General features: G+C 45.8%; 1 protein-coding gene across 2 annotated transcripts; it reads left to right on the top strand.

Annotated features, from left to right (window-relative positions):
- Window positions 1-12072: 12072 nt before the first annotated feature.
- Window positions 12073-86476, top strand: FBXL15 (F-box and leucine rich repeat protein 15). Of its 2 annotated transcripts, none has more exons than XM_086922231.1 (4): window positions 12073-12430; window positions 56664-56817; window positions 58492-58994; window positions 85077-86476. In XM_086922231.1, exons 1-4 carry the CDS (start codon window positions 12402-12404, stop codon window positions 85264-85266), a joined length of 876 nt encoding a protein of 291 aa, XP_086778357.1. In that variant the 5' UTR covers window positions 12073-12401; the 3' UTR covers window positions 85267-86476. The 2 variants fall into 2 exon arrangements, with proteins under 2 accessions (XP_086778357.1, XP_086778356.1); XM_086922230.1 differs by lacking the exon at window positions 12073-12430 and adding an exon at window positions 44203-44393.
- Window positions 86477-144179: the final 57703 nt, after the last annotated feature.

Genomic DNA, 144179 nt, shown 5'->3' on the forward strand with positions numbered 1-144179 from the left:
GGAAAAATGACATCAATACATTTTTTATCTTGGAACGTGAATGGTCTGCGCGTACAGGGGAGAAGAGAACGCATTTTACAATATTTGCGCGATTCCCCGGAGCAGATCATCATTATCCAAGAATCACATCTTTTAAAAAACGAGGCAGATGCAATTTAAAAAAAACAAAAATGGATTGACGTATTCTTAAGCACCGACCATAATGCAAATATAAGAGGAATTCTTTTAATTTGCAAAAAATCTGCTAATGTGCGGATTCTTGAATTCAGAGAGGACAAATGTGGAAGATGGTTCATAGTTAACCTCTCTATACATGGGCAGAAGTACAATTTAGTTGGTTATTACGGTCCTAATACTGATGACCCATCTTTTTTGGAAACAATAAGGAACGTTTTAACAATCACCTCTGGCCCCATAATTTGGACAGGGGACTTTAACGTTATTTTGAACCCGAAATTAGATAAAACCACCAATAGTAGTAGGTATAGCTGTCAACCCCCTTCAAAATCTAGACAGACTCTAAAAGGGATTATGGAGGACATGGGCCTGGCAGATCTATGGAGAGAAAGAGCCGGCACTAAACCAGGGGTATCTTATAGGAATCTAAAATACAAACATACATCACGAATAGATTTTGCCCTGTTTAGCTACTGTCTCCAGAACTCCATAGCCAGTATTATGTATATACCCTCTCACCTATCCGATCATTCAGCTCTGTCTTTCATCTTAATACTTCAAACTCAAAAAAAACATCCCTCCTGGTCATTCGATCGAACCATTTTATTGGTCCCGGAGGAAGTGACATACCTCAACTCCGAAGCTAGGATGTTTTTAGATAGTAATTTGCACTCGACCTCCCTTGCGTTAGTTTGGGAAACTCTTAAGGCATACCTGAGAGGTTGCATTACCAACAGAGCTTCCTTTATGAGGAAAAACTATCTATCAAAAATCCAAAACCTAGAACAGGAGCTGGAGACAATTGAACAAAGGCTTGGGGGCACAACTGGCTCACTACAAGATCAAAAAAATATGTCAGACCTCAGAAGTCTGATAGAAGATATCCTACAAGAAAGGGTCTCAAAGAAATGGGAGGCGAGTAAATTGTCCAGCTTTGAATTCGGAGAAACCGCAGGTAAGATTTTAGCCTGGAGGGTTAAAGCAGACCAAGCAAAAAACCACATAAGAGGGATTATGGCTGCGGGGGAAAATCAGCTCAGGTCATCAGATGTAGGAATTAGTACTGCCTTTACGCAGTTTTTTGCGGAAATATACAGGGATGACATTATAGATGACCAACAGGCAAGGAAGTCATGGCTGGATAAGATATCTCTTCCACACTTATCGCAAGCGCAAAGCGAGGCAGTGGAATTGGACATCTCAGAGACAGAAGTTAAAAAGGCCGTATCCGCACTAAAACATGGTAAAGCTACAGGTCCTGATGGACTTCCCGGAGAATTGTATAGAGCCTTGGCCGACACAACTGTCCCTACCCTGACGGCCCTTTTCAACGGTATCCTGAAGGACGGTAATGACCCACCTCAATCATGGAGCGAGACAACTATAGTCTTGATCTTAAAACCTGGAAAAGATCCAACACTATGTGGGTCTTACCGCCCTATATCATTGTTGAATAATGATTACAAGATATATGCCTCCATTTTAGCAGCTAGGTTGGGATCAGTAATGGGGGAAATAATCCATCAAGACCAGAAGGGATTTATTACAGGGCGTCAGCTCTCTGACCTAACATATGATCTAGTGGGGGCAATCGACATCGCCTCAGCTTTTTCTATCCCACTGGCAACCCTCACCCTAGACGCGGCTAAAGCTTTCGACAGGGTAAACTGGCCCTATTTAAACGACGTTTTAAAGAAGGTCAACTTAGGGGAGAAATTCTGTCGAACAATAAAGCTTATATATAAATCGCCAACAGCACGGCTTCTAATAAATGGCAAACTGTCTGAATCGCTCAGGATCTTTAGAGGTACAAGACAGGGCTGCCCGCTTTCCCCCCTCCTCTTCAACCTATACATAGAACCGTTTGCGGAAGTTCTCAGACGAGAAGATTCTATTCCATCTTTCAGGTTCGGAGAATGGGAAAAGCGGGTAGCCTTGTACGCAGATGACATCTTGGTCTTTACCTCAGACCCGGAGACCGCACTCCCAGTAGTCATCGAGAGAGCTGAAGACTTTGGCCGTATCTCGGGCTATGAGATAAACGCCTCCAAAACAGACATTATGGCATGGAACATACCTGACCTACGGTTAAACACATCAAACTCGATGAGATATTTGGGAATCCGGATAGTGCAAGATATCGCCCAAATTTCCCAAGTTAACCTTGAGAGAATTCTTAAGGAAATTAAAAAATCTTTAAAATCTTGGTCTAATCTCCCACTAACTATCCTAGGCAGAGTAAGTCTGCTAAAGATGTCAATCCTTCCCAAGTTTACCTTCTTATTTAACACGATTCCCCTCGCCTTTGATAAAACAGCGCTAGAGAAATGCCAGAGAGAGTTTAACTCCTTCGTGTGGGGATATAAGTCAGCAAGAATATCCTGGAAAAAGCGGAGGAGGAGGAGGGAAAAGGGGGGCCTATCCCTACCCGATCTACAATACTATGCGTGGGCATTCCAACTATCCCATTCGAGAATGCTCTTAAAAGTGCCATCCAATACATCAATAGGGCTCATGTTCATGGCAATGCTGATTGGTGCTGGCTTACCAACTAATGGCTACATGTTTAAGTTTGGAGAACAGAAATATTTCAAGAAAGTTAAATTAAAAATTCTCATGTCCCAAGCGAAGCTATGGTCACATATAAGGAGGAACCTGGGTTTGTCATACTACTCTAATCTTGCGCCCATCTGGGAATCCCCAGGGCTCCCTTCCTGCTGGGATGACAGGCTTACTACTCCGTTGAGAGCAGGAGGGATACTAACATGGGGAGAAGTGTTGACAGGTGACTCTCTGAGGCCCTGGGAGGATTTGCGGGAGCAGCGGGGGATAGAGCTCTCGAGGTTTAAGTTTCTACAATTAGATAGTTGGGTTAAGGCAACAAACAGGTCCGGGGTATCATTAGGGAAGCATAGCATCACTGAAGAGAAATTGATAGCGCAACCTGCAGGGGGTAAAGAGGTCTCGCAGTGGTACTGGTGCCTGCTAGAAGAGACAGACGGAGATTTCACCCTACCGGAACAACTATGGGGCTCAGATCTGGGGGCCCAGAGCATCGAAACCTGGCAGAATTCCTGTACCCTACTATATAAATGCGTCAAACCCGCATGGCTAAGACGTAATCATTTTTTTACAATTCACCGTGCATATTTTACACCGCTAAAACTATCTAAATTCCTCCCAGGGAAGAAATGTAATAAATGTGGCCATATCGCAGCCTCAGACATCCATATGTTCAAGGAATGCCCCAACATATCACAGTTTTGGAACGAAGTCAAAGTAACTCTGGACTCTATTCTTAATACTTCGATCTCCATCACACTTTCCTTGATTATATTTGGATGGGACAATAATATAAAGGGCCACGCAAGGACATTTCTGTTCTTTGCCATACTGCTTGCAAGAAGAGAGATATGCAAGGTTTGGATTGAAAATTCAGCACCAACCCACGCAAACTGGCTGTCGTCTCTCTACGCAACCTCTAAAACAGATTTGAGGAGAGCAGGTGGCGAGCGTAGCCGTATCTTTTGGGACGTTTTGGTTCGTTGGAGACAATAACCGGGGTTTTTTTTTTTTTTTTCCCCGGTCCTATGATTATGCCTTGAAACTCCAAGAACTAGGCCCCCCCCAGTTGGCTCAGAATGGCTAGTTCAATTGAATAAAACTTCAAGTTTGGAGTTTTTTCCCACGATACTCTTCGGGCCATCTCTTGCCGAGTTCCACCAAATAGAGTATAAGATGCAGAGGAAACTCTGCACCTGGATTAAGTGGTCGGCAGTTGGAGGCTAAATAAGAGTGGGTCAGGCAAATGAGGATAAAAAAAAAAAAAAAAAAAAAAAACACACAGCAATTCCAAGGAACATAAGTGGGTGATTCTCCTAGAAATAAAAAGAAAAATACAAACACAAATAATCAAGTTTTATAAGTAACTATTCAACATCGTCTAAACAATTTAAAAGTGTAATGTTGCAACACTGGGAACAATTTACTGATAAAAAAAGTAATACATTATTTTCAGAGAAACCAGTTTGTGTGTATGAGTGATACAACTTCATAGAATATTTGATAAAAGCATAAAAACGTGTTACAGAAAAAATACAACTCACACTAAAAAACAAAAAGGAACATGCCTTTGCTTATCATGCACGAATTGGAATAACTTCACAAATGTTGATAACTTACATCACCTGACCACAAGAAGAGCATTCAGAATAAAAGGAGTTTTTATCTATGATAGTACTTTTGTTAAACACACCACAAAATGCATTAGTAGCATTTTAAATATAGTGAAAATGAAATATAATTTAAAACTATAGATGGAGTTCAACAACTGATAGGAGGAGACAGTAATGTTTTATTGAGCCAATTGAACTGGATAAAAGGGATTCTTGAAATGGAAAATATAACAATGTTCTAAATAAAAATATGGTTCGAATGTCCTTCACACACAGCAGTGTCAAATCAAACTGTTAAAGGTCATGAAACAATAACAAATATCTTGTTAATTTCACAGAACAAACGTGCACATTTAGTACTGTACACAGCTTGTACTGTTTGACCACACAGTAGTTGAAATTGTGATTTTAAAGCTAATTTCACTAATTTTACCAGGCTTAGCCAGTCATAAAAAGGTTATATTTTATGCAGTTCTTCCTAATTATTGAGATTCATAAAGATGATGTTGCAAGGGATTCGCAAAAGTGCACATTAGCGACCAAAATGCTCATTGTTTCAAACGGACACAGGTTTTATAAATGGTCACCAAAGGCGTAAAGCTGGCGAGAAACGAATCTCCTGGGTATTATGTTAAAGTCAGAAGAACAAGGTGACCTCACATTCTAAACTTGTCAAGGTAGCCTTGGTTTTTAAGGACTGTTATGGTGTCCCAAAACTTTCCAAATCTTTTCAATAAATCAAATACCGGGTCTGAGGGCAGAAGATAGAGTCAAGTACACATTAGTTAAAATGTTGTCCATGCTCACAATTCCACAAATAGTTATTTTTGCTGCTGATCTGGCTCACGTCACTCAAGACGTGTTGTAGGTATATGTAGGTATATGTTGAGAAGAATCTGCACATGATGGGACTTTGAAAATACAGGCTAACAAGTATTTCCCTTGGTTTGGTCCTAGCAAGGAGCAGCTATTCAATAAAACAAGATTTTGTTACATTTTCATCTGACAGCTTTTAACAGTGTGTTTCATAATTCCAATAGACATACCGGTTCTAAAAAAGCAGGGAGGATAGTTTAGTCAGATGAATTCATTCAACTGACATATGTGGTGATCTGCATATTATGTTTTGAAATCCTGGCAATCACCCTTACATCCTTCTTTCTGAGGTCGATAAATGGAGTACCCTTTAAATTGGATGACTGTAACACTTGCTATTTTCAGGACATATAAACAGTAAGAAAGCAGCAGGAAGCACTTTATAAAAAGACAGACATTGTTACTGACTCCCAGCAGGGACAACTCTATCATACTTCAGGAGGCAATAACAAGATTGCCATTGCACATCTATTATTAATCACCAGGAAACAAAGTTGTACTGCGTGCAATACATAATGTCTTTTAAAAACAATTTAAACAGGTTTTTATTAAGCTTTTAAGCATACATTCGCGTAATTCTTACCAATTTATGACATTATTATGAGATGCGGATATTTAGTCTCGTTCAAAGAAATTACAATAGCATGTCTAAAGGCAGATTGTGTTTTGTGCTATCAGTTTAAGTCCTCTGTCACTTAGTAAGGTCTCCGCAAGCTACATCATGTTCAATCGAGGGTAATAAAGGCACATGGAGTACGGCTAACATCTTATGCAGATGATACCCAGCTGGTCCTGGGCATCCATAAGGACGGCTGCGCTGTGGCAGCCAACTTCCAGAGAGCTATGCTTGAGGTCAGTACCTGGATGGCCTCTAATTGTCTTAGGCTCAACTCGGACAAGACCGAGGTTATGACCTTTGGAAAACTCTCTCCAGAATGGTCTTCTAACTGGTGGCCGGAAAAGCTCGGCTATCCACCTGTCCCAGTGGAAAAAGCCAGAAACCTGGGAATCATTTTTGACAGCAAGTTGGTATTTGACCTTCATACAAACAAGGTTGTGTTGTCTTCTTTCTTTATTCTGAAAAAGATTAAGAAGCTGCTGCCTTATCTCCCTCCCTCAGCTGGGAAGACTCTGGTCTCTACCTTAGTCTTCTCCAAAATGGATTATGGAAACGCTCTCTTTCTCCATACCCAGAAGCGTGTTATAACAAAGCTGCAATCCATCCAGAATGCGGCAGCCAGGATTCTCCTGAGCATTCCTCGCCGCAACTCCACCACTCTTGGCATTCGTCAACTCCACTGGCTGAGAGTAGAGAGCCGCATTATATTCAAGGCCCTCTGCATTGCATATAGGGCAGTACACGGCATAGGACCCAGGTTCCTGACGGAAGCCTTTCAGCCATACACTCCTAGACGGCAATTAAGATCGGCCAATACCAACCTCCTCACTGTGCCACGCACAAGAACGGCCACCTGGGGAGATAGACGTTTCTTGGTGGCCACCCCAAAACTCTGGAATCTTCTGCCACATTCCATCAAAACTGCCCCGAACCTGATGAGCTTCCGCAGGCTCTTAAAAACGTGGTTATTTAACCAGTGAGAGGATGACTGACCCCAGTAGCTCCACAGCGCCGAGACACCCAGGGTATTTGTTGCGCTATCAAAATTACGTAAATAAATAAAATAAATAAATAAATTCTCCTAGTTCCTTTCTATTTAAACTAAACATTTAGTAAAGGGGATTTCTTAACATAATAAAACTATCCCAGTCTGCCCCACCCTCCCTCTCCTCCCCCCAGGCGTGTCGTGTGCAGGCAATCTCTTATTTTCCTAATGCGGTGATGGATATTCATTTGCTACTCTAAATGTCGTTATGAGCCCAGGGCTTGTGACTCATCAGTGAGAGGAATTGCTAATGTTGTGAATCTGTTCCCCTGTTCCCCATCCCTTGGTGTCTAATTTGTGGGGCTCAACTTTCACTTTCATGAGCTTCCCCTATTAGGTCCTCTTCTGCCTCATTCTCTGGATTCTTCAATGATTCCACTAACGCTGCCCATTCTCTCGCTGCCTCCACAGTTCTTTCGCTCCCTGTTTTCTTGGTTACTTGCAACCCTACTGACCCCTCACCTTCTGCCCATTTTATGAATTCTTTTTTCCATCTAAGTCTGTTAGGGCCCCCTCTTGATTTCCAGTGACTGGTAATGTCTCTTTTTGCCCGTACCAGGCTGAGGTCCTGGAACTTACTTGTCACTTTCTTTTTAGCTGTATGGGAGAACCAGTGTAGCAGACAATACCCAGGTGTTACTGCCACTTCTTTTTCTGTTACATCTGCTAAGGTTGTAGCTACTTCTTCCCAGAAATCCCCCAGGTTCGGGCAGCTCCAGAACATATGTAGGAATTCTACTCCTTTTTACATTGCAACTTGGGCAAACTGCTGATTGTGTAATGTTTGCAATACATAATGCCATTAATATTCTGATTATTGGCCTATACGTTGTGCAATCAAGAGACATGTTATTTTTCCTGACTAGCTTAAGCAATTTCTACCTAGAGCTGTCTCTTATTGTGCTATACAGGATTTGTAAAGTTTTATTTGGAAAAGGGTTTGCATTCAAATATATCTGTCCAGCTCCTAGTAACTTGAGGATTCAACTAGCATGTAACCTAGGAGGATTGCAGGCCATCGCTCAGTTTACTACAATATTTACTTACCCTGGAATCCCACCTGCCTTTCACTTAAAGAACAGGAAAATATTGTCTTGTTCAAGTCTTCAAACAGATTGAAACTGCATTCTTGTCAAAACTTGGAAATAGCGAATAGAGATTTGTAAACATAAAAATAAAAATAAAAGAGAAATGTATTTTCCTACTAACTTGCATTGGTGTCACATACATTAAAGGTGGCAGAAAGCTGAGAGAAGGGGTGTTGTAGCCCTTTGTTAGAACTGTGCTGATGCAATTGGAAACTCTAGTAGGTGAAGGTGGAAAGGAGGGAATGACAGTCCCACGAGAATATTGATCCTAGAATTAAGACCATGCTAGGCAGTGTATTGTCATTCTTTACACAATAATGAGAACCCATCCTGCGATGCAATCCCCAATGGTTAATTATGCATATAGATTGATTTAAGATCCTCTGTCAGAAAATATGGCCTTAGATTAGACAGACGTCTGGGCTTTAGGAACTACCCAATAGCATATTTCACCAATCCTAAGCTGTAGTTCTGTGAAATGTTATTGTCATTGTTATTGTTATTGTTATTTTGGATTTGTATCGCGCCCAATCACCTGCAGGCCTCTAGGCGCTCGGAAATCGGTGGAAAGAACAATAACTTGGCAATCACAGAATAAAAGGCATCTACTGGCCTATATAGCACTCATGATTCTTCTGAACAGCAGTGTTTTTAGCACCTTTCTAAACCGTAGGAAGTTCCCTTCCCTGCGCAGCGTCTCAGGTAGCGTGTTCCATAACTGGGGGACTAACACAGAGAAGGCTCTCCCTCCCTTGGTTACAAGTTTGTACCGGGGACAGACCAATAACTGAGAATCTGAGGATCTAAGAATTCTCATTGAACTGTACACCACCAAGCGATCTTTAATGCAGGCGGGTGCCAGACCGTAGATTGCCTTGTGAGCTGTGCACAGATTCTTAAATTCCACTCGCTCTTTGATAGGGAGCCAGTGCAGGCTCTGTAACAAGGGAGATGCTTTAGTTCGTCTTGGGAGCCTGAAAATGAGTCGTGCAGCATCGTTCATGACGACCTGTAGCCTATTGGTCAGGGTTTTCGGCAGGCCGAGATAGAGAGCATTACCGTAATCTATCCTTGAGATAACAGTGGCTGCTACGATTGAGCGCATCATGGATTGAGAAAGGACGGGAGCTAGCTTCCGTAGCTGTCGGATGATATTAGTGCAGCTTCCCACCACAGAACAGATCTGACTGGCCATTGATAGATCACAGCCCAGTTTGATCCCCAGGCTCTTTACATTCAAGCTAGGTTTTGGAGCCGGGCCTAACTCCGCAGGCCAGTAGAGGGCACACCATGGTGAGGTGGTAGATGGAATCACCAATACCTCGGTCTTATCTGGATTGATTTTCAAAAGATTTTCCGTCATCCATTGTACAGTGTACATCAAGATATTCTGGGCTTGGAGTTGTGCGGCGCTTGTCTTATTGACACTCAGCAACAGCTGCGTGTCGTCCGCATAGTTAAATACTCTACAGCCCATGCTTGCCAAGGAAGCAATCAGAGGTTGCAGGTAGAGATTGAATAGAAGTGGGGACAGGGCCGAGCCCTGAGGCACCCCACATTCTAAAGTCCCCACCTCGGATGTTTCGTCCCCCAGTTGTATCCGTTGGGTCCTTCCCAAGAGGAAGGATTGCAACCATCTGAAGGCCAGGCCTTTGATCCCGAAGTCACTCAATCTATCCAGAAGCAGGGCATGGCTGACGGTATCGAACGCCGCTGAAAGATCTAACAAAATCAGGGCGCTCGGTTTCTTACAGTCAGCCATGCCTCTCAATTCATCCAGCACCGAGAGCATCACCAACTCGGTGCTGTGATGAGCTCGGAACCCTGCCTGTCGTTCATGAAGTAGATGGTGAGACTCCAGGTACATGGACAAGGATTTTAATACATGCTGTTCCAGTATTTTTGAGAGGAATGGCAACTGAGATAGGCCTGTAGTTCTTTAGCACTGCGGGGTCTGCGCCTGATTTCTTCAGTAGAGGTCTTACACGTGCTTCCTTAAGTTCAGCTGGTAGATACCCTGTTTCCAAGGATCTGTTAAGGAGGGAGATGATACATTCCTCCAATAAGGGGCGAGCTACCCGAAAGACACTGGGTGGGCACGGGTTTGCTAAATGTATCCATATATTTCTCCTTGTAGGCTGGTACTGCTGTTACTGTAGTCCTTAGGCCCTAGATGCAACAGATAATGGGGAAATGGGCTGGAATGCGAGGACAACCTGAGGAAATCAGTGTGGAAACATCAATGTGTGTGGTTATTCCCCATTTCAGGCACTGCCACTTGTGTTCAGGAGGAATTCCCGTACCCCGGAATTACAAATTCTCAGAGCTGCAATGTTAACAAGGTCCATTCTGAATAGCTGCTCTGGTGGTCCATGCTTGTTTTCTTTTCTTTCTAGGACTTATGGTACTGGTTTTATAAACTTTCTTTAAAAATCTGTCATTTGGTATTTTTTCTTTCTTTTTTGGAATGGCCATCAGCTGGTGGGGGAAAATTAATTTAAAATTGTCAGAATACTTTTGTAACATGGTAACTATCTCTGGGGGAACAACAAGGGGGAAGCAAACACCTAGTCAGTGCCTCTACGTATGACCTATTTCCCACTGTGAGGATGTTACAGGACTTGTGCGTACTGTGGCCAGTGGCTGTGTATACAATAATTTTATCCATTTCAGTATATTTGGGCCAAACCCTACTTTCTTTAGAACCACAAACAGATATATCCATAGGATGGTATTGAATGGTTTTTCAATGTTAGAGGTGATGACAACTGATGATATATTATCTCGGCCTACCCAATCCATAACATGGAAGGAGCTGCTGCATGCTATGAGAAGTGTTGTTGGCTGTAACAGATTTCTTTATGTGTTTGCTATTTTAGGTTTAAGTACAGAATGGAAAAAATACCAAATTACACTGCTTTTATCAGTATGTTTACCAGCCTGGGCTCAAAAATACAGACCAGACTGGTTAAAAATAAAAACTCTAGGTGGCAACTCTAGAACATAAATTTTAAAAAAAAGAAAATCCAAGAAAGCAAAAAAAAAGCTGGATTGGGAAGTTCCTCATGCATAGACTTGGAGGAAAACTTGGCATGGCTGCATTAATATGGAAATGTTGGCACGATTAAAGGGACACTTTTTATTTAAGCCCTTAGCATTTATTTCTACGGTTGCAGTCTGCCCAGGGTTGTGGATTTGCAAATAAAGTCGATCTACGACAAAATAAATATTCCATTAATTCCTTTCCAGGGCAGCTTGTTGCTTTTTAGGCAATGTACTTGGAATATAATTCTATAAAACGCATTGTATGGCCGTTTCGGTCAGGGCTCCGTAACATTTATCCATATATCACATACATGTCAACATTTTGGAAGGCAAAAGTGGGAGATTTTAAAACAAATAATTGGGAGAATGGACTAGTCCCATTGACTTCTATTGAAGCAGAGGCAATTTCAGGTGGAAGGCAGCCAAAATAAAGTCATTTTTGCTTAAAAAAATCAGAAGTCTCGCGCCTGGATCGGGTCCATTGGCATTTATGCTATATCCAAAATTCCTAAACTCGTCACTAACCGACCTAGCTGGGAATTATTTCACCTTTCTGACACTTCAACAGTCAGCCTTCTCTGCTGTATATCCTCTCCTAAGAAGGGGGGCTGTCTTTTCTAGCTCCGTGTTTCTATGGTGACGCGCGTTTACAAAGCGCCGTCGTCTAAGTAGCCCTTAATGGGTAGTGACAATGGAGCGGTCATCTTAGAAGAGGGATAATGTTTAGTCGGCACACAAGTAGAAGGCTTATATCACAATGGACATTAGTTATTTAAACAAGAATGACTAGAAAAATTGTATTTTTTTAAAGTAATTGCTTAAAACATTTTTTTAAATGTGTTCAGTATTTTCCTAAATATGACTTTTGTTTTAAAATCACGTTTGATTTTTTATTTTAATTCATAAGATTATCTTTTTTCTGGTTGTTTATAGCTATATGAGTAAAAAATTACATACCTCCTATGTGGATTGCTGTTTGTTCGTCACCATCCGAGGCACTGCAATCGAACTCAAAGGGCGACACACAGGGGCACCGACGTACTATCTGCGAGCGGGCGACTTCTTGTTGCGTCACTGACAGCTAGGAACCCGGCTCCTAGGAACCCGGCTTTAGGCAAGCGAGTCAAGTAGACTTGCTGATCCTATGCACCTCCCGTTCCACGTTTATTCACCCGCAGTCTGGTAATGTGCGGAGATCCTGCAACCTTTCTCCCCTGGTGATTTGTACTACGGATTACCCACGTACACACTGATGATCATTGCCCATCCATAATGGTAATATTTTGCCATTGATAACCTTACCCTGAGGCATTTACCCATCTCCAGGTTGACGCTCCTGACCCATCATCATAGGATCGTTTCTGTTCTCGCTTTCAATGGCTAAAGTTAACCATAGACCGTGCAGGTGAGTGGGAGGGGAGTATACATGACTAAGCAAAACTATAGAATAACATTTTAACGAGACTAGAACTGAACTCTCAAATTGATAGAACGAGTCCTGCCTAGTTCCTCTTACTTGAACACTGGGTATCACAGTTTATAGTGAGCAAGTGAAGGGGTATTGCGTCTGCTTTGTTTGGGACAAAGTCGAGAAAGATACAGAACATTCTGGGTGCAGAAGTACGCATGCTCAAAATAGAAAGCTCACCGCTATAAAATACGATAACAGAACCACAAAACAGCACTATTGCGACAAAATAACACATTCCACTAACAACACGATCGAACGCTTAAAAAAGGCACCGAAGTTACATGCTAACCCAATTAATGTTTGTGTTGGCTTTTATATTTCGTAGGATTGTTGGTGTGTTATGTTTTGCGGTGGTTTTTGTATTTGTATTTTATTGTATCGGCGAATTGTATTTGATTCTGCAATAATCGGGGCTTTAAGTGGAATGAAAAAACGGGGGATGGGAGATTTGTCTCTCAAAGCGACGTGGCCGATGTAATCAAGGGCGTGGTATAAAAACACGTAATCTGTGTTTATTATACTGTGCTGCCTGATTGGTATTTTGCTGCTCCTGTCACTATATCCATATATATAATACAAGTGACATTACACCTACAACAAGCCAAGACTATTGGCTTTGTCAATGGTTGTTAGTTGCATGAGATAAATAAGCAACAACTATGGCTTTGTTGTATATAACACTGAAAATTCTTCAGTTCTGAAATGATGAGACTGTGAAAGAACTATAACGAGTCTCTTTGAAGTTACATCAAAGGCAGTGAAGGGTGGCACTGCTGCAGTTAACCGCATGCGCGCTAGCAGGTTTTCCCGCTGTGCGCTGAGATTTGAAAATCGCGGCTTTTGTGACAAAGCCAGCTCATCGTGCACGCAGCGCAGGTAACGCCCATGACGAGCTGGCTTTGTCATCCGCAGCGAAGGGGTTAAGATTTATTTTTTCACCAAGGGTGAGGGCAAAAATGGAAATCCTGATAGGGATCCATCTCAGCACCTCCTCTTTAGAACTGCCAGTACTCAGCACCAGCAGGACCCGGCCCACTTAAAGCCCTGGTAGTTAGGATAGTATATCTTTATTTCGACTTATTACAAGTCATACAAAAAAAAACCATAAACGATAAACAGTAAGACATAACATAGGATACATATGCCCATACATACATAGCCCAGCATATTCATAAAAACATTAAAACTACCAATAAAAAGTTAAATACTATACACATGTTAAGACACTTTAAAAATTACTAAGGCGAGTTTTGACCGGCAGCTTTTGCCCTAGCTGCGGCAACTAGAAAATTCGCAATGCAAAAGGTGGTACGGGGGTTTGGCAAAAGCTGTAAATAGAGCAAGGCAGGACGGACCTGAATAAAGCCTGCTTCTTTCAGGACAGGGAGTAGATATTTTTTCCTCTGCTCCTGGAAGAAGCTACAGAACATGACGAAATGCAGTGTGTCCTGCACCGAAAAGTCGTCGCATCTGCAAGGTGGGGCTTCATCTGGCTTCTGCCATCCCTTATATGAACCAAGATAATAATGTATCAGGTTAAACCTGAACTTGGTTAGCAGAAACCTGTGGTAGGGAACGGTTACAAAAATAAGATAGGATGCAATAGAAGGGGCGCTAACCAAAAGGTCATGAGACCTAACTGATGGCTTCAGTAGTTCTATATCCTCACGCTGCGCTTCCTTCCTGTTCATAAAGGCCTTCTTAATGTAACCTATGTCTTCCACCCTGATTTTATCTGGGCATAAAAAGAGCTCAGGGCGGCCCAGGTCGGTAAAAGATTTAATTAGATATGCCAACCATGGGATACTACTATGCTTATCTAACGATAAAACATCCTTCAAGATTGTATGGTTTAATGGGAGGTCTTCATTTAACCATAGTTTCAACCATAGAGTCAGGGGTGCTAAGTTCAGTAGGTCGGACAAGTATGGTAGGCCCACCTCTTGATGGATTGAGTATGTTGGGGTGCACTGAGGGACAGATAAAAGAGATCTAATAAATCTGTTTTCCGCTCTCTGAATGGGGTCAAGATTGACATAGCCCCACAGAGGCGAACCATAAAGTGCAATGGCCACTGGCTTACTCTTATAGATCTTTAAAAGAGCTTCCATAGGCCGAGCACCCAACTTGCCTGCAAATCCGAGGATTGCTGAGGAGGATCTGACTACCGCCAGCTTTTTAGCTTTTATCTGTGGTCCCCATGTGCCCTTTTGATCAAATAAGACACCCAAGTATGGGAATGTTGTTACCATTGAGACGGGGACCCCACTACAGAAGAAAGATTTGTGCCTTTTTTTAGTACATTCACGCCCCATTACCATGGTATGAGATTTTAACACATTCACCTTCAAGTCCAAATTGTTCATAAAAATGCCAAAAGCGTCCAAAAGAGTCTGAAGGCCAACACCAGTTCGAGCAATCAGCACGGCGTCGTCTGCGTACAGGAGTGCCGGAATTTGCACATCCCCTGCACGTGGAACGTCCGCTTTCAGGCTGCGCAAATGTGCCCCCAAGCCGTTGATGTAGATGGTAAAAAGCGTCGGGGCTAGGATGCAGCCTTGGCGAACCCCCTTTAAAGATTTAAATAATGAGGTGCATCTGCCGTTATTTGACACTCGGACTGCTGCGAAGAGTTCCTGATGCATGGTGGCCATGAAGGAGACCAGGGCTTCTTCGATGCCCAACTCTAACAAAATCGCCCACAGTTTTGATCTATTAACAAGATCGAACGCTGATGACAGGTCCATAAAGGCAAGAAACACAGACCCCTCCTTGGCTACGGTATACTTAGAGATAAGAAGATGCAAGTTAGTACATTGTTCGATGGTACCCTTTCTTTCTCTAAAACCGTATTGCAAGTCGGATAGGCCTCCACAGTCCTCGATGTTTTCCCTCAATCTGGCTAGCAGAACTCTGCCCAAGATTTTTATAGTTGAATCCAGTAGGGATATGGGCCTGTAGAAGGCGGGGTCATCCCTGCTCCCTTTGTTTTTGAAAATAGGGACAATCGTGGATATGGCCCATGTAGCTGGCGCTGAGTTACCGTTCACTGCATTAAACAAGATTGTCATAACCTCGGCCCATAGCTTAGGAGAGAACATGAAGAAGTCAGCCGGGACCCCATCCGGACCAGGTGCCTTGTGTTTAGTTGTATCCAGGAGTGCTTTTTCGACTTCTTGCGGGTTGAAGATAATGGGTTGTGCATTGTTAATAGTCATCTGGACCCTTTTACTGCCGTCGTCATCATCTCCCCCATAAACATTTTTGAAGAAGGCAAGCCATGTTTCGTCATCGATTACACAGTCCATAGGTGCGTTGTTATCTTCTGCAAAAAGTGCAGGGCTCGACAAATCCACTCGCCCGCTCGCATTTGCGAGGGAGAATGGATGAGGGCGAGCTATTTTTAGCTCCTACTCGCCCTTTCTGGCGAGTAGGAAACAAACTAACTTTTTTCCTCTGCCTTTGAAAACGGAGCAAAAGTGACAAGATAACAAGATTTAAAGGCATTTTTATTGCTCACAAAGGAACTAAGCAATAAAGATGCCTTTAAATCTTGTTAACTTGTCACTTTTGCTCTGTTTTCAAAGACAGAGGTCAAGTAGGTTGCAGTTGGGTCGAGGGGATTTTCCAAGTTACTAGACCTGCAGGTCTAGTACAATTTTTCAGATTTGTCGAGCCCTGAAGTGGTTGCCTTAAAATCTCCCAGAATCTCCTGCTATCCTTTAGTACAGCCACGGAGAGGAGATTGTCCCAGGTTTCGCGTTTGATTGCGTCTTTGCGATTTTTTATGGTCACTTTGTAAGTCTTCCTTTTCCTGGAGATTTCGGCTCTATCCTTGGGTACAGATTTTAGTGCCGCTAGCAGTTCTCTATGTGCTTTCGAGCACTCGTGATCAAACCAGCGCTTGTGGCCTTGTACTCCCGGGGTGGTTTTTACCAGGAGTTCCTTGGAGACCTGTGTACAGATTGCCTCATATGCTTCAACTATGGTATGCCCTTGTGTGTCCGGGTTTCTACAAAGATCAACTTGAGCTTTAATTTTGGGAAAACATTTATTATAGAAATCGGCCGGTATCACTTTGGCCCACTTCACTCGTCTGTTTTGATCAGTGGTCCTCAAAGGGTGTGCCGCTTTTTCCGTTGCTGGGGGTGCCCCCATGTAGGCGCCCCAGGCCACTTCTAAGAGGACCGGGTTGTGGTCGCTGAAGTGAGTTGGTACGGTGACATAGGACATAGTCGATCTTAAGATTCCCCGGGTTACAAAGATATAGTCGATCACTGTGCCATATAGAGTGCCGGTGAAAGTTGGAGTTCTTAGGGCGCAGTCGGGTTCAATTAAATCAAAGTTGGCCAAAAGTTCCTCCAACTCCTGTCCCTCTGCAGAATGTTCAAAATGAGGGCCCTGTATTGCTGTGTCTTCCGCATCCTTTGCATCACTACCCTTGCAGGCTAATTCACACAAATGAATATTAAAATCGCCTAATAAAATTAACTCATAAACAAAATTATTATCCTGAAGTACTATATTTAAGATAGTGTCTAGGCTTGCGATATTACGGCCATTATAATCGCTATTCCTAGAGTTATAAAAGTTTACATATAAAGACTTACACTCTTTGCTTATCACCCTCTCTATCATTAGGATATTGTCTGATTCAGAGCTTATCTGCCTATAACTGCCTTTTAGGGCCAGTGAGAACAGAATCGCCAAGCCCCCCTTGGCTCTACCCGCTCTACTCGGAACTGCAGGGTTAGTAAAACTAATGTACCCATCCCACCAAAGGTTATTCGATGTGTCCCAGGTTTCTTGCAGGGCAATTATATGATACTTAGAAATAAAGCTTAGCCATGCATGATCCTGGCGTTTGGCGTTTAAGCCCGCCACATTCCAGCTCATTATCTTACAGTGGTTAGTGGGAGATCTTAGGTCTACTGGCGCATTTTCGTCTGCGCAATCGGCTATTGTTTGTTGCAATACCTGGCCGCCCCCTGTAGGTAATGGATCGGGCTCCTCAGCCTGTTTTTGGACTGATTCTAGTTCGAGTCAGTCGCAGGAATTTAGGTCAGACAAGGGGGCAAATCTGTTGCCGGTGCCGAATCCCCACACAAGAGGAGTGGCTGCCTGAGCCTGTCCAAATGGAGCTAGGTTCCACGGAGGTTGTGGAGTTATTGGGTGTACCGGAAACTGATCGTTTCCCCACCAATGTGTAGGCCTTAGACCCCTAGTGTTATATTCGAAGTCCCTTATACCAGAACCCCAAGCATTCCCTCTTGTCTCTTGTCCCAAAGTTGCCCTGATATTTAAATCATGTGGGCGATAGGATCTACCTGGCTCCCTATAGGCTGCTAATTGAGACCACTCGTTGTGGTGTCGGAGTCTAGGGCCCCCTCCCCATCTATCAACGTTGGAAGGTCTTTTATAGGTTGGAGGTTTAGGTAAAGTGGTAAACCTATTTTTATCAAAAAAGAACTTGAGAGTAAGAGGAATTATGGAGCCACTACGTTGTTGAGGCGGGTAAATATTGTTTAAAATGTCTGGGAGGACCTCAGCGTTGGCAAAATTTAAGATTACGCAATCCCCTTGGAACTTTTTGGGCTTGTTGCCAATCCATGGGACCCTCCTCGACATAACAATATCACCTGCCAGCTTATCATAGCCCTGATCTGTCATACGCATGTTGTTAGTTAACCAGTATAACGCTTTGTCTTTTAAGTCTTGGTTGGACTCTGCTTTGCCTTGCGATAAGACTGGGACGTTGGCCAGCACCAAGACAACCGGCGAAGCCTCCAAGATAAATTGGGCAGAAGTGTCCACTTGGAATTCTTCCGCTATAGCAGCAGATGCACTAATGCTAGGGGCTGAATTGTCTGCAGCCTGACCCTCTGTAAGTAATGGTGGTAGAGGTAGAGGTAGTGAGGATAATGGGGGCGGGGGTGACTGCCCTTGCTGTATGGAATGCGGGCTGCTCTCATTAGTATTGGCTTCTGCGTTTATGGGTATTAAATTTGTGACGAGGGAAGATAAATTTCCGACCTCGTCTGCCAACTTACTATGTGCCTCTCCCAGTTTTTTTACCTCAGATGATAATTTGTCCAGTTTCCCTAACATTGGTTTGATGATAGTCCTGATTTTAATATCAATCATATCCTGGATTCTATTAAATAGGTCCTCATCGGTAGCACTTCTTAACTCACTGTCAGTGACAGAATCGGGCTGTTTCCTTGCCCGAATCTGGGGTGGTGTAGCGACCTTCTTCCTACTGGGATGTTTACCCCCACGTTTCGCAGTGGATTTCCGACAAGCTCTAACAGCCCTTGTGGCAATTGGCGGTGAGTGAAGTGCTACTTCCGTGGCGTCTGTCTGTTGGTTTGGATCGTTGATGATGTTGTCTGATAGGTTGATCAGAACTTGTGTGTCTGATTGGGGGTAAGAGTCAGCTTTATCCTCGGGGTCCAGATCTTGGGGAATTAGTATTTCTGGATACCCTGAAGAATTATCTGGCAGTAGTTCGGATGACTCGGGAATAAAAGCGCTTGTTGATGGACTTACTAACGGCATAATGGGTGATTGACTCAGCCCCAAGGATTGCCTGCGCTTATTGTTGATATCATTAACTACTTGCACAAGATAAGAATCCAGAGTGTTCACAGATTCCGCTGGGACCGGAACCCGTTTTTTCCCCATACTTAGAATAGTAGCAAATGAAGACGCTAAAGTCCCTACGTCGAAAAACACCGAGTAGGTTGTGCAGCAGGAGAGGATAACAATAGCGTGGTAATAACACTCTGTAAAGACCAGCAAGTCACAAAGGGGTACAGTACCTTAGTTTGCGGAGAATGGTGTTAGGGGGAGGCCTAGCCTGGCCTTTTCGTGCCTCTGAGGGCCACAGAGGGCCCGCCCTTTGCCCGGGCTTAGCCCCGGGCGTCCCGCTCGCGTCCCGGGGCTGACGTTCTATTTGATCGCCTCCTGGCGCCAAACGCTGTAGTTTCCCCCCGCTAGGGCTGCTGGGAGTTGTGGTCTTCAAGGGCCCGCTCCGCTCGGCGGCCCTACTCCACGATGGTTGAGGGAGTCAGGCGGCGGGAGGCGGGCAGGCAGAGAGCCCTGGCGCTTTGTGGCGATTTCCAGCAAGGTAGGGTCACGTTCAAAGAGCTGGCCGAGTGCGTGCCGGTTTTGCAATAGGTCTCAACTCTGCCCACCTTCATCAACACACTCGCTAATCCGCACACTGGGCAATACGTCCGCTACAGCCCAGTCTAAGGGAGCACCACCTCCCGCACCTCAGAGTCACCGAGGGAGAGAGGGAGAGGGGGAGGTCGGCCCAACAGCACACGCGAGTCCAGGGGAGGTAGGCGAGCCAGGGGGCCCGGGACCAGTGCGGTGCGGATCTGTAACCGCGTTTCTCCCGGCGGCGGTTGCCGCGTCTCACTAGCGTTGCCGCGTTTCACTGGCGGGGGTTACCGTGACTCAGGGGCTGCTGCCGCTTCTTTCCAGCGGTTGCCACGTTTCACTAGCGGCGGTAGCCGCGTCCCTCCAGCCGCGTTTCACTAGTGTTGGCTCTCCGTCGGTACTCCGTGCTCGTGAACTCGTGAACCTCGAGTGAGCACAGTGGCTTCAATGTGCTTCTAGCTCCCTCTAAAGCCCTGGTAGTTATTTGGTGTGCTGTTTTTCTGAGGCGTGTCATGCCGGGGTACTGGTTTCTTGTATTTTTCTGTTGTGACGTTTATATGGCACCCAGTTTTTTGCTTTGTTTTTATATGTTTTGCTATTTTATGCTTTTATGTTGTCTTGTTTTGAGACTTTGTTGTGTCCTGTTGCATTTTCTGTTTTGTTGGGGTGTGTGCTTTTGCTGTGTGGGCTGTGGTCTTGCATGATTCTTGGGCTAAGGCGGTGTTGTGTCACTGTACAATTGTGATGGTGTTGTGATACAGTGGGACATTGCCCTGTACCACACTAATTTGTGTCTGCTTTAACATGCACAAACATTTTTGACTTTGAATACAACTGCCCAAAGCCACTTTAATTATATGCTAGTAAATGTGTTCACACGAAATACTGCCCTATTTGTACCTAAGAACATGTAATGAGGCCGACCAAACATGTTTTTCAACTGACCCCTAATTGCACAAGAAAACTACAGTTATTGCTTACTTTTTCAGTCAGAAAGGCTACATTATTGGATCTCGTAGGGGAATTAGGGCACTTTTTGGTGATAATTATGCTATCCAGCAAGTCTCATGATATAGCTTAAGTGAGCTAAGGTGTTTAATGCACTTACTGGAGAAATACGGTTTGTGCTTTCGGTAGTCGTACAATAACTTGGTGGATTTATTTCTCTTCTGCGGAGTATTGCTACTAGGAGAATTTCTCTTTTAGTCAATACACTTATTGCACAGGTAGTTGTGCAACCAGCAGTTAAAAAGTTCAGTGCACACTTCTGAATTAAGTCAGTTGGCTGTACACTGGTTGCCAACATCACTGTATAACCTTCAATGGTTATGTTTGAATATTTTCAGATTTTCTCGTATGTCACCCTACCATCATTGACTATGCCAATTTGTTGGGAGTCATACTCAACAACAGGCTGTAGATCCAACCAATCCCTACTATGTGCATTGTCCAAGACTTCTTACTTTCAACTCAGATCACTGTATGATATTGGGTCTTAACCTTTTGAGTTCTGTGGAACACCACTTAATCATTACTAGAACCAAGGGGCCCCAACTGAATCATTATTGGAATCAGAGGATCCCCCACTCAGTCATTAATAGAGGCATGGGAACCCAGCATAAACATTTTTGTTGATCTGAAACACAAAACCATGCACAAAAAATACTGAAACAAGCATTCATCAAATAAATACATAAATAATTAAATCTAGTATTCAAACAAATCGATAAGCAAAATGAATGTTATTGGGAAGTTTGGCACTTTTCTAAATTCAATTTTAGGCCACTCATCGTATATACTGTATTCTGTTTGATGCACTTCCACGGCTCCCACCTGTCTAAGGATACAAACTTAATTTTTAGCCTTCAATTTCAAATTCCTTCAATTCAATTCAATTCAATTCAAAAAATCTTTATTTCGGTACATTTGTTTACCATAAAAGACGTTGAAAACATACATTTTAAAAACTGTTGGTTGTGTAAAAAGGTATACAGTATAAAATCAGACACTAGCACAGTCCCATGTTACACTCCCATGTCTTTGATACAATAGGGTCAGTTGCCGGCCCTAAGGCATTTCCTTCTGAGACTCCAGATAGCACCCAAGTATTTGGCCACCGCAAACACAATGTAATCAGTCAAATTGGTTTTCAGGATTCTGAGAGCAGCCAAACACTTCACAAATCCCAGATTTCTGCATAAAGGGACTATCCATTGTTTGCGAATCTCTCGGTAAACAGGACAAAAGAAGAAGATGTGGAGGTCAGATTCGTCAGAGGTTCTACATGCTGGACAGATACTGGTTGCGTCTTTGCTCCATTTACTTGTGAATGATCGAATAGGGAGGGACCCATGTCTCCACTGCAGGTATAATTTCCTGAGCAAGGAAGGATGCACTTTGTCTAAGGTTGGTTCAAAGTTATAAGTGTCCTTGAAAGATGTGAAGGAATCTGTCAGTGAACCAGGTTTTAGTTGGTTAAGAAGTGCCAGTAATTTGCTGTCGTGGTATGCCTTGGCTAATTCCTTTTTGGGAATGAGTTGGCAGGTAGCCAAAGGATCAGACCACATCTTAGAAAGTCCCAAACCCTCCAATTCTAGTTTAATAAATTTGAGCCATTTGATTTTTCCAGCATCCGGCATAGCAAGCACCTCCTGTAGTCCCTGTCTATAGCTAGCCAGTTCTGGGGTTGCCCACAGTCTACGCCAGTAAGCCAGCAGGCGGAAAGCCAATTCGTCGTCTAGCGGACGCAGCCCCAGGTCCAACCTGAGGGGGACTAGGGGCGTACTAGGAGGGAGTCCTACAAGCCTTCGGATGAATTTATTCTCCTCTTTCAGAAGGTCTGATGTACCTACGTGACCCCAAAGTTCAGACCCATACATGGCAGTCCCCCTTGCCTGTGTTTTGTAAATCTGCATCGGAGGACCGATGGGCCTAATTAAAGATTTATTGTTCGCCAGAAGGTTCATGATGCCCCCCGAATATTGGATCAGTTTGAGGAGAGCTTTCTCCTGGTGCGTGTTCCAGGATAGTTTGTCGTTTATCATAACACCCAGATATTCAAAGGTTTTCACCCTCTCAAGCCTGTTTTGTCCAATTCTGGGGCGGGAGTGGAATTTCGGTGGGGGATTGAAGACCATGAATTTAGTCTTTAGAGTGTTAATTTCTAAACCATGGCCCTCACAGAAGTCCGCAAAGCCATCAAGGACACGCTGGATTCCCGTTGCGGACTTTGATAGCAGCAGGGTGTCATCGGCAAACCTAATGGCCGGCACCCTTTCAGCAGCCAATTTTGGAGCGTCAGAGTTGGTGACACCATCCAAATGAGAGATAACCCCGTTGACATAGAGGCAAAACAGGGTCGGTGCGAGCACACAACCCTGTCTTACCCCCCGGCCAACGGGGAACCTCTTAGTCAGTGCCCCCATCCTGCCACATCTCACCTGTGCAAAATTGGCGCTGTGAAGGCGAACTATCATTTTCAACAGACCCCCAGGGACGCCCAATTTGGCCAGCACCTCCCACAGCTTGTTCCGGGGGACCAGGTCAAACGCCGCCCTCGGGTCCACGAATACAGTGTAGAGGCTGCCACCCTCTAGCTGCACCGTTTTCCAATAAATGAGGACAAGCCGAAAGACCTGGTCTATGGTTGAGACCTTCTCCCTGACCCTGCTTGGAAGGGACTCAGGATATTACAATCCCTTGTCCACTCCAGCAGGCGGTTCCGCAGCAGCTTGGCAAAGAGTTTTTGTGACACGTCAATCCGGCTTATTGGCCTGTAGTTAGCCGGTAGCAGAGGTGATCCCTTCTTAAAGATTGGGACTATCTCTGCCCCCGGCCATGTCGGGGGGATTGGCATGCCAATCAGGATTGAGTTGAACAACACCCTGAGATACGGAGCCCAGATCTTGGGTTCATGTTTGTAGAGGTCGCCTGGCAGCCTATCAAGGCCCGGCGCCTTTCCAGCAGCCAGGCCCGTGATTGCCATGGTGACCTCCTCCACACTGAAACCGTCCATGGGGGCTACGCTTTCAGTGGGTGAGTGCAGTGCATCTTCGGGTGGGGTCATCGAAGGGTCACTGTTATGTGTTTTGTATAGATTTTTAAAATGTTCCGCCCAGACGAAGGGTGCTATGTTGGCCTCTACTGCTACAAGTGGTTCAGCTGAGCCATGCTTAACGATTTGCCAGAAAGTCCGGGCATCTCGAGATGCAAGAGCAGCTGTCATTTTGGTCCAGTTTCCCTCATCCCAATCTACTTTGGCAGCACGGAGGACTGATTTATAAGCTAATCGTTTTTCCTTGATTTCGCTTGGAGTTTCTCGTGCTTTAAGTGATTCCAGTAATGCGGCTTTCGCTCTCCTACAGGAAGCGTTGAACCAGGTGACTCTTTTCTGCTTGGGCTTCTTTAGCCTGGCCACTGGGTTCAGCACTTCTGCGAGGTTGGTGCATAGCTCAGAGTGAATGGTACCGAGCTCATTCAGTTGTGCAGACTTACAAAGGGAGGGATTGATTACCTCGAAGTTTCCTGGGGGAGGGGTTTCTAAATCATTGGCTGGTTGATTCGTGCAGCGCTCAACATTTTCTAGAGCGGGGACAACTAGCGCATACAATCTTTCGATGTTAATCGGATTTTCCAGCAATTTTGCCCATTTAATTCTGCGTCTATTGCTGGATAGTGCTAGATCCACCTGATGTGCAGGATTTTCATCTACCACGGCTGTGTGTGACCCATGTACCTCGAATCTTAATGAGAGTGGATTGTGGTCACTGTCGGATCTGGAAATTACTCCGAAATCCTTCACTTTGTCCCAATCCCTGACTGAGACCATGATATAGTCAATGCGTGACTCATGACCAGGTCTGTTAAAAGTATATTTTGGCGGGATATCCCCTTTTGTTCGGCCATTGCAGGCCCTCAACGAGTGACTGAGCGTGAGGGACGTTATTTGAGTAGCGACTGGAGTCCAGGCCTTTACCAGTGGGTCGGTCAAAGTGGGGATGTTCCAGAGTTCGTCCTCTTCACTGGATATGCCTGCCAGGTGGTCCGGGAGAGGTTCATACTGGTGGTTGAAATCACCACCTACGATTATTGGGGAACAGAGAGTGATCGAGTCAAGGAACAGAGCTAGATCCTCGACTGTTCCCGAGGTGGCTGCTACCCCCACCGGTCTTGAGTATATGTTGATCAGTGTTACTTTTCCTCCCCATGGCCATTCCAGAGATACACACTGGAAATCCAATGAATTGGTTTCCAAGTGTGTGGCCCTGCAGCCCAGGTGGGAACCAACCCAGATCAGAAGGCCCCCTGATGGTCGGCCCTTTCCACCCCATTTTGCCTGAGTCTCAAAGGTGGCGTAACCCGGACGGGGGTGTTTTTCCCTGGCCCATGTCTCTTGAAATAGGCATATATCGTACCCTTCAATAAGTTCCCCCTATTCTAGTGAATCTACTTTATTAGCTAACCCGGCGACATTCCAGGAGAGTATGGAAATTACTCCTGGAGCCTCGGATGTATCAATGGTAGCTAGTGGCAAAGAACACTCACATGGGGTGTTTCGCCTTGTTGGGTAGGGAGGGATATGTCTGACGGCACTAGCTTTAATTTTGGGCAGGCCTCAATAGAAGGGCTATCCTTGTCACTCGACTCTGATTTGTAGGTTTTAGTTTTAATGGGCTTGGATGTAGTGACGTTGTGCCTACCTACCCCTTCAGTATGGTTATAATCCTCCAACTGATTTTGTGGTGGGGAAGAGACCAGTCGGCCCAAATGTAGTTTTAATGTGATGGGAGCTGGTCGTCCCATATAGTGGATCGGGCGACTTGTTAAGGCGGGTGCTGAGGCTGCGATAGTGGGCATATGTGGGCGTCAGTCCACTTCCTCAAGGCACCCGTATCTGTTGAAAGTCGGTACCCCGTTCCAACCACCATGTGTGTCCGACCAGTGATTGGGTAACCCTCCCCAGCCACCCTTCCTCTCCGGGATCCGTCTCCAGTTCCCTCCCAAGTTCGAATAAGAATTGGGTGGGTAAAAATAGGTGAGGGGTCTGGATGCTATTGGTGAATTTATGCTGTTGTAGTTCCAGGAGTATATGGCGTGTGCAGTATTGGGATCCTCAAAAGAGACGATCACACAGTCGCCACTGATGGACTTGTGTGTGGTGCCTACCCATGGAACCCTGCGCACCATAAGGATTTTACTCCTTAGGTGGTTGGGTATTGGCCTATTGACATTGAGCCAGTGGATTACTTTGTTCTTTAATGAGCCAAAGTCTTCCTGCTGGTTGTGAGTCAATTCTGTGACCCCTGTCAGCACTACTACATAGGGTCTTACCTCAGGTGGAAGGTCAACATAGCCCCTGTGGCGAGTATTGTTGGTATTAACTCTCTGGGTTGTAGGATAGTTATGGTTATAACCAGTGTGCCTCGGGTTAGACTGATCTATCATGAGTGGTGCTAGTTGGCCTGCCGTGACTGATGGAGTTGGTGGTGAGTTATCAACCACCAATTGGTTGGTGGCCATCATTGTCCTATTAGTAGAGATATGTGTATTGGCCTTGTGCCGAGGTTTTGGGATCGGTTTGGCCTTTGGGATAGCAGTGGTGGTGACAGCTGCGGTGTTATAACAACAGGAAGTGAGATGGCATTAGTAGTTCCCGAGGGCTTGACCTTCGGAGCAGCCAACGGGATAGCAGCAACTGGAATTATAGCATCAGGTAATGCTGTAGTGGTAGCAGTTCCCTGCAGACAAGTTGTTTTTTTGTTCTGCATACTAATTCCTTCACATGTATAGAACATTTGAACATTTTCAACGTTAGATTTTATTGCTTTATTTATTTACACTTTAATCTGTTAATATTATTTACTTTTCTAAGCAGTTGGGGACCCCCTGAGTAAGCTTTGCGGACCTTTTTGAGTCCCCAGACCACCGGGTATGAACAGCTCTAGTCTAACAGACAATTTATCCTGGAGGAGGATCTGAAATCCTTTGTTCAAAACTTTGTTTCATCCAAGTATGATTAATACAACTCAGTCCTCACAAGGTTATCGAGAGCCCATCTTACCCCTTTCAGATCAGTGCTGAATGGTGCCACTCGATTTGACTGTAGAAGCAAGAAGCGTGATCACATTATACTATTGAACTTATTGCTACAAAGGCTTTGCTTTGAAGCTGAAACTCAGTTTAAGTTAGTGTGCATCACCCACAAAGTATTATACACAGCGACCACTAGCTAGCTCGTTAAAAAGCTGAAAGTCTCTGGTGGCTACTGTTACCTGCCCACGTCCAATTTGATACTTATCCAACCAATTGCCTTCAAATGTGAAACAAACTTGACTCAATCTTTGTCTTCAGTGCAACAAGTATTTGAAACAGTATTCCTAATTTCTTGTGCTATCTGTTGCCTTCCTATATTGTAAGAAAAAAATTAAGCTTTGCTTCTTTCAGAGACGTTTCCATGCTATACAAACAAATATAGAACACAGCTTTAGCTCAATAAAGCATACCAATATTTAAATGGTCTAAAAGCATTACAGCCCACAGGACATAATGAATTTGTACACACTTCAGCCGAAGTGACTAATATTTATTTTTTCATAGCAGTTTTTTCATACAAAGAAGAGAATCAAAAAGATGTTTCCTGTCTATGTATTTACATTATATACATATTTGAAAGTGAATGGTGAACCCCAGTGATTTAACCATACCAAACCTGTGACGTATGAAAAGTGCAATTGAAAAACTTGTAGTGGTGGTTATTGGTCAATAAAAGAGTAGCCAATTGGAAATGTAATACAATCGATTTTTGGGTGACAACTATTTAATTTGTGGAGGGCTTTCCCTATTTAATAGCCAACGACGTTTCGACCCTTTAGCGATACGGGGTCTCTTCAGGACAAAGATTCTGGGGACAAGTACCTAAGTCAGGATGCCTGAGTGGTAAATTCATTCTGGTATATTGTCGGTTACTTCCCACGGAGGGATACTTGGTTCCCTTAAGAAGCAAAGCCACAGCTTGGCTTGCGATGAAGCTCGCAGTAACAGAGATTACTGTAGATCCCAGGCTGAATATTGAGTAATACCCAGATGAGGGCTACTCTTCGTGAACACTGAAGGCTATATAATTGCAATCGAAGTGAGCATTACTATTCAATTAGTAGGTGAGGTTCTTGCTTCCTACTGGGAGGCATGAAGCGTAGAACCAGATAGGACACAGCCCGCCAAGGAACGGCCATCGTTGCCAGTATTAGCGTCTCGCTGCCGAGTCATTATGTCATGTGGGCTGTAATGCTTTAAAACCATTTAAATATTGGTATGCTTTATTGAGCTAAAGCTTTATTCTAAATTTGTTTGTTTTGTTTCAGTCAAGCAGGATACATTAATTGCTGCGTTAACTATTCAGTCTACTTAAAAATGTGTTCCTTGTGAACATTGTCTCTGCTTAATCACAGAGATTGTAGCAGCGAACCCCACAGTGCCGCACCTAAAATCCAGTTCCAAAAATAGTCTGACTTTTTGTGCTGCCAACCCCGACGTCAGCTGCTGTTTGACGTCGCTGTGCTTTCCAGATCAAAAGGTACTTTGTTTGATTCTATGTAGGGGCGCACCAAGAAAAAGTCCAGAAAGATCGTTACTTGTGTATATAGAAAAGTTCTTTTTTATTTTTATCCATTCTTTTAAAAACAAAATTACCGGGCACTTTACAAACAAATCAGCCAACGCGTTTCACTCCCATCCAGGGAGTTTCTTCAGGGCGAATGGAAAATTCACCGGAACTGTACGGTTGGGCCCTTCAGATTTATGTTTTAAATTGATGTTTCTTATTCCTGTCGGTCGAATTTCTATTTATCCTGAGTATCGATGCATTCAATTTGATTTCTGTTGCAGTCTCTAGGAATCTTTAGATAATCTGATATGAGGGGCAATATAGCCTCCCCTATTTATGTCTGACGTTCCGGTGTTTAGAAGTTTTGGCCAAGGAAGTCGGGTCACTTCCTCCTCCTGAGCGTATGTGAAGGTTCCGTCGTCGTGAACCTGAAAAAGTAACTGTGGTCTTTTCACCATAACGGCATGGATGGTCCCAAGCCACCGGAACGTCAGACATAAATAGGGAAGGCTATATTGCCCCTCATATCAGATTATCTAAAGATTCCTAGAGACTGCAACAGAAATCAAATTGAATGCATCGATACTCAGGATAAATAGAAATTCGACCAACAGGAATAAGAAACATCAATTTAAAACATAAGTCTGAAGGGCCCAACCGTACGGTTCCGGTGAATTTTCCAATCGCCCTGAAGAAACTCCCTGGAAGGGAGTGAAATGCGTTTGCTGATTTGTTTGTAAAGTGCCCGGTGATTTATTTTTAAAAGAATGGATAAAAATAAATAAAGAACTTTTCTATATACACAAGTAACGATCTTTCTGGACTTTTTCCTGGTGCGCCCCCACAAAGAATCAAACAAAATTGTCTCTGCTTAATTAGCATTACGTAGTTCGCAAGGACACATGGGTTGTTCTTGTTTTTTGTGAGAATAATTTCCATGCTATGGCCTAACGTATCCCTCCACCTTAACGATACCGTTTTGCTCTTGCCTTGTTTATCCCTTATTTTGAAGTTGCACACTGAATTTGCTTCCACATATGTACAATGTTTCTTCCCCACAGGCGCCGCCTCGCCCCCCCTCCTTCAGTGTCAAAGTATACACAGCCATTAAGCCCACAACCCGGGGATCGGGCGGCGTCAGTCAGTGGGTCGACCTGCTTGCCATCTTGCACATATGACTGCTGTTGTATTCGGAGTAGTCGAACTTGCTTTTAACATTTTCGTCCCGCACCCTTCTAATCACCCCTCCCCCCCCCAGCCCCCCTCCCTTCTACCCAACTCCCAATCTACCCCAACTACCCCCCCCCCGAGTGCTCGTCCCTGCGCCTAAGCTCTGCCATAAAGTACATGTGTGTGTGCAATCAGGAGTGGCGATGTCGTGTTGGGAATGTGCAACTGGTTAGTGATGGGGTACTACTTCACTCGACTCAGAGAGGCTGTCCTCTTCTTCTAGCGTGCTGTCCCTGAGAGCCTGCACTAGCATCTCCCATTCCATGGCCGCTTCCAGTGCCCTGTCGTCTGATCTGCGGCGTGCCAATTGGTACCTGAGCGTGCTTTCGCTCGCTGCCCACTTAAGCATTTCATTCGTCCACCTTCGTAGCATTGGGCATCGTTTCGACTTCCAGTTCCTAGTCTGGTCTCTTTTAGCTAAAATCAGACCCATATCCACAAACTTGCTCGAGATCCAGTTTTTGGGTGTATGCAGGAACCAGTGTAGCAAGCACACAGCCTTGGAGATTTGTAATTCCCTTTCGGTAACTGTGTTCAAGGTCTCAATAACCTCCCTCCAGTAGTCCCGCAAGTGTGTGCAATCCCAGAGCATATGGCCCAGGTCTGCCCCCACTGTGTTGCATCTGGGGCACGCCGCATCTGCCACTCCAAAGTACTTTTCAATCCTCCTGGGTGTGAGATAGGCCCTATGCAGTATATAGAAGTGAATCAGCTGAAAACGGGCATTTCTTGTACTCTTTCTCGCCCGCCGCACTATCTGTGCCCATGTGGTATCCAGGATCCCAGTCCCCAGTTCCAACTCCCAAGCCTCTTTCAGCGTGGTTAGGGGTTGCAACGTTTCGCGTGACATTCGCGAATAGAGGCATGTCACTGCTTTATACGTACCGGCCGCCATCATTGTATATTGACAAGCCATTGATGTCGGGGGCTCTTGAGTCCCCTCCCCCCCAGTGTGCTTGCATCGCGCGTGTTACAGCTGCATGCATTAAAAAGTCCCCCCTCGGGAGATCGAAGCGGTCCTGCAGCGCTTGGTAGGGGATCAGTTCCCCGTTCTCATATAGGTCCCCCAGTATCTGCCGTCCCGCCTCTTCCCATCCCTGTAGCCTCGACCAGTCGCCCCCATGCGGGAGTGCCGGTATCATACCGAGGGGTATCTCAGGCGCATACATGCGTCACACCCCAGCCCGTTTCTGCTCCCGGTTCCAGCAGAGTCTGTATGTCTGCTCTTCCAGCGACAGATCCCTAAGAAACAGCTTCTGTTGTAAAGTGATGAATGCCAGCACATGGCGGGGGGTGCCCGTTTCACTGTCCTGCTCTGGTCCTCGGTACACCCGCGCCACCTCTGTGTGAAGGTCTGCAGCTGCGCCGCCAGATAATATAACTCAAAATCAGGGACCGCCTGCCCCCCTCATCCTTCGGTCGGAGCAGCGTTGCTAAGGCGATTCTGCTCCTGCCCGTACCCCAGAGGAAGGAGATCAATAAAGATCTCAGCTGCCGGAAGATCGACCTGGGTATCCAGATAGGCAGCGTGCAGAAGTAATAGAGGAGGCGCGGCAAGGCTATCATTTTCACCAGGGATATACGTCCCGTGACTGACAGCAGGAGAGTAGATCAGAAGGTCATATTACCACGTAGCGCCCGTATACAGCGACCCACGTTACCCTCCAGCAGGTCCGTAGTCTTGTGGTATATATACACTCCCAGATACTTCAGGCAGTCCGGCGCCCAGGCAAGCTGCGTTCGGATAGTAGGTCCCGGTTCGCCGTGACGTAACGGGAACAGGCATGATTTAGGCCAATTCACCCGCAGCCCAGACAATCTGCCAAAGGCCACCAGGAGTCTCTCCGCCCCCTCCAGTGCTTCCCTCGGGTTTTCCAGATATAACAGGAGGTCGTCTGCGTACAGTGAGATAAGTTGTGAATGTCCCAGATAAGTCAAGCCCGCGAAAGAAAGCCCCTTCCTGACTTCCGCCGCGAAAGGTTTGATCGCTAAAGCGAACAGCAGGGGGGATAGGGAGCATCCCTGCCTGGTGCCTCGACTAACTGGGTACGGGTTCGACACAAGGGGACCCACCCGCACCCGTGCCACCGCCGAGGCGTCTAAGACTCTCGTCCAACGTATGTACCCGTCCCCAAGGCCGAAGTGTTGCATAACCTTGTATAGGTATTCCCACTCCAGGCTGTCGAATGCTTTTTCTATGTCGATCGACAGAACTACCGGCGTGTGCGTGGCAGGCCACGGTTCCCCCAGCAGGCGAATCAATCGACGTATGTTAGCAGTCGTGTTGCGGGCGGGAATAAAGCCAGACTGGTCACTGTGGACCAACATCGTCATGTGTTGCAGTAACCTGGTCGCCAAGATGGTGCTCAGGATTTTGTAGTCCACTGTCAGCATGGACAGTGGCCTGTAGGAAGCTCGGTGTGTGCTCTCTCTACCCTGCTTCAAAAGCGGAATCATGAGCGCCTCGCACATGGATGCAGGCAGCCCCCCCGGAGCCTTAGCTTGGTTGTACACCGCCTGAAGCCGCGGGGCTAGTTGGTCAATATACTTGCTATAGAATTCAATAGGAAGCCCATCCAGGCCCGGAGTTTTGTTTCGGGCCATCTTCTTCACTGCGCTCCTTATATCGCCCAGTTCTATGCCCCTGCCCAGAGCCTCCATCTGTTCTGGTTCCAAGCGCGGCAGCTGCAGGCCCTCCAGAAAAGCAGTTATCTCAGTCCCCCGCCCTTCGAGCGCGCTCTCATAGAGCGTCTCGTAGTACGAGCGGAAGAGCTCCAATATCTCCGCCTGGGTGTGGCGAACTAGGCCGTCTTCCCCTTCAATGGCTAAAATAGGGTGGCTCCGTCTTGTGGGGTTGGCCAACCAGGCTAGCAGCGTCCCCGCCTTATCCCCCTCCGCGTGCGCCCTTGACAAGTAGGATTTATGGTCGAAACAGCGGAGCCATTCCATCTCCACAGCCACCGCCTCCTTGGCAGCACTCACCGTCCCTTGTAACTCTGGGCGGTTGGGGCGCTCTTTCTCAGCGGCGCGCAAAGTTGTTTCTGCCCTCTCCAGATCGTCCAACAAAGATCTGCGAGCCCCCGTGTATTTCCCTATACAATGGCCCCTGACAACTGTCTTAAAGGCGTCCCACTCGTATGCTCTAGACGATGCCGTGGCCTCGTTCTCCTCAAAGTAGCACGTGATCCAGTCACCCGGCGCCTCTCTGAACACCAAGTCATCCAGTGTGTCCAGCCTCAGGTGCCACGTCAAGACCCGCGGTGTCTCAGACATCCAATTGAGGGTCAACAGTAGGGGATTGTGGTCGGAGATCATGCGTGCAAGTAATTCCGAGTTGGACACCGCCGGTAACACCTGTGAGGAGCACAAGAAAGTGTCCAAGCGGACATGGAGGTGTCGTGCAGCCCAGAGTAGAAGAAATAATCTCTCGCCGTTGGGTGATGCACCCGCCAGGTGTCTTGGAGTTCCCAACTCTCCTGCCAATGCAACCTACGCTTCGCTAGGCGGTGCATGGGAGACGTCCCTAGTGGAGGATGAGAGCTTTCCAGCTCCACATCAGTCACCGAGTTAAAATCCCCTCCCATTATGATGGGGCCAGCTAAGAACCCTGCCAGCGCACCCGAAAGTTTGGTGAAGAAGGACGCCTGATCAATGTTAGGCGCATACACACTGCACAGCGCTATGTCCTTGCCTTTCAGTTTCCCTTCCACTGCTACAAACCTACCCTCCGGGTCTATGATGTGCTTATTAACTTGAAAAGGAGTCCCCACCCTCACCCAAATCAGCACCCCCCTGGCGAATGCGGAATATGTGGTGTGAAACAGTTGTCCCCTCCATCTCCTCTGTAGCGCTATACCCTCCTGCTTCGTCAGATGCGTCTCCTGCAGCAGCGCTATCTGCACCCCTCTCCGGACCAAATATGCATGTATTTTATGCCTCCGTGCCATCGTGTGCAGACCCCTCACATTCCAGGTTAAGCACTTCACATGTCCATTATTAGCCATGATCCCATGATGCACTGCAAAGTCCAGTAACAGTGTACAGTCTGGCACACAGGGTCACACTCACCCCCCCATTCCCAACGCAACAGAGCCCCCGTCCCCGCCTCAAGCGCCCCCAACTACTCTAAGCGCCCTCCCCCCCAGAACAGGGCCCAGCCTAGCAAGCGCAGCTCCCATCCACACTTGTTGAGGACCTAGCGTCCTACCCCCAACAACCCAACTATTCCACAGTCGACACTACGGTGGCCTTATGGGCGTTGCTCAGCTCCGAAGGTGGTCAACCTAGTCCCATTCCCCCCAACCCGTGATCCCCCCATGCGAGTCCAGAGTTCCATCCCACTTTCAGTGTTTGTCGCCATCTGCCAGCTGAGGTACACCCCAGGCACATTACCATCCCGGCGTGGGGCATCTCCAGTATCATTCGTCCATAAGGCCTCCCGACGTCTGTGGTGTGACGTCCGGGCCCTTAACACTGTTCAAGTCCAATTGTTCTGCTTCTGAGCCAGTAATTAGGCCCTCCGCCTCCGAGCTGTTGCACGATCTGGATCTCGCAGTTCCCGACAGTTCCATTACCGCTTGCAGCGCGCCCTTCCTCTCGCCTTCAGTTTGCGATTCCGTCGGTTTTTTGGATCTCTGTCGACGCTTCCGGATCCTCTGCGATTTCCGAGTCGGCTGCTGGGTCCGTTCGTCCTCGGCTCTATACTTTGCACTATCGGTGCCGGCTTTGAACGTGTCCCACCACACCCAGGCGTCTGCTGAGTTATGGAAGAAGATCGCCTTGTTGTCCACCACCACTCTGAGATTGGCCGGGAACAGAAGTGGATACGCCAGACCCTCCACTCGAAGTTCTTTTTTTTTTTTTTTTTTTTAATTTTTGGAGACCTTTATTGTGCATGTTGCAGAAATACAAATACGGGCCTACAACCATCCGGGCGGCCACAATACTTATGAGCACAAGTGTCAGCATTACGGTCTTCCGACGGCATCTAGTGATACAACAACTATTAATAACAGTTACGCTGGAGAGAACATGCCGCCAGGGAGAAGGATCGGTAAAGGTCAAATTTTAAAGTTTTTGGTGAAATAAAAGTCAATGAAGAATAGGTATAAAGGAGATCCGAGTCCGTACATTGAGTCCACATGAGTAGGCAACAGTAGAAATAATACCAATTACGTAAAGCTCTTCATCAAAGCGGCAAAACAGTAGAAAAACAAAGCTGACAACAGGAGCCAAGCTCGTGCCGCTCCCAGTGCCACCCACTCCCAACCATCCTCCATCCCAGACCCAGAAAGGAAAACAGTGTAAGAAAGCGCAGGAAAAGAAGAGAAAAGGCCCATAGAAACTAAATACGGAAAGTAAAATCTACCCCCCCACCCTGCACCAACGCGGAGGCTACGGCCTACCCCCCCCGACAATGTGCCTGTCGCCCCATAAAGAAACCCGAAATATAGTTCAAGCAAAGGAAGAAGAAAGAAAAAGGAAGAAAAGTAATGAAAGTGTTACCATGGAATATAGAGAGTGAGAAAAGGCCATCCTAATCTGCGACCCTCAAAAACTACAAGTGAAGCGGGAGGAGGAGCCAGTCAAACCATTCCCAGTACCCCAGTCAGAAACACAGTCCCCACACGATTTGCAGTTATTGAAAGCCAGATATTAGTACAAAAGCAGTTAGGGAAAGACATTATAACTTGTGCGACTTAAACAAGAATGTACAACTTCCAATCCCGGTCCCACCAGCCCAGCAACCGACAGTACAAGGAGAAAGAAAAATCATAAAAGAGCAAGAAAAGGCACCATAGAAATAAAAACTCGAACTAAAAGTAACCCCCCACCCCACACACATGCAGAGGCTATGGCCTGCCCCCCCCCCTAGCAGAGTGTCTGTCGCCCCAGAAACCCGAAATATAGCAAGTGAAGAGAAGAGAAGAAGGAGAGAAAGCAATAGGGAAAGCAAAAGAAAAAATATAATCCAATGACTCAGGGAGTAGGAACAGAAACCCGTCCCTGGACTCCCATACGAGAAGGTTCGGGAGGAGGATCAATTAAACATGCATGCGAACTCCGCCGGCCCAATAAGCATTACCCGCCCCAATAACAACATCAAGTAGTGCAACAACAAGCGAGCAAACGGGGAGAGTTAATGCGCAGTCAGCGACAAAACAGGCCAGATTCAAAGTCCACCCTACCTCCACCCGCCCGCCCGGATGCTAAACAAAGAAAGTCTCCTATCCCTGGCCCGATCTGGGACTCAGTCTCTCACCCCCTCCGCCCGGCAGTCCAGTGAATAGCAGGAGAAGAAGTGAAGATGGCCGCTCGGGGGAGGGGGGAGGTGCACCGACAAAGAACGAATGGCGTCCGGTCCCAAAAAACGATGCCCCCTCAAGCACAGTTCTCTCTGGCATGGTCCAGCCGTTAGAGGCACAGAGCGAAGCGATCGAAATCCAGGGCGAGCTTACTGGCAATGAAACAGGGGGGCAAAGCACTGGTAGCCGATTCCCGGACACCTCAAATGGCTGCACACAAGCGAGCGCGGAGCAAGGGAGAAACAATGTGTCAGAGGCTGCGTTGTCTAATGGCAACATACCCCTACCAGCCATAACGAGAGTTACAGTAGTGTCCTCGAAACAATGTTGCGGTGGCAGGCTGCGACAACTCCCGTCCGGAGTGCTGTGGGAGACAATTCCCCTGCTCCTGGCTGCAAGGTCGGGCACAGGCATCCAGACGTGCCCCCAGCGCGCTACAGCTATTCTGCATCGCCGATCTCAAATCCCCCAGGGCTGCCAGCACATCTGCAAGCGTAGTTTCAGGCTGTAGGGTCTCCATTGTCGCAGTCCCTGGGGGAGAGTTTGCTCCGTTCTCCTCCACTCCGGTGTGTTCGCCGCTCCGTCTGATTGCCTTACAATAGCCAGCCGCTGATGTCGCCATCTTGTCTTCTACCCAACGCGGTAGTGCGGGGGGAGACAGGGGGAAGTAGCGGGACACGACCCGGCCGCTGTTGACGATCCCTGGCCAGTAGTATTCCGCCCGGCTCTAATGGCTGCGTGGAGGCCGATAATTGCGTGGTGTGTCAGCTGGATCCGGGCAGAGGTCGCCGTCCAGGGCCATAGGGACGCGCGGTACAAAGCAGAAGTATGGCGGCCAAAACACAAAGGACTCGCTGGTCCGGCGCCTCTGCCCACCGTCACCGTGTAGTTCAGGGAGCGTATAACGGTCCCTGTCGGCAGGTAGCGCTCAAGTCGTGTCCCCACAAGAAGGCGCCGTCTGGTCACACCACTCCGGCAGCAGGGCAACCGCGGGAGGGGACGAGGGGTCCGCAGAGCGTCTTGGAGCTAGCTGGGTCCCGGGCCAGGGCGCGTCCGCCCACAACTTCGGAATCCGGGCGGGTGGAGAGGCCGGCGGAACACCGGTGGCATCAGCTCCGTTACCCGCACCCTTCAGGATAAAAACTGGCGGACGAGGCAAGCAGGATCTCGGTGCGGGATTCCGGGGCCGGCGGAGCCGAAGGCTGCGCGTCCGCTCAGGTCGCCATCTTGGCTCCTCCCCTCGAAGTTCTTTTTTGAGCGACAAGAAAGAGGCCCGCAGTTTCTGCGTTTCATACGTGTAATCCGGGAAAAGCGTCATCCTGCTGTTGTCCACCTGAAAAGGACCCACGTCCCTTGCTCTCTGTAGCAGCCAGTCCCGGTCCTTGTAATGCAGCAATTTTATCACTACCGGGCGGGGCAATTGACCCGGTTTAGGAGGTCGAGCCGGGACCCTGTACGTCCGTTCCAGCGTGTAGAAGGGTGAAAGGCCTTCCGGCGCCACCTCCGTCCTCAGCCATTGTTCAAGATATCCTACCATATCGTCCCCTTCTTTCTGATCCGGAAAGCCCACCAAGCGCATGTTGTTGCGCCTGCTACGATTTTCGGCATCCTCCGCCCTCCTCTCCAAGGCCTGAATGCGGTTGAGCGCGTCCCCTAGTCTCCCCTCCATAGATTTGTGCTCGGGCAGTATCTCCTTGAGGGTATGTTCTGCAGCTTTGACCCTGTCCTTCAGTTTATCATGGTCGGCTCGCAACAGCCCCAGGCCCGTCGCCACTTGGGCAATATCCTGCTGTAGCGCTTCCTTGGTGGCTTGAATGGCTTCCAAGATGCAATTTTACAGCTGCTGTAGGTCCGTCGGGGGTTGTGGCGGGCCTTCAGCCGCTCCCGAGCTCGCAGCCTCCTCCACTTTTCCCCTAGGTTTCCCCATTCCGTTCACTGGAGAAAAGGAGGGGGGGGGGAGAAACCACAGATCCCTCTCCGTCCGGTCAGTGGAGGGCACCTTCAATGTCCGCTCGGCCGCGACTCTCCAGTGTCTAATATCGGCAGGGAGTGCCGCCACTCGATCAGCGTGGCTGCGTAGGCCCTTGCTCCGTCACCAACAGGATCAAGCCAGCTCTGACCCTAGGCTGCCAGACCCCTCAGGGAGAGTGAAACTCAGTTCACCGGTGCCACCTCCGTTGGCTCCAGTCAATGAGTAGTCTTCCCGGAGTCACTCGGTCTTCCGAGCATTGATCATTCCCGCTGGTGTCGCTCCGGTGATCAGGCCCGCACCTTGACCCCTCCGTGGGGCGACAACTTGGGGTGGCGCTTCCCACTCTGCTGTCGTGGAGTCAGGGGTCCCTCTCAGGATGTTTCCGGATGCGTGCCTAGTCGTTCTTGCCTCCCTGCTCTACTGCCAGGCGCTGAGCTCTCCACGGCCATCAGGTGCCAGGGCAGCTGCCATCTTGCGCACCTCAGCCTTTGTTCGTAGGAGATCCGGTCTACTCGAGCTACAGGTCCGGCAAACTCCCCCGCTCACAGCGCGGTGGGAGAATCAAGCGAGCTCAGGCGACAACCCCTCTGTCTCAGGCCGTCCCCCAAAGGGGCGCTATGGGGACTCCGCCATCTGGGGTCTCGAGCGCCAGCTCCGGTCGCCATCTTGTTCCATCGCACCCTTGGCCCTTCTTCGTTCTTCTCCCGAGCTGATTAGCGCCGTGGGCACCTTGAGTCCGTCGATTGGGGGTCCTTTGCTGTTCGGGTGTCCTTTAGTGATCGAATGATACACTTTAGGGTGGATTTCGTGCAGTTTTTCAGGATAAAAGCGGGGATCGGGAGCGGAGCTCCGGGCTCACGCCGCCAGTCCGCTCTGCATCCAAGCCACGCCCCCTTTGCTTCCACATTTTAATGTTTGATTGTTTGACATTGTATTGTTATTTATATATGTTTTAACCTCCTTCAAGGCTTCACTGTATACCATCGGCTAATATTTTTCTTCTCTCTCAATAGGTGTGTGCTCATTTATTTATTTTGTTTACACCCATTAATTTGGCTAGTTTCCGCTGTACATTCTAGAATCGCTAGTGCTCTAACGCCTTTGGGCCAAGATAGTGCTATATAAAACTGCATAAACCCAGTCCTTAGTTTTTCTTGGTGAGTTAAATTATACGATTATCGAGTGGCAAAACAATTCATTTTGTATTGTGTGTCTCACAAATAGTCATTACTAGTGCATTTAAACAAATCAACCTACATAAGTGGAATGCTTTACATATAAAACGCTTTAAATAGACATTTATTCCCCAGTTAAACCCTGGACCGAACATATCTTGTTGTCCATCCTTTTTGTACAACCATTATAACATACATACTCTTCATCTTTCTTATTCTTAATAACGTAAAGCACTTTAATGTCTGGCTTTATCTCTAGGCTGACTTGTTAAGTTACAAGGCAGGGCTCAACTGTGTTCCCTGTGATAGGCTAGAAGCAAGGATATGACTATCCCCGGTTGTGCTCCCTTAGACTTTGACACCTGCTCCTAGCAAGGTGACAAAATGAATTACTGAGTTGTGGTGCAATTGTGGTACTGCAAGGTTTTCATCGCTGGCATGCGGACTAAAGAAAGTGCCTGGGCCCCAGCAAACATTTGGGCACCCTTAATATTCTGAGCCCTTGACTGTAGGCTGGACTGGAAACCAAAGTCAGCCCTGGCAAAAATGTTTCCACCAGTTCCACACTGCAGGAGGCTGCTACTAAAATTGTGTTATGGTGGGGTAATGGCAGCCCTTCCAGCTCTAAAATAAGCTCCATAGGCCGAAGCCCACTTCCACAACAGAAAGCCAATCAACAAACAAAGCCACACCAAGATACAAGTGCTCAACCCCTAGGTCAACAAGTTCCACAACAGAAAGCACAGGGAAACTCTAATGCCAATCACCACCCAAAGGGAAATAAAGGAGTCAGGGTGGTGTTTTTTTTAATCTACTTCTTAATGGGAAGTAAACCTTCCAAAAACTACTTGTCATGTAAAATTTGTTTGGCTAACACACACATATTAGGATTTATAATTTGGTTTTTTGGAACTGCCAATTAAAATGAATGTTTTGTAACAATCCTAACGTGAAACTTATTTTTTACTTGGAAAATATATCTGAGGAGGAGTTTGAGGTTGCCTTGGTTGTGACGTGGTGCATTTTTAAAGAACGCGTTTCAGTTTGTTTTGTAATCTCCTTTTAATGCCTGGCGTCTATCGATATATAGCAGAAACTGCAGTTAAGGAATCTGTTTCATTAGGACTGAGACCCGTCAGCTACAGGTTTCGCAGCAACAAGTGCAGTGGGTGCATTCACCCACTCCCTACTTCGATTAGAACACCAGGTTACACTCAGGTCTCATTTGGAGGCATTTAGGAATTCATCTACCAGTCATATACTCCAATCAGACGTGACCCTGCCCACTTACCCCACGAGGCCCTCATTATTTTTAGTAAGGGCTAAGCCTTTAAAAATATATATATATATTAATGAATAATTTGCCACAAGAGGTAGCCAAGCTTCGGAACAAGGGCGTAATAAATCATAGAGCACGCAGCAGGTGGAGGATTGTAAAACAAGAGAAGCGCAGCAACAGTCATTATACATTATTTTCATATATTTCTTTATTACGCCGTTCACAGTAAAATATGGCAGTACAATCTTGTAGGTTAATCTGACCCAGATGTTCCGTGCGCTATTCCATCCATTTAGTACTGAAAGGGTAAACATTAACCCGTGTTAACACTAGCATCAGAGCCTTGCATCTAAATAAGGAAGAAACCATGATCTACAACACAATCACGTCCGCTTGTCTCCCCACCAATCCCCCCCCCCCCCCCCCCACACACACACACACACCACCCCAATCACACACACCCCCTAATTCCCAGGAAAAGAAAAGCAATATCTCTCTAGCGGCATACAACAACACCTCAAGGACATCAGCGCTAGAGATCTTGTCTGGGCCCCTGCAGGCAGTTCGGCAGGACGTCAGTAAATATACACTGCGTTGTTTACCACCGCTACATCTATTGGCTTTAATTGTGTGAACAAAAATAATGAAGCAAGAAAATATTTTTTTTTAGATCTAACCAGAAGCGTTTGTCATACCAAAACATTCTCTTTCCATAATCTCTCTATAGACACGGTGGGTAATCGTATAAGGGATTATCACTGGTGTATAGCTATCGTGTTTGTGGTGGGGAGGGGCCGCCTGTATTTCTCGAGTGTATTCACCCGTGCAACAAGAAAAACGCCCGGTTTCCACAACAATCAATTAGGGGCCTATAAATACACACTGGCTTCCTCTTGCAGATGGCCACTGGGTCCATTGTAGCCGCTCAGCAACTCGTCACAATGGGCACCCACTATCCCAGTCCAGCCTCCGGGGGTCTTATCATCCGTTTGAGCTTGTATCGCTAATAATAGTGTCTCACAGTGCCACCCTTGGCAAGAGGCCTTAGCCTCCCCTAGGGAGGTGGCAATATCCTCCAAACTGAGATTAGTGCAACTGAAAATACTCCATCGTATTTACTATACTAGAGTAACCCTTCACAAGATAGGGAAAACGGACAACCGACTCTGCCTTAGACAATAAGGGAGGGAAGGCACCTTGTATCACATACTCTGGAAATGCCCATCAAAAGTATCCTACTGGGAAAAAATTATGAATGTACTTACACAAGTGGGTGGAGTGACGATTATCCCTGAGCCCAAGAGGTGTATTCTAAACATATGGGACCCAACAGATCTCAACCATGCAGGTCAGGACTGTGCAACATTGGGAATGATGTTAGCGAAATGCAACATAGCTAACCATTGGGGGGCTCAATCCGCTCCGACATACAGGGGGACATGGATAGGGCAATGGTGGCTGAGAGGGCAGCGTATATACACCGGGGATACCCCAAGAAATGGGAAAGAATATGGGGCAAGTGGAACACTTACAGAGGGAACATTTGTGCTCCGCCCCGAGGGGGTCATCGGTGGACTCGAGTTGAATGTTCAGAATATAGACTTGTATCAATCCCAGTATAATAAAACAGCGTGGAATGTTTATGTGCTTATAACTACTGAACCAGATGTTATGTAGAGCCTGCTCAATGTCAAGATTGGTCCTGAACCGTCACTGTGTTATTCTTACATCGTGTGCAATAAAAAGAATTTTAAAAAAAGGTTTGCGATATAATGTGGCACCTTTTGTAATGGTATTACTTCATTATTTTGTAATTTTTAGGTCTCGCCTGTCGATGCGCATGCGCATCGAGCAAGCGAGACTATGGTGGCTTATCCACTCTTGAACCAACTTGCAAGGAATCGTGGCGATTCCTTGCAGTGCCCGTGACTTTTAAGCTCAATGCGCATGCGCATTGAGCTTAAAAGCGCGTGCACATGCCCCCAGCCGCCTGCCTTGCCTACTCTCCTAGCTGGTGCCGCTCCACCCCCTGCGGCATCAAAGGCTTTCACGGCCGGCCGGCCATGCTTTCAGTTTCACGACCGGCCGGCCGTGTGAAGTGCATTTCAAAGCCCGCTCTCCCTGCTCCGCCCCCTGCTCCGGCCGAGACGCATTTCTCCTCCCTCCTCCCCCCTCCCCATGCACCCTCATGTAATGTCTTTCGAATATTTGCATACTATGGAAAATATAGGGCACCCAGCCGCAACATTTTCAATACCGTTTTGTTTACATGAAGTGCTGAGCTAATTTCCCTACTTTAGTCATTCAGCTGCTTTGCACCTTAGCTTTTAATAGTTCCTAAGTCAAGAATTGGCAATGAATAGTATCACCACTTTCTGCAGCTGTCCATACAATTCCTATATTTTTGAATGTTACAATTTGTAACCACTGTGCCTCGCTGTTGCTGCCTCTCATAATTAGTTCTAGTTTGCCACCTTGTGCTCCAGACATCGTACACACCCCATCGTACTTCGTCATCTTCCTTTCCCCCTCGTGACTACCTTCCCATCAATCGTGCTTTTCATCATCCCTGGCTGCTCCCCAGCTCTCATCCGTGCTTGCCCAGCCCTTTAGTCATAAGCTGGTATCATTATTGCCCATCCTCCGATTTTCCACTCTTCTCACTGACTGATGCCATCCATTACCCTGCTCCTCCAACTTCTATGACTTTCTATAATTTAAGAATTAATCTTCGAATCTGCCTTTTCCGTTAGCAATTTTTTGACATTTCTGTCACCACGAACCTATTTTATTAGCTTGATAATCACTTGCAGATTTCCAATCATGAAAATAAAAAAGTCGTTCAGTATATCTACTTCTTACCGTAAAACATGTTCACCATCGCAATATTTACATTTTCAATGAGTAATAACTGTTGTTACTCAATAAGAGTAAACCTGTTGCCATTGTGTCCAAAATTGATATTTAACAAATGAATGTCCTAGAAATTAATATTTGTTGTACCTTTACATAACCATTTGCGACCACATGAACCTCGAATTTGCGGTCTTCATGTAATGTCTTTCGAATATTTGCATACTATGGAAAATATAGGGCTCACCCTCACTCACCCTCAACCCCTCAGCCTCACCCTCACCCTCACTCACCCTCAACACCTCACCCTCACTCACCCTCAGCCCCTCAGCCACACTCACCCTCACTCACCCTCAACCCCTCACCCTCAAACCCTCACCCTCCCTCACCCTCAACCCTCACCCTCGACCCCTCCCCCTCAACCCCTCACCCTCACTCAGCCTCACTCACCCTCACTCACCCTCAACACCTCACCCTCACTCACCCTCAACACCTCACCCTCACTCACCCTCACCCTCACCCTCAACTATTGGCATTGTAAATAACAAAGCTATTAATTCGCTATTTTCAAAACAAGCACATAAATAAAAAATGTGTCCTTTGCAATACCAATAGCTCAAACTTTCCTAATGCAAGACCTATTGCATTGCTGTGCTTCCCTCCCCTGCTGCACTCTCCTGCTCTCTAGAGATGTGGCCTAACGACAAGAGCTGCCATCTAAGTCACGTAAATACAAAACATGTTGCATTCCAAATGCTATAGGTGTCACATTCGCAAACGTTATAACTATTGGCATTGTAAATGACAAAGCCATCAATTTAGCAATTTTAAAAACCAACAAATAAATAACATATGTCATTTACAATACCAATAACTCCAACTTTTCTAATGCGAGACCTATTGCATTTCCAATGCTTGTTAAACTTAGTATCAATGTCTGGGTATTGGTTGCACCTCACTAGTACCAGTTTAATACCCAAATATAGCAATAAGCAACAGAAAGGTGACCAGTCCAGCTTGACAAAGGGCCTTACACTGCGCTGTAACATGTCACTGCATTTTTTGTAACTTTTGAACCATTTGCGCTGCAAACACATTTTTTGTGTTAATATCTGCAGATTGCACGGCAGATGATGGATTGATTATGTGGCATATGCGGAAATCCAGAATCATGCAAAAATCGCCACAGTCGTACAGTCACACAATTCCCATGGCCCTGAGTACAGGGCTCCAACCACCCGTCCAACAAAGTGTGGCAGTTGTGCAATCTAGTCACCGCCTTGAATTTCGGGAGAAAACAGAGTGGTATCTCTGGTAGGTATCATTGCAGGACCCCAAGCACCTCCACAATCGTTGCCAACATTGTGTGTTTATTCTCACAGCCCGTGTAATAGGTGCAACACGTTAGGGGAAAATAATGGAATGGCGGTCACTGGGATGGTTAGTTGCCAATTTGGTACCCTCCTATTGTAGGCATTTGTGGAACCTAAGAATGCAGTAAAATAGTCCTTTAAGCAAGTAAAATATTAAACAAAAATACATTCTGGTATAAATGTTTAAATGTAGTATATTGAAAGGCATTTTAGTAGTAGCTCATGATTGAAACTGAAAATTCAAATGTACATTAATATACAAATGTTTCTAATTTCCTGGCCCGATGAATTGCCAGCATGGGCTGTGTTTCATATTGCATTCAAAGCTGGCAGAATAGATTGTTGGCTCTTGTTGATGCAGTGTTCAGGGGTTTTGCCTTCATTTCCAATGTATTCCTTTGATGCATTCGGTTCACGTACTGTGTTGAGGGCTGTGCGAAGCAGATGTGCTAGATCCTGAGGCTTTGAAATGGCTCCTAGAAACAGGAAAACTGTTGGCACCAAGGAAAAACTTCCAGCTTGTGCTACACAAATCTCCATTTGATCAGATTATGTGGATGATGCTAACTTGATGGTACGCATGGGCAATGTCCTTCAGTCACTGCTTGATTAGTTTGCATTATTTATGGAGAACTCGGGTTGAGTGTGAATCAAGGAAAGTCCTTCAGAATGATTAATAGGGCTGTCAAGAAGAAGAGAGGTGTGCACTTTCTTAAAGGAGAACAGATTATGTCAATTGATGCTTTCTCTTATTTTGGCCGATTATTTAACTGTTATAATAATTGGAAGCGGCAAGGAGCATAGACCTTGAAAGAAATACAGAAGCTGTTTTTAGATTTGCCACAAAGTTAGTGTGTCTGTCCACACCCTTTTACTCACCCAGCCTGGTATCCCACCATACATTATAATGGTTACCAAGTTAGACCCTAGGTTTTTATTACCACATTTTCGCCAGAATATTGTACAGTGTTTATTTGCCTTTATCAATCCAGATAGTACGGGTTGATGTCTCCCACCCTACCTCCTATGATAATTTTTCCGAACAAAACTCCTTACATTTATGTTTCTTCTGAAGCTGATTATCCCTCTCATCAAACATTCAAATGTTGTTCAGTGCAGACCAGCTCTGGTATACCTCCAGCAACTACATATAGGAGTCAGATGTAATATTGTAGCCAGCTTCCTTGCACAGGTTTGAAAGATTAGCAAATGTTTTAACAGAGCATAGGTATTTATTCTTTTTAAATATTATGTGACCTTAAATGAATGTACATTATTGTAATGGGTAGGAAAGAGACATTGTACATATATGCATCCGATTGATATATATATATATATATATATATCTCCATATATCCTACTGGCGGTCGCCAGTAGGTAGTTATAGTTAGGATTTTTTTCAATGCAAAATCTCAAAATTCTATTTGGAATAACTTTGTCGCCGGTTGACGAATCTGCCTGAAAATTTCTTCAAATTTGCCTCGCAGAGCTCCGGTCCTTCCTTGAAAGTTTGGGGGGGGATTCGTCAAGCGAGGGGCCGAGATAAAAGGGGGTCCCAAAACGTGTTTTCCCCATGTTAATTTCCATAGGGCGGTCGAACTCACTTTTAGCCCGAACGGCTGAATGGATTTCCACCAAACGTGGCAAAATTGTAGGGACTGGTAGCCCGATGTGCCTTTGCTATGTCTCAAGATATTTTCTCCAGTGGATTTTGAGTAATTTAGGTTAAAAAAATATATATATATCTATGGCCGCGCCCCGGTACGCGCACCGGGGAGCGCAGCAGGCGTGACACGCGAGGTGCGCACAGAAAGCTGATTGGCTCTCGGGTGTCTGTAAACATTCGAAACAGTCCCGACCGGCCGCCATCTTGTGTCTCGGTAGGATAGAGACACGAGGTGTAAAAAAAAAAGGGAGAAATGACCATAAGGGGGCAGGGCAGACCCCCCCGACCCCCTAGGTTTGATGTGGGGGCTATAAAAGGGCCCCGCAGTGCAAAATATATATATATTTTTTTTTTGATTTGCGCGGAGGAGCGCCCGGTACGCGCACCGGGGAGCGGCCCATGGGGAAAAAAGAATGACAGACTTTTCAAAAAATTTAGCCTTTTTTATAAATTGGAGGTAGTTCTAAAAAGAACAGGTTTTTTTTCTTCTTTTTGTTTTATATTTTTTGTGTGTTTTTGGAACATTTAGTACTTTTTTTGGCTTTTATGAACTATTTTATATATTTTTTGGTATTTTTATGGGGATAAATGAAAAACAGGGAATTGAAAATGGCTCAACTGGAGCAGAAAAAAAAATAAGAAAAAATTAGGGTTTTTTGGGGCATTTGTGGTTGTCCCCAGCAAGGACGATGAGCTTTATGCTCAGTTCACCATAGGAGATGGTCTTACCACAATGTATACATGTTATACGGAAATCCCCAAACCGTGGCTGAATGCAAGGGATCGTCTCCCTTGCCTCTGGTCCCGTTGGAGTGGGTAGATTTCTTTGGGAGGTGGAGCTTGAAGATTGAGGAAGGTTACTGGCCAGTTCCCTCATCTCTGCAGCAGAATAGTTGATTGGATGCCTTCGCTGCATGTGGCGAATCATGGTGTTGTTTCTGAAAGAGTATTTCTTATTAGGGTTTCCCCTGGAAAGTTCCACGCCACAGATTAGGCAAGTCACCTTGGCCGCATTTACTTTTTTCTTGCCCTCTGGGATCGAAAAAAACTCCCATACAATGTGTGGTTTTGGCTGGTATGGGGTATTGTGTTCTTGCAGCCATCTTCTCCTCCCCTCCTCCTCCTCCTCCTCCTCCTCTTGTTGACCACCAATGTAATCTTGTGGTGGTCCTCTTGGTGGTTGTGGTGGTGGTGGTGGTGCAGATGCTCCAGCTGCTGCTGCTATTGAAGCCATTTCAAAGTACAAAATATACCTCAAAGATTGCAAAACAGGTCTTCCTAAGTCAAAGGACAACGTCAGAATAAGGAAAAAAGGTGGGGTCTTTCATCATTTGGAAAAAAAAAGGCCTGAACCAATGATAAGTGTTATTTTCAGGTCACAAGACCAGGGATTTCATCATTATGAAACCAAAACTGTTCTGCACCAATAAAAAGTGTTATTTTCAGGTCACATGACCGACGCGCTTACACGGCGCGCCCCCGGGCGCGTCGCGTAAGCGCGTCACATGTTTACGTTGCGTGATCGAATTCGCTCGAGTGCTTCCGGGTGCGCTTACGCCGTGCGTATCACGTGGACGCGGCTACGCGATACGTCTAGATGATGTTTTCGTTCCCTGCAATAGCGCTAACGGGACCCTCTCCGGAGCGCGCCCTGGGGCGCTTAAAAAGACTACGCTTTCCGGGGCGCCCACCGGGGCGCGCCCCGGGAGCGCTCCAGGGTAAAAAAAAAAAGACATTAAAAAAATTGTTTTAAATACAAATAAAATATAGGATTCATTCTTTTTCAAAAATATTACATTTTATAGCTATAGACATTTGCTATTAACAACATTTTGAAATTCAAAGAAAAAAATATAGGTTTGGGGCCTTATATATAGTTAGGAATTAGCATTTAAAAAAACTATGAAATTCACTGAAAAAACCATAGGTTTCACATCCGTTATAGTTAGGAATTAGCATTTAAAAAACCTATGAAATTCACTGAAAAAACCATAGGTTTCACACCAGTTATAGTTAGGAATTAGCATTTAATAAAACCTATTAAATTCACTGAAAAAACCATAGGTTTCACACCAGTTATAGTTGGCTGGAAATTTTACTGACATAAAACCATTGAAATTCCACGTTATAGTTGGTTGGACTCATTATAACTTGCGCGTGTAATGCACTGCTGATGACGTCACATATTACATCACTCATGACATGGTCAGTGACATCACTCATAACTTGCCAGAAACGCGTAGCTGCCCTATGTGCATCAATAAACTCACCGATGATGATTCATTGTCGTCCTTCTCCCTTTGTTTGCTGGCGTGCGAGGCTGTGCTGGGTCTGAGACGCCGAGAAATTCGAGGAGGAGTCACGTGGTGTGTATATATATATATATATATATATATATATATATATATATATATATATATATATATTCAGTGAAAAAACCATAGGTTTCACACCAGTTATAGTTAGCTGGAAATTTTACTGACATAAAACCATTGAAATTCCACGTTATATATCTATCTCTCTCTATCTGAGGCTTGAGGGTCTAGGTTATATCATCCTATAAACTCCCACCTCTAACAGGTTTAATACCATGTTAGGAACTGGCATTGGATGTTTGAATTGCTAATTGTTATAATTTTAAAAGTTGATGTCTAGTGTCATAGAATTATTTGGTTTTACATATCTTTGTTTTAGAACAATAGTATTTTATGGATGTTCTCTACTATAATTGTTGTATTGTGCTGTTATGGTTTTATTGAAACTGAATAAAGTATTATGAAATGAAAATTAAATGAAATATTCGCACCCTTAAGTGTAAAATTGTGCGAGTCCTGAACAAATCTCAATTTCTTTCTCCTAATGTACATTTATTGGTCATAATGCATATTTGTTATTAGCCATTGAGACATTTTACAAGAACAAGAAAAGTTTCCAAAGATTAAAAAACAAGTTGGAATATTCCAAATGCCACAAATATGTGGGTGTGCACTTCTTTAAATGTCTTGACACAACCATGTCCATAAGACATTATTTTCTCTGATGTTTTGAAAAAGAAACATGATAAATGGCCCCTGCTTTATCTTTCAGTGTGTGGTTGGCTTGATAGCCTAAACAATGATAACTAACACAAGTCACCGTAAGCCCCCTAACTATGTTGCTGTTTCCCCATCTTTAGGTCTTACCTCTTGAAAGATCTAGTGGACTCAGCTAGAATTTACAAAAGGCTCACAGCCTGCGCATTACTTACCATTGTTTGGCTTTTTTTCTCACTGTCATTTTACTTGCTACTCTTTTGTTAGCTTGCCTTACTTTTATTGAATTTGCCCCTCTCCTGGAGCATTACCTTTTTATTATCCTTTTTTTGGATGTCTTGTATCCTTTCACTACTCTCTTTTAGGGATATACTTTTTTCTTTTTGGTTAAGCACTCAGTTAGATTGCATGTTTTTTCCAGCTCTCTCTGGCATGTGTTCTCACATATGTGCTGCTTTCAGTCTCCATCTTGTTCTCCTCCTCTGTTAACCCCGCCCATGCTCCATGTTGTCTTTTTCTATTGTGTTTCTTCCCTCCCCACCCACTGCTTTATTTTTTCCTGCTTCTTATTCAATTGTTATCTCCCTCTTCTTTTATTTGCCACTCTTTTGGAGCATAACCTCTTTAAGTTCCTTTTGATTGGCTGACTTGTATCCTTCCACTGCTCAGATTTAGTGAAATATTGTTTTTTTTTTCAATTCAGCACTCCATGAGAGTGCATGTGCTTACTGTCTGTTCCTCATGTGCGGTTCCCACCCCTTACCAGTTTGTGCTCTGGTGCGCCTCACTCCTCCCAGCTAGTCTTTAAAAACACAGCAAAGGTATATTATGCTGGGGTATAGCTGAAGAGCACACTTTAAGGGTTGTTTTTGTTTTATCTGCTTCATTCAACATATTGCATGAAAGTGTAAGCTTTAACACACAAAGGATTTTATGGTGCAAAGGAAGGGTTATCTGCTGCACTCACACAGCAGGCATTCCAGTGCATTTTGAAAACAGAAGTGCAATTTAACAATTCTGATGCTGCAATCGCCAGACACTATTTCCATAGGTATTGTTTATTGAGATTCATTGTGGCATACACACAAAGAGCCCTATAATGAATTTTCAGCAGAGCGGTGGCGGGGCAGTGCAAACCTCTGCTCCGCTGAAGTTCACTTCTGCCTGCCCCCCAGATTCCTACTTTTCAGTGGGTGGGTAGGCAGGCGGGCGGTGTGGCGGTTCCTCCTGTGGTACCATTACAAGGATACCGCAATGCGAATGCCTCACAAAGTTCCTGCCTGGCAAGGACTCGAAAGTCCATGCCGTGCAGGAGCCTATGTGCGTGCACATGTTATACACCCCTCTGTGCATCCACATACGGTTTTCTCTCCGCCAGGGTTTTTCATGGCGACGAAACCCCCATGAAAAGCCTGGCTGAGAGGAAACTCGTAATATGCTTGGCGGGACCGTGGCGGTCCCGGCAAGCATATTGCGGCCTCTAACCACTTCTCCTACGGCAGGGAATGGCGGTTCAATAGCAGAGCCAGCGGTCCAAGGGTGGGCCTGCAGCCCGATTCGTAATCGGGCGTTCGGACCTCCGTTGCAGCGGTTGCTGGATCAGGTACTGCTGCTCACCACGAGTCGTCACGGTCCTCAGACTGCCACACACATAAAAGAGCCCAAAGTGTCTAGAGGTGTTTAGGATGGACTAAAAAATAACCCAAGCAGAATTACTGCTAGGGGATTCATTAGCAGACATATCAGCATCAGTTAAAATGCCTTAAAAAACATACAATTACATTTCCCCACCACTGAAGGACCAAGAGTTTTCTGCCACCAACCTGCAGAGAACCTTATACCTTATATTATGCAAAGGCACTTGTTGGCTTTGTAAATTACATTTTGATGAGTTACTCCGTTTATCACTGCTTTCCTTGCAGCATGCTTTACTTTATGTTGTGCTATAAACAATTGAAAAATAACTTTGCACCACCTGTGTAAACATTTAATTGCATTTAAAAAGACTGTTGCCACCCGGAAAAAGATGCACTTGTCAGAAATCTGTACCAGTCAACAACTATCTTTCTTTAACAACGGCATTGCCAACTCAAATGGGAAACCAGAGAGAAGCTTGAAAAAACTAAAACTATGTAAAAAGTTAATGAAACTCAAATTTTTTTCATCACAGGTACGGACTTAAAATGTTCTATTCGCAATAGCACTCCCCCTTCTCCTTATAGAGTCCACTAACTGTGTATTTGCTACTGTTGATACCATTTTAGCAAAAGCTTCACTTCCTTTGGGGCACCATCTATGCTCCATAAATAATTAAGTAATTAAACTTTAGTAACTTGCATTGTTGAGGGTAGAATGTTTACTGTGCGACAAACTACAATGTTTTTGTGTCCATGGAATTTACAGTTGAAGGGTCCATTATTGACCTTTTTGGATTTTCTTACTGTATTTGTGACAGATGAGTCAGTTACAAGACTGATTTTTTTCCAGAAGTGGCTGGAAACATTTGACTGTTATGTGAACCTGCTAAGTGAAGGACTTTTGGTCCTGTTTTGGAAGCGGTGGGACCTTAGAAGGACATAATTGAGTCAGGAGTGGTAACTCAGTTGATAACTATTCTCCTGTGCTCGTCTTTTTGGGTCTTCGAGAACTGTAATGCCCTACTAGTTATTTGTCTCGCCTCTCTCACAAGCCCATATATCATATGTAGAGTAGGAGACTGGAATAGCCATGCTCCCACAGGTTGTACCTTTGTTGCCACCTTCACACTTTCTGAACTTCTGATCCTGTGAGCAAATAAAATAAAGGGTTTTATATAGTGAATTATAATCAACACACGAGGAATATCAAAGATGATATTTTAAGGTCTGTACCAGGTCTGAATGCCATATAATTAAAAGGAGAAAGCCCAGTTACGGTCTTTGAAAATGGCGTACTTTTGAAAGCACGAGTCCGATGAGCAGTGCCCCTACAGTGAAAACCTGTGTGTTTTTAAGAAAGAAGTTTATAGGTGAATTCTTCGTGCAGAATTCACTATGACACGTATCCTACCAAGGAATTTGCATGCATTACTTACTTGCACACCACACTACTGTAAACCCACTCAGTTGTCCAATGTAGTCTGGGATCGAGGTTTTTACTCCCCCGTTCCATTCCTCCTTTTGGGCTGACACATCCTGGATCCATGAGGCAGGAAGCACCCGACCACCAGCATAGCCATGCTCCCACAGGTTGCACCTTTGTTGCCACGTTCAAACTTTCTGAATTGCCGCCGCAGTTAAGGCGTTAAAGAAAAACAAAAACCTGTACAGTATGTTGACAAGTTGTATTTCTGTAATTTGATTGTAACTGCACTTACTCTGAAGCGCTCGCTCGCTGTTGACACCTGACCGCCCAGCAGATCCATTGCTGTAGCGGAGAGGGTTGCCACAGCAACGCCGCCCTCGGCCACAGGACACGCCCATCGGCGTTGACCACGCCCACAAGCCAACCTATAAAGTGATTCGCGCTGCCTACTAGCGCTGTCTCACAGACTCTCTCCTGAGGCGGAAGCCGGGAGATTTTATCTTCACTAGCACGTTGTGTTTTTAAAAATCTGTAATTTGATTGTAACTGCACTTACTCTGAAGCGCTCGCTCGCTGTTGACACCTGACCGCCCAGCAGATCCATTGCTGTAGCGGAGAGGGTTGCCACAGCAACGCCGCCCTCGGCCACAGGACACGCCCATCGGCGTTGACCACGCCCACAAACCAACCTATAAAGTGATTCGCGCTGCCTACTAGCGCTGTCTCACAGACTCTCTCCTGAGGCGGAAGCCGGGAGATTTTATCTTCACTAGCACGTTGTGTTTTTAAAAATCTGTAATTTGATTGTAACTGCACTTACTCTGAAGCGCTCGCTCGCTGTTGACACCTGACCGCCCAGCAGATCCATTGCTGTAGCGGAGAGGGTTGCCACAGCAACGCCGCCCTCGGCCACAGGACACGCCCATCGGCGTTCACCACGCCCTATTGCTCCCCAAACCAACACTATTTACATGTACAGGAACCGGAAGCGCAGCGGACGAGCGCAGCGGGCGCGACGATTGCGCGCCGAAGGCGCGCATAAGGCAAGCTCGTCTGCGCTCGTCCGCGCCGAGGACGGGCCCAGGGCCACCCCCCCTGTTCTATCTGGTCCACGACCCGCCATTAATACTCCTCTGCTATGTTACTCCTCCGCAGAACTCCGGAGCTACAAACCTTATGCCGAAATAGCCCATCCCATACCCCTCTGTAATTACGACTTATGCATTGGACCGCTTACTTGTCCCACATGCATAAAAATACCGTCTACAGACACTACCACCTCCATACCCACAGTGTCTGCAGCTTTAATAAACGTTCGTTCCTTACCCAAACACAAAATGGAAATCGCCGAGTTCATTGACTCCCATGACCTGGACCTATTATTTATCACCGAAACATGGGGAGATGAATCCTCTGGACCTGATTTCAGAGATGCCATGCCTAACAAATATTGTGTAAGCAAGCTAAATAGACCCCTAAGGAAAGGCGGAGGAATAGCAATCATACATAAAGAGCACCTAAAATTAACAACATCAGAAACTACTCTCCCTGAGTGCGAAGCTCTCCTCTTTGCCATACGCACCTCCAGTAAAACTACCTTCAGAGGTTTGTTAATTTACCGCCCCCCAGGATCCAGATCTAAATTTCTCTCAAATGTAGACAAAATCATCGAGATGTCAATTGGAGCCCAACACTTCACCGTATTAGGTGACTTCAATTTTCATCTTGAATCTCATAATGACCTTGATACAGGAACATTATTAGGTGACATGGAGTCAGTAGACCTCCTACAAATTGTTAAATCACCTACCCACTCAGCAGGGCATACCTTAGACAGCCTATTCACCAACGACAGAGATATTACAATCAATAAGGTTCTTCCTCTAACATGGACAGACCATTCGGCAGTTTGTTTTTCAGTTCCCATTACTCCTTGTCCACCCTCCCAGACTACTTATGGACCAACAAAATTCAGAGACTGGAAAAACATCAATATCGACCAGCTCACTGAGATCTTACGGGACAGTCCCCCGCTAAACAATCAAGACCCTGTAGCTGCGTCAGCCACCTACTTAAACATCCTGAACGCAGCCTGTAACAAACTAGCCCCCACAAAAACATCTAACAGGAACAGAAAGCATCCTTCAGCCCCTTGGTTCTCGGAATCACTCAGATTGCAGCGCCAATATTGCAGAAACTTAGAAAGACAATAGCGTCGACACTACAATAACGCAGACAAGTTCAGCTACAAAAATGCCCTCTCCAACTATAAAAAACTGATTACATCCGAGAAAACCACTTACTACACCAACCAAATCAACCAAGCCAAAAATTCATCAGGAAAACTGTTCCAGGTAGTAACTTACCTGTCCAATCCTCCTCCACCCCCCTCAGAGGGATCACAGGACCTCTCAGATGCACTAGCCAAATTTTTTGAAGATAAGGTCAGAGCCATCTTCTCCACTTTTGCACCTGACCCTTCCTTATCCCCTACCGAGCACCCTACGACAAATAACACTCCAAATTTCTCAGCCTTCGAAAACATCACGAAAGATACGGTTCAACCCCTTATCGCCCGAACCAAATCTGGGTCTCCATTTGATCCATGCCCTCCTGCTGTTCTCAACCTTATCCCAGAAGCTGTTGCTCCGTCACTCACTACGATCTGCAACGCAATGTTCACATCCGGCACCTACGCTTCAGTATGGAAGGAAGCCATTATCAAGCCGCTACTCAAAAAACCCAGTCTAGACCCCTCTCTCCCATCCAGCTACAGGCCTATTGCATGCCTTCCTTTTCCGGCCAAAATCTTTGAAAAGATCATGAACCAGCAACTGGCAACATACATCCACAACAACCACATACTGGATGACACCCAGTTCGGGTTCCGTCAGGGACACGGCACAGAGACAGCTCTCCTGAAGGCGGCGGACGAGATTCGATCCATTATGGACAATGGAGGAGCTGCAATCCTCATACTTTTAGATCTGTCCGCAGCCTTCGACACGGTCGATCATGCCACTCTGATCGACCGTGTCGCAGCCATAGGAGTAAGGGACAAGGCTAAGGAGCTTCTGGCCTCATTCTTGTCAAACCGCCCACAAACGGTGAAGCTGGGACAATACACTTCCCAGACCTTCTCCCTGCCTTGCGGTGTACCACAGGGATCCTCGCTAAGCCCGACACTGTTCAATATATATGTGTCTGACTTGGCGAGGGTCATCAAATCGCACGGTATCTCTCTCACCACATACGCAGACGACACACAACTGGTGTTGTCCGTATTCGACGATGGCCAAACAGTAGCGTCAAACTTCCAATCTGGCATGGAAGCAATAAGCTCCTGGATGTCATCAAACTGCCTCAAGCTAAATTCTGATAAAACAGAAGTGATGACATTCGGGAGACTACAACCAACCTGGTCTCCTCAATGGTGGCCCCAACAAATGGGACAACCTCCAGTACCAGTGGTCAAGGTACGAAACTTGGGGGTCATCTTCGACAATAAACTGTCCTTCCAGCAGCACGCAAACTCGGTGGTCTCATCTGCCTTCCACACCTTAAAAAAAATCAAAAAACTCATCCCGTACCTACCATCTTCCGCAGGCAAAACTTTAGTTAGCACACTAGTCTTTTCCAAGACCGACTATTGTAATGCCTTGCTCCTAAATGCACAACAAAAGGTCCTCAATAAATTACAGACTGTAAAGAATGCAGCAGCTAAGATCCTGCTACGCATTCCTAAATTTGTATCTGTCTCCCCCTACATCCAACAGCTGCATTGGCTGCCGGTAAGGAGCCGCATCAAATTTAAAGCCTTGTGCATAGCGTACAAAGCCATTCATAACCATGGCCCCCTATTTCTAAAACAAGCCTTTCGCCCACCCGAACAGCAAAGAACTTTGCGTTCATCTTCTGCCCATCTGCTAACAGTCCCCCGCACTAGAAGGGCTAACTGGGGAGACAAACGCTTCACCGTTGCTACAGCTAGACTGTGGAACACTCTCCCTCTCCACCTTAAGTGCGCACCTACCCTGCTTAAGTTCAGAAAAAATCTGAAAACATGGCTATTCCATGCCTAGTTCCCTTTTCCTACAGAGAGTTCTGTGACACAGCGCCGAGACACCCTCGGGTATTTGCGCGCTCTAAAAATCGCCAAAAATAAATAAATAAATAAATATTTGGAAGAGTACTCTTAAAACTAGAGATAAGGAAATGACTGGATGAGAGCTGGGGTGAGAGTAGGAAGGAGCAGCATTGGTTTATCATATTGCAGTGAATGGGTAGTGAATTCAAAGGATGTCTTCCCTAAGGTAGTGGTAGAAACAACTAGTCAGGAACCTAGAATCTAGCTTATGAGTTTGCTAGACTGCAATTTTGCCTTGGCACATCGCTCCCAGTTTCTACGGCGTTCAGCCTAAATCACTTGTTTTTCCTGTTTTTGTCTTAGTTTACTGGATCTACCATGGGAGGATGTTCTGTTCCCACGAATCTTGGACTACCTGCCAATTGATCAACTTGTGCGTTTACAAAGGGTCAGCAAGTCTTTCCAGTCTCTCGTCCAGCTTTATCTTAGAAACTGCCACTGCTTCGACTCCACTCAGGTATCACATTACCATGGTTATCCACTTTATCAATATGTCTGCTTTTGAGGTGGGTTTATTACCTTTGCTATCCGCTTCTTGAGAGAGTAGGAAGGAGAGATGAAAATTTGTAATTGCTTAGGTAAGTTGTAAATAATGTGTATTCAGATCCACATAAAGGTTAAAGGGATTGCTTTGAAATGCACATATTGTCCAGGCAATAGTGTTGTAAGATAAAAACGATCCTGCTTAAGGCAAATTTACGGGAAGAGAATGGCTAATTAAGGTTTTATAATTTAACCTGTAGAATCGTAACAGTTGAAGTGTCCCTCATATAATTGAACCTTTCATTCCTGCTAGCTAGGAAATTTTGCATTCAACAAAACTGAAATATTGATAGAGCATGCTGAAGGACAAGTTTACTCCGTTAAAGAATTGTGATCCCAGAACACTGGGGAAACGACTTTAACATATATTAATTTTAGTGGAGTCTTACAAGCCTGCTGCAGTGTAGGTTATTCGGACGAATGCTCTCAATAGGAAATCTTGAATAGATTTGACAGACATTGGTAGTAACATGTCTGCACCCTTGTAGGTTTGACCCAGAACCGGTGCTTTTTGTTCCATTCGAGCCTACCCTTTGCATGCTTCATGTGCTTACTTTGACCCCTCTGGATCTTACTTCTGTAGGCCTGCCTTTCTATCACATGTATAGAGTACTAAGTACTGTTTCAAAAAGCATTTCATTCATTAATTTTAAAGTGATTATTCCAGTTTTCTTAATTCCCTTATATTGTTGGCAAAGAAAACACCAGCCAGTCCACATATCAGAGGACTCCTATAAAAGTAAAAGTAAAACCTTTTGATAAATAACACTTTAAATTGGCATTTTCAACAGGGAGAATGTTGAATAAGTAGACTGAGAAACATCAAGCCCTGAGTGGCGATCTATCTATGGTGTAGTTCAAGATCCCTCGCTGGTAACACAGGGGGTAAACGTTCCATCTATTCAGCTGATAAAATGAAAAATACATCATGGTGTCCCACAATGCACAATCCTTATGAAATTTAGAATGTGTTTAAGTTGGCAGGAAACTGGGGACTGTTTTGTGCTGTTAAATGTAATGCAACTTTACATGTGAGTAAACTAGAGTAGGTTGGGACAAGCGGATCATAAATGCTCAGTTGTAGTGAGTCTAGGTGAGTAATGGAATGTACCAACTGTGGAATAATACTGGAAGTGAATTCAGGCAGCTCTTCCACAGGTTTCGCTTGCATGGAGGACCGAAATGTGTTGTCAGTTCTGAAATGCAAATTAACTGACAGGCAACTATAAATAATCACTCATAGGTACACTTTCGGCCTACGTCTCTAGCTTCCATTTTATTGCAATATCGTGCAGGACATTCTACGTGTAGGCCCCGGTATGTAGGTGAAGCTAAACGCTCTGTGCTTATAGGGCGAAGTGATGTGAATGCTTTTGCCCCTGCAGTTTTTTTCCCTGGTGATTCAGCTTTTCTGGGTCACATACCATACCTCTTACATGTTTGTTTGTAGCTCTACTGCTATGCACTAGCTTGAGCATCGGTTTGTATCAACTCTTGACTGATTAGCATGCAGTGTGTCTCTATGTTGAAATAAGAGACTTTTTGTGTGTACTGAGCCTTAGTTTCTAACCTTCTATTTTTATATCAGATAGGTTCACACTTGCCTAAAGCTGCATTCTGTAGTATGCTGAAGGAGAACGAGGTGCTGCACCGACTGAACCTCCAGAGCTGCTCTGAATGGCTGACCGACCGGGAGCTTCTTCCTGTTGTGGGCCAGAACCATCACCTCTTGAGCATCATCTTGAACAACTGTCTTCTTCTAAGCCGCCAGTCGCTGGTGGCCATATGTCTAAGCTGCCCGCACCTTCAAAACATTTCTATGGCCCACTGTGAGTGGGTAGATGGCCTTTCGTTGCGCAGCCTAGCTGACCACTGCAAGGACTTGGAGTCGATTGATGTGACTGCATGCCGTCAGCTGAAGGACGAGGTAGTGTGCTACTTGGCACAGAACAGTTGCAAGCTAAAATCCCTCTCCCTCGCTGTGAATGCCAACATTACAGATGTTGCAGTGCACGAAGTAGCCAAATGCTGCAGGGATCTGGAACATCTAGACCTGACAGGCTGCCTGAGGGTCAAGAATGAATCTATCAGGTACCTCGATATGAAGCACATACTTGTTTCTCATAGACTAGGGTTAAAATTACATCCAATTTACTATTACTACTAATGCTACTTTCTGTTTTCATATTCCCTAGCAAACAAGAACTAGCTACATGTAAATTTCACAACTGCATGCCTAACCTAGTCATATAATTAATTTATTAAATCGCATCTTGTGTACCTAGACAGGCCTAGCTAACTACAGTTGAATTCCTTTAGCCCCCAGGCAGTGCACGCATACCATCTTACCATCTGGACTGTGAAAACCAGACCGGTGGTGTCCTATGAATTCCTCTCAAACTTACCTGATAGGGAACCATGTTAGGAACCAACATTACCAGCCAGAGACCACTGTTGTTTTCTTAGGTTCCCCGCACCCTTTCCAAAAAGGTAGCATACAACAAATCTGTACTGGTACTTATAAGGTTTTATTTCAGAGCCAATGAGCTCTTCGTCACTATGCTCTACTCTACTCTACTCCACTACACTGTATACCAGTCTAATCTAGGCCACTCTAATCTACTTTGCACCACCGCATTTTGTGACACTGTTCTCTACCCCACTCTACTATGCACAACTGCATTCTACACCACTCCAGTCTAGGCAATTCCACTGTACTTTGCACAACTCCACTGTATTCCACTCTACTTTGCAATACTGCACTCAATGCCACTGCACTCCATGCCACTACTCTGTGCCACCTCACTCTACCCTGCACCACTCCAAGCCACTTCACTCTACTCTGAAATAATCTCCTCTATGCCACTTCACTCTACGCCACTCTATGCTGCACCACTCTGCTGTACTCTGCACCACTGTACTCTATGCCACTGTTCTTTGCTAATATACTCTACATCACTTTACTCAAAACCAAATCACTCTACACCACTGCACTCTATCCCCTACTACTCTGCACGCTACACCTCTATACTCTACTCTGCAACACTCTATGCCACTGCACCATTGCGCTCTGTCACTGTACTCTTCTTTGAAACAATCTACACTAAGCCACTGGCTCTACGCCGTCGCTCTATGCCATTCTGTGCCATTCCAAGCATTGAAATCTACAACACTGTAGTCTACTCTCCACCATTGTACTGTACATCACTGCACTCTACACCAGTGCAGTCTACCACACTTTACTAGTCTGTGTACCCTAATAATAAAGGCTCTTGTTCGTGGATTACTCTGAGCTTATTTTATTTTTGTTTCTAGAATCTCTGGATCCCCATGTTGACCAGCACCACCTTATTATGAGCTCTCTTTTCCCCTTTTGGGTTAAGGTTGAAACCGCCAGGTTGGCACTGTCCTGACTCGGTGGGCCGGACTGGCCAATGATGAAGCATACCACTAATATGTGAATGAGGCCTTAAACAACTGGGTGTTCAGGAATACTCACATAGCCAGAATTTGGGAAATTCCCCTTGATGTACATGTGAGTTTCTTTAGGCTGCCTACCTTTTTAGGTCTCGCCTGTCGATGCGCATGCGCATCGAGCAAGCGAGACTATAGGGGCTCATCGACTCTTTATCTAACTGCAAGGAATCGTGGCGATTCCTTGCAGTGCCCGTGACTTTTAAGGTCAATGCGCATGCGCATTAAGCTTATGCGCATGCGCATTGACCTTAAAAGTCACGGGCGCGTGCACGTCCGTGTTTGTTTACCCTTGCCTACTCTCTCTCTCCCCTCTCCGCCCCCGTTCCGCCCCCTCCCCTCCCGCCGTGTCGCATTTCTCCTCCCCCCTCCCCTCTCTTCCCTCCGGCTTCTTTTTTTTTTGGTTTATTTTACTCGCACCTCTCCCCTCTCCGCCCCCGTTCCGCCCCCTCCCCTTCCCGCCGTGTCGCATTTCTCCTCCCCCCTCCCCTCTCTTCCCTCCGGCTTATGGCGAGTGCTCGAACACTGGAACAGCACAGTTGGTACCACTGCCACGAACTAATTGAAGCTGCTTTGAGAGAGGATAGCTTATGAATGTTTTTTCAACTACCCCTCACGCTTTTCAACTACTGCTTGTGCTATACAACTACCGCTCGCGCTTTTCACATAACCCTTGCGCTTTACAACTAACCCTCAGCTTTACAATTACCCCTCGTGCTTTTCAACTACCCCTCGTGCTCCTTTACTCTTCAACAACGCACCCCTCGTGCTTTTCAACTACCCCTCATGCTCTCACCACTTCTTGCCTACTTTGCAGGGTGACACAGTGCCCCGCCTCGGTGGCCGCCTCTTCTGAGACGTCAGGGCAGCAGGTCCTGATAACAGATAAGGCGTCCTAAGAAGGCGCACCTCCCCCAGCGCAGGCTTCAAAGGCCCGGAAGCACCATGCGCCACACGCTCCAGGTAGAAGATTGGCCTCTCATTACCAGAATGGGTAGCGCTCTCTGAGTGCTCGAACACTGGAACAGTCAGCGTGTTTTCAACATGCCTTCATCTCCAACTTTCTGTTTTAAATAATGATAGTTTTCGCCTTGCCTACTCTCTCTCTCCCCTCTCCGCCCCCGTTCCGCCCCCTCCCCTCCCGCCGTGTCGCATTTCTCCTCCCCCCTCCCCTCTCTTCCCTCCGGCTTCTTTTTTTTGGTTTATTTTACTCGCACCTCTCCCCTCTCCGCCCCCGTTCCGCCCCCTCCCCTTCCCGCCGTGTCGCATTTCTCCTCCCCCCTCCCCTCTCTTCCCTCCGGCTTATGGCGAGTGCTCGAACACTGGAACAGCACAGTTGGTACCACTGCCACGAACTAATTGAAGCTGCTTTGAGAGAGGATAGCTTATGAATGTTTTTTCAACTACCCCTCACGCTTTTCAACTACTGCTTGTGCTATACAACTACCGCTCGCGCTTTTCACATAACCCTTGCGCTTTACAACTAACCCTCAGCTTTACAATTACCCCTCGTGCTTTTCAACTACCCCTCGTGCTCCTTTACTCTTCAACAACGCACCCCTCGTGCTTTTCAACTACCCCTCATGCTCCTTCACTCTTCAACAACACCGAGCACCCCGCGCTCTCGAACACCAAAAAAACCAAACCTGTCTGTGATTGTTGAAACACCTCTGAGAGTTGGACGCCAAAGCCACTTTTAAAGTGACGACGAGTATGTGTTAGGCTTAGGGCATATCTTCCACAAGCTTTAGGGAGCGTTTAAGCAAGTTTACAAAATTGCAAACAATCACAGCTTCTATATATGTCTTTAATCTGTGATGAACAGGTAAAAAGTGTCCCCCATTGGTGTGGCTATTTGAGGTGTATTCATTTATTTGCTATCTTTTCTGCACCACTTCTTGCCTACTTTGCAGGGTGACACAGTGCCCCGCCTCGGTGGCCGCCTCTTCTGAGACGTCAGGGCAGCAGGTCCTGATAACAGATAAGGCGTCCTAAGAAGGCGCACCTCACCCAGTGCAGGCTTCAAAGGCCCGGAAGCACCATGCGCCACACGCTCCAGGTAGAAGATTGGCCTCTCATTACCAGAATGGGCAGCGCTCTCTGAGTGCTCGAACACTGGAACAGTCAGCGTGTTTTCAACATGCCTTCATCTCCAACTTTCTGTTTTAAATAATGATAGTTTTCGCAGGGTTAATGCCCATTTTTAACCTAATCTCGTTAAGAGACATTTTTGCCAGACACTTCTTTCATAAATTATCCCGGTGACAGACACTACTCTTGCCTACGAGGCAGGAGATGCCACCACACCTCCTTGCAATTTCCGGTTTGAGAAATCACAAGATGTCAGACCTTACTGGCACACCACTTACTGAGCAATGTACAGGCTTAGAGTGTTTACTCACACTCCATCCCCCACAGGCCCTCGGGGAAAAATAGTGCTCAATTTGTATACAACAGGAAGAGGCTGCGTAGAGAGCAGCGGAAAGAAATTACCAATTTTCCCATGCAAGGAATTTTTTAAAGAACTCTTGTGGAACTGCCAAGAATATTTGTGAAAAAATTGTAAACTCTTTCTCTTTTACAGACACCTCACATGACTGCTTTATTTATTGACTGCAGCCAAAATGGGTGATGCTGCAAAGAATTCGAAGCCTCTGTTTCTTTTTCCAATTCGCTCAAGATTTTGTTTTTGTTTGGTGAACTGGACACCCTGAGCTGTGTTCTTTAAATATGGTGGCCCCACTTTGCTTTGTTCACACTGCCACTGATAGCGAGTGGAATGCCCTTAATTGGGAGGCCAGCAGTGTCCTGCCTGTGTCCGCTGCCCATGCTTTTCGGGTCATTATGAGAGGGGTAACAAGTTTCGTTCAAAGCACCATTTCGCTATCTGTCATCAAACTCAACTCATTTAGCAAACAGCGCAGTCCACCGTTGCTTCTAATCCTACTGTGCATCTCCCTGGCACGCACTTTATCTTTACCTTTATATATTGCACGGCGGCTACAGCTGCCCCTCACCCCTCTCTGACCCTTCCTCTTATTCCCTCTCTTTAAGTCCCCTTCTCACTTACTGAAAACAAACACTTTAGCTTCTCCTGCTCTGTCGCTATCAGCGCTCCCTCCCCCTCCCCCGCTCCTTGATACTCCTATTCCCTCTCCTGCCTCTGTCTCGGTCCTCCTCTGTGGTCTTAAAGTACATAGATTGGTTCAAGATCAGGTAATAAACTGCACCATTGCCGGAGGTACTATATTATAAGTGGTGCAGCCTCGGAACAGACACAAAAAAGGGTGAAAATACCAAAGGCTGCCATATTAATTGTATTCACAACCACATTCATTCGGGCCGCTTTACAGGTTTTTCCTGTGGAGCGCTACTTTCGTTTTATCGTGTTTGTTTAAACAACAATGTTCACTTCCGCTTCTCGCTAGCAGCTGCCTCCTCACCCTCTCTCTCTTTCTTCCAGTTATTCCTCTCCTATTTTGGTGACTCACAACCACACACATTAGCGCCACTTTACAGAGGTACACACACAACCCCCCACACACACAACCCCCCACACACACAACCCCCCACACACACAACCCCCCACACACACAACTACACACACACACAACTACACACACACACAACTACACACACACACAACTACACACACACACAACTACACACACACACAACCACACACACACACAACCACACACGCACACGACCACACGCACACGACCACACGCACACGACCACACGCACACGACCACACGCACACACACAAGCACACACACCACACGCACACAAACCACACGCACACAACCGCAAGCACACAACCACACACAACCACACACAACCACATTCAACCACACTCAACCACACACAACCCCAAACACAACACACAACCACACACACAACCCCAAACACAACACACACAACCCCACACACAACCCCGCACACACACAACCCCGCACACACACAACCCGGCACACACACAACCCCACACACACCCACAACCCCCCACACGCACACAACCACACATACAACCACACAACCACAACCACACACAACCACACACACAACCACCTATCGCACTCACTCTATCTATCTATCTATCTATCTATCTATCTATCTATCTATCTATCTATCTGTCTATCTATCTATCTATCGCACTCACTGTATCTATTGCCCTTACTCTATCTATCTCTCTATCTATATATCTATCTATCGCCCTCTCAATCTATATATCGCTCTATCTATCTATCGCTCTATCTATCTATCTATCTATCTATCTATCTATCTATCTATCTATCTATCTATCTATCTATCTATCTATCTATCTATCTATCTATCTATCCTCACCCTCACCCTCACCCTCACCCTCACTCACCCTCAACACCTCACTCACCCTCAACACCTCACTCACCCTCAACACCTCACTCACCCTCAACACCTCATTCTCACTCACCCACACTCACCCTCATCCTTACTCACCCTCAACTTCTCACCCTCACTCACCCTCAATCTTTAAGCCTAACCTACTATCACTCACCCTCAACCCCTCACCCTCACTCACCCTCACTCACCCTCAACCCCTCACTCACCCTCACTCATCATCACTCACCCTCAACTCCTCACCCTCACCCTCACCCACCCTCAACCCCTCACCCTAACTCACCCTCACTCACCCTCACTCTCACTCACTCTCACTCTCACTCACCCTCAACCCCTCACTCACCCTCAACACCTCACTCACCCTCAACACCTCACTCACCCTCAACCCCTCACTCACCCTCAACACCTCACTCACCCTCAACCCCTCACTCACCCTCAACTCCTCACTCACCCTCACTCACCCTCACCCTCACTCACCCTCAACCCCTCACCCTCACACAGTACAATAGGTCTCGGAGGAATTTTAGTTAGAGCTTTTACTATTGTTTATGGCTTTTTTGATTTGTAATTCTTTAGCATTGCCTACAGGAAACAAAAATGGTAAAGATTTACAACAAAAAACCATAAACAATTCTAAAAGCACTAACTCTAATGCTGCGAGACCTATTGCATTTCCAATGCTTGTTGTGAATTGAGTACATTGAGTAGAGGCTGTAGGGCAGGTGTGTGGTTATATCTCTTTAAATAACCCATTGGGCAACTTCATAGGTATATTGTAAAAAATATATATTTATATCAGGAAGCAACCTCCGAAGATGTCGCACATCCTCTAAGACATGTCCATGTTCTCCCAATATTACCATAAAATATTGTCGGCTCATACGTGATACATTCGTGTGCTCATGTACCTAAATGTTAACAAAAATGATGGGTTGGGTTAATCCCATCAGAATGGCTTCTTATTGGACTTGTGCATGATTTCATCAAAGTTACAGTTAGTCTGGAGATGTTCCCAAATTCATCCAATTCATCAATCATCAGGGTAAGCCCTTGGTCAACATTCATTAGGATTAAATGCATATCATCAGCATACAGTGACATTGTGTGTATGCTACCCTTTCTGATAATACCATGTTTTTGCCCATGGAGTGTACCTCCTTTGCAGAGGGCTCCATAATCAAGGCAAATATTAATGGCAATAGTGTGCAATTTTACAGTTTGCTACTATTTATGAAGTATTGTTCTAATAATATTGGACTCTTAAGTTAGGCTTACAATAGCATCAACCATGTTCTCATATTCTCTCCTATTCCTGATTGACCTAGTGTAGCAAAAATATATTTCCTGGTTACTGTGTTGAATGCTTTCTCCAAATCTCTCGCAACTACCAGTAGTGTGGTTTATGTGTCTGGACTTTTGTTTCAACATGTAAAACAAGCACTGTATATTCAAGACAGGATTACGACCTGGTACAACCCCACTCTGCTCTGATTTTGTCAGTGCATGGCAGTTTGTTAAGTACACCATTAGCTGTGGCGTTCCTAAGAATACAATAATTCATGGGCAAGGGTCTGTAAGAGCATACTGTATGCAGATCTCAATCTAGTTTGGGAAGCAATACATATCAATGCCTCTCTTTTGAAAGGAGGGGTTATACCTTCAGCACTGTAGCCGCTTATAATTCTGGAAGCTTTAGTGCCACTATGTCTACATTTGTACCATAGAATTAAATGGGTTGGCAGCTGTTCCAGAAGTTTTCCTTTTAGCTAGATCAGGAATTGCCTTCTCCACCTCTAGAAGTCAGTGGGGTTTATCCAAATGTTCTACTTGATCTTGGGCAAATGGTCTGTAGTTTCCTTATCTAGGAAATCCTCCAGCTACCCATGTGTAGCCTGGTCTTTTGGCCCCTAGAACATTGAATAATCCAAAATTCTGATTATTAAATATCATACTCTATGTGCTTTGTCTTCCATTCACTGTTCCAGACACTTCTTATTGGAATTCCTTAAGACTCTGATTTAATCAGCTAGTCTAACAAACTCCCTTCTTTATATTGTTCCCCGTGTTTGTTTGCCATGTAGGTTCTATAATAAACAACACAATCTTTCCAGGTTGCCCCCTCAGCCTCTCTGAGCTATATCCTTCTTCAGGCTGTGCATTTGCATTTCAAGTCCATCTGATTCCTTAACTATGTCCATCCATGATTCATAGATTGTTAACATGTAGTGCTCTGTAATCACCACCTTGAATGCCTCAAATTCCTTCAAAGTGCTAGGCGCTGTATCTTCACTATTCCTAAAGAAGTGCGAAATCTCATATTCCAAAATGACTACATGTGGAACTGTTGCTTTCTGTACACTTCATTGGAATCCCTATAACAATGAATTATGATCTGGTATAGTTCTAAAGAAGTACTCAGTTTGCAGAACTGAAGCATATAGTGATCTAGAACTATATATATTTTCTAATCTGCCATGTAAGTCATGGATTGGTAAGGAGTAGGACTACTATCCGGAATCCGGGTTGACCAGGAACCAACCACACCCCAGTTACCTGCCCATTTCTCTATAGCTAGGTCTGTTCTAACCACTGACTAAGGGGGTATGGGAGGGTGGGACCTATATTTAATCAAGTCACTTACTCCATTACAGTATTCTCGGAATGTGGTTTTTTTTTACAAACTGCCTTGTCAACTGTTTAGGAATCAAACTTGATCAGTGTTTGGAGCATATTACTGTCAATTAAAAAGTCTATTTCATAGAACTTGCCCACTACAACAACATAGTGTCCTGGTCCGATATAGTTTGGTAAGCTGCGAAAGGCACCCTGGTCTTATCCATGTTAATGCTCCTGTGGCATACTCTGAGTACCCAGTGTTAAACCACAGCCCTGATATTTCAGTGCAAGTCCCACTTCTCCTGTAGCAAATCTATGTGTGACCTGCTCTTCTTGTAAAGGATGTATATTTTACATATCTTATCAACAATTTACATGCCCTTAATAGTCAGGAAAGTGTATTTAATGTTCACGGTTGTTCTTCAGCGTTTTTCAATCTTGGTTATATTGCTGGTCCTATTCTTGTCTTAGCATTGACAAACATTCTTCTCTCGAACACATTCCGCCTCAAATGTCAGAGTACCAGTTCATTGCCACTGTCACATTGACTTAGCCTCCATGACCTCTGTAAACTGATCCCCTATTGCACCAACTTGCCTCAAAAATAACAAAAACCAATATAGATAAAGATATGCAGGTGGGTTATACTCCCTGCTTACCAGTCCCCCTGCTAGTAACATTTACACATCAACAGGAAGATTCAGTTGGCATTCAGATCAAATAATCGGTGGATCTCTTTTTCATCTTCCTGCTTCCAGCCTTCCTGGATGTCCAAACGTGAACCAGGAAACTTAGCAGCACATCTCACTAGAGTGACCCTGTACAAAAACTATCTATGTAAAAGGTCTAAAGACCATTCACAAGTTTGAGTAGAGAAGTCTTTATTTCATGGGCCAAGCCGATTATGTTAATAAATTTCACATCATTATTCAAGGGCATAATCTTAAATTTGTAATGTGTGGAGTTGATTATTCTCCCTGCTCTTGGCTATGGAAGACTCCTTTATTTAGGATGTAAAAGACACTCGCATTAACCTGTAGATTATAATTTTCGGTAATGCAGAAGGCTAGGAATGACTCCACTATACAAAATTGTATCCAGACCCAAGATGGCTCCTAAAGCCTCTAAAACTCCTCATGGTGGCATATGTCGCTGTTGCGGAAAATAAATATTTCCTGTTATTATTTAACCCTCACACACCCTATTGGTGTCATGCTTCATCATCGGGTTCACCCAGACTCCTAAAGGTCTGGGTGGGCTCGACTATTTTTCAGGGAGCTCTTAGGAGATATAGGCCAGGGGGGATTTACAGATTAAAAATCCTACTACTGCCCCAGGTATCCCTCTTAATAGCAGGGATGTCAACATAATTTGTTTTGAACAATCGAGAGAGGGAAATCTTTTGTGCCCTGACGAAAGCCCCGGACCATTTTTTGGCCACGTTTTTTGTGGACTGAAACATGTTGGCAATTTTGTAGGGTTTTAGGACTATAACCTCTGAAAAGACCCGCTGTTATCCTTTTTAATATCATTTTTAGGTCTCGGCTAAACGCGCGGAAGCGCGTTGTCGCCGAGAACTTATTGTTAGCGAGTGTGCTTCCCAGGAGACACTCCTGGCCGCGCGCATCGCCTTGGAGGGCGATTTGAAACGCGCACGTGCACGCGATCGCGCTCGCTGTGGGCAGCTGCTTTCGTGCATTCACACAGACACACACCAGCGCCCATGCACGCACTTGCTCATACAGTGCCATGCTTCAAGGAATAAAAATAATGTGGACAGAACGAATAAAAAGAAGTTAAACATGAATGCTAAAGCTGTGATGGGTACTAAAAATCGAAAAGCTTAAATCAGATGTGTGAAATAATAACGTACCGAAAAAACCCTGAAAAGTAACGTGCATGAAAGCCAAAAATTGAAAAGCAAGTGTTTACCTGTGGATGCAGTCCATGCGAAACATTAATACAAATGTTTACCTGCTGGCTTATGTGTTTAATCAAACGGAGAAGAGAGGATAAAAGCACATTGCTAGTGCAATGAGTGAAACAAAACTGTGCTATATATGTCCTCCTAGATCCAACACACAGTCTTACATCGTAGGTGCCCAGAAATATATGAGAGTACCTACATACTGCATCTGGCCGTGAAGGGCATTTACACTACGGAAGGGAGAATGCAGAGTAGTGAGTGCAGAGTAGTGAGTAGTGAGTGCAGAGTAGTGAGTGCAGAGTAGTGAGTGCAGAGTAGTGAGTGCAGAGTAGTGAGTGCAGAGTAGTGAGTGCAGAGTAGTGAGTAGTGAGTGCAGAGTAGTGAGTGCAGAGTAGTGAGTAGTGAGTGCAGAGTAGTGAGTAGTGAGTGCAGAGTAGTGAGTAGTGAGTGCAGAGTAGTGAGTGCAGAGTAGTGAGTGCAGAGTAGTGAGTAGTGAGTGCAGAGTAGTGAGTGCAGAGTAGTGAGTAGTGAGTGCAGAGTAGTGAGTAGTGAGTGCAGAGTAGTGAGTGCAGAGTAGTGAGTGCAGAGTAGTGAGTGCAGAGTAGTGAGTAGTGAGTGCAGAGTAGTGAGTAGTGAGTGCAGAGTAGTGAGTAGTGAGTAGTGAGTGCAGAGTAGTGAGTGCAGAGTAGTGAGTAGTGAGTAGTGAGTGCAGAGTAGTGAGTAGTGAGTGCAGAGTAGTGAGTGCAGAGTAGTGAGTAGTGAGTGCAGAGTAGTGAGTAGTGAGTAGTGAGTGCAGAGTAGTGAGTAGTGAGTAGTGAGTGCAGAGTAGTGAGTAGTGAGTAGTGAGTGCAGAGTAGTGAGTGCAGAGTAGTGAGTAGTGAGTGCAGAGTAGTGAGTAGTGAGTAGTGAGTGCAGAGTAGTGAGTAGTGAGTGCAGAGTAGTGAGTAGTGAGTGCAGAGTAGTGAGCAGTGAGTGCAGAGTAGTGAGCAGTGAGTGCAGAGTAGTGAGCAGTGAGTGCAGAGTAGTGAGTGCTAGTAGTGAGTGCAGAGTAGTGAGTGCAGAGTAGTGAGTGCAGAGTAGTGAGTGCAGAGTAGTGAGTGCAGAGTAGTGAGTGCAGAGTAGTGAGTGCAGAGTAGTGAGTGCGGAGTGCAGAGTAGTGAGTAGAGAGTGCAGAGTAGAGAGTGCAGAGTGCAGAGTAGAGAGTGCAGAGTGCAGAGTAGTGAGTGCAGAGTAGTGAGTGCAGAGTGTGTGCAGAATGCAGAATAGTGAGTGCAGAGTAGTGAGTGCAGAGTGCAGAGTAGTGAGTGCAGAGTGCAGAGTAGTGAGTGCAGAGTGCAGAGTAGTGAGTGCAGAGTAGTGAGTGCAGAGTAGTGAGTGCAGAGTAGTGAGTGCAGAGTAGTGAGTGCAGAGTAGTGAGTGCAGAGCAGTGAGTGCAGGTGCAGAGTGGTGTGTGCTGTTGAGTGCAGAGTGCTGTGTATTGGCAATGTAAATGACAATGCCATTTATTTATGATTTAAAGAAAAAAAAAAGAAATGTCATGAGCAATGCCAATAGCTCTACCTTTAATGATGCTGAGACCATTGCATTGCAAATGCTTGTTAATATCTGCTAATAATAATCCATTTTTACCACTCGACTCAGGTACCCCACCTACCCTTTCTGTTAATACCATAAGCTTACCCTTGGACGGTGGTAATATCCTTCCTGCATCAAACCCCTCCACTATACCGCCTCCTATTATTCCCCAAGGTCCACCCCCTAACCAAGATGGGGGAAGGCACCTGACTTGGCACAGTTGGGCCAAGTACAGCGAGGGAAAGATGAAAGTGGAAGTAGAAAAGCAGCACACCTCCCCCTGGGGGCGGCCCCCTATGTAGTCGTCCTCAGTGGTGTACCAGAACTTGAGGAAGCTGCAATGGAAAGTCCAGCTTCTATAAAGAATAAGGTAATTGGTTGGCTCAATAGATATAGACCACTACCTATAGGGATGCACAATGAAATTATCCTTGCAAGGAGAGTTCCCTGGGTGGGTGAGACAACAAAAAGGGGTACCGGGGACTGTGTGTTAGTAAATTTCAGAGACCCAAGGACAGTAAGTTTTATCTGCAATTGGGCAGGTCCATCGCCCATGACGTCTATTCAAGCGTTACTCCTGAGGGCCTTCTATCCTGACAAACATGAGCGGTTTGAGGAAGGGGGCGATGAGGGCTGGTTATGGGTTCCCCCAAGAAGACAATATCGTGCAGATATTCAGAGCCCCACGGGGGAGCTTTTGGGAGGGGAGGCTGGAATCATCATACCCCCAGTTCCCCCTACTTTCAATTCACCCATCCCAACCGGTTCGGCTGTTTGGATGCAGTGGATTGACAGTTGATGGATTGCAGCGCAGGGGTAATGCCAATACACGATAGGGAATCATCTGATGATAGTAGGAGTATTACATCACTTCCTCCTGTGGAGTACCAGGTCGACTCTGTTCAGGAACGAGGTATACCTACACTGAGAGTGGGCCAATCCATACTTGGAGAAAGCAGTGACCTTGGGGGTTTAGAACAACTACAGGGGCAGGATAAAAGACTCGAGGATAGCAATGCCATAGTGCACCAAAACAGGAGTACCACACCAAACCGGCAGGTGGTCCCAGGCTTGGTGTCTATTCTTTCGTGGAATGTAGCCGGCCTGTCAAACAAACTGGACTCCCCTGAATGGGAGACATTCATAGAGTCTTTTGACATTTGCCTTTTGCAGGAAACCTGAGCACGAGGAAGTAATTCCCGTCCAGGTTATGCGCAGGGGGGGGGGGGGGGGGGGGGGGAGGACGCCCATCAGGTGGGTTACTGATATGGGTCCCTACTCATCTAAGGTGTAGGGCTAGGGCACTGCAAACGAATTCTGAGGATTTCCAGTGTGTTGTATTAGACTGGGTGTCTGGTCAATCACTATCCCTGGTTAATGTGTATTCACGACCAGTGGGGTTATCAAGGACCTCGGGCACAATAGAGGAGCTGGCGGTGTTTCTAGATTCCTCCTCCCACTGTTCGTCCTATCTAGTGGGAGGGGATTTCAATAACCAGTTTGAGCCGTTGCCGACCTTCCTGGAGGGCGCCACAATTGATGAGGATGACGCCTGGGGAATTCCACCCCCGGCAGGCCCTGTAGCAAAGGCATGGTCCCCTCTGGCTGTGCAGATCACTTCCTTCACTTTGGCCAATTCACTGAGGGCCTGCAATGGGCGTATAAAAGGGGACATACCACCAAGGCCTACTTATAACAAACCTGGGCACGAGTCACGAATAGATTATATGTTGGTGGAATCCGAGGACTGGGCGAAAGTTAAGGATTTTCAGGTACTCCCCAGAATGGACAGCGACCACAATGCGTAGGCGCTGAGGTTTGAAGTGCAGGGGGTAGTACCCGGGGAGCAGGAGTGTACTGCGAATTTAGCCCCAGAACTAATAGCAGCCAGTAACAGGCGGCTAATTAGATGGCCCAAAATAGTGGGGAATCATGATGATATTCAGAGACTGTACACCATATTGGTTCCAAGTCTAGAACAAGTGGAAAAATTACTACCCGGTTTACCGTCCCCGGCTGGACACAGAGCATTGGCGGGTATCCATCAGGAGCTGGTCATGAACTTAGCTGAAGTCTTGAACCCTGTAGCGAAAACTAGGAAACCAAGGGGGATGCGCGCTTCATGGTTCAACGCTGAATGTAAGAGAGCTAAGGCAGAACTCTTAAAGTCCCTTAAAGAGCGGGAAAGTCCTAGCAAGATCAGGATTAGGCGAGTAATATACAAAAATCTTATTCATAACGCCAAAATTGAATGGGACTTTGAGAACTGGTCAGATATGAGGAGCGCACTTCAATGGAGGGACGCTTGCAAATTCTGGCAAATTGTCCAACATGGGTCAGCTGAACCTACCAAAACGGTCGAAGCTAATATTGCATCGTCCGTTTGGGAAGAACACTTTGCCTCTCTGTATAGAGAGGCCGACGGGGACCCTTTGGAAATCATGGAAGATCTGAGGGTACAGATCCTGCCCTTGGTGCAGCCTCTATGGGTATGTTTACATTGGGAGAGGTTAGTGCAGCAATCCTGGGTCTGGCAGCTGAAAAGGCCCCGGGGCTGGACAAACTTCCCGGGGACCTGTTCAAGCACGAGGCTGACATCTGGGCACCGTATCTCCAGGTGTTCTTTAATGCCATCCTTGAGGGTATGTCAATCCCCGCCACATGGCTGGGGGCAGAGATAGTCCCAATATTCAAGAAAGGGTGTCCTCTGCTCCCAGTCAATTATAGGCCGATTAGTCTTCTGGATGTAACACAGAAACTGTTTTCCCGTCTGGTCCTCGACCGTCTACTAGAACGGGTTGAAGATAATGAAATACTGAGCCCGTTCCAAGCCGGGTTTAGAAGTGGGGTCTCTACAATTGATCAGGTGTTCCGTTTGGCACTCATTTTCTGGAAAACGGTACAGTTGGAGGGTGGCAGCCTCTATACTGTATTCGTGGACCTGAGAGCTGCTTTTGACCTTGTCCCGCGTAGCAACTTGTGGAGGGTCTTAGGTAAAATGGGGGTCCCACCAAGTCTTTTGAAGGTGATAATTCATCTTCATACTGACAATTACGCCCGGGTCAGGTGTGGTAGGATAGGGGGCCTTTCTGGTAAAGTCCCTGTTGGCAGGGGGGTAAGACAGGGTTGTGTGCTTGCACCAACCCTGTTTTGCCTCTATGTCAACGGGGTCATTGACCACCTCAACAGGGTTGTAGACAGTGATGCACCAAGGCTCGCTGGCACCAGGGTGTCGGCGATTATGTTCGCAGACGACACCCTGCTGCTTTCCAAATCCCCAATGGGGATACAGCGTGTCCTCAACGGGTTTGTGGATTTTTGCAGTGAACCTGGGCTGGAAATTAACACCGGAAAGACAAAGTATATGGTCTTTTAATCCAACTCCCAAATCCTGTTTCGTACCGTCCATTGGCCCGGACAAACTCGAAAGGGTTCGTACCTTCGATTATCTGGGGGTCACCTTGAATGAAAACTTAGCCTGGGGCCAACAACAAGAAAAAGCGCACCTCAAATTAGTGCAGTTTGCAGATGGGATTTCAAAGATGATAGAAAAGAACAAGTCATCGATGAGACCTGTTGGCCCATCCTTAGAGATTTATAAGATCCAGGCAAAAGGTGAAGCAATGTACGGTAGCGAACTGTGGGGACATCTACCCTGTAATGATCTGTTAAAGGTGGAGAATAAGTTGATTAGGAGGCTCTTGTTACTTCCCCCTAGCACACCTTTAACCCCATTGAGGCTAGACCTTGGCTTGAGACCAATAGATGAAGAATTATCTCTGAGACCACTGATGTTCTGGCGCAGGATTTGGGCAACCCCAGAATTAGTTAGTTATAGGGAGGCCTTGCAAGAGATCCTTTCCCTGCCTAAAGCAGGTAAAATTCCCTGGCTCAAGTTTGTTAAATTGGGTTTGGAGAGCCTTGGGTTATATACTGTATGGTCTAACCCTCTGGTCACCTGTCCAGTGCTGCCCAAGAAGCGATTGGCAAAAATCTATCTTGACCATAAACTAGCGACACTAGTGCAAAACAAAAATATTGGGTCCTGCACTGAGTCTTTTCTGCTCTTTAAAGACTGCTACTGTTTCGAACCAGTATTAGACATTATTTATCCGCCTCCTATAAGGAAGCTTTATGTGCAGTGGAGGCATGGGTCACTACCGACCCGTGACCTCACAAGCAAGTGGAGTAAGCCCACTGAGAGTAGCTGCCCTGGGTGCGGAGTGGATAGAGAGACAGACATGCACATCCTCTTCTTCTGCCCAGCGTACAGTGGGGCTAGAAAGAAATGGATAGTCCCACTGTGCAAAAACTTAGGCTTCTCTGAGTGCCTGGTGGCTTACAGGGTACTTAAAACCGACCTTGCTGAAAACATCATGTTTGCTGTGGCAAAATACCTGGGCACTGTCTGGCATAGGAGGCGTTATTGTTTTAATGTAGCCCTCCGAAACTAGGAAGTAACTTATTAAGAATGTGGTCAACTTGAGCATCTGATTGAAATAGTTTTATTTTTTTTAACTGTGGGAGTTTTAATATTGTAATACCATTTTTAATATTGTATGAATGTACTGTTTTTTGTATCTTTTATGATGAACAATCATCGAAATAAAGATTATGAAAATGAAAATGAAATTTTTTTAATATCCACTACATCCCCGCTTAGTAGGTGGAATCATATATGGGTCAGCCCCTCTAAAAAACAAATCAGAACAGGTGATCTGAAGAGGGATGGCTGATCTGGTCAATGTAAAAAGGCAGAAATGGCTGATAAGAAACCTTTACCTGTGGCTACAGCAAGGCTTTGCTTGGCCAATGATATACAAAATATCAGATAGAGATGCTTGTAAGGGTTGGATGTGATGAGAGGAACACCATCGTATCAACTTCAAGCGTACACAGTTTTGGTAGAGGCAGTCAGATTGGAAGACTTGTGCTCATGGCCATAGGTTCTGGGTATCACATTCTCCTAGCGCTGTGTGGAGCCACTAGGATGACTTTTGCTTGCTCTCTTCATATTTCTGAATACTTTGGATAGTAGAGGTAGGGGCGGGAAAGTGTATAGGAATCCCGAGCCCCAATATAGGTGAAAGGCACCTCCTAAAGAAAACTGCCTTGTGAACTCCAACACGCAAAATCTTAGACACTGCTTTACCTGCAGTGGGAAGGAAATAGATTGAGCCAGGGTTCTCCCACTTTTGTAAGACACACTGTAACACCTCTGAGCATAACTGCCATTCGTGATCCGCTAGACAATATTGGTTGAGTTTGTCTACTCTGGCATTTATTTATTTATTTTATTTATTTATTTATGGGCTTCTATAGCGCTGGAATCGACTCCAACCGGAGTATCTCTGCGCTGTGATACCAAATAGAGTCTAAATAAATATGCAGATGATGGGTAAGGTCTAGATTTTGTCAGTAAACAGCAGAGTTTTCAGTTGCTTCCTGAATTTTAAATGGTCCCGCCAGGTGATGTGCTATCAAGAAAATGTCCTGTGCTGTCAGACATTTCCAGAGACGACGAACCGCAAGGCACACAACCCCACTCCACTCTTTATCTTGCAAAACAACATGGCAGTTGTGTTGTCTGTGAGAACCTGCACCTTTTCCACTGAGATGGTCGGGAGGAATGCCTTCAGCGCAAGCAAATCCTTCACAACTCCAGCATGTTGATGTGGAGGCAAGCCTCTGCCGGAGACCAAAGTCCTGTGGTATCTTCCGCTCCCAGATGACCTCCCCAACCCACTAATGCATCTGTCACAACAGTTGTAGGTGGAGCAGGGAAAGGGGTCTACCACCGGTCCAATTGTGTTTAAACCTCGACTGCATAAGCTTCTCTGACACCTGGATGAAATCTGACAGATTTCCTTGGTGCTGAGCCCACTGACATTTGTGTTCCTGTCGCAGAGCCTGCATGTGCCACCTGACATGGTCCACAAGTAGGATGCTAGAGGCCCAGAAGCCTCAGTGCTGACCTCAATGAGACCTAGGCTGCAGGTTGAAACATCGAGATTATAGCTCGAATGTCCTGAACTCGTTGAGCCAAAGGGAGAGCTTTGAAGACCAATGTGTCCAGGATAGGTCGAATGAATAGGAGTCAGGTGTGACTTTGGCATATGTATAAAAAAAAACTAACTATGTCAACAGATTGGCCTTTGTCTGGAGATGGTTCACAACTGTTTGAGGCAAATCCGCTTTCAGTAGTCATTCATCGAGGTATGGGAAGACTGGTATCCCCAACCTCTGCAGATGGGCAGTGACCACTGCCATCACCTTTATGAATACCTAAGGTGCACTAGTAAGCCCACAGAGGAGCACAGAAAATGTAAAATGCTCCGACCCTACCCGAAACAGCAGAAAACGCCTGTGGGACTGTAGGACGGGAATATGGAAATGTGTCCAGCGCTACCATCCAACCTCCTGGATCGAGGGCAGACAGAACTTGGGCCAGGGTAAGCATCTTCAGCTTGTCTTTCTTTTGGAAGAATTTCAGAGGACGAAGATCTAAGATGGGTTAAGGCCTCCATTCTTTTTCAGTATCAGAAAGTAATGGGAGTAATAACTAGTCACACTATCTGAAACCGGTACCATCTCTATTGCTCCCTTGGCTATGAGAGCTAAAACGTCTCCTTAGAGTTTAGACAAGATTTTCCCTGGAGATTATATGTTGTGGGTGATATGTTTGGAGGAAAGGAAGGGTATGAAGTAACCTGGTTCCACGATCTGGGGCACGCATTTATCCCAGGTGATGCTCTTCCTTCCAACCAGCCAATTGTGTGTTATCAAGGGTTAATTAAAGGGGGTTTGCAGTGGCTGTAGAAGGGGGCTCTGTGTTCGGAGTAGAACGTTGCCCCTGGGAGCCTGAACGCCATCGACTAGCTCCCTGTCCTCTTCCCCTAGGGGATTGAAAAGTCTGTTGTTACTGAAAGGAATACTGCCTTTGTCTTTGCAGATAACCCCTTTCAAATAGTTGACAAGGGCGTTGTTGAGGACTCTGTCTTGTTGGTGATGCTAAGTGCAACGAATAGGCAGTGTCCTTTTACTTATTGAACCTTTCAAAGGCAGAATTGCCTTTTGCCCCAAACAGCCTACAGCCGTCAAAGGGCATGTCCATAAGTGAGTGTTGAACTTCAGTGGAGAAGTCAATGCAGTAGATCCAGGCATTCCGTCAAAGCGCAATGCTGATGCTGACTGCCCTGCCCAGACAGTAGTGTCTTTTTTTTTTTTTTTTTTGATTTTTGAGACCTTTATTGTGCACGTTGCAGAAGTACAAATACGGGCCTACAACCATCCGGCCGGCCACAAAACTTATGAGCACAGATGTCAGCATTACGGTTTTCCGACGGCATCAAACATTATGACATTAATTGAGCACAGTTACGCTGGAAAGGACATGCCGCCAGGAAGAAGGATCAGTAAAGGTCAATTTTTAAAGTTTTTGATGAAAGAAAATTCAGTGAAGGATAGGCATAAAGGAGATCCGAGTCCGTACATTGAGTTCACATGAGTAGGCAACAGTAGATAGAATATCAGTTACGTGAAACTCGTCGTCAAAGCGGCAAAACAATAGAAGCACAAATCGGTCAACAGGAGCCATTCTCATGCCACTTCCAGTGCCACCCACTCCTAACCACCCCCTATCGCAGACCCAGAAAGGAAAACAGTATGAGAAAGCGCAGAAAAATAAGAAAAAAGGCCCATAGAAACTAAATACAAAAAATTAATCTACCCCCCCACCCTGCACCAACGCGGAGGCTACGGCCTACCCCCCCCGACAATGTGCCTGTCGCCCCATAAAGAACCCGAAATGTAGTTCAAGCCAAAGAAAGAAAGGAAAAAGAAGGAAAAATAATAAAATGTTACCATGAGATATAGAGAGTGAGAAAAGGCCACCCCAATCTACTACCCTCAAAAAATTACAAGTGAAGCGGGAGGAGGAGCCAGTCAAACCATTCCCGGCACCCCAGTCAGAAACACAATCCCACACAATTCGCGGCTGTTGTGAGCCAGTCAGTGGCGCCAACGCAGTTAGGAAAAGCCACATAGTGAGTCTTCAGGGAGTCTTACAAGTGCAACAAACTGTACCATAATTCACCATAAGCACACATTGTTGTCAGCAGGATAGAGAATAGGCTCATACGGTCCCATTGCAAACATTACCAAACAGCCCCGCCAGACAATCCGCCACCACCCCAAAAAATTTCTTTATAAACAAGTACATTCTCGGTATAGCTAAAGACGGGGCGAGGCTTATCAATTCACACCGTACAACACATATGGAGTAGTTCCCGTTCCGTGTCCCCGCCAACCTGTCAGTCCCGGTCACGACGTTTAGCACATCAGCCCTGTCCAGAGCGCGAGCGTTCCTTAACACTCGGCAATCGAGGAGAGCCAGCTTCACAAAGTACCTGAGAGCAAAATGGCCACCGCCGATGAGGATGCGAAAAGAAGAGGCAAAATGGCCGTCCCATTGTAGCAGCCGAGCAGCAACCCATCAATAAAATTATACCCGAGTGCCAGAAAGTAAATCCGGGCCAATGCTGGGGGAAGGGCACTCGGGGAACAGTAGACGCAGGGGGATACTTATGTGGCAGCAACGAGGGTCGGGGGCATAATACCAATCCTGGAAACAAAGTTCCAAATTCCGCCGGGAGTTGCAACAGTGTATCCCCATCCGAGTCACCAAGCAGCCCCGTGTCGGATTCACAGCTTCGGGGGGCCTTCCCCTCGTCCACAGCGGCCGGCAACACAGTATCCATCATGCCCGTGTCAGTTGGGAAAGTGGAGCTCACCCTGCGCCAGGGAACAGGCACACCGTCCCCTCGCAACTGTTGCACCACACCGTCCATCCGGTCACCAAGCCGCGCAGAAAGTGACCGCAGCTCCACCTGGAGTGCAACGAGCGCGTCCATAACATCTCGGCGCGTTGGCACTCTCTGTACGTTAGGTTGCCGCTCCATACACTGCGAGTGCCACAATGGAGCCTCCAGGTCGCCGGCAAGCGGCGAGATACCGTCAGCGGGCGAGTCAGCTATCGGTGTGGCGCAGGAGGCAGCCGCCATGTAGGGCATCCAGGCAGAGGGGGGCTGCCCTCCAGGAGGAAGTCGAAAGGGGACCCAGGGAGCTCGGACTAGCTGTGGGAGCCGAGCGTTACAGGAGAGGTGCACGGGGGGGAGCACCACCGCCGCGCAGCAAGAAGGGGACAAACCACAAGGTGACCCGCCCAATGGCCGCCGTAGCTCGGCTGCAGCCTCGGTCAGCGGTACGAGGGGTAGTGCGACCCCCACTCCTCACCATTCCGGCTCACCAGGACGGGACCGTTGAGTGCAGCGCTTGGATTCCGTCTCAGGTCCCCAGCTCCGGTCCCAGAGTCATGGACGATCTCATTCCCCCAGACAGTAGTGTCTTAGCCCAATTTTGCTGCATTCTGACCATCTGAAACCAAACATTGCAAGATATGACATACTTCCTCAGGGACTGCCGCCAGGACATCACATACTTTATCCCATAATGCACAAGAATATATCCCCAGGAGGCATGATGTATTAACCAACCTAAGGGCCAGACTGGTCAAAGATTTTGACTCTATTACGTGATGGTCAATGGAAAGGCATTTAGGTTTGTATGACTCATAGAAGCTTGTATCACAAGGCTCTCTGAAGTTGGATGCTGTAGTGAAAAAATCAAGCTCTCCCAAGCCTATGTCTTTTTGCCAGGTCAATGTCTTCTTACCACCTCTTTTACCGGAGGGCAAGATTCTGATTTGCCCAAGTGCCACATCAGCACATCTGCAAGGGCCTCTTTAAAAGGCAATACGGGCTTCTGAGAGGAATGAGCTGAGTTCAAAATCTCTGTAAGAAAGATTGTTTTTATCTCCTGAGTAGGTAGGATAAGATCAAGGCTCTCTACTGTCCTCCTGTTTACTGTCGCAAAAGATGCAGTCTCTTCAGTGGTAATGACCGGATTAGGAGAAGCCAGACCAATGTCTGAAGAGGAATTCAAGCCACTAGCATCCTGGAGTTCATCAAACACATTACTTTGCTCAAAGGACTGATTACCTTCTTCAAAAATGAACTCCTCTATAGAATAGTCAGGTCCTGAATAAGCACATGTCCTAAGTCTAGAGCGAGGAGCATGGGCTTCGGTATCCAACCAAACAATTGGATCTTTGCCCAGAGTCGACAACGTAATCGCCTCTGATATCTAAGTAAGCTGCTCCAGTTGATGCAACCGTGGGGTCTGATGCAGTTCTGAGGATGGAGCCAGAGAAGTTGTTGGTTCCGGATTCAATGGAGCCAGATCCAGTGATTGTATTGACCCTAGGACAAGGTCAAGAGGCATAGCTGGTGTCCAATACGAATTGACCAATTGTAAACCAGCTAGAGGTCTCCTCGGATCCATGTAGCCCGAGGGCATTCTAGTGGGATCCAGTGTGGCACCAGAGATCTTGTCCATAGTCCTATTTAGCTGTTGGAACTGATCCGGAGTTGCCACCCGATCAGATGGATTTTGAAAAGGAATAAGCAAGAAAGCTGACTTCACTAGAGGAGCTCAGGTGCCAGCTGCGCCATGCAACCTAAACGGTTTGCACCCTTGCCTTTGATCTTAACCGCCATGCCCAAAACTTCGATTGGGAATGTGTCTTCAACTCCCTCATCTCAACAACCGGAAGCTTTGCCTCTCGGTCACAGATGGCCTTTTTGTTCATCCCTGCACATGACAAATAAGCAAAGACACAAAGGCAGCTGACGTGAGGATTGGTAACCAACATCAGTTAGGGACAGTCCTTACAGGGCTTAAAACCTGTAGGTTTAGGTGACATTTTTCCTGCACACTTGCAATTTTTTGAGGGAAAGGTACAAAACGTGATGAATGACATTTAAACCTCCGAATCTGCATTGGTTGGCATGGAGCAAAAGGAACTGACGCCAGCACATCCCAACATCACTTCTGTGTGGGATGGAGAAGGACGAGGTAGAACAATAGAGCAAAAAACACGAGAGGTACTCAAAGTCTATGAAGAAAAGAAGGAAACTCATAGGACCAAATTAAGTCCAATGTAGGTGTTCAGATCAAACCGTTGATCTTGAACGCATGACACTATTATGCCAAAGATGTGAGGTAGAGAAGATACAAAGTCTAGAAAACTAGAACAAAGTGCCCATCAGCCCACTCAGCAGTGGAGTCTCGTCATATGGGTTGGTGAGAAGAAAGGTGTCCTTTCGGCTCCTCCTCAGGGAGAGTCTGAGGTAGCCTAATATCGGACCCTACAGGAAAAAACATCCAGCCAACAGAGGACAGTGTGTGAGCGGAAGGGGCAAAAGTTGCAGTGCTCAAAGAAAGAAAAAGAAGGAAACTAATCCTTGTGATTAAAAATACCTACTGTGATGACATAAGTAAACTTTATTAGGTTTGACCATCAAAGTGGTATCGTTAAAAAGCAGTATGCTGATAGCTGTATATTACACGGTTTATAGTTTACATGTTATTAACATTGTTTTTTATTTCCCACATTTTCTGTGCACAGGAGAAGATACACCTTCATTTATTGGAGATTGGTCACAATTGAGTTCCAATTCACGATAAGTATTTGTTGCAGTAGCATATCATAGGTCCTGAAGAAAGCCGGTATAGGCTGAAACATGTCGACCCATTAACACACATGATAGATAGCAATTCTTTACATGCTATCAGCATACTGCTTTTTAACGATACCACTTTGATGGTCAAACCTAATAAAGTTTACTTATGTCATCACAGTAGGTATTTTTAATCACAAGGATTAGTTTCCTTCTTTTTCTTTCTTTGAGCACTGCAACTTTTGCCCCTTCCGCTCACACACTGTCCTCTGTTGGCTGGATGTTTTTTCCTGTAGGGTCCGATATTAGGCTACCTCAGACTCTCCCTGAGGAGGAGCCGAAAGGACACCTTTCTTCTCACCAACCCAGATGACGAGACTCCACTGCTGAGTGGGCTGATGGGCACTTTGTTCTAGTTTTCTAGACTTTGTATCTTCTCTACCTCACATCTTTGGCATAATAGTGTCATGCGTTCAAGATCAACGGTTTGATCTGAACACCTACATTGGACTTAATTTGGTCCTATGAGTTTCCTTCTTTTCTTCATAGACTTTGAGTACCTCTCGTGTTTTTTGCTCTATTAGTTGGGGGACAAGGTACTTTCTCTGTCTATAAACTAACTCCCCTAGGACCCCCCAATACTCTGTTGTGTTTTCTGCGAGGTAGAACAATGCCAAACTACGTGGTGGAATTGCTATGCAAATGTTTCCAGATCCAATCTTATGTCTTGGACTACTTAAACCGAGATGAATCTGCAGTCAGAAGTCTCTATCAGAAAACGCTAATTACTTAGAAAATTATCTGTCATATATAATGTAGAGGGAATGGGTTGGACTCTGTAGCGCCGGTTATAAATAAGTCGTACATATAGATGTAGTCATAGGCAAAACAGCTGTAATGTAAAGGTGTATGTGTTGCTTTAATTAGCCAATTTAGCGATGGTGCGATATAAATATCCATTGAATCAAGGCTTGGTTGAGATTGCTCGTGTGAATGCGCTAAAAGGCAGGCCCAAAAATCCTCAGACCCATGGTTCATTTGCTTCTAAGGATGCCCTGCCAGGAGATTGAAAGACCTTGTTCACACTGAGGACGATATGACCAGTCGTCTTACTGTGACCCTGGAAACTAGATCAGCGACTAGTCATAGACTGGGATCATTTTGCTGGAAATTTTTCCCTACTCGTCAAATTACCAGTTAATACATAGATCCTATGAGCAGCGAAGGTAGAGCTGCTTTGTGGGTTCTTGAATAGCAGTGGCTCTTTCCCGCTCGTTGCCATATTTTTATTTTAATGAAGTCGACCACAGAAGCCGAGTTGTGTAGCCATAAATATTTGTAGATTACACAACAGTCATCGAATGGGGTTGTCAGCTGGATGGACACGTTCCAGCTAACCACCTGCAGTACACAGTACTCTACATTCAGAATTGGAAGCCATAAATTAATAAACCTTCCAATATATGATAAATTGTTCTGAAGGAGAATAATATTGCTCACTACCTCTGCCAAGGAGTTGAGGCAATTTGTGGTGAGTAAAACCCAACTCTGGAACTCAAGGATTAGTGCTTAATTCAGTGGTTATTGAGATTAGGATTGTGCTCTCATAAAAAAACCATTCCACCCATGTACTCTAGTTTCATGTGGGTAGAATAAATAATTAGGGGTTAGGTGTGATAATTAGGTGGGGTTATTCGAGTTCATGCAAATCGTTTCTAGAATAAAGGACATGCTAGCGGCAATTAGGTGTGGCTAGGTTTCAAGGATATGATCTTAAAGGAGAAGTTGTGATCTATAAAATGAAGTGTGGGCAATTTGCAGAGGTAAAATAATAGAGACTAAGCAGACAGTCATTCACGCAACTTAGATTAAGCCATACTCCGAGAAAGCAAACATGCAGTGGATGAAAGGTAAGGAGACGTTAATTCGATAGAGAGGTGAGGGGAAACAAACGATTTCAAGTCAAGGTCAATTTTCATGCAGGGTTTGATGATGTAAAACTATAGAGAGATAAAACATTATTTGCAAGTCAAGTAGTGTAGTGTAGCCTTTGTATAGCCCTTAATACCCTTTGTGGGGCGCTGAAGCACTTATCCATTCTGATAGCATGCTACATCATGTGGGTTGATGGTTGGAAATGTGCTGTCTTTCCTTTCATCTTATGAGGTAAATATTGCTATGTCGTGCATGCTGATCATTAAGGTGCATATATTGTGTTATGCACCGCTGGTAAGTGTGAGAGATTGATGTACTTTTGTGGTATGCTGGTAGCACTGTTTAGCTCTGCAGGTCTCTTTATTATGTTAGTAATTTTTATTTTATGTTCTCAATCCTATTTCCCGTTCTGGCTGTAACAGGAGGGTGTCCACTCTGACCTTATAGATGTGAAGTAAGTGACCGGACTGAGAGGGATTCCGAGACCTGCGGATAAGATTTCCTGTAGCCCGCCTTAATATCAATACCATTCTGAAACGTCAATTTTATACCTTATAAACTAAGTAGTGTCCTCATTTAAAGTACTAAAACCGACCTTGCGGTTAAAAAGAAAATGTGTGTAAAAATCTTACAGGTTTGTGATGGGAATTTATTAAAATATTCTCCAACTGTGATTTCCCTTTACAGATCTCTTGCGGAATATTGCCCCAAACTGCAGTCTCTGAAGGTGAAACACTGCCATAATGTGACTGAATCAAGTTTGGACATTCTGCGAAAAAGGCATGTGGAAATTGACGTGGAACCTCCACTTCAGCGAGCACTCATTCTGCTTCAAGACATTGTTGGATTTGCACCATTCATTAATTTACAAATCTAATATGGTGAAATTGAGTTACTACGCTGCAGTGTACTAGGTAGAACTGGTTGGGGAGAGATATCCGTGTCATCATGGGCAAGAGGCCATATTTACTTAACAGAGCCATCGTAGGCTTGGAGCATAAAGCCTTAGAGGGCTTGACCAACATTTCATATTTATTTGTGATACTTTCCACAAAAAGATTGGACATAGGTTATTAAAAACGAAGCAGAAAGTCTGAGTTTGGACAGTTTGACGACAGTGATGGCAGAGATGGAAGAAGACTTGTGGTCTCATCTTTGCTATTCATGGAAAGGCCTTAACACTGTGCCCTTACTAGCTTGTGAAACAGCAACAAGACCTGAGGTATTTCACTATTGTGGACATTGGCTGCGGAAGCAGTGAGTGATTATGGTTGTTTGTCAGAACCACGCAGGCGTTAATCATGCCTGCCTTAATAATGCTGTCCGAACAACGAATGCGTCTTTATAACGCATCCCTTACAATGCAAGTCATTACAACGACTTGCGTTAGGGCAATAGTATATTTTACTATTCCAACTGCAGTCTGTGCAACAGTAGGGAAAATGTTAGACCAAAAATCCAATATCAATTCAACGACACTTTCCTTAATGTAAGGTGTTCTAACGACTTGCGTGATAAAGGAATGCGTTGTAAAGACGCATCCGTGGTTCGGACCATGTTGTTGAGGCACCGCGCGGTGTGAGCTGCAGTAGAAAGTCTGTTTCCTGTGATTATTGGTAGAGGTGAGTGGTCCAGCTATTAAATCGTATATATTAATCCACCAACATTGTAAGAAACGCAATCCCACTCTGATCATCAAACAATATATTTAATGGGAAGGAACCTGTTTTTGTCAGTGATGTTAAGGTGGACTTTAATTGCCTACACAAACTAATAGACTGTATTGCACTTCTGAAACTGTACTGCAATTAGTGTTTGCGCTCCAAAAACATTATAATAACGGAACGAGCACTTTAACAATACATGAAAGTATGTTGCACCCCAATGTGGATCGCCATATATACATTCATGTTCATCACGCCAGACCTAAGATTGTGCTGATTAGAAGGATGTTGGACTATATACATTTGTAGTGAACATGTGGATGTGTTTTGGCCTCTGATCAATGAGATTTTATTGAATAAAGTGCTTACAGTGCCTGCATCTGTAAGCATTTCCAAAACTGTGAGGCCTGGCTCTGAGTCCAGTAATTCGATGTGTGTTTTTTTTTTTTATCCTATTTTTGTTGACAGGTTATGGTGAATCTTGAGGAAATTTATAACATTTTGATCTATCAAAGTATTGGTACCAAAGTGTCCAAAACCTGGGAGTGCTGTTTTTAAATGAATTGGACTATGGACGAAAATCAGAATTGAGCTACGGTAAATATGTGTTGGAGTAGTTATTTTAATGCTCCAAGTTGGCCAACCGTCAATTGTCATTAAAAACAATCAAAATAATTCACCCAACCTTTAGTCGTCTGTAAAGCAGCAATTTGCTACAGGTTGCACCAAACATTAGGGCATGTTTTCTAATCTATATATATATATATATATATATATATATATATATATATATATATATAAAAACGAAAGTATGTCTGTTTGTCCTTTATGCATTACTACACCATTCATCCGATCGCCATGAAACTTTGGGAAGTTGTTGAGTACACTCCTGCGAAGGTTTCTGGCAAAAAAATAATAATAATAAATAAATAAAATAAAAATTGTTAAAAGTTGTTGAGTACCTGGCAAAAAAAAAGAAGAATTTGTTAAATATCGGCCCCCTGGACCAGGGGCGTAACAAAGGCCCCAGCAACCCACGCAGTGCGGGGGGGGGCCTCGCTCTCCAGGGGGCCCCCTCACTCTCAGCAGAGCCTGCCAGATAGGAGCCTAAATGGTGCCTCGTGAATTAAGGTGGTGCGTATGCCGTCCAATTCATCTTCATCATCAATTAAGGGCCCCGGACTCTTAATTACATGTTGGCCTCACTGACTGTAATAGTGTGTGCCCCATGATTTGGCCAATGAGCAAAGCGAGAGACAAGTTGTAGGCGGGCCTGCGGCGGAGCGGGCAGGCAGTTATGAACACAGGAAGTTGTCTCGACCCCCCCTGCTACTTGCACCGCTATCAACAGTGCAGCTAGTATTTTGGTGTCATTGCCTGCAGCTTTTCATTAGATGGCGCGATTCAGCCCCCACAGCCTAATGACGCTGGTGGCCAGGATCATGGCTTGCAATGCCAAACTGTCCGAAGACTTAGGTAATTATTACCCTGTATTTATTTGTGTGACTCTGACAAAAGGCAGGATGCGCAGTGGTGTGTACTGGGGTGGGGCTGGGAAGTGCTCCTGGAAGGGTCCGACCGTCATGCTTTCAGCTCTTACAAGGTCTAGGTTTGAAACTAACGTGACCACCTCTCTGAGATTTAAAGCATTGCTCCTAAACTACGGATTATTGCTGACGTCTTCATCTAATTAGTTCGCTGGAAGTGGAAGACATGGGTGCAGGAAGGATTGGGGTGCTAACGGACCCCAAATTAACCAATCTTGACTTAAGAAGACGAATGAACATTTATCGTGTCACGTTTACTGTGTGTTAAAAAACAGCAGGCCAACAGTGTAAGGCAATATTGCCTAAGAAATTACTGCTTAAACTTTTAACATAGGTCCCAATGTATGTTCGGCATTGGTGTGGGCAGTGTCCGGGTGTGAGGTACAAGCAGAGTACCTTTCACTGCATATAACATAACAGTGGCACACACTTTGAAAATGAAGACAATTTAAAAAATCAGTATGAAATACATTCTTTTACAAAACGAAGCATTTACCTTTCCCTGCACTGAATGTGTTTTTATCACAGCCACCATACTACATAGAAGAATCAGAAGATAAAAGAATGTTATCATGTGTTTTTTATTTTGTTTTACATCTGAAATGTCATGTCATTCGGAAGGTTATGAAGTGTTAGTCAAGTGCTGGCTACAGAGCTGCCCCGTTCTTCGTGACATTTCTCTGTAATTTTAGTTAACGTTTTTAATAATACTAATGTGCACACTAGTATTGTTGTTAGCATGGAAGATGAGACTTAATAGTATGTAGCCTGCTTGGGGCCAGAGCTCTATATGTTGCATGTTGGTTAGTGCCCCTCCATTTCTAGTGCTTTGCAACTTTATTATTATCTTTTTAGGGTTTCTGGTTGTTGCTCAAATGGATCTAATTTCTGATATTTATATATTTTCCTCATCTTCATTGCTTGATTTTTGCTGGTGAGAAAGTGTCACTCATAGTCGCTGAATGTCACTCATAATTACAGTGAAATAATGTAAATGTCACACAAAAGCTATCTGAAACCTTGGCAGCTATGCATTGGTGCACAGGCCTAGGCCACACCGCGTCGGCTGGCAGCTGGGCATCTGGGCTGAGCTCTTCATTTAATTAAATGCTGGGTTGGGTGCGCGGTTGTCTATGCTCTGCGCAATCCTCAGGGTGGGGCTGCGGCATAGAGGGCATACGTGTGACCAGTTAGGTGAGAGGCATTCCAGGACCGAGCCACGCCAGCCATTGTCTTGAGAAGGACCGTCTTTCACCGCGCGGCGGCTGTGGCCGCCGGTCATAATTTAATTATTACTAGCCCCAGGCCCCCTCTTCTGCTGCCTCTTGTGCCTACCTGCACTGAAGCTGCAAGCCAGGCCTCAGGTAAGTCTGTCCAAGGCAGGAGTGGTGCGTGGGTGGTGGTGGCCCGTGGCCATGCTCGTTCAGGGTGTCTCTGCCATTTTCTATCTCGCCCTCCAGTTCCCTAGCCTAACGAGGCATAGTGGGACCAATTGACAGCATCCACAGCATGATATGGGCCTGGATTTCTTCGGATGTGAGGTGAGTGCACGGTGCGTTATTAAAGAGCAGCCGTCCCCACCAACAATTTTTATTATAAAAACTATTACACCACACCGTGAATATGCAGTAAAAATTACACAAAGCCAAATAAGATTAAAATATCAGGATGCTCACATCTGACTGGGGGCGTGTTTGGTAGCTCACCACTACCAGAAGCGCCACAGTTTTGCTTTCTGCCGTACAGGGATCCCTACCACAGTGTGGCAAATGGAGAGTGAGAAAACCTTGCACACAAGGACAGAGAAGATGTAGCTTGAGGCATATAAATATATGGTGCCACATGAATAGACAGTGAGTTGGATTGCATTGTATCAAAGATGCATTTATATGGCACTTAATGCCCTTCTGCAGGATGCCATATTGCACTTTCGGATGGGTAGCACCCTACACCATAGGGGAGTGCTTGGCTGGAAGGATGTGTTTTCTGTGAGCCTATGTGGTCAGCAAGTTTGTTGTTTATGTGTAACCAGAATAATGCTGTAATCATGTCTTAGGTCACAGCTCTTTGACGTGTGATGAGAGAAAGGATAAGTGAGGCGCAGGACAATGACTATAAATAGCTGACAACTGCAATATACTCTAAAAGTCCAATGTGTAGAATATGGTGATTACAAACATTTTTCTTTCAATTTCCTCTGTTGAGCACACCAATTAAGTCTTCTGCACTCTTAATCATGTATGTCTAGTAAAGAGAAAGAAAAGCCAACAAAGAAAGAGATCTGCCTGGTTGGTTTGCATTATATTCATGTCCCATGAGTCAGTGATGACGAGGGAGGTGGAAGCTTCTGGTTGGAAGGAATATCATAAAGTCTTTGAAGATGGCAGCCACATACGGCAGATCTCTTCATGCATTAGGCACATGTCCTCTTTGGTATTGAGTTGTTTGGTTCCGGTGGATTGGTGGTGGTTTACAGGTAGTGTCCAATTGCAGTTCCAACTGTTATGATAATACTTAGCTGGACTACAAGTGATTCATCACCATGTGCAATCCATATACTTGCCATTCAGCCTGCAACTGGCAGCGCAATGGTTACGGTCCATTGATATTTTGGCATCACCGAGAGGGTATAATTAGCATCCAGCCTGCAAATATTACACTCAGCAGTGATAGAATCAAATTGTGTTAACTCCAGTGCTACCTGAGCACTATTCTCATGTACCCTATGCGGTGTGCAGCCACCCCTCGTGCAATCTAATGGTGGTGTTTCTGTAACTTTCGGAATGCTTGACTGAAGTGTTCTCTTCTGTTAATTAGATTTGAAGTCAGGGGAACCATTTATTGTGGTTTCCATCTTTGGAAGAAACAGGTTTTTACGTCCTCCCAGAAATTAAGGTGGACTTGTAGATTTTGTATATTTGCTGGCAGGGAGGCCGAGTGTTTTCCACCTGTACTGAGAATGTAGCTCCACCAGTGGTCTTTTTGTAATTAGCCCATGTGATGAGTTGAGGTGCTAGTTTCAACAGTAGTGTCATTTTCTGTCTCATTGGAATTTCACTTGTAGCTACTGTGTGCGTTCCCCGCTACTGTGTGCCTTCCCCGCTGCTGTGTGCCTTCCCCTTGAAGGTCTCTATTGAACTGTAAAGTGCCTTAAAGACAGAACACCTGACTATTGACGCTTGTAGGGTCTCCTAGTTTTAGAATAATCTACATGTCATCTGCACAGTTGTAGCAAGTGAGGTTGATTGAGCTGACCAGGTAAGGTAGAGGTAGAACAAGACTAGTGAAATGAGTGATGCTTGTGGGATGCCACAGACCAGCTGAGGTCAATATTGATTTAGATACAAAGCTTTATCTGTCGCTAAGGTGGGAGGTGATCATTTATTTATAGGTTCAACTTCTCAAGTCACAGGAGTAGTGTCTGATGATGGACAATATCAAAGGCTGTTGATTAGTATAAAGGTACCAGGCCCAGAAGCAAGCGGGTTGAAGGCAACTGCCTCTAGGCCATAGACCATTTGCATATTTACATACCTTTGTAAACTGGTTACCTAGGCGTAGTTTTTTTGCTGGTTCCAGTACCCGCTGGGCCCCCACTCTGCCTGTTCTTTACATTTTAAATTTACATTTACTGCTGTAGTGTGAGAACGAATTTCATGAAAAGGAATATAAAGTAGGGTTTGCCAAAAGAAAAATGCCAGCCATGTGTTGTTTAAAGACACTGAAAGACCTCGTCTTGACACTAAATAGTGCTATAAATAAAAATGTATGTATTCCTTTGTAATGCTACTTTTCTGTCTTTGTTCCCTTTAATTATCAGTCATGGATCATTCAGGCAGCCCTGGAACACAATTAAAGGGGTTTTATTTATATTTGCTGTTCAAAGTATCCAAAGATAAGTGCTGAAAATACGGCTTTAGGTGATGCTTATTTTTGTCCTGTATGTGCATCAAAATAATGAGCTGGCAACCCTAATCATAAGACTGGAAGTTTGCTCCACGATCAGCACATTATTTCCTACATCCTAGATCCTTATTAATGCCAGAATAATAATACCTGAAACCCTACGCCGCCGTCAATCACATGCTGAGTTACATCAAGTGTCCGGGAATGCACCCTACATTCAGACATCTCACTCCTCATTCGTGCCCTTCACTTTTACGCTCACCCTGCACTCACAGTAATCACAATGCACTCACACTGACCACCATGCAGTAACACCATTCACCTGCTCATCCTGCACTTAGTCATTACTCTGCACTGGCAGTGCACTTGTGACTTGCGCTGTTCACGCTGTACTTCACCCTGCAGTCACACGAGCACACTACTCACCCTGCACTCATGTCACACTTCACTCACCTGTCCCCCTCCCTGCTCAATCTGCAATCTCACTCAAATAAGCCAATCACTAACAATGCATTCTTTCGTCCAACTCTGCTCTTTTATATGGTCTTACCCTACTCTCACACTGTTGCATCACTCACTGTGCACTCTTTAATCTATGCCTACTCAGGACCATTAACTTTAAAGAGTAGGCAAAGTATTTTTAGATTGGACAACTTTATGCAGTAATCACCAAGGTGGGATTTGAACATAATAAATACCATAAAGGGACCAGCAGAGAGATGAAAAACAAAATAGTGTGCATATCTCTCACCTCGTAAGCCATTGCTAAGCGCTACATCCTATTGCACAAGAGGCTGCATGCACCCCAGTCAGTGGTCCTCATGCACCACATGGAATGGGAACACTTCCAACATAGCGTCAAAATAAATACAACGCCCTTCCAACCACACACCCTACACATATTGTAGCTTGCTACTCATGTATGCAAGCACTTCAGTGCTCCACATACGGGTAGTAGGCCCTCTATAAATTTAACAATACAACACATTCAAGACCGCTTCATCCCCTGTTTTCTTGGCTCTGTCCTTTAGCTCCTTCCTCCTTGCCTAGATTTCTGGGTGGTAGGGCAAAGTGGTAGGTGGTGAGCCGAGCCTCCGGGGAGGGGGGGCCCCCTCCATGTGCTTTGCAGGGGGGCCCCCTCAAGGTTTGTTACGCCACTGCCCTGGACCCTCATAATCTTTCCAATACTGAACGTTTACAGTTTATGGTGCGACTCGCTTTTGCAATGACCATCAACAAAGCACAAGGACAATCGCTGCAAGTGTGTGGACTAGATTTGGAGAATCCATGCTTCTCACATGGACAACTGTATGTGGCCAGCTCATGCGTCGGAAAACCTTCTGATTTATTCGTGTACGCACCAGACGGAAAAACAAAAAACTCGAATAAATAAACAGAATTAAAACAACACTTTAAAATGTATTCCATATTAAAATGAATATGTTTCAATAAAAATGACACAATGTAAATGAAATGTTATAACAAGTTTCCTTAAATTTCCTTTCTTCTGAGATCGCAGCAACGCGCGACGGGTAAGCTAGTTTTACATAAAATACAATGAAGCAGCAATCCTCGATAGAATAAGATGGATTGTAAGGACCTTTAATGACATTCAGGACCAGAATGCCTGGTGCTCAGAGAGGTTATAGTTCTGCTCCAAGTACTTGAAATACAGAAGCCCTAGATGCCAATATTACAGGCCTCAGTTCCAAGCTTCAGTGAATAAGTCGGCTCCCACACAGATTACAAAGATTATTTTAGTAAAATGTGTATGATGTTTAGTTGATTTAGCAATAGCAAACCATCACCCCAAAAATATATTGTACATATTTTAAACACTCACACGTCAAACATTCTGTAGTTATTTCTAGGAAACTCGATAGAAAAATATTGCCAAAACAAATTTATGATAAAAATTTGCTCATTTTAGATTAAGAACAATGCACATTCAGTTGCCTTCTGTCCTGGGAAATAACCTAATCATTCTGATAGACACAGTGTCACGCTCCTTCAATATTTCTATTACATTTCCTATAATAAGTTTATAACAGACAATCTTACACATAGAAGGAACGGGTAAGGTAAAATTTAGCTTTGAAGTGATTAAGCACATTATTTACTTAGTCATTTATTTGTTTAATATTCACTGTTCTTTATTCCTATTTGACAAGATTACCATAAACACAGCATTTGGGTACTGATGATGCATCCTAGCCTCTAAATGCCATGGAGCAGTGCCTCGTGAAAGGGAGCATTTTCTCCATGTGTATTTATAAAAGTTTTTAAGGTTTGCTTCCAAGGCCCTTTATGGTAAGTCAGGATAGATGCAAGAAATGTGCCAAGTTTTCCTTCGAATCAGAACATGAGCATTTATGTCATTTCTCCCCAGCCCTAGCTGTTTTTGCAGCGCGGTGTAACAGACCTATACTACACCTCTGATACAAATTGTGAGCATGTTATTAATCGTTCTTAAATATTTTTCTCTGTCAAGATTCAGTTCAACATTATAATGGAACTGCGTTGTGAGCATGTTTACTCATTTCGTTGCTCCAGAGCCTCTAGGAATCATGGAGACTATCATTATTGTAATTCGACTTGCCTAACTACTATGCGTTAATGCATGGCCAACATATTGATCTTTCTAAACATAATGCTTGGATATCCGATCCACTGAATTGCAGATTTCCTTGATGGTAAAAGATGTCCTTGATACCCAAAGAAGAACCAGCATGTTGACCTCATATTTGCCTTTTCTGTCGCCGAATATTCTTTTAGACAGAGTTGAAGTTGACCATGGGAGTGTAATTGATTCCTCAAGATTATTTTCTCCTCAAGAACTAAGTTGGATGTTTTATCACCCCAAACACTTAAGCCCTGTACCTTGCTGCTAATATGGCCTTAGCAATATACATCTGTCCCTTTTTCCCAACAAATCCTGCAATTTAAGATGACCATTGAATTAGGGGCCTCATAGCTGTAGCTTTCATATAAATGATTAGTTGGAGTTGATTCCATTTATCGATAGTATTAAGGCTGTTTCAAACGGTATGGACGGCTGGCCACGTGGTGGCGGCCTGAGCGGCTAGGAAGTCCGAGATCGGCAGGCCTTTGAGGCATACTTTTTGGCAGCACAATTACAGTGGCTCTCGTATTGGACGGCGGGCCGGCACATGGGGTAATCGGTCACTGCGGAGGGCCCCACGCCATTGCCTGCACTGCATAGACTGTTGCTTCCTGGAACCAAACCGGTACGCTCCCGGCCTCGCCTGCATGATGAGAGTGCACCGTCTGTCGAAGGACACGCCCCTCTATTCCCCCCCTACTGCCACTAGTGGGTTTCCCCAGAGGGGACGCGTACTACACGGAGGGCTCCCTACGCACCTGGACGGAACTAGCAGTTACGGAAATGGAGTCCATGTTTGAAGACGGGCACCTTAAGACATTTGCTCAGATGATGGAGCAGTACGACCTCCCACCCGGGCAGTTCCTGCTTCATAGACAGCTTGTAGACAGCAGTAGACGGTTTTGGAATCCCGACGTAGAAGAGCCCCCAGCACATCCAGTGATTCATACTATCTTACACATGGGGATGGGTTGTCATCTAGTCACTTGGCTCTACAAAGCGGTACGTACACTGGTCCTCCGGACATTACAGCCGCTATGCCAGCAATGGGAGACAGACATAGGAAGGGTGGTACACGACAATGAATGGGACACTGCCTTAGAATACCCCAAGAAGGTCTCCAGAAATGCACGATTTCGAAATATACAATTTAATATCCTTCACAGGGCGTACCTCACACCACATCGTCTTCAACAATTCTACCCTGACACGCAATTTACATGCCCCCACTGCCACGCTCCTACGGCGGACTTTAGACACATGTTCTGGGACTGCCCCACCATACAAGGGTACTGGGATAGAGTGCACCGAACACTGAGGGACGCGACCCAGGTCACAAATATCACGACATGGGAGACCTGTGCTCTGGGGATATTCCGCGGTAAAAAAACTGAGAAAATACAATACCGTGTTATGTCCCTAGCAATCCTGTTGGTGAAAAGGGGGATAGCCATGCACTGGAGATCCCCAACGGGCACACCAGAGGCAGCCTGGATAGGTGCGGTAAAAAAGTGGGGGAAGGCAGAGGAAGAAACACTTCGGGAGGAAGAACTGAAAGGGACCCGTAAACGCCCTATTTTCTTAGAGCGGGCGCAGTTGCTACACACATTCACATACGAGACGGACCCCCCCGAGCCCCCACCTGATGGACAACCCCACACTCAGTCATCCTCTTCGGCCCCACTCACTGCGGGACACATCTGAGGGCCACCAGACACCCAGGAGCATGCCTGTTCGGGAGCTGACCCTAGACTACCCCCTAGTGCACACCATGTTCGTAACAGTATTTGTGTAGCTACTCCCCTCCTCATGCGTTCCGGCGCAGCACCTATGCCCCGTCGAGCTCCTACGACTATCCGAACAACAGAAATCCGACAGAATCATAGTCAGAACCCCCCCGACACCCCACTTCCCCTGTGGCTGATTCCCCACAGTTGAGAATCATTGAATAATAGACCGGCAGACAGCCCGGGCGCAGTTATATACTGAACACACACATAGCATTGATAGTTCCAAAGAGAATCTGGGATACACCTGCATCACTGGACCCACCTAATATGCCTGTAGTGATACCTCACACCCGACTGAGAGTTACTATCGGAAAAGGACCGACGATGCGGTAGGAAATACATGCATCGCCGTTTACTGGCGGGTGACACACTGACACCTCTCCGATACATCATGATGTCTCTACGATGAGTCATATACTGAGCACACAAGGCTTTGATACATGGAAAGAGAAAACCTGTGGTCACGAGACATGCAATTTTACCTATCTGATGTAAGACTGTGGTAATGTATTGCGATTATTGTCTGTTCTTCTTTTTGTTATGTGATGATTCAGACCCAATAAACAAATTTAAACAAAAAAAAAAGAAGTCCGAGATCGACTGAGGCCAGTGTCTGGATCCGACCCGAGTGCCCCCGGCCTGCGCCCGTGTGCGTCGCCGACGGACGGGGGGCCCATGACCTGAGGGCCAGCACAGCATTGCATCGCCTCTGGCGGTAGGTCCCAGCTGCGGGGGGTCCCGTGGTTGTTTGGAGGGGGCCCCCCTCTGCAAGTCCGAACTCCATCAGGGCGAACCTGGGCCTTCTGAGTCCTGATCTAGACACAGTCCATATCGGCAGCAGAGCTCACCGGCCCTGGGCAGGGGGGCGGCGAGGTGGTGTCGGCTGCTTCATCAGGTGGCGGTGGGGATCCCTGCGGAGGCACTTTCTTCAGGCCTAGGCCCTGGGTCCACCAGGCACACGTTCCCCCTTGCATTGCCAGTGTCAATACACCTACCTGTTCAGTATCCCAGGTGGTGCTTTGGGACGGGGGTGATTGACCGCGTGTATCGAGCGGCGGGGAGGGGGTCCTTATCGTGGGCCTTCCTCCACCCTGGGCCACTAAGGTGCTTGGGAGAGGGACATGAATGACTGGCATCTTCTCTGATGGCTCGCCTGAATCCTGGGCCCCCTTCCTCAGATACGGGGCCTGATCTTTTGCGGTTCTCCTTTGGACTCCCTGCTTCCATCCGCTGAGCGGCCTGCTGGGAGCGGCGTTCTCCTGTTGCCCCTGGGGGCCCGGACAGACGGAGCTCACGTCGCGGCCTTCCTCTGCTGTGGCGCCTGCTAGTGGGGGTCCTGCGGAGTCCACGTGAGGGAGGTCTGACTACGAACTGGTCGCTGTGCTCCTAAGAACTGGCCTGAAGGTAAAGATTGGGGGTGCTGTGGCATCTGGTCCTGAGGTGTGGATTCGGCCGTCGATCGGGTGGCAGGTGGGGTGAGGGAGGCCCCCCTGGTTGGCACAGCTCCTCTTCCCCCTTCCCCCCCCCCCCACTCCCAGTGTGCCTCCTGAGACCTGTGGTTGAGGAGAGCCAACCCCTCCTGCGTGATGGTTGTGACGGCGCGACCTGCTGGAATTCCCATCTCTGGCCTGGGGTGTGAGGAGGAGTGCTTCGGCTGCCGTTTTGGGCGGCCGTGAGCCTCCGAGGGTGTACCTGTACCGGCTTTGGAGGTCTGGAGGCCCCCTGGGGGTTACGGCTGTAGCTTCGCGGGCTGGACTTGAGTGGCCCTCTGGTCCTCTCCTTGGGCCTCTCTTGTGTCGCTAATACATTCCCGGCGACATCTGCTCACATCGACCCTCCCCAGTCCTGGACCCGCTGCTTTTCCCGGACTTCTACATCTATTTTGGGTTGCCGCCCCGGCAGGTCGCTTTGTGGTTCCGGCAGAAGGGGAGCCGCATACGGCCCTGGATCAAGACCTTTCTCCATCTCCGCTAGCCGCACATTTCGGGAGCCAGCTTGGTCTGCGCCAAGTCTTCCCGCCAGCTGCTTACACCTGCCGAACCCTGGTCAGCCTGAGTTGCTTTGTTGGCTTCCCATTGTGTAGTCCAGTTGTGGAGACTTTAGGAATCCTAGACTCCCCGGTGTCCACCATGGGCAGAACGGATAGGTCGGCGAAGGCCCCTGCCACCCAGACAAAAATGGACTACTTCACCACCTCAGAGGTGGGGGCAACCGGGGGTGTGGCTGAACAGGAAGCTCCTCCGTCTGCGGATTTGGCCACCTATAGGCTATTCATGCATCCCAGACCTCGATGGAGGGTAAGATCGCAGAAGTGCGAGTAGACATGACTCATCCGGCAAGACCTCCGCAAAGCAACTGCCCGGATTAAAGAGACTGAAACCCAGATCTCCACTGTGGAGGATGATGTCCAACAACTCAAGAGGCAGGTGGCCCGTCTTCAGTCGCACACTCCGGAATTGCATCGTCCGGCAGAGGGTGCAGAAAACAGGGCCCGACTCAACAACCTCAACCTGGTGGGCTTCCCGGAGGGGGTGGAACAGGGTCGGGTGGTGGACTTCCCAGAGAAGTGGCTGATGTCATGGGTCCCTGGGGGCTCTCTCCTTGATTCGCGATATAGCTGGCCCATCGATCCTTGGGCCCCAAACCGGCGCTGGGTGCACCTCCCCGCCCAATCATAATGTGGGTCCTTAATTTCAAGGACCGCGACGCAATCCTGTCTGAAGCCCACAAGAAGCAGCGGCTGCACCCTGAAAACTCTGCTATCATGATCTTCCCAGATTACACCTGCGAGGTCCAGGGCCAGCGCCTCTCATTTGGGGAGGTCAAGCAAAAGTTGCGGGCACTTAACATTCAGTACCGGCTCCTCTTCTCGGCTCGCCTGCGTGTGGTGTTCGCAAACAAGACATTTTTCTTCAACAACCTGATGGAGGCCTGGACCTAGGCAACAGAGGAGCGCCCTCTGTGGACTGAAGACCAAACCAAGGGCTTGGGAGGAGTGGAGTGCGGACTTGGCCATCTCGCTCCCTTTGCTCCTCCGCTTCAACGTAACCGATCCCACAGGTGCCGTTGGCAGAGAAGGGCCAGCTCTGATTTCTTGCCGGGCCACTCACAGCGGTGGATCATGCTCGCCGAGGGACCCTCGACTGGCTCCTCCGACCGCCTGGGTGGCGGGCGTGCTTCACCTCAGTCTTCTGTGATTTATCTCCCAGACACGGACCTATCACGTAGCCCAATGCTCCTGAAGGACCCTGCTTGAGCAGGTTTCTGCGATCCAACTCAGACAATTCTTATTTTCCCAATGGACTCATACACACGCATCCGAACACGACCAATGGACCCAACCACTCAGCACTCTCAATGGGCTCAATCATATCTTTCTTTTCCAAACTGTTTAACTCACTCATGACCGTTTCCTTAACATTAATATGAATGTTTCTAGCTTTGTGACTAACAGGACAGGCATCTTTCTTGAGAATGATTTTATGTGAAAATCCAATCAGTTTGCCAACTTCACCTGCGAAAACTTTGGGAAGTTGTTTTACAATTTTATCCATGAAAACTTTATCACCTTCTTCTAAAATCATCACTTGGTTGTTATTTGTAGGGTTTAAAATGATACCTAGAGAACCCTGGTCTATCCAACCTAGGACAGAGGGACCAACTTCTGCAACATATAGCTTGCCCAAGGATTTCCTACCCTTAAATTCAAAGACCTCTTCTACAAACTCAACCATTGGAATTTTCTCACCTGTAAAGGTAACAAATTGAATATTAGGAGGAACCAAGTTCTGACCGCCTGGATTCCGTCCGGAACGGTTGCTCCCCCACGCTCCCTGCTCGATCATTCTGCAGCCCAAACTGCCCGCAGCTGAAACCTCTCTCATCCTCGACCTCCCGACTGCACCTGATATCGCAGCCTCAGGCAGCACAATCGCGCTGTGAAGCCCTCACTCTTGAAGCGCTCTAAAAACTTAAGTATCATTTGCCTCGCGCTCTGTGCATAATCGCGCTGTGAAGCCCTCACTCTTGAAGCGCTATAAAAACTTAAGTATTATCTGCCTCGCGCTCTGTGTATAGTCGCGCTTTGAAGCTCTCGCTCATTTACATTTACATTGCAGCGCCTTGGATACTGTTGCGCTTTGAAGTTCTTTATCGTGTAGCACCTAGGAAATCCAATTGTGCTTATTTATTAGCGCTGTGTATTCATTCATCGCCTACACTTCTGTGTTTGTGTAACACTTCGTGCAGCTTTTAGGTGCCTTAGATAGATTGCTGGCGAGCATTGCACTGTGCCTTCGCTGTTTGTGTTTACTTTCATTCCTCCATTTTGTGTTTGGCTCTCCCCTGACCCGCCTCTCTGATCCCGCCTCCCTGCTGACCCTCCCACGCTCCGCCCCCTCCACTGTCCATTAATGTCAGATGTCCCAACGCGCAGCGTCCACGCGCTTCGGCCTCGCCGAAGGTGCGCCAAAGGTAAGCCCGTCTACGCCCGTCCGCGCCTGGACCGCGCCCAGCGCCAGACCCCCTGTCCCTCGTCCCTCCCAGCCCCCCCGCATTTCCTACGATACCGCCACCCTCCTAGCCCTTAACCCTGGTCGCGCCCCCAACTGCGTCCAAGCCGCCCCCGGACGCACCCATGGACCGTTCTCCTGCTTCTCCTGCAAATTCAGCGGCACAGACAATATCTCCGCTACGACCACAACACAGATTCCCGACCCCAACCACCTAGAATGCATCCTTCTCAACACCCGCTCGGTCCACAGGCACGCCACTGACCTTTGGAACCTACTAGACACCATCTCTCCTGACGTCGCCTTCCTAACGGAAACATGGATGAACGCTTCCTCCGCCCCTGACATCGCCATCGCTATCCCTGATGACTATAAGATCACACGCAAGGACCGCACCGACCATACAGGAGGTGGAATAGCTATCGTCCATAAGAAATCCATCCGCATCTCAACCAGCTCTGACGTCAACCTCGCCAACTCCGAACACCTTCACTTCCACATCCACATCGACCCCAAGACAACTCTTAGAGGCACCCTCCTCTACAGACCACCAGGACCCCGCGCAAAATTCAGTGAAGACATCACAGACTTCATCACCCCACACGCGCTCCCCTCCAAAGACTACATCCTCCTGGGAGACCTCAACTTCCACCTCGAAAAGATCAACGACCGCAACACCGCCACCCTCTTAGACAACCTCGCCAACCTCGGACTTAAACAACTGGTCACCTCCCCCACCCACATCGCAGGTCACACACTCGACCCTATCTTCACCTCCAGCAACCATGTCTCCTTCAGCCACACTACGGATCTCCTCTGGACTGACCACAGCTGCGTTCACTTCACCTACAATAAGCCGAAACCCATCAACCACCCCCAACCAACTCTGCAAAGAAACTGGAACAAAATCACCTTCGACCAGATCTCCTCATCGCTTCTTCTAAACCCCCCAGCCCTCTCTTCTAACGCCAACGAAGCCGCCTCCAACCTCACCCTTTGGTTATCCAACACCGCCGACACCTTAGCACCACTGAAAAAACGTCATCACAAACTTGGCAACAAGAAGGCCTCATGGTTCAACGATGACCTCAAGAAATCCAAGAAACTGTGCCGCTCCCTTGAAAAGGCCTGGAAAAAAGACCCATCCACCAGCAACAAGGATGCCTTCAAAAGCGCCATTCGTACTCACCACCAACTGATCCGAAAAGCCAAGAAAACAGCATTCAAGGACCGACTTGACAACAACACCCACAACAGCAAGGAACTTTTCAACATCGTCAAGGAATTTTCCAACCCCTCGGCCAACTCCAACGACATCACCCCCTCTCAAACCCTCTGCGACTCCCTAGCCTCTTTCTTCCACAACAAGATTGCTGACATCCACAACAGCTTCGACAACCAACCCGGAAGCCAACCCACCCTACCATCTGCTGACCATCTTCCCCCCGTTAACACCCTTAACGCCTGGAACCCAATCTCCACTGAGGACACCATCCGCCTGATGAACTCCATCCACTCTGGATCTCCCACAGACCCATGCCCTCACCACATCTTCAACAAAGCAGACTCCGTCATAGCTCCGCACCTCCGAGACGTCATCAACTGCTCCTTCAACTCCGCCACCTTCCCGGAAGACTCGAAACACGCTGAACTCACCGCCCTTCTGAAAAAACCAACAGCAGACCCCACCGAACTCAAAAACTACCGCCCCATCTCGCTTCTTCCATTCCCGGCCAAAGTCATCGAGAAAGCTGTCAACAACCAGCTCGCCGCCTTCCTCGAAGCCAACAAATCACTCGACCCCTCACAATCTGGCTTCCCAGCCAAACACAGCACTGAGACCGCCCTCATCGCAGCAACAGACGACATTCGAACTCTACTGGACAACGGAGACACAGTCGCCCTCATCCTCCTCGACCTCTCTGCAGCCTTCGACACAGTCTGCCACAGCACCCTTTTACAACGCCTCAGAAACATCGGAATCCAAGGAAAAGCACTAGAATGGATCACCTCGTTCCTCACCGGAAGAACCCAGAGAGTCCGCCTCCCACCATTCAAGTCCGAGGCCTCTGAAATCATCTGCGGCGTACCACAAGGATCCTCACTCAGCCCCACCCTCTTCAACGTATACATGAGCCCCCTTGCGGCCATCGCTCGCCAACACAATCTCAACATCATCTCCTACGCGGATGACACTCAACTGATCCTTTCTCTCACCAGGGACCCCAGCACCGCCAAAACTAACCTACACGAAGGAATGAAAGAAGTCGCAGAATGGATGAAACAAAGCCGTCTGAAACTGAACTCAGACAAAACAGAAGTCCTCATCTTAGGTACATCCCCCTCTGCTTGGGACGACTCCTGGTGGCCGGAAGCCCTCGGAAAAGCACCCATCCCGACAGACCACGCACGGAACCTAGGCGTCATCCTGGATTCTTCACTCTCAATGAACAGACAAGTCAGCGCCGTATCCTCTTCCTGCTTTAACATTCTTCGCATGCTCAGAAAAACATTCCGCTGGATCCCCTCCGAAACAAGGAAAACAGTCACCCATTCTCTGGTCACGAGCCGACTGGACTACGGAAACACCCTCTACGCAGGCACCACCGCTAAACTCCAGAAGAAACTCCAACGAATCCAAAACGCCTCAGCCAGGCTCATATTAGACATCCCACGCAACGAACACATCTCTGGTCACCTTAGAGACCTCCACTGGCTACCCGTCAATAAGAGGATCACTTTCCGACTGCTTACCCACGCACACAAATCACTCTACGACATCGGACCAGATTGCCTCAACTCTCGACTGTCCTTCTACACCCCCTCCCGCCAACTTCGCTCTTCCAGCCAAGCCTTCGCCACTGTACCTCGCATCAACAAGACCACCATGGGAGGCAGATCCTTTTCATACCTGGCTGCCAAAACATGGAACTCACTCCCCGCTTACCTTCGCCTCACCCAGAATCACCTAGCGTTCAGAAAGCAGCTTAAAACGTGGATATTTGACAAATAATCCTCCTCCCCTTTCCTTAGCGCCTTGAAACCCTCTGGGTATGTAGCGCGCTATACAAATTTTATGACTTATGACTTATGACTTACTTAGGGTGTTAGCAAAAAGCTCATTCCAAACATCTTGTTGGATAAAGGTGTACGGGAGCCTGAATCTGATACAATATTAGTAAGGACACCCCCAATTTTAATGTCGTAAGTAGGCTTTTTTTTTTTTATTCGCGCTGACGTTTGACACTATGTCATTAGATTCACAGCTGTCTATAATGCATAAAATGCCATCATCACTGAATGAATCCGAATGAATATTCGTTTCATCTTCACCCTCATTGATTCAACCAACAGTTTTTTTTTCTTTATTCAATTTAACCCTGCACGCTTTAGTGAAATGTCCAACTTTACCACAAAAGTTGCATTTAGATTTTAAGGCAGGGCATTAGTATCATTGGCATAATGGCCCTTGTAGCCACATCTGTAACAGTTGGGGGTTTTGTCACTTTTTGATTTGTTAGGAAAAGTAAAATTATTTTTTACTTCAGAGGATGAACGGTTGTTTATTTTTTAATACGGCTTTGTGATATTTTACCAACAGCCAAGCCTTCTTCTTTATTTTTAAGTGCAACGTTTGCCACCTCTTAGACATTTCTGCGTTCCTAATGATTGCAAAAATGTCATTAAGAGGAGCAACCCCACACGGCCACAATTTTTCTTGAATGGAGGAGTTCTTGGAATGCATAACTAATTGATCTCTAATAAAACTGACGTGGCGTGTACCAAAACTCACAGTTAATTGCCAACTTTTTTTTAATGAGGACACATAATCCTCTTCAGCTTCAATTTACCTTGCTTTCTTTTAAAGAATTCACATCTACTTATTCCCACACACACACCAGTGGATGGTAATGGGTATTAAAGTCTTCTAGGGCATCAAGTAACACATTCGCATTGTCAGCCGGTCTCACTTTCTTTTCCATCTGGATGAATACCTTGTTTCCTTCAGGACCAAGACTATGCAGAAGCATCTTCTTTTTCCTAGATTGAGAAAATGCATCTTCATGTTCTTCTTCTAATGCTTCAATGTAGTTTAGAAAATAGTCTTTCCAATCCGACCATTTAGGGTTCACCAGGGCGTGGTAAGAATGGAACAGGGGTATTTAAGCCTCCTTGTGAAGCCATTGTAAAATGTAAGTAGGAATTGTAAAGTATAATAAATGATAGTAAGCACACCAATTCGACTTACACAACCAAATAAGTTTAACCCTATTCAATAATCAGTAATAAGTAAATAGTAATTATCATGAAGCGTACACATAACTATGTTCGGTGTAGAATAAGATGTGCTGTTACAGTAATAAGGTGTGCTCATCACCGTGAAGGGGCCCAACTTCCGATGTACTATAGTTGTTGTAAGGTCTGCACATCACTGTGAACAAGAAAATTCGATGTGCAGTGACTATATGGTGTGCACATCACCGTGTAAAGATGAGGTTAAATTTGTGATATTCGGGGTGCATACCACTGTGGAATCACTTACTGAATGTAATTTTAAAAAGTACCTTGACTGCCTGTAAAAATCCGGTATGACTCAGATTTGTCTCCGATCGAAGAATAATGATGAAACCAGAGAAGAGGGATTTCCAAAATGGTGGTATGCACCATCGCGTACGCGACACACGTGATAACGCGCGCATGTCCCGACGTGGTCAGCGTACCGCGTCAATCAAGAGGAAGCTTGCTTGTGTGGAGCGTGCAAGGCTGTGCGGGAGGACAGCTTGCAAGTAGAATGGCGCAGCCGAGGAGCTCCGTTGGATTGGGAGCGCCGTTGATCCAACCGTCACATGTAAGCTGGTACTGTCTGTGATGGCAGCCTCGCACCTAGTACTTGTTAATGTGCACACAATAACAAACACTTGGCACTAAACTTCTTGCAAGATGCGATGCATACACTCCGGTCACAAGCAACTCCAAAATGTATGCGATTTATACACTCCAGTCATGAACAACTTCAAAACTGCAAATCACAAGTTGTAACTTGTTCTCAATTAGTTGTTCAATGATACTTCTGTCAAACTAAACAAGGATACAAATCATCTTGCGCAGCCCAGTCAAAGTATATTACTCACGACAAGGTAGGAGAGAGTCCATGGGAACAGTAGCTTCAAGGTAGAAATTCCCTCGCTGAGTCAGAAACAATAAAATTAGTAGATTCTTTGGAGAGTATCCATATCAAATAAAGACTGTGAGTTCCAGAAGTTAAAAAAAAATTCAGAAGAAATTTCCAAAATTTTATAGAATTAAAAGAACTTGCATGGGTCCTTAATTTCCTCTGCTTGTCATCCCATAAATCGTCAACAAAATATAGCATCATCCAGTTTCCATAGAGCTGGAATCATGCACTGCAGCCAAGACACCACAAAGGCTAGTAAAACCATGCATCACCTATGTCATAATGCAAGTAATTGGTATGCAATTACACACATATCGACTGATTACAGGCACATTGGTAAGGGCAACTGGGACACAGCACAAGCATTAAAAAAATCTTATTTACATTTATATTGACAGAGCAGAAAGTCCGGACACTGAAACTCTACTCCTGTTTGTTGCTGACCTTTCAATGAGGCAGTCATTGGGAGTCTGAGATGTCTCTTATGGAAGTATAAATTACCAGTAAAGACCTGGCAGAGGCCCTGGGCCAATCACAACCCAGTAAACACTGGGACCTGTAGTGTCCTTCTGAATATATAGAGACGCGGACACTCAATATAGTTTGGGAGCTTCTTTATTGTATGCCCTTCTCGTCCTGGTACACCGGCTAACTGGCGTTCGTGGTCACTGATTCCTTCCTTTCCGCCCGCCCTCGGCCTTCCTCGGGCCGGTCCTTTGCTTTCGCGTCGCTGATGATTGCCGTTCAAATTTCTTTAATGAGGCCAGACGGTTTTCTCGTGATCCGTTTGGAGCGCGACTGGTGATCAGGGATGTCTTGCTCGTGTTCATTGGTAATTTCCGTCAGTACTTGACTGCGGCTGGGTTGTGTCTCTGGTTCTCTTCTCTCAGCTCGTGGTTCAGTCAGTAGTTCTTTGACATTAGGGCTGCACTTCTTAAAGTGCGTCACATTCCTGGTGACTCGTCTTCCGTCCGTTTCCGCAGTAATCATGGTCCCTTTTTGTTGCACCACTTTTAACGGAGTCTCGTGATATTTGCAGTCAGTCTTTCGGTGCTGCTCTTGCCGCGCCAGTACCCAGTCTCCTTCTCTTATTTCCGTGTGAGAGGCATGCCGATCATCCACATAGTCTTTCATTATTTCCTTCTTCAACTTGTCTATGGCCGTGATCTCCTCATGGTCCGAGTCGGGATACTGTTCACATGCTGGGATGCTCATCATTGGTAATCTAGTGCGCACTGAGCGGCCTAGCATGAGAGTAGCAGGACATTTGCCCGTGGTGGAGTGGGGCGTGTTTCGGTAAGCTCGTAGTACCTCATTTAGTGCTGTCTGGATATTCTTTCGGGTGAGCTCCGCCTGTTGAATTGCTTTCTTGACTGAAGCGTTCAATCATTCCGTTCGCTTGAGGCCATAGTGGTGTGATCTTCCGGTGTTTGAAGTTTAAGTGTTGAGCAAATTCGGCGAAGTCGTGGCTGTTAAATGAGGGCCCATTGTCAGATTTCACCACGTGAGGAATTCCCCACGCAGCAAATACTTCCTCTAAAATTGGTATGGCGCTGGAGGCTTTTGTGGATGTGCACAGCTGTGCAATAGGGAATCTGGAGTATTCATCCATGATGACCAGGACATATTGGCCCGACTTGAATGGCCCAAAGAAGTCAATGGCAACGTGCTGCCATACACCCTCTGGCAGTGGAGAAATTTGTAACGGTGCAGGGGGATCCGGACGGCTCACTAGCAGACATTGGGGGCAATCCTTCAGTGTTGTTTCCACCATTAGATCCAGTGTTGGAATCCAGACTCTCTCGCGGAGTGCTCTTTTTGTTGCTACTATGCCCCGGTGTCCTTCATGTGCTAGATTTATGACCCCTTGTCTTAGTTGTCGCGGGATCACAATTCAAGTGTCTCGTAGGATGAGCCCATTTGTCGCTATTGACAGTTCTTCGTAAACGTGTTTGAACGCTGCCATCTCTTGGTCGTTTTGTCCGTTTGTGCATGTCGCCAAGTATTCGTTTGTATCTGGCGTTTCACTTCTTGTAGGGTGACGTCGGACTGGGTCGCCTCACAGATGGCTTCCAGCGGAACTGCAGGAGGTCTAGCCTGATCTGCCATGAAGTGGATGTATTCGTCCGCAATCGATTGTTCCGAATCGCTGGTCCTGGTGGGGTGTCTGGACATGTAGTCGGCAGGGTTTGCGGCTTTCCCTGGCTTGTGTATGATGGTGTAGGTGTATTCTTGTAGCCTGAGGCCCCATCTCTCTATTCGTGGTGGCATTTTTACTCAAGGGTTTCCGAAAATAGTGATCAGAGCTTGAGGATCACGGACTATAGAGAAGTGTTTTCCGAAGATGAATATGTAGAAATGTTCAAAAGCCCATACAACAGCTAAACTTTCCTTTTCCGGCTGGGAGTATGTTCTCTCCGTGTCTGTTAGACTCCTGCTGGCATATGCTACAATGTGCCGTTGGTCCTCATTCCCGTCATATTGTGCTAGGATGGCCCCTAGCCCTACGGGGCTGGCATCCACTGTTATTTCCATCTTCTTTTTTGGATTGAAGTAAGCCATGTTTTTAGCCGACTCCACAGCTGCCTTGATCTCTCTGAACGCCCGTTCACATTCGGTGGACCACTGAAACAGCTGCCCTTGTTTGATGAGCATTCTCAGGGGGTGGCTTATGGTGGCGTAGTCTGGTATGTATCTGGAGCAGTAGCTAGCCATGCCAAGGAATGAGCGTACGTCACCAACTTCATCTGGGCTCGGTTTGCCATTGAGCGCTGCTACTTTTTCAGGGTCCGGTTTCATGCCATTTCCGGAGAAGACGTGGCCAAAAAATGTCAGTGTTGGTTTGTGAAATTCACACTTGTCTTGATTGAGAGTGAGGTTGGCTTCTGTTAGTGCATGACAGACCCGATCTAGCGCCTTGTCATGTTCTTTTTCTTTTTTTTTTTTTGAAAAACTTTATTGTGCAAAACAGAAGAATTACAAGTATGGGCCTACAACCCGGAGGCCGGCCGCTAGTGATCATCAAATAAATAGGCAGTCAGTGAAACAGCAGCAGGTCCCGGGTAGTTCCAACAAAAGTACAGGAAACACAATCGGCAACAAGGACGCATGCAGGATACACAATTTTTTATTTTATGAAAGGAACAATGAAAAACAAAGAGACAAACAACTCAAGGCGCAAAGCATGATAAATGAAGTCGAGCTCCGATTCTGGGGACCTACCATAACGGATAGGGAATCAGGAGGACATTGAAGAACCAACGGGGGGAAAGCAGTGGGGAGATCAGGACATTCAATCAAGGAATATGGTATCGAGGAACCTCAGAGGTCAGGGGGACAGGGTAACATCAGGGATATCTGTGAAGGGGGGAGTGCAGATGTCTCCTCGGTACGCATTCCATTGGCCCCAAATTTTACTCCACGCCCTAGGCTTGCCCCTAGCCAAATATACCGTCTTCTCCCTGAACATGCACCAATCCATGTTCTCCTTCCACTTCGACACGATGGGAGGCCGTCGGGATCCCCAGAGCTGTGCGATGTCCCTTTTGGCAATCATGTTCCCGAGAGCCGCCCACCGGGTCTGAGCAACGTTATAATCATTCGGCTCCCACACATTCAACAAACATCTTCGAGCCTCAGGCAACAGAGCGACCCCAGTGACGCACTCCATCACAGCATGCACACGGCGCCAATACGTAGCGACCTCATGGCACTCCCAGAGGATGTGAAGAAAGGTGGCACTCATTCCACAGCCTCGCCTACACAACCCATTTGACGAAAAACCCATGGCAACCAAACGAGGACCAGTTACATACACGCGGTGAAGAATTTTAAGCTGAACAAGGCGGAGACGGGCCGGAATGGCAACCTCTTTAGGGGAGGATAGAGCAGACTGCCAGTCTTCGTCGTCCAATTCCAACCCGTCTCTCGCCCAGGTCTCCCTGAGGCGCACAAGGAGATCTGCCCGGTTGTTGATCAACTTTTTATAGATCAAGGAAATCGTACTATCGGGCAGATGACCGTGAAGTATACGATCCTCAAGTGGGGAAGATTCAGGGACCACAGTACCGGCCGTGAAGACCGACAGTAAGTGATGCACCTGCGCGAGTATCTGAAGAACTCCCGCTCACTCAATTCATATTCACTCCGAAGCTCCGCAAATGTTTTCACCGCACCCTTCACCCAAAGATCACCCACTCTGCTAAGTCCAATCATATCCCAGTTCTCAAACCTTTCGTCTTCCAGAGGCACCCCAACCGTTCCGAAGCAAACAAAGGGGTCGCCTGCGTCAATCGATCATTCCATCCCAGAGCCACATTTGCATCGTTCCACACAAGCACTGCAATTTTAGTGGGTCCTGTAAGGTTCCTCCCCGCCGTCCGAGAGTAGAGTGCTCTGTTAAAGTCGCCACCGGGCAACAAGTATTTGTCCATAGCGTAGGCAGGATTCGGCCCGGGAGCGTATGTGGCATGGTTAATTACGGACAACTGGGAAGCCCAATAGTACCTCCTGATGTCCGGGAGAGCAATACCCCATCGTACCAGGGGAGGGTCAGTTTCGAGAGAGCAATGCGCGCTCGGCCGTCCCAAACAAGTCTCCTCTGGAGTCCCTCAACCTCCAGAAAGTAGCGCGCAGGAATGATATCAAAGGAGTTCTGGAGTGCATAGAGGAATCTGGGTAGGGACATCATTTTGAACAGCGCCGCTCGACCAAGTGGGGACAGCGGCAATCTGCGCCAACGATCCACGTCGAGCTTCAAGCGCCGCAAAGGGGGAAGGAGATTATGTTCGTAACGGGCAGCCGAGTCCAACAATATATAAACCCCTAAATATTTAAAGCCAGAGTGGGAGACCTGAATGGGAAACCTGGTCGGTAGGAGAGGAAGATCACCAGAGATAACATACATGCAGGACTTAGACCAGTTGATAATCAACCCTGAGTTCTTGCCAAAGGAAGTTAGGACATCAAAGAGGACGTTAAGGGACTTACGGGGGGAGGTAAGGTACAGGAGAATATCATCTGCGTATAATAACACCCGGTCTTCAAAGTCAGGGGTCCAACGAATGCCCTTTATCGAGGGTTCCCATCGAAGCCAGGCAGCAAGTGGTTCCAGGGCGAGGGCAAAGAGCAGGGGGGACAGTGGACACCCCTGTCTGGTACCCCTCCCAAGAGCAAAAGGCTGGGAGACTCTACCGTTAACAACCACCTGGGCCAGAGGGTCCGCATACAATAGACTCACCCAACTAATGAATCCCGCACCGAACCCAAACTTCTCAAGTGTGGCCCAAAGATACGGCCACTCTGTTGTATCAAAGGCCATCGTGGCGTCTAATGAAGCCAAAATGGCCCGTTCAGACAGAAGCTCCGCCCTTGCAAGAACAGCATGAAGGCGACGCAGGTTTAGAGCCGTGTTCCGGTGCGGGATGAAGCCGGATTGATCCGGATGGACCAGGTCACAAATAACAGTGAGGAGGCGGTTGGCAAGAACCTTCGCGAGAATTTTAGGCTCTGCGTTTAGTAGAGAGATAGGTTGGTATGAGGCACAGCGGTCACGAGGTTTGCCCTCTTTGGGAATCACCACTATGGTGGCCAGGCGCTGATCAATGGGAAGGTAGCCAAGGTCACGCGCCTCCGCGAACATGTCACGGATGTACGGTGCGACCCTGTCCGGGCGAAGTTTATATAATTCGATGGGCAGGCCATTTGGCCCCATGGCTTTGCCGGAACGGAGGGAACGAATGGCAGTTGCTATCTCATCTACTGACAACGATACCTCCATACTCTCCCGGTCCTCTTCGGACAGGCAGGGTAGCATGATATCCCTCAGCAAAAACCGAGAGTCATCCTCGTCCCTGTCGGGAACCGGGGAGTAGACCACACGAAAATAGTTAGCAAAACATTCCACAATCTCACCAGAGTCAGTCACCTCCACACCATCGGAATTATGAATCATAGGGACCACACGATTCGCTGTCTCCTTATCAAGCCAGGCAATCAGCTTACCCGCCTTGTCACCAACGTCATACACTCTACCTTGTTGTTCTCTGTACATTGATTTGGCAGCCTGTCACAAGGGAGTTGTAATCAAACTGTTTCAAGCTAAGGGCGTGGAGCCTATCCCGGGTGACACCCTTATCCAGGTCGTCCTCTAGGCCCAATATTTCGGCCTCAAGACTCTCGACCTCCCCGTCCCTCGCTTTCTTGGTCTCTGCTATTAACGATAGGGCGTGTCCGCGAATAACAGCTTTAAAGGCCTCCCTTAAGGACACCGAGGACGAGACAGACCCCTCATTCTCAAGGAAATAGTGATCAAGTGACTTAGTGAGGCTAGCGCGAGTCTTAGGGTTACGCAGGTGCCAAGGGTTGATAGGGGCAACCCGTCCCACAGTATGTAAACCCACGTCAAAAAGAAGCAAAACAGGAGAGTGATCTGAGATATCTCTGGCCTAATGGCTGATTTCCCCGATGTATGAGGACTGGACAGCGGGCATTAGAAAGTAGTCTAGCCTGAAGAGACTCTTGAGCACCAGAGTGAAAGGTACAGTGACGTAGAGTCGGATGCATCAGCCTCCAGGCATCCACCAGACCAAAGGTGTCTAAGAACCCGCCCAACCACGATTGAGACGCGGGAAGATCCCTGGGGGGGTGACGGTCCATGTCGCCGGAAAGTACCGAATTGAAATCCCCACCCACAAGGAGAAGACCATCAGGGAGTCCCAGCAGCAACCGACCCACATCAGAAAAAGTAGAGGCCTGGAGGCCCGGGGGCACATAAACAGAAACCAAAGAAAGAGTCTTACCCTCCCACCTACCAGTGAGGGCGATATAGCGCCCCCTGTCATCGGGAGTAACGCTATCGATCTCAAGAGGGAGGGAAGACCGGATCAAAATACCCACGCCCCTAGAACCAGTGGTAAATCCAGAATGTGCTACCAGTCTGTAACCCCATCTATTCATCGCATGACACACATTGCCAACTAGGTGCGTCTCCTGCAGGAGTACCACATCGGGGGACAAACGTCATAGATATTGCTAAACAACACCCCGTTTTATACGATCACCCAAACCATTGACATTCCACGATATAATCTTCAGCCCACTACCCCCCATTCCCCAACATGTTACATGGGGGTCTCCATGAAGAGCAGGACATCAGGATCAGAGAAAGAATCAATATGCCGCCTTGAGCGAAGAAAACACAAACAGAAACACCGCCCCCCCCCACCCCCCAACTGGAACCCGTTTCAACACCCCGCTCCCTGCACCCCTGCAAAAGAACAAGAAACCACCCCAAAATGCAGTGTGCCTGTCGCCCTAGCAACCCCGTTCTACAGAAAGACCCCGGAGGAGGAAAGAGGCCCGTTCCCACCCACCCCCCAAATGTGGACTACTACAAGGCGACAGAAGTAGAAAGATAGTACCCAGCTGAGCAAAGTCCAATGTTTAGAGATCAAGGACCGAAGAGTCACTTATGAGTAGGCTCACCACCCTCGGCACCGCCAGGGTGCTCCGCACGATCGCCTCGCCCCGGCAGGAAATCCAACCAGTCGCTCACACTGTCTGGTCGATCAAAAAAGTATGTCCGTTCCTGATGTTCCACATGAAGCCTGGTAGGGAAAAGCATGGCGTACTTGAGGCCCAGGTCCCGGAGACGTCGCTTCACTCCCAGAAAACCCATCCGTTGTCGTTGCACAAGTTGCGTAAAGTACGGGAAAAAGTTAATCGAGGAGTTCTCAAATTTCACTGGGCCATGCACTCTCGATGCCTGCAAAATTGCATCGCGGTCTCTAAAGTGAAAAAGTCTCGCAATAATGGGCCTCGGAGGGGCGCCCGGCTAGGGTTGTCCACCCGGAACTCTGTGTGCACGCTCCACCGCGAAGAATTTACTCAGGCCATTGGGAGCAAGATGGGTGAGGATCAGATCCTCGATCAGGAGATCCACAGAGTGAGACTCAGGGTTTTCCGGGACCCCAATGACGCGGATATTATTGCGTCTTGCCCTGTTTTCATAGTCCTCCAGCCGATGGGACATTTGGTCATTCACCAATTTCAAATTCCCAAGTTCCGTTTGGAGTTCCACCACATCAGCCGTGAGGCTTGAGGTCTTCAAATCAAGCGACTTAACCTTTTCATTAGTTTTGGACAAGTCAGCCCGGATCAGGGTGACATCCACCGCGACCGTGTCAATTTTACTAGCCAGGGCTTCGTATTGCTGGCCAATGGTTTCCCTGATACCGGTGATGGCGCCCATAAAGTCCTGCAAGGACAACTCGGCAGGAGCAGAAGAGACGTCTCGGGCGTCCTCCGGGGTTCGGCTGGAAAGCCCTGGGGAGCCTTTAGCTTGGGTGTACCGATCCATAACGTTGGTCTGGACCGGTCCACCACCTAGAGATGGTTTTGTCCGCCTCCTCTCGGCATCTCCCCTTCCCCACATACTGGAAACTGTTCTCCGGAGGGGCCCACACGACCTTGTGAAAATGGCCGCCGACAGTCCGGGCGCCAACGAGACCACGAGAGCTGGCTCGTAGGACCAAGAAGAGGCAAGATGCAGTAAAAGAGTTGAAATGAGAAAAGTGGTCAGAGGCTAAGTGGGGGCTGGACTGGTCCCCAACCGGGCGAAGCGGTCTCTCAATCAGACCGTGCGGGGATCCGGGAACGAAACCGAAAGTAGAGATGTGGTCTCCAGGGAGGCCCACTGCCGTTGTTGTTCAACTCCGTCCTGGATCCACAAGTGGCCAAGACCCCGGTACAGCCTCCAGGTGGGCCAGAGAACTTCAAAGTACCATAACTTCGGCCGCCGATGTCCGATTTCAATTCTGAGAAGAGTTATGGACTCAGCTGAGGGTCATCTTTGAAGAGCTGTCCAAGAAATCAGGATAGACTCAGGATAAATTGCGAGGAGCGGCGAGGGTCCGGGGAGCTCTGTGCTCACGCGATCATCTTAGATGCCCGCTAAGCTCCTCCTTCCCTTGTCATGTTCTCGAGTAGTTGCTCCATAGACCAGGATGTCGTCGCTATAGTTTAGTACATGGGGAACATGATGATTGTTCTCCTGATCGCTTCTTGAAAGATTTCTGCTGCTGAGGACACCCCAAAGCTTAGTCTTTTGTACCTGAACAGCCCTAGATGTGTTGAGAATGTCGTAATATACCGGGATCTCTCATGCAACTCTAATTGGTGATATCGCTTGTTAAGGTCTAGTTTTGAGAATATCTTGGCTCCGTTGAGTGACGAGATCATGTCACTGATGTGGGGGCCTGGATGCCTCTCCCTCTCTGTCGCCCTGTTAGGTGCACTCATGTCCACACATAGACGGACTCGGTTTGTCTCTCCTTTCTTTGGAACCACTACTACCGGGGAGACCCATCAGTCCTCTCTACGATGTCTGCCTCAAGTAAGTCTTGGAGCTCTTTCTCCACTGCTTCCTGCATATGAAACGGGATTTTACGATGGTGTTGTGCCACTGGTGTGATTTGCTCGTTGATGTGCAGTCTGATTTGGCAGTCCTTTATTTTTCCGAGGCCTTGGAAGAGTTTGGGGAACTTCTTGATGATGTCTGTTTTGTCTGGTTTGTCATCCACTTTGTACAGAATGTCTACCAACTTCAGTCGTTCGGTGGTGGCCAGACTTAGTAGGCAGTCTGCCTCAGGCCCCTCGATGACGTGGATGTATGCTTGTATCGTGCGATCTTGATACGATAGATCAGTCACGAATTTCCCAAAACAGGGGAGTGGTTTCTTTGACATCCACGTATATACTCGCACATGGGCGTTGACTAGTTTGGGAGGTGGCTTCATTCTTTGATATTCCGCCACAGGTAGGTAGTTTAGTGATGCCCCACTGTCCAGCACAAACTTGGTGTGATGAGAGCCGATTCTGATGTCTAGCCGTGGATACTCTTTTAGCCTATCAGGATCTGCTACAAAATATACATATTTGTTCCGGTCTTGTGAGATAGGTGACAGTGATCTTGACTCTCTTGATGACGATCGTCGAGATTGATGTGTTCGGCAGGAGTCACAGCTGGATTATGACGACCCAGTGGATGAGTCTCGCCTATCCTGACTGCTCGGACATGGTGACGACTGCTCGAGGGGTGATATTTCCTGGTATGTTCTCGTCGGTCGTCCTTGTGTGACATCAAACACATGCTTTTGAAGTGGTTGTCTCTTCCACACTTCCGACATCGCAGTTCTAGGTGCCTCCCCATTTCCAGGGAATGTGCACCGAGTTAGCTGTTCTTCCAACACACGCAGAAGTTCTTAATACCTTCGTCGCCAGATGTAGTGTCCTTCTGGATATATAGAGACGCGGACACTCAATATACTTTGGGAGCTTCTTTATTGTATGCCCTTCCTCGTCCGGGTACATCGGCTAACTGCCGTTCGTGGTCACTGACTCCTCCCTTTCCGCCCGCCCTCGGCCTTCTTCGGGCCGGTCCTACTGCCCTTATGTGTGTCTATCATTACAGGACCCAACAGGATCCAGGTCAAATTCTATGCATCAATCTCCTAGACAATTCTCAGTAGTATTAACAGAATCCCTGGAGAGCAGTAGACTACTGCCAGACCTCTGCGTGGCAGAAATTGTAGTTATAATGAAACCAAGTAGACCCTCGCCCCCATGATTGATGTTCCCCATACCAATCGATTTCTTTTTTATTGTGGAGGTTAAAATCCTGGTAAAAGCCCCGGCCTTTTGCTTGTATTCAGTGATTTGCTCTTTGACTCAGAAGGACCTGTCCAGCTATATGCCAGGGCATGCCACTAAGCACAACATTAGATGCCTCCATAATGCCCTGGTGCAGGCGATAGGTGAGAGGGACCTTTTTGCTGACTTTGAAAAAGCCTTTGAGTCGGTGGGTGGGACTACCAATTGAAATGAAATTAATATTTCCCCGACTTTATCAAATATATACTTCTTTATACAGACATTTACGCAAGGATCGGCGTAGGACAAGAGAGATCAGAACAGTTTTCGATACAGCATTGTACGAGACGTGTGCCCGTTGCCACCATTGATTTTCAAAATCGCTACTGAATCACTTACAGAATGGATCACAATAAATGCTCGAACATGAGGCTTTAAGTGGACACAGGGATGGCATACAGAGTGGCCCTCTAGTGCCAACAATGTCTTGCTTTTCTTGTCAGAACAAGAGTGTTTCTCCCCCCACAGCTCAACACATTTGTTTGTCAGTGGATTGCATTTCAACAAAATCAAGAGAGCCTTGTGTAGGCCAGTGATTTACATGCATCAGGGCAGAGGGTTTAAATATTTGGGGATCTATATTATAAAAGATGCCCATCTGGCAGGGGTGCACATCATACAGCCAATACTTAACACATTGTTTAACGATATGAAGATGTAGGCAAAACCCCTTTATCACCACTGGGTAGAGCTGCGATTTTTAAAATTATTCATTGCCATGACTATTGGTGCATTGTTCTAATGCAGAAATTACTCTTCAAGATTTCACAAGCATCAATTCCATTCTGAAGGGTTTTCTGTGGGATCATGTCACACCTAGGATCGCCTCTTAAAATGTCAAATCTTCTTATGATGGGTGAACTGCTGCAGTACATAGCCTATCATACTGAAGAACATCTCACTTACTAATCTTTAATGACTGGTGGTATGACATACAGGGAAATTCTGCCTTTGATCAGAAAAGTCGGAACTGGAGAGTATTCAGCAATTACACCCATTATACAGGGGAGCAATTGATTCCTCTCTCACACTGGCTACTAAACTGATTTTTAAAATATGGAGGGATATGGTGAGGGATTTGGATAGGGACACAAACTCACCAATGAAATACCCCTATGGGTAGGGACGAAATTGAGACAAGTGACAGCACTGAAGGGATTTGAGCATTGGGAAACAATAGGCATACCCTGCTTGGTAGATGCGATGTTAGGAGGGGGATTTAATCATTTGCAGAATTTCAATGGGAATTTGAGATTCACGAAACCCAGTTTTTTCATTACCTCTTGCTTTGCCAATGATCACCCGCTATGTGGCTGGCCTGGAAGCAATTCCAGACATTACCCCTTCCAGGCAAAATTTTGATGGGCGGATTGTAAAACCTCAGAATAACATAGATACATTCTTCCTTGGCCATTAATACTCCAGTTACTTTGGGAAACACCACCATGAGTGAGAAACACAATTTGGGTGAAGAATAGATTGAGGCGTTGGGGTCCCCAAATAATCTGTTATTGCCTCACGGCACAGAGTTATTCAATTTAAGTGTTTACATAGAGTGTACTTCACATGACAAAGGTTGTGGAAAGGTCGAATGATCTCCTTACCTTTATGTTTGAGATGTGCTACACAGGTTGCAGATCTCATGCACACTATACAGGAATGTTGTAAAATTGCTCCTTTCTGCAAGAGAAACGTCTTTACTCTAGGGTGCGATCTGGGTTGGTGACTACCGACTGACTCAAAGTTAGCCACTCTGCAAAAAAACATTGATTTGGACTTCAATAGATATAAAATAACCTTTCTGTGGCTCCTGGTTGCCGAGAGAGATACTGCTCGCCTATGGAAGGAGATAGATCGTCTGATGTTAGGGGGAACAAAAAGATGTCTGGATCAGTGCTTGAGCCAAGAGAAGCAAATATATTTGGTGCGGGGTAATGCCCGAATTATTACAAGAGATGGACAGACTGGAATCTTAGCAGTTGAATCACTGTGGAATTCTTGAAGAAGGACACTCGGGTCAGATTAGGTGAAACACATAGTTTATTCTTAGTAGAAGATCCCATCCAACAGACGGAGCAACAAGCATCAACTGACACCAAGTCCCCAGCTAGCTTAAGCCTATGACATCAACAAGTTCCTATGACTAAAACAGTCCAATTGACTAGGGGAATAGAATACATAAGTGCGACATGAAACACTAACAAGAAATACTATACATGGTGATACTACCAGTATCACCTCCCTTCCTTTATACAGATATATACAATGATATGCAAGCAAGAGAGGAAAACAGGTCTTGACATAGTCTTTAGGATAAGCAGGACGTTTAACCATCCTAATGGACCGCCTAGCATTTTCTCTACCACTCTGTCCTTTACAGATTTCAGATTTAGAGTGGTCACAAACTGTGGAATTATTTCTTAAGCTTGCACCAGAGTTGCCATCGAATTTCTTATTCAAAATAACTACCCAGTTAAGATCCCAAATACGATGATCTTGGGTTTTAACAGCATTGTGAAAAACTTTAATGACTAACAAAGGCTTCAAAAACTTGGAAGAAGAGCTACGGAACAGACCAGGATGTTTTGCCATCACCCAATCTCCCAATTTAACCTCCGTTTTCTTCACCGCTTTTCTTTTATCAAAAGGTTCTTTCTGTTAGCAGCTTTCAATTCTTCTCTCCTTTGCACATCACCCCATCACACACCTTACCCCTAGATACCTCATACTTGTTCACCCAAGCAGGTTCAAGACAAGTGTTAAGCATTCTACCACGAAATAACAAAAAAGGGGTTTTCCCAGTAGAGCCATGAGATGTTATTCGATACTCTTCCACCTTTTTGAGCACGTCTTTTTTCTAATCTAGGGAAGACTATTTTGCTAAAGCAATAGTTACATTTTGAAATCCATTGGGGTATCCCCGCGCAGGTTCGGATCCTGCTGACTACGCCAGTGTGGGATTCTTGAAGAAGGACGCTCAGGTCAGATTAGGTGAAACACATAATTTATTCTTAATAGAATATCCCATCCAACAGGCACAGCAACAAGCATCGACTGACACCAAGTCCACAGCTAGCCCAAGGCTATTACATCAACAAGTTCCAATGGCAACTAAAACATTGCAATTGACATGGGGAAGGGAATACATAAGTGGGACATGAAACACTAACAAGAAATACTATACATGGTGCTACTACCAGTATACCACCTCCCTTGTCCCTATATGAACCTAGTGGAGGGAAGATTAATTGTGCAGTTATATAATTTTAAATGAAGACACTGCAAGGGTAATGCAACTGCCAAAGTGTTGAACATTTATGCCTGTCATTGTTAGATCGAGCCTGGCAGCGCATGCGCTGCTCTGCTAGGCATGCTGTAGTAGAGTATAGGCTTGAAGCCCCGCACACTTTCCTCCCATATTTGTCATTGGCTTGTGTCAATGTCTTTCGTAAATGCTGGCTTCTACTTCACAAATAGGCTTGTTAGTCTCTCCTTAGTACGCCTTGTCTTCATTTGTAACTTCCCATGAGGACTGGCCCCTTTACTTCTGTTGTTACACAATATGTCTTATTTAGTCTGTAAGCACTATTTTCATTAATGCTTCTCTCCTACTGCAGGCATGAAATACTTTTCTGCAACATTAAGCATGCCATGCGTGCTTTCACTTTCCAAGTAGCCCAGAACAATGGCGGCCGCTTCTTTGAATTGAAATAGTTCTTGCATTTACAAGAGTTTGAGCTATTGGCATTGTAAATGACAATGCCTTTTATTTATGTGTTAATTATCAAAACAAATAAATAAAAGGCATTGTCATTTACAATGCCAATAGCTTAAACTCTCGCACAAGCGAGTCCTATTGCATTGCAAATGCTTGTTTTTCTTTTGTCATAAATGATACTGTTGTGAAGTACCTTGGCGAAAATGACAATCAATTGTGTATTGGTTCGCATTGCTTTAAAAACTAACAAAAGGTATTATTTAAAAAACTAAAAAAAACAGAAGCGGGATTTGCAGTCATACACAGGATATCTTGGTTTTGCACACCTAGAAGTTATCCTGTGTTTGATTGCAAGAAATGATTGTAATTTTCCCCAAGGCCCTTCACAGGAAGTATTACCCAAAAACTCAGTGAGATTCCACGGAGTTCCGCTAATGGGCAGAAATAGGCATGTTGCGGTGCCCGTGCTGTAATTTAGCGCCAGGAGCACACTCTGCGCTGAAAAATCTGAGATTAGCAGCTACTCGAGTTGATTTTGTTGGCGCTCAAGTACATTTTCTTCACTAACAGCAGCCCTCTGCCCACGAACGGTCACGACAGCTTGCGTCAGAAAAATATCAGCAGAGGTCATCCTTGCGACCGAAAACTGCATTAGGGGATGCCAAATCTTACTCATGCTCGTTAACTAATCGTCCTGGAGCCACGCACAAGAAAGAATTGGTGGAATTTGGACAGAACTCAGCATTACAAGAGTAACACGGAGTCGCCAAAATGATGCTAATTGTGTGAGCTGAATGGAATATTTCGCCTAACTCCTCTCTTGAAGCAGGGAGGGGGTGGCTTATGATGTCAATGGAGATTCGTTGGCAGGAAAGCCAAAATTAAAGGTAACAATTTCTACCTTCAGGGGATCTCCGTTAGTAATCATAAGCATTGAACAGGATTCAAACACCCTCCCTTAAAAGGTGGCAGATGAGCAGGTACAAAATAGCCTTACATCATTTTTTTTACCCTAACCAAGGGAGGCTTAACCAACTTCAGCATCAGCTCTAGACTCAGATTCAAAACAGAAGTCTCTTGTGAAAGAAAGGACAGATCTCCAGGTATCTGCTCTGCAAATGTTTCTTAGCAATGCAGTAGCTTGCCTCTTGTAATGTGAGCCTTAGGTCTACCTGACAAACGTGTTGCTTTCTGATACGAGTAAAGTAAAGGACACAATATATCTTTAAAAAGATTGTTTGGAGGTGGGAAAGTCCATATGAAAAGGCCATAATTCAGAAACAACTGTTTTGATAAGAGTGTCTTATTCTGTCTAGACACAACTAAATAACTCTTAACATTTAATTAATGCATAGACCTTTCCGCCGAAGTAAAAGGATTCGTAATGGATATGAACTTATTGCCATGGAAGTTAGAAACTATTTTAGGAAGGCAACCAGGGATAGCTTCTCTTCCCTCTCCGTTGATAAAAAGCATAGGGTCTGGATCTCACTAATCCTACATTCAAATGTGACTTCAACTTGATCAGAAGCTTTCCATCATACATGTTGAAGGGAAGCCTTCTGAATTGGCTTGGGTTTGAAAGGGGGTCCATGGGTTTGAGAAAACAACATTATGGTGCCCCAGGGAAGAAGGTTTCCTAATTGGGTGTTAAACTTTATCAAGTCTCTCATGGAATATCTTACCTACTAGAACTCTGAGCAGAGGTTTGTGAATGGCAATTTCTATAGGCTGCAATGGCAGTAAAATATAACCATAACAATGCAACCTTGGTTTAGCCAAAAAAAGCAGGCCATGCAATACTGCTTCTCCTTAGCATGTTGTTGGTCCAATGTTTCACTGAATGCACCAAAAGCTTAACCTTTTCCAAATAAAAACCATAAGATGCCCATGACTCCTCTTAGAATGTCCACAAGCATAGGTTAAGAGATGGGATCATACTGTTGAAAATTAACTTTGTTCAAAAGTCTGGCTGGATCGAACCACCATGGGAATGACTGGATAGCTGCTGGAGTGAGCTCTCCATAACCCCACTTTTGCATACAAATTGGGACAACTGTTCCTCGATACATTGTTTGAGGTGTTTCTTGTGGATTTTCACCTGAACATTTAAGGTAGATAGAAGAGTTTTTTTCCCGCGAAGGACACACTTTAAAAAAATGCTTCGTATTAGCATTCATAGAAATGTACATCAGTCTCTTCCAGAAACCTGGCAAATCATTCCACCAGTTCAATGATTGAATGCCATTTTATACATTCCAACACAGCACATTGAGTCAACTATTGAACAGTTAACTATTGTTCTAAAGAGTACACCCCTCCTCCCACCCACAGGAACTCTTTGTGCAGTTGTATGAAGTACACCACCAATTACCTCCAGAGCTTCCATTTATAAATGTCTCTCCCCACTTGGATATGTCAGCACTTTTATCAAACATTGTAAGGGCCTTCAACAAGGGAAGACATGTGGTCTCTTAATGTTCCCTTCCCATACAATCCAGGGCTGGCTGCCATGCCCATGTGAAAGCCTCTTGTTGTGCTGGGGTATGATGACAATCCTTCCTCTACCATTGTCTCCCATATTCTACAGCACCATGTATTCCCACGGACATCATTTAGGCGTCGCACCCACGACCCCTGGATTGCCCTTTGCTACACCTAGAGCTACCCTTGTGACCACTGACTCTATTTACTTAGGGTGCATCCAAAAAAGAAGAAACACTGGGGCATATTACCAACAACTAGCGATAATTTTTGTCTCTAACTTGTTTAGAGACAAAAATTATCGCCGCACATCGGCGATTTTTATCGCAGATAAACCTTGCTATTAGCAAGGTTTATCGCAAATGCGATAAAAAACGGCCGCAATGCATGAATATCGCTGAAAAGTCAGCGATATTCATGCATTATCGAGCAAATGCTCTTAGCCATGTTATCCACCTCCCATTGGATAACATGGCTAAGAACTGCTCAGGGCAGGTGTTAGCTTTTGGAGATATTCGCGCTTAGCGCGAATATCTCCAAAAGTTGGTAATAGGCGATAGCGATGTTAGCGACAGTTTTCAGTCGCTAACATCTTGGCACGCCCACTTTGCATGTCATTAGTGATAAATATCACTGACATGCAAAGCGGGGCCCAAGATGGTCGCTATCTCCTTTTAGCTGTCACTAACTGGTGTTAGCGACAGCTTGGTAATAGGGAGATAATTTTATCTCCGCTTTCTTGGCTTTTAAAGCCAAAAAAGCGGAGATAAACCCCCTTGATAATATGCCCCACAGCTCCTTAAGAGCTGCTTTTACATTCTGGAGTTGCCATTCATATTCCACATTTCACAGCAAACTGGAAGCCCCTAAGGTGGGACCTTCCGGTCCTGTATTGGACCCTTAGCCACTCAGCAGCCTCCTATTGGTTAATAAAGATTAAAGAAAGGTGGAGATTTCCTCTCTCTGTACGTCACCTGGATGTACCGAGGGAGGAAAAGCTTGCAATAAGCAAGTGCCTGCCACTTGTGAAGTCAATACACACATTTTATAAGGCTCGGTGCATGGGTATGGAGCTCTCTGGATACAGAGTGCCTCTAGTTCTTCCTATGCTCAGGGCATGCAGGCGAGCAGTCGACTGGTCTGTCAGAGATTGTGCTATGCCAGTGTAACTGGTTATGCTATGGAAAAGACAAGGGGATCCAAATATAATCGGTTAGGGACCTTGGGTTAGAAACAGTGTAATTGGTTGTGGCAAGAAGGCAGCTGAACATTGTCTTTTGTGTTTTATTAAAAGCATACACAGACAGCGGACAAACGCATTCGCTTTAGACCAGACTTAGGTAGGGTCAAGCTGTGAAGTGGCTAATCCTTTATTATACATCAGCTGCCTACCCTGGCAGTACATCAAGACTCAAACTAGCATGGCAGTGTGCCTTTTTATCCCCATAAAACCTTCGGCTAGCATTTCCTTGGTTATGTAAAATGTTAATTTTGGTGACTCGTCACTCACATATTTGCAATGAACCTATCTTCATTTTAAGTACATATTGTCTGTGTTTTCAGCATGTATTGGCATTTCTTTCTTGTTGTATCCCCTGCTTAGTGTGTATGAATTGCCACAAACGTTTATGAAACTGCAGTGAATATCCAGTGAGTTCAACGAAGAGGCTCGTTTCATTTGGATGTTTTTCGTATTGATATTGCTGTAGCAGCTCTAAATCTTCCAGCTTTTCTATAATAAGATATGCATGTTACTTGGTCTTAAAAGATATGCATGTTACTTGGTCTTAATTGTTCATCTGTGCTAGTCAGAAAGGTGTTAGTTGCGTTGTGAATTTATTTCAGTCGTGCACAAAAGAAATGCGTACAAATACTTTACTTTGGCACCATTCTTATGTTAAGTACTTTTCTCCAGTTTATCCAGGAGACGGTTCGTGCAGTGGGTTAATGCACCAGCTGCCTGTAACTGTAGTTATATAATGTGGCATATGGAACCTATACTATGGTATCAGGAGTGCAGTAGGGCCATTAAGTAGACCGATAGAGCAGTCTGGTGTCCAGTGATGACATAGAAGGGAGAGGGTTTACATGGCAATGATTTCTCCAGGTTCCAGCATCAGAATGACAGGTGGTTCAACTGAGGACCCACGGCATAGCACGCGAGGAGTGCTGCAGAGCTGTGAGATGCACTAGTAGAGCTATGACTTGGATTGAAATGAAAAACAGCTGTGTAGGGATACCAGTGTATTAGAACATTGGAATGTTGAGTGCTCCATTGAAAACAATGGAGTGCTCCGGGCTTCTAATGGCCGGTAGAAGCCCGGAACATCAACATCTCTCTGGTCTCTCTGAGAGCGATTTCTCCCATTGACTGGTCCAACCACCACCTCATTCTGTTCAAGATTGACGCACTTGTCAGCCACCAACCTATGCTTGATAACAAACCTAAGCACTGCACCAGAAATATCAAAGAAGTCCCTTTCCCCAAACTTGAATCCAGGATTCATGCCCATCTACAACTCCAACCCTCCTCCTGGACGGCCGATGACCTCACTACACACTTTAATTAAAAAATCACAGAGGGTTTAGACCAAGTAGCTCCACTCAAACTCAAACAAATGAGGCAAACCAAATCTAAACCCTGGTTCAACGTGGATCTTAATAACGGAAGGCGTCAACACAGACAAACGGAAAGGTCTTGGAGACTAAATCCCTCGACCTTGCACCTAGCGCAACTTAGATCTGCTCGGCGGGCATACATAAAACAAATTGTTAGTGAAAAGGCGTCTTTCTTCTGCAGCCAACTAGACCTGGCGAAAAACAGACAGAGAGATCTCTTTAACATTGTCAAAAGCCAAACAAACTGCACTCCCTCTCACAAAATCAAAGCCACCAAAGAGCGATGTGAAGAAATTGCCACCTTCTTCACTAATAAAGTCTAAAAAATTGATCAATCCTTCATCCAAACCGCAAAACCTCCTTCCCTCTTTACCTTCCCCCCTGTAACCACCCTTGACCAATCCGAAAGAGTTCTTACCAAGGACAACCAGGTCTGCCTCCAGCTAAAAAACAATGCACATTGGTCAGACTTTGAGCTAATGTCGGAAAACAAGGTCTTCAGTATAATTTCTAACCTAAAACCTTCTTCCCACACTATGGTACCCCTCCCACCCACAACTATAAAAGAACTCAACCACACCATTTCCCCTTTCTGGACAAAAATCATCAACGCCTCTCTCAGCTCAGGCTGTGTGCCAGACCCCCTACAACTAGGACAAATCACACCCATTCTCAAGAAGCCAGGGGCCGACCCAAATGATCTTAACAACCTCAGACCTATCTCCACCCTCCTGTTTCTTGCAAAAACATTGGAGAACTGCGTTCTCCACCAACTCAACAAACACATTGATGAGTTCAACCTCCTCCTCACCTTTAAATCAGGATTCAGGAAAGGCTGTAGCACTGAAACAGCTATGCTCAACATCTCTGATGATATTCCCAAGGATTTAGACGAAGGTGATACCTGCCTACTCATCCTCATTTACCTATCTGCAGCATTCCACACAGTAAATCATCCAACTGTTCTGGAGACCTTGTCGAAGCGCTGCGGCATTAATGGCACAGTACTAAAATGGTTCACCTCCTTCCTTCAACACTGCTCGCAACAAATTAAAATCAACTCCTGTCTCTTTAAGCCAACAAAAGTCACACTTGGGGTCCTGCAAGGCTAGATCTTCTCCTGGTACCGCTTCAATCTCTTTACGGAGCCCCTCACAATCATCTTAAAAAAAACTAGAGTGAATTACCACTTTTAAGCTGATGACACCCAAATCTATTTCAAAATCAAGTCACACAGCGACATACGACACCTCAAAGTCACTCTAACCGAGATCCAAACTTAGTTCAACGCTAACCACTTAAAGCTCAAACCAGATAAAACGGAACACATCCTATTCTCTCCAAAAAGCAACCTCCAACCAATCCAAGAGTGGCTCCAGAACCTGGTTGCCCTAAACTGCCCCCTCGCCCTATCTAGCTCAGTTAAGTCTCTAGGCATCACCCTTGACAAGAACTTATCAATGGAGGCCCATATCAAAAACACCTCATGAAATTGAAACCTTTTCTTCCCCATGATGACCTCAAGACAGTAGTTCAATCCCTAGTTCTCTCTAAAATTAACTACGGGAACGCCATCCTAACAGGGACTCCAAAAGCTCACCTAGCCCCACTAAGGTCAGTGCTGAACATGGCCGCTCAAGTCAGATCTGGTGTAAAAAGATGTGAACACATCACTCCAGCTTGCGACTTCCTCAACTGGCTTCCCATGAAAAAGAGGTAAGTTTACAAGCTGGCCTGCATCGCACACAAAACCCTTCACTCTCCTTCCCCCTGCACAACAAACTGGTAAGAACAGATCAATCCAGGACTCTGAGAAGCTCCAACTCACTCCTTCTTATCCCTCCGAAACTGAAAGAGTAAACCACCCAGTACCGATCGTTTTCTGGCAACGCTCCAAGGTTGTGGAACGCTCTCCCTAGGGTCCTCAGATGCAACCCCTCCTTCTCCTGTTTCAAAAGGGACCTGAAACTCCATCTCCTTAACAAATACTTTCCTGACCAACGTCAACTAACCTAGACTTCAATATCCGAGTTGACTCCTCTTGCTCCTGACATTCAAGGATAGTCGGTGACCGGACTGTGTTAGCCACCTTTGTTTGTTTTCTCTCCCTCCCCTGCACTGTTTGCCTATTTTCATGTTGTATTTTGTTTTTATCTCTGTTTTGCTTCCTTACTGCAAAAATCAAGTAATTGAGGCTCTATATTTCTCTAAAAAGGATTATCTAGTAACTCACTTGGTATATAGAAACACCAAGTTTAGCTGGTCTTTAAAGGAGCTCTTGAAGATGAATCACTTTCTTCTTTTTTCAAAAGATGTTGAGACTGTAATTTTCTCTCCCAGGTATGCAGGGTAGGTTTCCTTCACTCGTCACCAGTGTAAAATCAAGTAATTGAGGCTCAGGAAGACTCTGGATAAGATTGAAGAAAGTTTATTCTGGAGAGTAAAAAGGTTTCATCCATCCAGGAGCTTGAGCCAGACGCAACCGACTCTCGCATCAACCACTAGGTTCTATCACCATGATGCTACTCAAATGGATGCATGAAGACAAGCCTAAGTATAGCTGAGAAATACATGCAGAGAAGTACATGCAGAGAAATATGCACATTGCTACACTTAGAACCTGCCATAGCGGGCTTTACTAGCCATTTAAGGCCCTTGACTTGGGCCTTTAACGCTGGAAGGGGCTCAAAGGCTATAGTATATTATGGCGTGCTTGCGATCGGATTATGGTACACTAATATATGGGTGCTAGTCCCAGTGAAGGCATAATGGGGTGCTGCAATATACAACTGTGATGCACTGTCGAGATAGATATATGAATAGTAGAGGTGTCGCCGGACACGGTTAAGAAACAATACAAGCTGGTGTGAATTTGTTTTGGAATAGCAGTAGTTCAACATGCTGTTATCAGCCAGTTGTCTACATAATGGTAGACTAAATTCCTTTTCTTCTCGAATGTGCTGCCACTGCTATCATTCACTTTGAGAAAGTTCTTGGGGTGGACTTTTTAACCCATTTTGTGCTGGTGTCGGCCAACGGCCGACACCTGCACCCCCTCTGCAGTGTGACTGAAGCCCATTGGCCGACACTGGGGAGGGATACAAAGGTACTGGATGATTATTTTATAGAGGGTGATGCAGAATCACTTCTATGTCAGCCCCACCCTCACTCCTACCTGTGACATCAAAGTGCTGCTAGAAAAACCACTAGGCTACCACGGACCTTATTTAGGGGGGTTAAGGGAGTTTGGCCCTCGTGGCATTGTGCCAGTTTTTTCTCCTTGTGGCGCAATTGTGCGGCAGGGGGGGGGTAGGTGCTGAATAAACATTAAGTAAAAAAAAAATGCCCGCCCTCCTGCTATACAGGCCTACGTATATGACAAAGCGTATTTTCCCAGAGGCGGGGGGCGATGGCACAACCACATATTTCCCAAAAATTCTAATGAAATAGGAGGCAGAGGGTCGTTTTAGACTCCTTGAAGCACCTTTTTTAGTTACTTTTAGTCCATTTCAGCAACAAACTTTATATATATATATATATATATATATATATATATATATACATACACATATATATATATATATATATACATACACACATATATATATATATATATATATATATATATATATATATATATATATATATATATATATATATATATATATATATATTCAATGAAAAAACCATTGGTTGTAGGCCATATATAGTTAGGGATTTGCATTTAGAAAACCTTATTTTACTCGCATAAAACCATTGAAATTCCATATATAGTTATAAGCGCTAACTATATATCGCGCACCCGCAATCCACTGCTGATGATGTCACATATTACATCATTCATGACATGGTTAGTGACATCACTGATGACATCACTGATGACATCTCAAATGACATCACTGATGACATCACTGATGACAACATCCAGTGACTGTATGTTTCTGTAAAGTTAAAATGTCTTACATATTGAAGAATGAGTGGATGTATAAGTGTCTGGATGAAGGATTTACTAGGTGCATGACTGACTGATTGAGTGAGTGATTAAATGTGTCTCACTGAGTGCATGGGTTAGTGACTAAACTGTTTTAATTTGTGCATCATTATATCTGTTGTTCTACAAACTGCTGCATATGTTGATCAGTAGCTATATGAGTAACTGTATGGGTTATTGATTGGTTGTCCAAGTATTTGTATGGGAAACTGAGTGTGTGTGTATGGGTGGCTGGGAGGTGTGTGACTCTGTACATAGATGTGTGAGTAGTTGATTCACTATATGTATAGATTCAAAACTGCATGTGGAAACAGCTGTATGGGCGGTTGACTGTGCATGAGTGTATTAGTGAGTGAATGGATATCTCAGTGCTACATGTCAAATTAAGTACATATGTAAAACACAGTACATGTGAGAGTTGACATCTATAAATAACTGTGCATAAGAGCTAGTGAATGTGTGAGTGGCTGTATGGATCATTGTGAACATGTATCAGAGATTGTATAAGAGAGTAAAGTAAATATGTATTAGTATATGTTTGAATAAGTAAGGTGTGTATAACTGTATAGTTGAGAAAATGGAGGTGTGATTAATTTTTGGCATAACTGACTAGGTGTGTGAGTAACTCCATGGATGAGTGACTGTCTGTTTACACTGATTGTATCTAAGGTTATATTAGAGTCTGAAGAGGTTCATGGTATTATCACATGAATGATATCATCAGTGATGTGATCAGTCATGTCAAATGAGATGTTATCAGTGATGTCATCAGTGATGTCATTTGAGATGTCATCAGTGATGTCATCAGTGATGTCACTAACCATGTCATGAATGATGTAATATGTGACATCATCAGCAGTGGATTGCGGGTGCGCGATATATAGTTAGCGCTTATAACTATATATGGAATTTCAATGGTTTTATGCGAGTAAAATAAGGTTTTCTAAATGCAAATCCCTAACTATATATGGCCTACAACCAATGGTTTTTTCATTGAATTTTCAAGGTTTTGTAAATGCAAATTCCTAACTATATATGGAGTATAACCTATGGTTTTTTCTGTGAATTTCAATGGTTTTTTAATAGCAAATATCAAAAGCTGTCAAATGTCAAGTACGTGATAGGTAAAAACGTTTTCGTGTTTATGCACGCTGATGTGCTTTGAACGCTGCCCCCCCCCCACTCCCCTCTTTTCTCTTAGTAGTACTCTCTCTTTGCAGATAGTGAACGGTAGTTAACTCAGACCTTTACCCCTGTTGTAATCCGTCGTACCTGCTTGTCTCTCCATTTGATTGATTATTATCCAAGCATTTACTGTTTTACAATTGGTTCTCTTTGGATCATTCTCTATTTACAAACAAGCACAAAGTCGCAATACTCTGTTTAGTCTTTGCAGATAGTGAAAAATCGTGTAAAAAAATAAAAGTAATCGAGCAAAATCAGTAGACCACTAATTCGATCTCTTTTTGACCTCGGTAAAATACAAACATTAGGAATAACCCTTCATGAGAAATACGAAAATAGTGAAATGAACTGAGCTCCACACCATGAGGGCTGCAAAACAGCTCGACTCCGCCACCCACACCGCCCAAAATAACGGCAAACCCTATGCAAATATTATAAATATACACAACACACCAGCAAAGAAACAGAGTAAAACATTTTATTAAATAACTATTTACATAACTATTTTATACTTTTTATTGCCCGATCCGGCTAGCTCAATCGATCGAGCATGAAACTCATGCACTGATAACAAGCGTTGAGAGTTTGTAGAATGATGGCTTCAGATTTTCCACATACGGTGTAGTGGCGCGAACTGGCAGGGGGCGTTTGGATTCTACCCCTTCTCCAAATAAGATTTTCATACGTGAATGTTCGTTCATGCTTTTTGTCCCTGACTTGCTTCCATATCACTGCCTTACATACATGGCATAAGTCCTGGTTGTAGAGTGCCATACTTCAGAGTTCTAAGCAGCTCTTGTAACACTGTTTAAACCTTATTTGCACCTGCTGCAGCTTCACTATTCAAAGTAAGTGGGGTCCATTTGTGGACCTGACTGCATTGGAAAACAATGTGATACGGTGCCTCCCTAAACCGCTTGACGGAGGCCCCCGAGGGGCGGTGAGATGGCGCGGACTGAGAGGGGGCGCTTGGCTCCTGCCCCCTCCCCAAGTCGTGTTGCCCTGGTGAGGCCTGAGATCGCCCCCGGCATAGGCGGCCGGCTCCCGGGGTCCGGCGGAATTTTTTCCCTTTTGAAGAATCTTTCATTCTGGACCTTGTCCCACAATCCGTTTCACCTGAAGACACGCTGTCGTAGGGCGCCCCTTTACCGTTTTAGTTGCCATTCCGCCCGCTTTTGGTACTCTGTGCCTCTTCCGCCATTCAGCTGTTTACCGCTCGCTCTTGCGACTACAACGTCTCGCTCACCATGTAGTTGAGTTGCTCCCGCTCTTAAGATTTGACCGAACTTTTTGGACTGCTGAAAGCGGTTGTATTCCGACCGCTGGTTGGTGGAGACATTTTGACTATATTCTGCACCTGCATTGTCGCGTAATGCGTCATATGACGCGACGCGTTAGCGCACCCGGAAGTGCTCCGGTGCGCAAGGCGCAGCTTCCCGGAAACGATCCAGAGCGCGCCGCGCAGCGCGTAACGTAAGCATAACAGGTCATGTGACTTGTTAATAAAACTTTTCATTGGTTCATTTTACTTTTCTTTTCCTAATTATGTAAGACTAGGTCATGTGACCTAAAAATAACACTTTTCATTGGATTAAAACATTTTTTTTCCCCAAACGATGAAAGCCCCACCTTGTTTCTGGATGTTTCAGACTGAAGCTGGCGTCACCATGAGAGCACCACCATCTCGTAGCTCCATCGTGGCCATTCCGCAAGCAATCATGGCAGCCGCTCCCCACCGGAAGCCTGCGGGAGTCGAGGGCCCCCAAGACTTTTGTACAATCTTCAAGGCTGAGGGGACGCTTTCGAGAATGGAACCCAAGCCCTGGCAGACAAGCGTCCGAGTTCCAAGGTGTCCCAGGGCCATTTTACTGGACCAGGCCCAAATCCGAAGAGCCGGCCGCCATTTTAAGAGTCCTGTGGCAGCCGCCTATCGCTGCACCGCAAGAGTGGGAGCAACTCAACTACATGGTGAGCGAGACGCTGTAGCCGTAAGAGCGGGCGCTAAACAGCTGAATGGCGGAAAAGGCACAGTGTAGCAAAAGCGGGCGGAATGGCGACTGAAACGATAAAGGGGCGCCCCACTACAGCAGACAAGCCTCCGCCATGTGCTTCAAAACTGCATATGTATCTCGTGATATCAAGGTTGGGCAACCAGTACAGAACAAGCAGTTACGAGTCCCATTTACACCGGCGCCATTTTGGGCGCGGCCGGGCAGGTCCAGGATCTACTGAAACATAAAAAATGAGGCTGACGTCTCTGAAGCAGTTGACGAACAGCAGGACATAGCAAATAAACATGAACTCTCTAAAGCTGTTAACTCACTGCAGGACAAAACAAGTGAACCTGAAACCTCTGGAATAATTGTCGCTCAAAAGAACAACACACAAAACTCTGTAGAGCCTGAAGAAAAAAAAACAGAAGGGCACTGTAGTTTCAGACACACTTAACACTAATGACTAAACAAAGATATCGTCTGTTTATAAAGCAGTTATCATCTTGACAGAATTGACAAAGAAGTGTACAGACACCAATGCATCAGCATTCTCGGAGATAACATCTTAAGGAACAAAGAAAGACCTGTTCACTCTTGACACCCCAGGTGCTGTGTATATTGCACTATAGTGCTGCATCGAGAAAACGGGCAACCCTATTGATGTGGATTTTTCATTATTGATTATTGTAAAGAAATTGCGACTCCCCCCTTTAGCAGATTAGCTAAATGTTTGCGTAATTTAGGCATTAAAGTTATATTATTGTTGTTATCGTTATAGTTCTGGTTATTTTCAAAAAATGGTTAAATATATTTACAGTTTTTGTTGCGTTCGTTATATTTAAATGTTAATAAAGTTTTAAAATGTAACTGTCTTGGAGTACTATATTTTTTTTAAAAATCAGGTGAATGGGGCCTTGAATCGGGTTATTGTCATGTGTGGGCTTTGCAAGTGTACTGCTACAAGATCGGACATTTCAAACTCAAATGCACGTTCTTTTTCTTACCTTTCCGAAGCATGGAGCGCAATAGCAGGCAGAGAAAGGGTGATGCACGTGTTGAACACTGCCTGGCCTGCAAATTGCTGGCAGTGCCCCCCCGCCCGCTCCTGAAAGAGGGCACACACACACCGCCGCCCCGAGTACTTCACAAATCTTTAAAAGACCATGCGCTTGTTCAATGGGAAGTGGATAACATGGCTAAGAGCATTTGCTGGATAATGCATGAATATCGCTGACTTTTCAACGATATTCATGCATTGCGGCCGTTTTTTATCGCATTTGCGATAAACCTTGCTAATAGCAAGGTTTATGTGCGATAAAATTCGCCGATGTGCGGCGATAATTTTTGTCTCTAAACAAGTTAGAGACAAAAATTACCGCTAGTTGTTGGTAATATGCCCCCGGGTTTTTCCTTGCAGGAATCAGGAAGCGAAAGACTAGCATTGAAATCAGTAGTCTCACGCCTGAATCGGGAGGGTTGGCATGTCTGGATACTCTACAGCTGGGGCCATAAACTACATTCGCAGGGCTAGGTGATAGCCTGGGTCCGGCCTGGACAATCGGACACAGAGGAAGAGGAGTGTCAGAGGGTGCGGTAGTGAATAGGGTGAAAGGGTGGTGTCGGGCGGGCACAGGGTGTGATTCTCAGAGAAGAGCAGCGCAGATGGGGGGAAGTATATAGCCCATGCATGAGAGAGAGAGCGGGGGTGACCATTGCGTGGGGGAGATGCGTGCGAGGGTGGGGAGCCATGCTGAGAATCGGCGGCGTGCAGAGAGTGGCCCTGGTCAAGGCATCTAAAATGGCTGCCGTGAACGACAAAATTGTGGCATTGGACAAAACGCAAGATGGCGCAGACAATGTTTATCAATAAGGATTCATTTATAACAAAATATTTACTCGCAGTGACAAAATGGTGGTCAACACTTCCTCATTTCCATCGAATCGAACGTTAACAAACGTCACGCAGCAAAAAAAAAAAAAAAAAAAAAAAAAAGCTCACGCACAGAGCAGTTTTTAGCCATGTTATCCAATGGAAGGTGGATAACACGGCTAAGAGCATTTGCTGGATAATGCATGAATATCGCTGACTTTTCAACGATATTCATGCATTGTGGCCGATGTGCGGCGATAATTTTTGTCTCTAAACAATTAAAACGAAGCACAAAATGGCGAATTCCCGTTTCGCTACCAGTTTGCGGCCCAGTTCGCGGCCCGGGAAACGCTTCTACCGTGAAAAATAATTTTTATTTTATTTTCCCCACGGGACCCTTTAATAACCCCAACAACAATCCTAGGGGGTCAAGAGGGGTATACCTTGCACCCTTTCAATAAATTCCCCCTTCGTTTTTCACCTCTTCTCTCTCGATCCTACCGAGAGATAAGATGGCGGCCGCTCCGGACTGTTTAGAATGTTGACAGACACCGGAGAGCCAATCAGCTTTCTGCGCGCAAAGTTCCGAAACGCGAAAAGTAAGCGGACCGGATCGCTGCCCGGAGCGCTGTTACAGATATATATCTTGATTTGAACGTTAATTTCTCAAAAACTACTGGAGCACATATATTGAGACCTAGCAAAGGCACATCGGGCTAACAGTCCCTACAATTTTGCCAAGTTTCGTGCAAATCCATTCAGCCGTTCGAGCTAAAAGTGAGTCCAACCGCCCTATGGAAAACTCAATGTAAAAAACGCGTTTTGGGACCCCCCTTTTTTCTCAGCCCCCCCTTGACGAACCCCCACCAAATTTTCAGGGGCTGCTCAGAAACAAAATGCCGAAATTATATTGTGGCTTTTTTTTTTTTAGAAATGTGTTTTTCTCCCCGGGGGAGGGGGAGCGCATTGCACTTCCAGGGGCAATCACTCATTTATAAATGTGCCACATAATCTATCATCCCTGCATAATCTGCAGATTCATTTGAAAACAACATTTTAGCTCAAATGGGTCAAAAGAAAAATGTGTCTAAACATGGCGATCTTTGTTTGCCCGCAGTGGAAGGCCTTGTGCAAAGGTCGACTGTTCATCAGTCGGTTGCTTATTTATGTATACGGTTGCTATAATGGTGCTATTGAGGTGAAATCTTTGCCCAGGCAGTATTAGGTCTTCAAATAAAAAAAATGAAGCAATACTGTCAAAAAAGTGGCACATTGTGTCGCATAATTTGGCTTTTCTTGCTGTATAATTTAGTCAACCCTGTACGCCGTGTAGATCCAGTGACCCAGGGATGGCACTGTAACCTTTCAAAAGGAGCAAGCCCCTGCACACAAAGTTGCATGGGCTACTGCACGAATGTGATCTTCTTTAGAACAAAGGTAGATTTTTGGTACAGAAATGACTTTTCTACTGGCAATGGCCCAGCAGCTGCCCCAACAATAAAGCCATGACAAAAGTATGCAGAAGTATTGGTGATGTGGCAAGGTGAACTAATACGGTGTCTTATATTTAGTTTTTTTGGAGAAGATTCACCTTGAAATATTAGTCTTTTTTTGTTTATTTACTGTTACACTCATCTCACAGACGCACCTCCCCACCGACTGATTTAGAACAATACTCCTGCCTTCTACATGGGACTATGTTTTAGAAGGAAGATTTTAGCCAATGAACAGTGATGGCGTCTCAGTAGATGGCTGCTGCGCAGACCCTAAATTGAATTATGGAGAACAGCTCTAAGGCGTGATCAGAGACTAAGAAGCAAATACTGAGACAGCATCTGAGGGAGAGGAAAATGGAGCAGAATCTGGAGGTGATTTTTCAGTAGTCGGAGTTCCACGCGAGGACTTGTCTTCCAGTGATTTAAAAGGACATGATGATGGCAGTTGTGCTGTCCCTTCGCAAGCACAGTCTGTGTAGTGGAGCGACTGTAGCAAGGTAGACCAACCCAGAGAGTAGGCACGTGCAGTGGCAAGCATAGATGGAGTACTCTCTTGTAGCCCCTCAATGTAGTTCAGTCACAAATTCTGGTGCTCACTGGCGACGCTGGATGCAAAGTCGATACAGTCAATTCTTTGCCAATTGACTATGTCCATTGCTTTGGCTGTTAACTTCTTTAAGCATATTGCGCAGCAAACAAATTTGAGTTGCAAACAATTTCTGAGGGCGCATGGAGTCACTCTCGGTCTCATTCTAGGGCACTCCGGTGGACTCCCACTTCAGTTGAGGCGTTGAAAATGTTTTGGAGCCTTTCTCTGTAAATGGGGTTAGTGCACTAACCAAGCTTACAGTCCTACTAGTCTATTTGCATGGTTTGGGTAACACCCATCTTCGCATCGTACATGAGCGGAGAAGTTTTTGCTATTGCATCGTATGCTGCATATCAATGATAATTCTGCTGCATTGATGGTCCTTGATCCTGTAGAAAGGGCAGCTGATGTTCAGGCAGTACATTACAAGCAAAATAGCTTGCTATGGCATCAAGTTTTACATACTGCGGGACAGCTCTACTGCCTATATGCCTATATGTAAAGCTTAAGAGTGTATACTGGGAAGGACTCTATTTTAAGCCCTGTAGGTTGCCCTCCCTCGCTAGGAGTCACAGGAAAGACTGTATGGGAGCTTGTCTAGCCACTCCTTCGCAAAGGTTAGGATACCCTTTATGTGGATAACTTCTATACAGGAGTGGAGCTGTTCAGTGAGCTGTACAGAGCTGGCACTATGGCTTGAGCTCCCATTTGTTTCCTGCAGACGCTTGTTTGTAAGAATCTCCAAAAATCCCAGAGCACTGTGTTGCATTCCAACCAACTGCTCATAGTCAAGTTCTCGAATAGGTGTGATGTGTATGTATGTGCTCACTACAATTCATGATGAGATCACTTCCACAGTCACAATTTGGGGTCAGAAAGTTCACAAGCCCACCTATATACTGGATTACAACGAGTACATGGGCAGAGTAGATAAGAATGACCAGGTTCTTCAGCCATACACAGTGAGTCGTAAAACCTACACTTGGTATAAGAACCTGTTTATCAACTGATCCATATGTCAACATTTAACGCATATGTTGTTTATTGTCAAACAACCACAGGAAGACTCATGTCTTTTCTTGACTTTCACTTTCATTGAAACTCTGGCTGTTACAGAAGCTGTAGCCTCTACTTCATATGCTCTGGAGGACATAGAAAGGCTATTTGATCGACACTTGGCTGACTGAATTCCTGAAACAGATTTGAAAAAAAAGACCTGACCATGTCGTCAATGTAGAGTCTGCTCTAAGCAGGAAAACAGCAGGAGAGTCGTGTTTACTGTCCCCCGTACCCATCCCAGCAAGCCCATGTGTAGGTGTGACCACTTTCTCCACACAATACAAAGTGTTATATGGCCCTTAGAGTCATTCTCGACATTGCTTAGTTAGCATGACTTGTGCTGCCATAATGCTACTTTTGCACATGTTACTACATGACTTTATTTTGTAAGACTTTGTTTGTGTCTTTCACATGAGAACAGTCCGCTTTCTGTGTTCTCTGCTGTTACTGGAGTTCAGTCTGAACACGATGAGCAAGATGGAAAAACATGCCCCTTGTTATTCTGTTCTGGTCAGTCCCTATTACCTAGACAAAGCATGCCACACACAGCTGCACTTTTGGCGAGCTTGTGCTTTCATATTACTGGGTTGTATGTTTTTCACACACACTTGGAGGGAAACCTTTCCTTGGAGAAGAGCTATGCTGTTCCTATTATGTAAGCTACCATCTAGGCTCTAAGGTATGGGGTCTGCTGACAAAGCCCAGATATGATCTTTTATATAATAAACCTCAACTTACCAAGGGGAGGGTGGTTAGGCCTTATAGTCCTTTTTCCACTGTCTACATATAATGACATCCCCCTTCATATTCTATGGTATTATAACAATGCTAACTGTGCTAGGTTTATGCATTTTGCTGCTGGTAGTGGCTCATATACTGCATTATAGAGCATAATAGTTAAAATAAATATTTTGAACTATACAGTGCCTGACAATCCTTATTGTGGACAAGTACGAGTGAGTGAGTGAAAGATTAGGTCTTGCTACTGCGATTCCTGAGAGAGTTGGGAGTGTTGTGTTCTGGGTTGTCTAATCATTTGCAGCTTCATGATTGTACAGGAGAATGAATGAGACACTATAGCAAGTCGGTTATGGAATTTTGGGCACTAAGGTGGTAGGAAGGTACAACCCCTATACACAGAGGTCCTGTTTTCCTGCGCACAGTTCTGTGTATTCTGCAGAATCCCCGCAACATGGCGCAGCCAATGTTTGGTCTGGTTCTTATCTGTGAGACTCCTGAGTAGTGCCTGTGCTTGTCCACAATCCCCTCACTTCTGTTCCCCTGGGTAGTTAATTTCTTCATGAATTATGATCCCTTCCTTTCAATTACAGATGTCAACAGGACGATAAGGAAGTTTTCCTAACAGGGGAAGACTGCGATTCTACGGTAGTACATTCCCTGGTGTGTAAACACCTAAAGTTGCACGATGCTTCTAATGTATCTGCGCCTAATCTTGCTTGTGTTTTTAAAGGAACTCCCTTCTCATCAATAACCTATGCTTTTACATTGCTTACAAATGGCAGTGATCTTATTCTGAATAATCACGATTGCTGTGGTTTATGGGCAGGGATCCCGTATTTAGTAACAGTTTCACAACGTGTTACTTGATGTAGCAATGTGCTTTTTCCACCCCTGCATGGGAAAGCAGATAGTTCAATTTGGCCTTCCATTACAACTTTGAAAACAGGTTTAAACAAATTGAGCAGGCTAAAAGCGCTTTTGTTTCAACAGGAAGTGGCCCTCACTTCAACTCGAAAGACCTTCGAGTTGCAGGTGGCTTGGACATCTAGCGAGATTCAGTCACTTCTAAACACTAACCTCCCACTTCACTTTGGGGAGCTTATACACCAAATATTTAATGCGTCTGACACCAAAGGCCTTGCTTATTTTTTTAAGAATGTGGGATCCAGCCTTGTGGCTTCTTTTCAGATGATATTTGGAGTAATACCAGGTTTTATTCTTTCTATCTTTTCTAGCTTCTTCTGAGGGTTTCCTTTGTTACTGGAATGTGCAGGTGGAATACTGATCCTTCTACTACGCAATGGCTGCTCATCATGTGGTAATGCACAAACCAGGCCAATTGCAACTGTCCCTAGATTGAATGCAACAGCTTTTTGGATGCTTGACATTTGCTTCGCTTAGAGTGAGTTATGGATTGACTTTTCGCTTTGCCTACTTCATTTGTGTGCAACCTGTGTTCTACTGTCGGCGTTGCCCTTTCTATTGGGCTCTGGATTTATGCCTCTCCAATACGACATGTACAGTCATGGATTTTCACCAGTTAATGGGTCCCTTAGAGGCCCATGAGCAAGCTTGTTCTGGGAATGGCAACATGGCGGGTGCTGCTGCACTTGACATCTTGGCTGAATGGGATATCTGCGCGGCTGCGCAAAACATCCTACAGCGAAGTTTCATTGAATATCACGCAAGTTGTCCGGAAATGCTCTTGGAAGCATCACAATACGAGGAGCATGTCTGTTCCTTCGGCATACTTAATTGGATGGCATCCCTTTTTAGGTCTCCGCCTTAGAAACTGCGCACATGCTCAGTCTCGCTGGAGAGACTTAATGTCTTAGAGTAGGGAGGTCAAGCCCCGCCCCTCTTCTCCACTGGCTGGCCTAAACGGAGGCCAGCCATTGGAGAAGAGGTCTCAGTGACGACATTTTTTCCATCTAAGCCCCGTCCTTTTCGGATTGTGGGGGCGTGTTTTTTTGTTTCTTTCTCTCTAGTGATGTGCTCATTCAAAAACACGGCCCCCAGTCTGAAAAGGACAGGGCTTAGATAGACAGAAGAACCATTTGTCTCCAAGCCCCATCCTTTTCAGACTGAGGGGCGTGTTTTTGACTGTTGTTTACATCCTAGAAACAAAAGTCAAAAACGCCCCCCAATCTAAAAAGGACGGGGTTTAGAGATAAATGCGATGCCCTTTATTTCATAACGCACTCGAGATTTTGAGCTACCTGACTGGCTTGTTTCTAGAATGCTTAGAAGCGCTTGAGTGGGTATTGGACTGGCGATTTCTTTACCCATTTTAAAAAATTTTTTTACCGCACCCGAAAACTCTTTGGACCATGAGGGGAAATGTATTTAAAAAGGGTGTTCTTACACAATAAATGAATCGCGATGGTGCGGCTTGAGTATGTTCTACGACGTGTACCTGCTCTGAAGTACTTGGGAAAGTATAGAAAAGTTTGCAGTTGCGGTCCCTACATACGTTGTGGGTCCCTTGCTTGGGGGAGGGGCTTGTGCCAGAGGTGAGCGTTAAAGTGAGGGCTATCTTGAAGAGAAGGTTGTCCAGCAAACACTGGTATTGAACAGAGGACACATCTCTTTGCTGTGTGTGTACGTTTTTCTTCTCGGGCTCTGCCGCTTTCTGTGGCAGCGCTGGCTTAATAAATAGGCTGCCTATGGCGCTGTACAGAGTGGCAAGTCTAAGTGCTGCATTGAGCTGTTTAAATAAACTGGTGTGTATATATATATATATATATATATATATATATATATATATATATATACACACACACACACACATATACAGTGGCTTTTTTGGCGCTTTTTAAGTATGACCCTGCACCCGGCCCTGTTTTCGGAACTTGGCTGCACTAGGATTGTTGTCCTTGCACTAGGGTGCCATTGGTTTTTCAATGCATGGCTGCGTTTGGTTGCTATTAAATCAGATTGCTCTTTGCGCAGTATTGTACCCTTTGTAGCTACTGAAACTACAGTCTTTTATTTTTACTCAGGGCTCTACACATTTGATGCGGTTTTAAACAAGTGGTTGCTCTTGGGCGCTACATTGGGGGTACCGTGTTGAGCCTAGGGATGCTACTGTGCTATTTTAACATGGAGGTTGGTCTTTGCGTTATATTGGCTACTGATGAAATGCATTGGCTGCTCTTGGCGCTGGGTGCTCACTGTTTTAAGACCGCATTTACTAGGCGCTACGCTTTGGCGCCGCTTTTGGTGCTGTATGCTTCAGTGTCTACTCTTGGCGCCGCTTCTAATGAAGATGGCGTGACCTGTTTTGGATGAAGATGATCTGACCTGTGAGGGAGAAAGGAAAGGTCGGCCTCCTGCAGGGCCCCGCCTCTTGCTCCAATATTGATCCAGCAGAAAGACCAGATCATGTGTCTCCCCACCTATTCAATCTGTATATACTCCCATTGATCCAGACCTTAAGAGACAATCAGGTGAGAGTCTTCAACTATGCAGACGACTTACAACTGCTTTTTACCATCGATAACACCGAAGACTCCATACGGCACTTCCAGTCTACCATGAGCTTCATTAAAACCTGGATGGACCAGAACCAGCTCAAATTAAATCCGGGTAAAACCGAGCTAGTCCTGACCGGCGAAAGTGGCAAGTACTGGGGCCCGTACTACTGGCCTTCTGAACTAGGCCAAGCTCCAACACCCTCCTTGTCAGCTAAAACACTTGGAGTCACTGTGGACTGTGACTTATCTCTTAAAACTCAAGTTTGTCAAGTGGTCTCCAAGTGCTTCTTCCAACTGAAAAAAAAATCCGGAAGGTACGTCGCCTGCTCACACCCGAGGCAATCACCCAGGTTGTGATTTCAACTGTATTATCCCATCTGGACTACGCAAATGCTATCTACCTAGGTCTTCCCAACTACCTAGTTAAGCGACTCCAGATGGTACAGAACCATGCCGCAAGGCTAATCCTGAACCAACCAAGGCGTCAGGCAGCCACCCCCTCCTAAGGAAACTACACTGGCTCCCTGTAGTCCAGCGTTGCGCCTTCAAGACTGGCTGCATAATCTTCAAGTCCCTACATTGTAAAAGTCCATCATTCATCAACAACCTGATTTCCAAATACACCCCTTCCCGCAACCTACGCTCACTCCATCAGAACCTCCTGCAGACGCCTTCTTTCAATCTAAAGCGCGCAGGAGGTCGTAGGTTTGCCACCCTCGCTTCCTGCTTGTGGAATTCTCTCCCGGTGGAGACCCGGAATTGTCAAGACCTCCTCTCTTTCCGGAAAGCCTTGAAGACCTGGCTTTTCAGACAAGCATTTTCATAACACACTCCCCTCTATGTTCATGTTATTGCTGATCACAGCGCCAAGCAACCAATCGGTGATAGCGCACTCTAGAAATATTTTACTAACATAACATAACATAACATAACATGTGCCTCGAACTGGGCACCCAGATTTTAATTGCTTGTGACTTAGTATAGTAGCATGTGCGGCTCCCCTCGGCGAAGCAGCGCACTACTGCTGTGAGCTTTTAAATAATGCATTTCTATTTTTGTTTACACGATTTGAAAGGGTTAGGTTCCTAAATGTTAATATTCCCATCCTTCCCCGGGACGTATGCACACACTGTCTGAATGCATTAGTACGATGTGTATGGGGTGACGTTCAGCCCAGATGTTTCTTAAAATCCCGCGATCGACGGCCAGGTTTGCACTAGTTTTGCTCAGAATGTTTACCCACAACTTTGCATAAAGGTCGTCAACAGTTCAGTGTGGCCAGCGTTTTCGAAGTATATTTGTAGTTTACGCGCGATTTTATGGAGTACTGCTGGTAACCACGGTTTCCACGCGTTAAGGCTATTTTTCACTGTTTTTATGACTTTAGGGTGTGGAAGGAGGGAGGCCCCTGCTAAGACTTGGGTATGCAATCATGGAGTCTACTAATGCTGCAGCCTTTGCCATAATCTTCAAGACTTCTGGATGTTCTACTCTGAAGTTAAGTTTCACACGTAGACATTTTGCGATTTACTGTGTAAACAGCTCCTGTCTCTGCTGGGTCTGACGTCTGCACCGAGCCAGTGAATTTTGGGATTTTTTTTACCCACTAGATGTGCTCTATCAGAAAGACGGCTAGCCCGAAGGATAGCTCAGTGAGCTGAACACTCACGGCAGCCAAATGTTAGGTTCTTGATCTCATCCCAAGCCTTCCACCCTTCTGTGGTAGGAACCACCATCAAATGGCCAATGTTTGTCATTTAAATTATAGTGCTTAAAAAAGGATTAAGTGCGGTATGCAGTGCCAGGGTAGCAAGCTGATGGGAATTTGGTTTTAATGCCTAACTTTGTATGGTTCAGAAAAGGGGGTGGTGATGGACAGAGTATCTGAATTAAGCAGACTACTCTTACCCAGTCCAAAGATCAGGGCTTGATCCATCACTGTTTTTTAGCTCACTGCACCATCCCAGCTCAGAACCTGGCTACATGCAAATTAGTCTGTCCCTGGCCCAGTGCATCATGGGAACAGGGCAGACCAAACTACCAAGCCAATTCTTTAACTGGAAAGGAAACAAGCTTCCGGGGACCGGTTTCTGGCATTACAGCCGCCTTCGGCCTGGCTTGCTTGAATCCTGATGGTGCAGTGAGCAAGGGACTCATGTCTGAGTATAACCTTCCACGCTTGTTGTGGACAAAACGATTCAGACTTAACTATGTATGGTGGACTCCTAAATATGTTCTATGAAAATATAACTAGATTATAGGGTTATTATACCTAGCTTCACTTATAGTACCATACCAACATATATCGTATCTTCGAGGTCCATTGGTTTGGAACCAAAAATATTTTTCAGTGGTTCCGCAGTTCGTGCTGTGACTGATATTTTTGTAGTGAAGAAGTTTCAAGTTTATTTTATTATGATAAGGAACTCTTTATGAGATCCACATAAAACAACATATACATACAAAACAAGAAATACGTAAAATATTATTCCATCACAATTACAAAAGACATCTTAATACAGGTCCAAAAAACATTTTAAAAAGTTGTACAGTTTAAAAGCAAACATTTCATTAGGTGGGTTAATCAAGGCTGCCTTAAACGAAGAAGCAGATAATATATTAAGTTGTAAGCAAATTGGTC

The sequence above is a fragment of the Lissotriton vulgaris genome, chromosome 5, assembly GCF_964263255.1.
Source record: "Lissotriton vulgaris chromosome 5, aLisVul1.2, whole genome shotgun sequence".
NCBI lineage: Eukaryota > Metazoa > Chordata > Amphibia > Caudata > Salamandridae > Lissotriton > Lissotriton vulgaris.

What these genes read in the sequence shown, in the direction of transcription:
- FBXL15 (XM_086922230.1), top strand. Translation starts at nt 44,224, where the DNA reads ATGTGGCATATGCGGAAATCCAGAATCATGCAAAAATCGCCACAGTCG. An exon ending in ACTGCTTCGACTCCACTCAG is followed by an intron (nt 56,818 to 58,491) that starts GTATCACATTAC and finishes TTTTTATATCAG; the next exon opens with ATAGGTTCACACTTGCCTAA. An exon ending in GTCAAGAATGAATCTATCAG is followed by an intron (nt 58,995 to 85,076) that starts GTACCTCGATAT and finishes TTCCCTTTACAG; the next exon opens with ATCTCTTGCGGAATATTGCC.